This window comes from Aedes aegypti, chromosome 3 (assembly GCF_002204515.2).
Source record: "Aedes aegypti strain LVP_AGWG chromosome 3, AaegL5.0 Primary Assembly, whole genome shotgun sequence".
Classification (NCBI taxonomy): Eukaryota; Metazoa; Arthropoda; class Insecta; order Diptera; family Culicidae; genus Aedes; species Aedes aegypti.
Window position 1 is genome coordinate 163,468,541 of NC_035109.1, and position 144,179 is coordinate 163,612,719.

A 144,179-nucleotide genomic window follows, 5' to 3' on the forward strand; every position below is an offset into this window, starting at 1 on the left:
TCAAAACAAACTTAACATCGTAAAAAAAAAAAAGTAAATAAGATTATAGATGACGTTTCTCACCCCAATGAAAATAATATGCATGAGGTTATAGTGCTACCGGGCCTGAACATTTTGGCTACCAATTCTGAATGACTTTTGAAAAGGGCTTAATACATGGAAGTGAACAGAAAATGGACCATATATGAGTGTGGATTTCCGGCTAACTAAATTTACAGAGGAGAAAGAGAAGGATAGCGATTGAAGAAAGCGGAAAAGGGATAGAAACAACGACTTGGGGTTTGGATTTGCGGGAACGGGATGAGGATTCATTCTGGTGACTAATTTCATAGCGAACGGTTCGTTGTGATATTTTCGCGAATTTTTCGAAGTGCGGAATGTCGGAAAAAGCAGACCTCGGACACTACATTGGCGCAGACAACGCTCCGAGAGGGTAAGTATTCGTATTGCAGCGGATTTTGGAAATTACTCCCAAAATACTACGTGAAAACATGAATTTGTTTCAAGACATTTCAACATGGCCGCCCAGGATTGATGTGATAGTAAAATTCCAAGAGAAGGGAAAACGTTTCAGTAGGCTATTCAATAAGGTTGGAGAGTAGGCTGAAACCAAAATAAAAACCATACTTTATCAGTAGGCTCAACCAAATAGGGTACTGAGTAGGCTGAAAAGTTAATTGGCAAAATGGCTGCCTGTAAATTTGAGCACATGGCGGTGGTTCAAGAGAAGAAAAATTGGTTCAGTAGGCTATTCAATAAAATTGGATAGTAGGCTGAAACCATGGAAAGTAACACAGCAAAATACCGTCTGCGAGCTTGAGCACATGGCGATCATGTGATAATCCAATTCCAGGAAAAGGAGTAATGGTTCAGTAGGCTATTCAATTTAATTGAAAAGTAGGCTGAGACCATAACAAAACACTATCAGTAGGCTCGGCCATATAAGGTTCTGAGTAGGCTGAAAAGTTAATTTACAAAATGGCTTTGATGCGATAATATAATTTCAAGAGAAGGAAAACTGGTTCAGTAGGCTATTCAATGAAATTGAATAGTAGGCTGAAACCATGAAAAAAAACCTCAACCAAACGGAGCACTGGAGCATCAAACGGCTGAAAAGTAACAAAGTGGCTAATTTGCAGTAGGCTCACTGTCTGTAAAACTACTGTTTATTGAACACAATTCAATATTCGAAGATATTTAAATCGACTTACTAATCTAGTAAGTATGCTAACCATACTAAGAAACCATTCGTGCGCAATATAGTAGGCTCATTTATCGGTAAGATAGATAAAGTTGAATGTGGATTGGCTATCCGAATTATGAGCATGATCGGTAATAATGCCAAGGAATAAAGAAAATAAGTAGAATGAACAAATTCAATAAAAAATGCAGATCAGTTGTGGTTATTATAAACTTACGAGAAGGTGTCAATTCTATGATAAAGAATTTAGTAAATTGTGTTGCACCTTTGAAGAATGATCAGTACGAGTAATTGAACTATCATTTTTTGATTTTCAGGGTTGCGTCAACAAACCAGAGAAAGAAAAAGATGGAATTCAACGATCGGAGTTCAGTAGCTGTAAAACGCAAGAAAGCATTACTAGTTCGCAATCGTTCGACAAAAAGTGTTCAATCCAAAAAGCAAACTTTGCGTACCGGATTCATGGAACGGCAACGCATTGCAAAATTGGAGAAGGAACTGGAAGAAGAAAAACTTCGCAACTCTCTGTTGGTCGACGAAATGAACAAAATTCGCCAGAACCAGGAGGTGAATAACGGATCTTGTATTGAGACACAATCGGCAGATACTGGTAGAGAAGTCGTCGAACAGAGTTCAATTGATTTTGAAGGAATAGGACCGTCAAGTACCCGACGCTCAAAAGACATGTCGAGTTTGGAGGAATCCAAATTCATGGCTTCTATCAATCAGCTGTCGGTCTCATCGATAAGCGTGCCCGAATGCCGGCCAGCAGTTGAAAACGAAGACATCAGCCGACACACTTTCGAACAGTGGCGCGATCTGCTGATTGACACAATGTCACTAGCTGGCATTACAGATGAAGCTACAAAATTCACAATATTCAAAGTCAAGGCAGGATTTCGGCTGCTCGATATCTATCGTAATGCTAAAGCAGATGAAAACGCGCCGGACGCAACTTTGTTTCCATTCACGCATGCTTTGTATCGACTCAAAGCTTATTTCGGATCAGGTAACATGATACTTCATGAATATTGCGAACAAAAATGTGATTATTGGTTTATTTCGATTAGGCTCAGATATTATGTTGCAGCGGCGTCGGCTAGCCCTAATGGAACAGAAGGTCGGTGAATCGGATTTGGCATTCGTGACACGCGTCGGTTCGGCTGCCAGACTTTGCGATTACGGCAAGGACAAGGAACTTGAGGAAACTGTTGGTACAATTGCTGAGCATGCCCATAGCAAGGAAGTCCGCACGATGGCTTTGAAACTTTTGAGCAGGAATGGTACCTTTACCGACTTGGTGGACAAGGTTAGGGAAATTGAGGCCATCCGATTGAACGAACAGTTTTTTGCCCAGAAACATTCCTTGAAGGATGAAGTTGTGGTAGCCCCGGTAAGAGCCGACTTTCCTTTGAGAAGTAATGCTCAGCAGAGGTATCAAGGCAGAACGGTCACTCAACGAGGCTATCGTGGACATCCAGCCGCAGCAAGGCGACCGGCAAATCAAGGCTTCCAGAGATCAGGAATGAGACCAGGCTCCAATCCACCACGAAGATTTGTCGCGCCACAGTACAATAAATGTTGGAGGTGTACCAGCGTGTACCATGTCCCTGCTAAGTGCCATGCCATCAACAAAGACTGCAGAAACTGTGGACGGCTTGGCCACATTCAGGTGGCATGTCCCTCAATCAAAACGTTCAATCCGAACAGCTCGACAGTTCCGGAGCCAGAGGCGGAGCCTGCTCGGCAAATTATTGCAGTTGTCGAAAAACGCGAAGAGGCCACGCCGCAGGAAGTAAGTGAGAATCTTGATTTTTCTACCGAACGCCAGGATTGAGTTTGATTAGTTGAACGTTTCGAGACCAGTCTGATCATTATTTTATGTATTGTATTCCTTTAATTCGGATATCCATACAGGAATCTGAAAACAAACAAAACAGTTAAATTTATCATTAAATACCTTGTCAAGCAAATACTACTCTAAGATTGTCATAAGCTTAAGGATACTCTCTTTCGAACTAACGAATGAATTTGAATTTGAATGATTCTTGAATCAAAGTGCAAATAAACGATAATAACGACTATTCAATCTCATTACATTGACAGATGACACTGCCAACGCAAAACATTTCTACGATTGCTATGATTGCGTCCGATAATGACGATGGTTTCATTGTGGCAACAGTAGCAGGGATGCCATGTCGTTTCTGAATTGACTCAGGAGCGCAAGTCAATACCTTCACGGTGGACATGTTTAGTACTTTGATGGCAGATGAGACTTACCGTAGGGAAGTTTTCAACGTCAAACAAGGGACGGATCGTTCTCTGAAGGGATATGCATCGAGCAGCACAATTCATGTGGCGGCTACTTTCGAAGCCTATATGTTCATAACTAATGATAGGCCTATGCTTCTGGAGAAATTTTACGTAGTAAACGAACGTCAAGCACTGTTGGGTAGATTTACAGCGGCAAGGTACAGCATTCTGATGCTCGGCGTTAAAGTTCCTTTGACTACAGCTTTAAAGGTTGATTCGTCATCGACGCGTGGAGAAGTGGCTACCATCGACATATACGAAAAGTTTCCCAAATTCAATGTGCCACCGGTTCGAATCGAGTATGACAAATCGAAGCCTCCATGCCGTAACGTTTTTATGAACATACCTCAGGCAGTTAAACCACTCGTGGAGGATCGACTGCGCAAGTTGGAAATGACTGACATAATCGAACGTGTGACTGACGATATGGACGCATCCTTCTGTTCCTCGATGCTGGTGGTACCAAAAGGGAAGGACGATATTAGACTGGTGATAGATCTCAGAGGACCGAATCGTTACGTGTACAGGTCACCATTTGCAGCACCCACCCTAGAAGGAATCTTAGCCGAACTGCACGGTGCGAAGTGGTTCTCAACTATCGATTTGAGTAACGCATTCTTCCACATTGAGCTGGATCGCGAGTCACGCCACTTGACAAATTTTTGTACTGAATTTGGTATGTTCAGATTTGTCCGCCTTCCGTTCGGTTTGTGTAACGCACCGGACGTGTTTCAGGAAACATTGCAGCGGAAAATACTCGGTAATTGCAAGGGCGTAAAGAATTATCAAGATGACGTACTGGTTTTCGGAAAAACGAAGGAAGAGCACGATGAGAACTTAGAAGCAGTATTGGACAGGCTAAGAAATCATAACGTGAAGCTGAATGAATCGAAATGCGTGTTTGCTAGTCAAACAGTAACATTTCTCGGATTTACCATAACTCCAGACGGATGGAAAATCGAAGAGGGAAAGTTAGACGCTATTGAAAACTGCCGACGACCAGAAACTTGTTCAGAAGTCAAAAGCTTTCTCGGTCTCATAACGTTCGTGGATTGCTTTATCCCAAATCGAGCAGATTTGACCCAGTATCTGAGAGCTTTGGCGAATGCTGACAAGTTCTACTGGTCCGATAACGAAGAGCAGGAATTCCAATTCCTGAGAACAAGGGCACTGAAAACCATTAAAACGCTAGGCTATTACAGCCAGACAGATCCCATTGAACTTTACGTCGACGCTTCTCCGGTTGGACTGGGAGCCGTCTTAGTTCAACATGATAAGGACAAGACAGCACGAATTATTGCGTGCGCCTCCAAGTCTCTGACTGCAACTGAGAAGAGGTATCCTCAGACTCACAAAGAAGCACTCGCGGTGGTCTGGGGCGTAGAGCGCTTCTCTACGTATCTTCTGAGCAGATATTTTGTTATCAGAACGGACGCTGAAGCAAATCAATTCATTTTCAACGGCACGCATCGTTTGGGAAAGCGAGCACTATCAAGGGCGGATGCATGGGCCCTCCGTCTACAATCATTCGACTTCTCCATTTCGAGGATACCAAGTAATATGAACATCGCGGATGCCTTGTCAAGACTCATCGAACAGACACAGGACCCAATTCCAGTTGACGTTGACGACGAGAACCATTTCTTGTATGCGCTCGATGTGGGATACATGAATATAACATGGGATGAAATTGAACGACATTCAGAAGAAGATCCGGAACTGAAGAATGTACAGAGTGCTCTGCGGTGCAACTTCTGGCCTCCTGATTTGCGGAAGTACGAAGCCCAACGCAAAAACCTAAGGTTTTTAGGATTTCTCCTGTTCAAGGACGACCGGGCTGTTTTACCAGAATCGCTTCGACAGATGGCCCTTCAATCGGCTCACGGTGGGCATGTTGGAATCGTCGCTATGAAAAAGATTTTGAGACAATTTTTCTGGTGGCCAGGAATGTCAACTGCCGTTGAGCGGTTCGTCAAAGGATGTGAAGTGTGTATGCAGCTAGCTAAGAAAAATCCTCCTATTCCCCTATCGAGCAGGGTCCTACCGGAAGGGCCCTGGGAGATACTTCAAATTGATTTTTTGAAAGTACCAGGATTCGGAACAGGAGAGTTTCTTGTAGTCGTAGATACGTACTCAAGATACTTAAATGTGGTTGAGATGAAGCAAACAGACGCTGATACAACAAATGCCGCGCTACATGGAGTTTTCAAGCACTGGGGATTTCCATTAACAATCCAAAGTGACAACGGACCTCCGTTTCAAAGCGCAAATTTTACGAAACATTGGGAAAACAAAGGTGTCAAGGTGCGTAAGGCGATACCGTTGTGCCCTCAAACTAACGGTGCCGTGGAAAGACAAAATCCGGGCATCATAAAAGCGTTGGCAGCTTCAAAGCTAGAGGGATCTAACTGGCGTCACGCTTTGGAAACATACGTTCATCATCGAAACACCCTAGTTCCTCATTCCAGGTTGGGGATCACTCCCTTTGAGTTGATGGTCGGGTGGAGATACAGGGGAACCTTCACTAGCTTGTGGAATCCATCCAGCACAGATCTAGACCGAACAGATGTTCGCGAGCTAGATGATGATGCAAAATTGAAAAGCAAGAAGGACGCGGATCAATATCGTAATGCTAGATAGTCCGATATCAAAGTCGGAGATATGGTACTTCTAGCACAACACAAACGGAGCAAAGCCGATCCAAATTTTTCCGAGGAGCGTTTCCAGGTTATTGCTAGAGATGGGGCAAAGGTGGTGTTGGTGAGCCCAAATGGAATCCAATATTCTCGCAGCGTGAATGACATGAAAAAAGCAGCGATGTCTTGTTCGGCATCGACATTGCACAAATCCTCAAGTAACCAGCAGGTTCAGATACAAAATGCAGACGGACTACTGGAGCTCCCTGTGATGGACAATTTCAATGATGCATCGAGCGTATATGATTCTAATTCCAGGCGTAAAGAGGATACAGGTGGCAGATTTTTGCGTCGTCGAAATGATTTGCAGCGACCAGTCCGATTCGATGAAAACTTCGTCTACCACATTTTCGGTTAGATTGCGTGATAATTCGATACTGCGTTAACAGGAACAAGTAAGAACGCCTAAAGAGTAGAGAAGAAGAATGATGTAGAATATAGAACTGTTAAATAAATACATAAAAACGTACTTACAGCTGAATTTGATGCTCGTGATAAAATCACTTTGAAAAGGTTTACCCTAGCAACCAGTTTGTCCACTCAATTCGTGATGGGATCAAAACAAACTTAACATCGTAAAAAAAAAGTAAATAAGATTATAGATGACGTTTCTCACCCCAATGAAAATAATATGCATGAGGTTATAGTGCTACCGGGCCTGAACATTTTGGCTACCAATTCTGAATGACTTTTAAAAAGGGCTTAATACATGGAAGTGAACAGAAAATGGACCATATATGAGTGTGGATTTCCGGCTAACTAAATTTACAGAGGAGAAAGAGAAGGATAGCGATTGAAGAAAGCGGAAAAGGGATAGAAACAACGACTTGGGGTTTGGATTTGCGGGAACGGGATGAGGATTCATTCTGGTGACTAATTTCATAGCGAACGGTTCGTTGTGATATTTTCGCGAATTTTTCGAAGTGCGGAATGTCGGAAAAAGCAGACCTCGGACACTACAACCACCTGCAACAAATCCTTGTATTCGGCTGGTTGGATAATCTGATCGAGTATCTGAATCAAATAGTTGAATCCATCAACTGAATTGTAGAGTTCCATGATCGATTCCTTGATAAGTGAAGGCAATTTGATAATTCTTTTCCCTGGTTATCTTTAGCGGATCGATTAGTGCCATAGCTGCTAAGCACCCCTTGAGATAGTGGAACTTCCGGTAAATCTGGCTTCTCGTGGATCAAAGAGGTGTACAGATCCCTGAAACTCATCCAGTCATTGATGTTACCATCAAACCATTAAAGTTTGATTTGAGGCAATCGAACTGTTATCGATCGTCGTTGCGTCCCGTCCACAAATCGTTACGGCACAAGTAGCCAACGCATCTTGGCGCATCTCTGCAATGGAAGGGTTCGCCCAAGTTCAGTTCTTCGTGAACCAATGTACCACCGATGCACTCACAGCAGCAGATCGCACTAAAATTGTAGGGTTTGCATTATTTATATATCTTGTGAAGCTCTGGCTGTGATTACAACCCTAAGAGGTAGTAGAACAACGCTTCGGTTATTTTACAATCCAATCGAAACACCATGGATACTGGATGAATCCCAATGGCTACTGCATCCTTTCGGCTACTGGATAACTGCCTCTAAGTAGACGATGGCGATAGAATCCTTTCACAAACTCGGTGATGGCTGCAGGAACTATTTAGAAGGTTCGCGATGGTTTCTGCTTCCTTTGAAGACCTTTGAGATAGCGGTTAGTCCTTTCAAGGCACTCCTAATATGGTGGGTACCCTTTATCCATAAAATGGCTTTTGATGGACGTTCTTAGCTCGAAATGATCGAAGCGTCGAGATTCAAACAATCTGAGGTCTGGTGATCCGGTTCGAAAGACCAGCTTATGTCGGGACACCGTCCGACCGAAATAGAGATTCGACCTCCACTTGACCTCGCCAGAAACGTACCTCTTTTCCTATGGCCTATCTGATTTCCTTGGACCCATCCTTATCCTCAGCCTTTATATTCCAAATATACTTGGACCTTCCTTCCTCGCATGCAGATGATAACGCCACAGTTTTACAGAAAATACTTTATTACAAGGAGTTACAAACTAATTTGTTACGTAAAACTTAAAATTGAACAAGTTAAAACAGGTAAGGGTTCGGCACGTATGGTTGTCCGAATCTGTGTGAACCGGGTCACTACTACGATCGTAACCGGAGTCCCTAAACGCTGCATCCATACGAATTGTTAATGTATCTTGCAGACAATGTGGCTTACATATCTCATATCAACGCGAAATATACTAGCAAATATCTTGTTCCAAACTCAACCATAAATTATCTGATTGGTCATACTAATCGATGTCATGCTACGTTTGGAGGGGTACCATTACCAATGTATTTTTTTTTCTTAATATTGACACTAAAAAATGCTGACATCCGAACAAAACATAAACCGATTCTAGGCACGATAATCGCGAATCTTCTAGATTAAGGTAAATATTCACTGCGCCCAATTTATAAAGAGTAAATGTAGATTCGTATTACCTTGAACGCAAATGAGTAGATTCGTCAAACGTATAGAACTGAAAACAATATTCTGCTTTTTTTTCGATGACAAGTTTTTGCCATTGAAAACGCAAGTTAACTCAAAAGCAGTTTGGTCCAACACGCGAACTTTTTAGGCTGCGTGATCTCCTTACACGATGTGAACTTTCTCAGGTTAAAGACAGGTTGCCTTTGTGGCAGCCTTCATTGGACTCCAGTAACCATGCCCTTAACGTTCTAAAGCAGTTGCCTTTTTATTACACGCCCGCGCTTCGCAAGCATGAGTAAAACACCTGGAAGGTGAGAAGCATATCCGCAAAAAGTCATAAATTTTACTATAGGTTATCAAACAAGTTGGGTACTTTCTATACAAGGCACAGTAACAGACCGAATGTGCCGTCCACAAACACGCCAAAACTGGAGAAAGGCTAATGGTATTTTCCATTAATTATGGTGTTTAAAAAGTTTTCCAATAAAACGAAGCTATGTGGCTTTGCACGCTTTCGGTGTAGTGTCTTTCGCTTTACAGTGCAGACCGCGTTCTCAGCGGATTTAAATGCACGTATATCCGTATTGAAAGGCAGACCTCTACCAGAGGATAATTCCCAAACGAGAGTCGATAAATATTTTACGGACCGAAAGTTAAGCCACAGCTGCTATAAACACACATAATGGTTCAACCAATGAAATATGCATCTCATTGCTGTTCAATTTTGACTTCCGGGAGATGCAGCCGCCCTCGTTATGAGGTGCTCCGCTTTAATTCACTGAAACAATAGTTCGCAACACCTCGGCAGCAGCAGCATCTAGAGGTTGCAGAGCACTACTGCAAGTCGAACACCAGACAGAGAAAAATGTATTTGTCTAACCAAATTTATAGTTTACATTGGAAGAAAGTATATAGTCACGAAATCTCTTCGGAGCCGAGTAGCCTTTATCGACAGCTATGGAGCCACTTTCACCGAACGATGCTATCCATGGGCCAGGGGGTTCCAAACTTTTATTTGGGTGCACATATTTTCCTGAATCAAGTTGCTCGCTTTGACAAACTTCATATTTAATGTATTTAATTAAGTGCTTACATATAGATGTAACACTTTCGTCATTATTTAGTAAAACTAACTTAAGCTACTATTAACATTTTGTTAACAGCATATCACATGTCATTTGCAGTAGCAGTGATTTTTTCAAAAAGTTAATTGCTGGAGAAAAGCAAGCTGCTTGAATGATATCTTGAAACTTCAGCAAGATTTTTCTCTGGTTTGAAAACTGTGACAGCCTTGGCATTTTTCCATTTGTCAAGAAAATATGCGAACTGAAAACATTTGTTAAATATATCAACCAAGAACGATAAACTACTCTCTGGAAGTTTCTTGATGAAGACGTAAAATATTCCATCGTCAGCATGGGCTTTCACTTCTTCTATATCAGTGTTCCAGTCCATTCTTTTTATTGAGAATGATTCCGAATTCCTGTGTTACTTGATTTTCATTTGGACAAGTTGGTCCTAACTTGCACGCTTCACAACTGCATAGCAAGTTTTTAAAATATTTCGCAATAAGTAATGATTTCTTTTCCGTTTATATTTTGGAAAGGGCTTTTGTGTTTTTCTTAATTTTGGATAATTTTTGGAAGGAATTAGTACCAGGGTCCAAATGATATTTTTTTATTTTCAAAATTTTGGTTCCTTAATTGAGAGAGATTGTTTTCTTTTATTTCTTCTTATAGATCCTGCTACACAATTTTCTAAGCAGGATCGCGAGTGCGTTGAAATTGACTTCTATTCACGTTTTCAAAACTGATCAAAAGTTTAAGATCATCGTCTATAATCACAGATTCGATTTTACTTCACATTTTAGTATAGCAATGCCCTTTGCATCAACAATGGAATTTGTTAAAGTTTCGAAAGCATTGTCAGTATCAAGTTTAGTTTGCAATGAAATGTTAACATCAAGATAACTCTCTATGTATGTTCTATATGTATTCATGTTGGTTCGTGATTAACTGAAAGTGGAGCTGATAGGATTGAGAATTGCTTCATGAGATATTTGAAATGTGACAAGGACATGATCAAAATCAACATCCAGTTGGCTATAACTGGAGGTGATTAAGACCAAATCAATCGTAGAAGAGTTTCTAGAAGAGGAAAAACAAGTAGGGCTATAAGGGTATTGTATTGTGAAATGTCCTGAGTAGCACTCATAAAAAAAATCTACAGATGGAATATATTTTTGAAACTTATCAGTGCTACAGTGCCAGGCCAACTCAGGACACAACACTGAACATATATCTTCGTATTTTATCCAAAATCTGTTTCGTAAAACAATGTTTCATACATATTGATATTTTCATCCACTATTCGAATTATTTGTAATTGACAGATTTCCGATTGACAGATGAAATATTCGTATGACGCACGAATCTCAATTCGTAGACATGCTTTTTCGTTATTCTTGCTTTTGTTTTTCATTATCGCTACTCGCACTGGATGAAAATTCTCGAATACATATTCAATCAGCCGTAAGTCGAAAGAGTATACAAACTTAGATCCCTTTCTGAACAAACTTTCATAACGTTTCTAATAAGTTTCATATAAGTTTCGCAATCACGACATAACCACAAATCAAAACAAATCAAAAATTGAGTCTATCTTACATTCATGAATCGATCCAGAATTTTAAACACACGGTTCGAGCGTGTGGATTTTTATCAGTGCACACACTCTAATTTTTCAATCTTTTACCGAGATCCGTACAGCCGAGCGATCAGCAACTGAATTTTAACTGATATCTCAGCATAAAATCAAGATTGTTCATAGCAGCACCTTTGGGTGCCGCTGACATCAAACATCACTTTTGCCGAGATATCGGCAAACGAACTTTAACCGAGATTTGGACAGCTGATTTAAGTGTGTATGTTTTGTGAGATGCACGAAACCATTTCGTCTAATGCACTAAAGCTCTAGCTCTTTTTACGAATAATCGTACATCGCGTATGAATATTAATTCTCAATACGAAATAAACGAATTTCGATTACAAAATGTTAAGTACAATATAACAATCATTGTTTGTTTTGATTTGGAGCTTGAATTTGATTACGGAGCTGGTTACATACCTTTAACGTAACTGTTTTGTTGCAGAAGCAACGAATAATTTCGTAGTTCAAACGAACGATTTTGTTATATAAAACATTATATATTCAATGAAGAGACTCCCCGGCAATCCCAGGATTGGCTAGCTACTGGGTAATCAAGGGCTTTCGCGAACAATTAACCAACACACAGACTTTGCTGCACTAGGTGGGCAGGCGTCTTCCCTCTTAGACGCGATCAGCCGGCCGTGGCCGAGAGGGTTTAGGGCCTCCGGCTCGATATATTGGTCATACTAGAGGACAGGGTCCTTAACATTTAGGTCCGGAAACCTAATGGCTATGCAAGCCGAGCCGTGTGCTGGACGACGGAACCTATGTAAGGTCCGAAACAAAGATACAAGAAGAAAAAGTCCTGAGCTAGGTTTTTTCCCTTGCGACCACTTAGCTCTTGCTAAGGGCCTAGGAGGAAGAGGGGGTAATATCGATAACCTCTAACCTTAACCTCTATAACCACGTCTTCAGCACACGGACGCCTAAATCGAAAGAGGTAGATTATTGGCAATGGTCGTTCTTTCCAAATTTTCTAATATTCCATCATTCTCTCTTCACCTCGTGTAAGTGCATTTCTCCAGCCAACTCTTATCATTGGTAGCGAAGAGAAACATTCACAGCGGTACTTTTTTGTTTCCTTACTTTTATTTGTTAGGCACTCCGTGCACTTGGCCACTACTATGCCGAGTATCATATACAGTCAGGTCTCCTATTAGACACATGGTTGGGGGGCGTAATAGGAATCTACGTTATAGGAGACCCAGGGCTTATGGGATTTCATCACTTTGGGGGTGTCGTTGAATATCTCGTATGCCAAAAGAGATAGTACAGTACTGTCTTCGGCGAAGTTTCAGTCCTAAGTACGATCTACCTTTAGGAGTTGAGGATCATCCTTTTAGTTGAGAACTTGGCCAGTAGGGGCGCTTTTTCTGATTTGCACTATATGAACCATGAGGGATAAGAATGCAAAATTTTGTAACATATGATATCTCTGAATCCTGATGCTTTGGAAGGTTGGTGTCTTCGGAAGAGTTGTTTAGTAGCTCAAGGGCTGACATGTGGTGGTCATTCTGATACGGAATTACGCCACTAGGCGGCGCTAGTGAGCAAAGAATTTTTGTTTTGCGCATAGCTCAGTAGCCTGACCACTTAGAAAGATGGCGTCTTCGGCAAGGTTGCTCAGTATCACAAGGGCTAACATTATGTGAGCCGAAAATTTCGAAATTTTGCCACTAGGCGCCGCTAGTGAGCAAGGAATTTTTATTCCGTGGATAGCTCAGTAGTCTGACCACTTAGAAAGTTGGCGTCTTCGGCAAAGTTGCTTAGTATCACAAGGGCTAACATTATGTGAGTCAAATGTTTCGAAATTTTGCCACTAGGCAGCGCTAGTGAGCAAGGAATTTTTGTTTTGCGCATAGCTCAGTAGCCCGACCACTTAGAAAGATGGCGTCTTCGGCAAAGTTGCTCAGTATCACAAGGGCTAACAATATTTGAGCCGAAAGTTTCGAAATTTTGCCACTAGGCGGCGCTAGTGAGTAAGGAATTTTTATTTCGTGGATAGCTCAGTAGCCTGACCAAAGTTGTTCAATATGACACTAGGCTATCGATTTTCTTCGCATTGTCACGTTTAAGTAAAAGTGCCTGGAGAAAAATATATACATTATTTTTACAATCGGATAGAAGTATGGCTAGTATCCTAGTATTTTCGAAGGATTGGGAGAATTTTTGATCAATCATTTGATATGAGAATGAGTGAGGATCCGTTTACTACTCAAATATGTGATCGTTAGCTTTTCATATGAACCAGAGAAAAAATATGTATGTTTTTTTATTTCGTCATTGCATGAACTTCATTTCTTGAACATTTTCCAAGGTATGGATTGGATAGGAATGAAGTTAGGTTGGAATGTCAGTCATTACTAATAAATTGGGAAATCCATTCGCTAACAATCTTAATGAGATAACTATGACTGGCCTTATCTCTTTAGTTACACGACACTCTTGTTTGAATATTTTTAAAATATAAACCTTCTTTTTCATAACGATAATTCAATCTTATAAAAAAACTTTTTCTCCCGATTTCCACGTATATATAAAATCTCGAAACTTTCGGCTCAAATAATGTTAGCCCTTGGGATACTGAGCAACTTTGCCGAAGACGCCATCTTTCTAAGTGGTCAGACCACTGAGCTATCCGTAAAACCAAAATTCCATGCTCACTAGCGCCGCCTATTGGCAAAATTTCGAAACTTTCGGCCCAAATAATGTTAGCCCTTGTGTTACTGAGCAACTTTGCCGAAGACGCCATCTTTGTAAGTGGTCAGGCTACTGAGCTATGCGCAAAACAAAAATTATTTGCTCACTAGCGCCGCCAAGTGGCAAAATGTCGAAATTTTCGGCTCAAATAGTATTAGCCCTTGTGATACAGAGCAACTTTGCCGAAGACGCCATCTTTCTAAGTGGTCAGGCTACTGATCTATGCGCAAAACAAAAATTCTTTGTTCACTAGCGCCGCCTAGAGGCAAAATTTTGAAACTTTCGGCTCAAATAATGTTAGCCCTTGTGATACTGATCAACTTTGTCGAAGACGCCATCTTTCTAAGTGGTCAGGCTACTGAGCTATCCACGAAACAAAAATTCTTTGCTCACTAGCACCGCCTAGTGGCAACATTTCGAAACTTTTGGCTCAAATAATGTTATCTCTTGTGATACTAAGCAACTTTGCCGAAGACGCCATCTTTCTAAGTGGTCAGGCTACTGAGCTATGCGCAAAACAAAAATTCTTTGCTCACTAGCGGCGCCTAGTGGCAAAATTTCAAAACTTTTGGCTCAAATAATGTTATCCCTTGTGATACAGAGCAACTTTGCTGAAGACGCCATCTTTCTAAGTGGTCAGGCTACTGAGCTATGCGCAAAACAAAAATTCTTTGCTCACTAGCGGCGCCTAGAGGCAAAATTTTGAAACTTTCGGCTCAAATAATGTTAGCCCTTGTGATACTGAGCAACTTTGTCGAAGACGCCATCTTTCTAAGTGGTCAGGCTACTGAGCTATGCGCAAAACAAAAATTCTTGGCTCACTAGCGCCGCCTGGTGGCAAAATTTCGAAACTTTCGGCTCAAATAATGTTAGCCCTTGTGATACTGAGCAACTTTGCCGAAGACGCCATCTTTCTAAGTGGTCAGGCTACTGAGCTATGCGCAAAACAAAAATTCTTTGCTCACTAGCGCCGCCTAGAGGCAAAATTTCGAAACTTTCGACTCAAATAATGTTAGCCCTTGTGATACTGAGCAACTTTGCCGAAGACGCCATCTTTCTAAGTGGTCAGGCAACTGAGCTATGCGCAAAACAAAAATTTCAAGCCCACTAGCGCCGCCTGGTGGCGTAATTCCGTATCAGAATGACCACCACATGTCAGCCTTTGAGCTACTGAACAACTCTTCCGAAGACACCAACCTTCCAAAGCATCAGGATTCAGAGATATCATATGTTACAAAATTTTGCATTCTTATCCCTCATGGTTCATATAGTGCAAATCAGAAAAAGCGCCCCTACTGGCCAAGTTCTCAACTTAAAGGATGATCCTCAACTCCTAAAGGTAGATCGTACTTAGTACTGAAACTTCGCCGAAGACAGTACTGTACTATCTCTTTTGGCATACGAGATATTCAACGACACCCCCAAAGTGATGAAATCCCATAAGCCCTGGGTCTCCTATAACGTCCTGGTGTGTCTTATAGGAGTGAGCGTAATAGGAGTGCACGTTATAGGAATGCGTTTAATAGGAGACCCGACTGTATACAGAATCTAGTTATAGTTCTTATTGCTATTTCTCTCATACCGAGCAGGTAGAGGAGAGTGCTGTCGTTTGGTCCAATCCATATCCATATCGAATCCATTGGTGTGCGGTGGTTCATTTTGCCATGTTTATGTGTTGTGTGAAGCAACAGCCTACAAAGAGGGTCAGTGTGTCTCAGTCACCATCCGATACTGACGAAGGATGGTTGTGTTCTTCCCCAATACACAATCCTTCGTGCGGCGTCTTCAGGTGGCTGGACGGAGTTTTTGTGTGGGGGGATTGGGAATCGAACCCATGACCTTCCGCTTGCGAAGCGAAAGCGTAACCTCGAGGCTACGGGACCCCCCATCACAGCGGTACTGGACCCAATCACTATTGTGGTATTCCTACTGTTCTTATACAAGAAACGTGAAGGGTCCGACATTCAAGATACATAATAGAAACAAAAACCAACAATTTGTAACCAAACGGTTACAATATGCATCTCATTGACAAACTTTTTTGACTTATTGCGAGTTAAATTCCGCAAGTCAGTTTGAAGCAAATTTACTTGCTGCCTATTGCATTTGAAAGGCAAATAAGCAGCTATGAAAGTATATTTACAAAGCTGTGTTTCAACAGAAACACCTAAAGTATAAAAATTCTTGGTTTCAAATGGCGAAAAAATTATGTTTTATATGCTTATGAGTGTTGATAACAAGTTCATCACTCCATCCAGTCAATAATTACGATAAACAAAAATGTTTAAATTTTTTTAAATTTTGAAATCAGGTTTTAAATAAGTTTCAGTTATAGTATTTCAAGCATTTCAATTCAAAATATTAAAAAAACAAATTTTGATCCATAGGAGAAACGTAATCCAAAAACAATTATATTAAAGAGTACCTTCCTGAGCTGAGCAACTCGATGTCATCATCGAGTTTGTTAAGAGCAAGAGCAATATCAGCAAGGACTTGAAAAAATGTCTGCTGAAATAGAGTTAATCAGTTCTAGCTGCAAAGCAGGGCTACGAGAAAGTAAAGCTACGACTTGGTAAGGTAGAATGCAAAAAAAAACACTTAGTCGTACCAGACTTAAGTGTTTTTCTTTACAAGCAACGCGAATATATCAGATGATATTATTCGATACGCGATGCGAAAGAGCGAAAAAGCTGGCACGAGCCTAACTTCACGATCCAGAGAACATGGCAACAATGAAGCAGCAAACACCACGTCTAAGGCCAAGAACCAGGCAGTGCATCCTATTGGACTATTGGCGCAATGCAATAGCAACCCGTGAATACGAGTTGGAAATAAGAATGTAAGGAGAAAGAGAAACCCGGAAACGGCGACCAATCCCAAGCAGCACATATTGTTACAAGTAGCTTACAGCAACGGCTACTTAACATATTCAAAAGTTACAATATGGTACATTTGCAACATGGAAAAATACTGCTATGTAACCGAAAAAGCGCAAACTTTCGAGCCTTATGTAACTTGTTTGTTCGTTACATAAGAAGTTTACATGCGACTGCTATGTAATTTGTTGATTACGCATGGGTTTTCCTGCGACAAAATAAATGAAACGGCGTTGAAGTTGTTTTTACTTTCTGACAGTTTTGGAACCGAACAACCATTTTAGAATTGAATGTCAATAAAAGTAATAATTATGATTTTCAAACGCGTAATTATTCACAAGAACATAATAGATTTAACATGTCGATTTGGATTTGTGGTGAAATCAATCATTTTACTTGCTCAAAATTGACGCGCTCATAAAATAGATAATAATTTTATATTGAATAACACATGATACCTGGATTGTTGAGATATTATTCCATTAGAACTGACACAAAAAAATGGATATTCACACTGTTACTCAAATCAGCAGTGTTTCTGATTTTAATTTAATTGTTTGTGAAGATTGTGATTCCAAAATCACGTTGTTTGGTGTCCCGCAGTTGGATTTTCTTGGTTGCCTATCATAAATCGCCATTTAATTTCATGTTGCTACAGTAACACTGCCGAATAACTGTTTGAGGACAGCCAATCTAAAATGATGGAAACTATTGAAAAGCTGTTAGAAAGGCTGCAAATTGTAAATTCAACACTTTTGATTAATCACTGGAAAAATATCCATGAAAACAATAACTAGTCATAAAATAGTAAAGTTCTTATATCAAAATTCACAATACGTATGAAAATTTTTGACATGTAGTGTTGACCATTGTCAGCAAGTTACTCGTTTGTTACACATTAGTTACCCAGAAATCTTATGTTATTTTGAAACTGATGTGTAACTATACTGAAACTGCCAATAAATTACACAGCTGTCAATAGGGGAAGGTATATTAGAATGAACACCTAAACGATAGCGTATTGCTTTTAATGGGAAATACGATGAATTTGCGATAAATCATCAAATAATGTGCAAAAATCCCCTATGCCAATTGACTGGAACCTCACAAATGTATGAAAATTAAATGCTCCGTTCAAGAAAGCACATGGTTTGTGACGAGCTTAAATGGCTCAAATAGCTCGAAAGAAGGCAAATTCAAGCGTGTGATGTAATAAGGGCGCAAGTCGCATGATCGATTTCTCTTCATCGATCCTCTCTTCTGTGAATAAAGGTGACAAGATGCGGGTTTGTTAACAATTTTTCACTACAAGACGCTAGGAAGTAATGCAATCTTGCGCCCTGAGGTGAAACAACAAATTGAATTTAGAAATTGATTAATTTGTGCCAATATTAGGGACTGAAGGTATTATGCCCGTGATAAGGAAAATAGCGATTTAGATGTGAAAAACATGCTTTTTTTTATTATCATCGGATATACAAATATGTTCTCTATCAAATAGTAGAAACAACATCCATCCATTTGAGTATTTCTAGGTCTAATAAATCAATTAAAAAAATGCGTGCTTATGGGTCATCCATAAACCACGTAGCCATTTATTAGGGGAGGGGAGAGATTCTGCCCAATGACCACGGTCCATACAAATTGTAAATTTTGTGTATGGACAAATGACTACTAGGAGGAAGGTGGATCTCAAATTGGGAAAACATAACCGCGTTGTTAATGGTAGCCCCTTGTGCATTTCTGTGCTGTCACTTCAATAGGACCTAACTAACATGAGTGATTTCTCTTCATCGATTCTTCATATATAATGCATACCTACAGGCGTTTGTTCTGATGTTATTGCTCAATGTAGATACATGCTGATGCGAAAAATTTACATTTGTAAGGTTCTAATTTGCGCGTTACTTCAGCGTTGCATTACGTTTGGTAGAATTTGAATTCAACAGCTGTTTTGGTGTTATGAAATAGGGGGGTGGGGGTTTTGCCCCCACGAGTAGATTAAAGTTTAAGTCCTTCGATAAGTTTTTCAAGGACAAATTTAACATATTTATTGCACGTAATACAAACTATGACAGTGAATAAGTGGACCCTTTGGGAGTTGGAATCCCAGAACAAATTTCAACAAAGAAGACAGCCTCTGACTGCTGTTGTCTAAAAGTCATTAAGCTTAACAAAACACAATAATTTGATTGACTGTTTAACGAAAAACTTGCGACGATCGACGCGCCACAATACTTCGTGGATGGAGGGTATTAGAACTAAGTTGGAGATGTTGATTTCGAAATTTTGAAGTAAACATCACCTCCAAACACTACCGATTTTGCGGTGGAATGTTGACGTTTGATTACGAATTGTCTAGAGGACACAAAACACTTTAACGTTCAAGGATCCGTCATCGTAATCATCGAAACTTCAACAGCCATTTTTCTGTTCAAAACTGAAATTTACTCATCGAAAATGTGTTTACTGTGCTTCGGTAGGAGAATAAAATACAGTGAACACATGAATATATTCATGATTTTGAACGGAAAAACTGCTTTTGAAAATTATCGAGTTGATGACGGATCCTGCCCCCTTAAACGAATTCTCATCATTCCGTGTCATCGGCTCAAAGTTTGGCGTTCCCCACAAAAGTAGAAAAGAGAAAATTACAAATGTAACTCGATGTTCTGTGATATGTCTACTTGCAGAAATTGTCCTTCATTTATTAATTTGTTTATTATTATAACTAGTTCTATCGCACAACATCAGAGATGTTAATTAACGCAGCGACACGAATTAAGTCTAAGGGCCGATTTCTTCACCTTTGATCAAGCCATTAACCACGATTAAACCAGGTTTAAGGCCTAAGCGGTGGTGAAGAAACCGCTCATAAGACAGCTAAATTTTGACATACTTTCATCGTCATTAAATTATTATGGAAATGTTTTCATTTTAAGTTCGTGGTAAAATACACGAGCAAAACAAACATTTTTGTTATTTTTATCACGGTCCTAAAAAACATCTATGAATGATTATGAATGAATTATTATCCCTTCGAAAACAGTTCTACAGGTTTCTGCTTCGACATCATATCATTACGATATTCACCTCATTGAAAAACTTCAACATCTCTGTACCTTAAATTACATCAGTTTTAATTTCTGAACGTGGTTCTGACTTCAATTTATCTCCGTATTAACAAAAACACTCTTATTTATGCTCTAAATCATCCGTGCGTAATAAAAATTATTGAAATTTGTTGTTCATGCGTAACAAGTTTGGTGTTCATTTACCATCCTGTTCATTTTTTCACCCCTTCCCCTGACAAATGGTAAACAAACTTCATGCTGTAACACACATGTGACTTAGCAATCTGTATGTAACCTAGCGTGTTATTTGTTTCTTTGCAACCACAGATTCAATTTCAATGTAACTTATTCATTTTGACAGCTCTAGGTTAAGTTACATGCAAGTAACAATGCAACACCTATGTAATGTAAACAAAGCGTAAGTTACAATGTAATAGTTTAGTAACCAATCATCAATAAGATATGCTACAAATTATCTGAAATGCAACGGCAATGTAATTTGTTTTATTTTCCTAAAATAATGCATTTGTTACCAGTGCTACTTGGGATCCTAAACCAAAAACAGCAAAACGTACGAACTTAGGCGAAGCCTTCGTTATTAAAACGGAGGAGGCGAAATACGCCGAGGTTTTGATGGTGATGCGAAGCACGGAGAAGTTATCCCCATTGGGCGCAGATGTGCGGAGCATAAGGCGAACTAGGATTAGTGAAATGATCCTTGTCTTAAAGAAGAATGACAAGCAAAAAGGTCGCTCCAGTGTAAAAATCTGGATGAGGTCACCGATGCAGCGGAGGTCTCGCCTGCTCTCAAAGAGCAGTGTCACATCGACGTAGCCAGTAAGGCCATCCACCTTAGGAAAGGCCCGCAGGGCACCCAGGTGGCGGCAACCAGGCTGCCGGTTGCAAAGGTCAACAAAGCGAAGAACTTGGGCATACTCAAGGTAGGTTGATCGGTTTGCCGGCTGAGTACAGATGTTCTGTTGATACAATTTACAATTTTGATATTTTTGAAGCCGATTTGTAATTGGTATGAAAAAGATTATCAATGAATCATGTAAGACATACTTTTTCCGTGCATATATTCTTCACCATTTCTTTGGAAACGAACATAGAGCGGCTAGCCTGTCCAATTTATATGCATGTCCAAGTTATATACGATACCCTACGGTTCGAGTAGACTACAATTTGAAATCGATATATCTCAAAATCCAAATAATTTCGAAACATGGGGTCTCCAGTAAAGTTGTTCTGGAGTTGGAGCGGGCTACCTGGTGGTACCTCATTTAATTCGGAATTTGACCGCTAAGTGGTACTAGTGTCCATGAAATTTTACTTTTGTTTTGCAGATATCCATTCAAAGAGGTGATGTATTCGAAAAAGTTGTTCAGATACTCAATGACTGTCATTTTTCCAGGCAAGAGATTCGAGATTTTGACACCCGTTGTAGGGCTATCATTACACGAGCAAGCTTATTCATAATCCAGAACAATCTACCTTCCTTAGCCGAGTGGTTAGAGTCCGTGGCTACTAATCAAAGCCATGCTGAAGGTGTCTGGGTTCGAATCCCGGTCGGTCCAGGATTTTTTCGTAATGGAAATTTTCGTGACTTCCTACGCATAGAATATCATCGTACCTGCCACACAATATACAAATGCGAAAATGGCAACTTTGGCAAAGAAAGCTCTCAGTTAACAACTGTGGAAGTGCTTATAAGCACACTAAGCTGGGAAGCAGGCTCTGTCGCAGTGAGGACATAATGCCAAGAAGAAGAAAAAGAACTATCCGAAAAACAAACGTTTCATGCCTACTAGACAACATCTGAACAACTTTGCCGAAGACGCTGTCTTTCTTAGTGGCCAGGCTCCTGAGCTATTTGCAAAACAAAAGTTTCATGTTCACTAGCATCGCCTGGTGGAAAAATCCCGTGAAAAAAGGTTGAGGTGTGTTAAAATGATGGCTATTGAAAATTATAATTAGCACTAATGTTCCCGTTTAATTTAAAGGTAGCGAAACGCTGAATTCTACCAAAGCACCCAGCCCCCCATTTCGTACTCTCACTAGTCTATGCTGAAATATGCGAATAAATATAACTGAAACAATAACGTCGATGGCACATGTGTTCGAAAACGAATTGCTATAATTTATAGTACCATTTTCACCATAGTCTTGTGAATCTACTAGGTCGGTAGGTGTGGGAAGGCTCTGGTGCTTGTTTGCTTGCCTGGTTCGGTTGGCTGGTTGGTTGCTTCTGGTGACAACATAGACAATGGGCTTTGCATTCGTGTTCGCAGGATTGTCGTTCAAGGTTAGGGGTTCCGATACTTATATTCCGCCAAGCAGCAAGGCATTGAAAAACGTTTGTGGGTCACGCTCGCAGTAAGTTTAGGGGTACTGCGTTACAAGCAGTATTTATGCTGTACAAAATGCTGGTGAACGCTTTAAAATATATGCCTATATTGCCTAAGGTAGTAACGGAAATAGATCTAGAACGGCAAAAAATGATTCACTCGCTTAACTGGTAAATGAGATCTTGACCTAGAAATCGATTCTGACCAATGTCGCTTATTGAGAATTGTGAAAACAAGTTGACATTATATACATTTTCCAATCGTACAAGGAATTATATTTGCAAACTCGAAAAGATGATTGTATAAATTTTTGAGTAAATAAATAAATAAATAAATAGATGAACAAATCATAGTTTCAATTTTATTTGAATATCAAAGTTACCAGAATATTGTACAATTTTGACGAAATTTTACCAAAAATTGTGACAGGCTGGAATATTTCGGAGTGTGGAATTGGATTCAACAACACCACTTTTTTTGGAGACACATAATTTGATCTTTGAGGGGTATATTTTGTATATCGAGCCGATTTATGCGACTCGTCTGCAGTCACTATCGAACTCGACTTATAAAATAGACCTCTGAGACACATGAAAAGGTTATTTTTGTTCTGTTGTGCTATTGAACAGTGATTATGGTTAAGATACAATTTGTTATTGAATTGTTTAATATTATCTTTATTTAGATCGAAAATACTCAAAACAAATTATTTGTTTTAAGTATGTAATACAAGTTGTTGAAAAACTTGGGTAATTAGACAAACTTAATAAGTCGATTTATTTCGCCATCTATAAAACGCCATGATTAGTGATCGTAACGAACATAAGTATATAATTTGTTATACACATGTTGATGATGCTATTGCATAATTTGGATATTGGACAATATTGGATAATAGACAAACGCTCAATTATAATGCGTAATAACTCTGCCAACTAACCAAGTGCTAGCAGCAAGCTCTAAATATCAACTAGCACCAGGTTAATTCATTCCGATTCGATCCAGACAGATTCCGTTTCCATAGCGTTCTAAGCTAAGGGTTGCGAGCAGAAGCATTCGCATGTAAAGATAGATTTGCTTTGTTGCTCTATCTCTCCGTTGAGTGATGGAAAAGAGTAATCCATTCATCGGTAGTGCAGTACAGAGTTACGACAACGCCGGAGAATATCCGAAGTGAACTACTGCTGCCACTCCTCCGGAGATACCGATGTGCACAGATGCACTCTACTTCATCATGATGAATGTGATCAATTGATTGGATTCGAGCCATTGAATGGTCAATCGAACGGACAGAGTATGTCGTACGTGTATTGTCAATCACTGGAAGCTCCCATTCCAGAATTATAGGTACAATGGTGCACTTCTTTATTTACCTATATGAATTGGAAGAACGTGTTCGCTGAAAGAATCAAATACGATAGATAATGGCATTAAACAATTCTTGAAGAATATGATGAGGATATCATGCGAAATAAGCCAGCTGAACCTGCAAATGGAATTATGTATTTGCTTGAACATAACATAAAGTAAAACCTCCAAGAGTCAATCTTCCGTGATTTGATATCTACTCTTAGAATAATACTTTAAACTTCAATGAGAGTACCCGAGGAGGAAAAAATAACTCGTAACAACATACTCATACCATATTTTGGTATCATACCATTATTAGGTATAGTTCAGTTGTCAATGCCTCAATTTGGTATTATAATGGTATTCGGAAAACTGTTTAAAAACATCAATAATACTTCATTGAGGTATTCGACAGCTATTGAGGACTGCTTGAGGTATTGAAATATCATATTGAAAAGGTATGAAAATCCATCACGTATTATTTAGATGTTACAATACCTGATCTAGTTATCAGTTTGGTGTCAGTAGAGCATGCTTGAGATAGTATTCGAAGTAGTTACCTCTTATGCAGGGCTCATTCATACCTCATTCGGGTTGTTAGTATTGGAAATTATATGGTATGGAATACTTCAGTTTGGTATTCAGTAGCACTTTTCTTCTGCTCGGGTAGCCTTGATTTCCTTTTATTATTCTTGGGTAATGTGAATGAATCCAAGAAAAAAATCTGGGTCGAAACGATTGCCACATCTTCATCGCTGTAAATTACAACATAACATTCAAACATTATAAGAACAATTTCAGAGCATTCCATTACATCTAAGTAAGGAAACTTACGTATTTTCGGCAAATTTGTTTTTATCGCCATGAGGAGTTCTAGACGGCCAAACCTCAAATTCGGCATTGAGATCCCTAGAAGCACTTGTAACTTATGGAATAAGTTAAGAAAGAAAATATCACTACCCCGAATGAGCCATTACCCCGAATAGTATGAGATACAGTGCAGTATTTTGTTTTGCGAGCAAAAATGCGTCTTTAATGAAAACTGGTAATTAATGGCGCGTAAAATTCGCCGGTAAAATATTCATCCTATGTTTTCCCTTCTTTTATTTGTCAGCTAATCTTTCGAAATATCTTGTTGGCAACAATTTTCTTCTCATTTTTTCTGAAACAGTGCCTGTTTATCAGCTCAGTGGGCACTTTCGCAGTTCAAGGGTTCATTCACAAATTTCATAACGCCGAAAATTGTCATTTATCAACCCCCTCGTACCATTTTTTGCATGGATATTCTACATATTGTGTATGGGCTGTAACACTTTGAGGAGAACCAGTCACAATATTTTTTGCCCCCTTCAGCGTTACGAAATATGTGAATGACCTTTTTATAAAATAAGCTTTTTATTGACTGAGAGCTTTCCGTGGCAATTTACCATTCTTGTACATTATGCCGTCCCTTATTTTTCGAAAATGCGAAATTTTAAAAGTTTGTCATTGTAAAGTGCTCGTTTTGGTTAGAAAAAAATCAGGTAACAATTTGAAGTTCGTACGTGGACGCTAAGTGTTCCTCCAACGACCCTAAAGGTATTCAATGTAGATGACCCCCGTGCGCGAAATCGAGCTCGCTGCTCGAATGCACGCAGCATGAGTACGCCTTTATATCCAGGAATGTCAAGGAAATGTTCAACGCATGGATGTTATCACCAGTATTTTGACTTCTTGGTCGTGTTAATATTTCAATTTTGTTTTTAAATAAATATTTTCCTTTCTTATGAATATCGACTATTTCGACACGAATGCCACACGTATGGTAAAGTGTCCTAAATAAATAATTATTAATATTTCTTATGAATATGGGTTGTGCCATACTTAGCATCACGTTGTTACAGTTTCATAATAAATTCACCTTTCTTTTCGAATTAGGCTGTTATTCAAACTATTGCAATGTGGATGTGTGAATCTCACCAAAATTAGAGGACAAATCCAAACAAAACTTAGTATGTAAAGATTATTTGCTGCTACTAGCTACTCTTTTATCTTCTAATATTTGAAAAATACGTTGTTGAACCAAACTCGTTAAATACTCAAAAGGAATCGTACAATTATCTCCCCACTCTCTAACTAGAATAAGTCTCAAAATGCTATGCATTCGGGGTAGTGGCGTTCGGGGTAGTGTCATAGAGTCGAAGGACCAATTGAATTTATTTTCAATATTTTTGTTTCTTAATTGGGTAAAATGTTCAACTTGAGTGTGTTGAAATTGCCTTCATCTTACGTTTTGAGATGGATCAAGAGTTTAAGATCATCGACGGATTCGAATTTTACTTTACATTCAGGTATTGCAATGCCTCTTGCTTCAATTAATTAATGAATTTGTTAAAGTTTCGAGAGCATTGTCAATATCGAGTTTTGTTTTCGAAAAAATTGTTTACATTAAGATTATTATTGATATATGTTTCATATGTTTTCCAGTCGGCTCAAAAATAATTGAATGTGTCAGGGGATTTTTTTTATTACCGTACGGGTTTGGGCCGAAGGGTCTCAGATTTTCATGAAACTTTTTCCACAGGCAGGGCTCATGGATATATGAATAAAAAAAATTGAGAAAAATTCAGGGTCGCCTATTTTTCCGGAAAACTCAGGTGGAAATTTTTTGTTTTCCCTTGACACTATTTACTATGAAAAATCATAACTCAAGAACGAAGCATCGTAGAAACAAAGTTTTTATATGAAAATTTAAGCAAATTTTCTCAAAAATAAAAAAAAAATGAACTTGAAAAAGTTTTCCACAAAATTTTCCACCTTTGGGAAAATTCGTAAAGAACAGCCGGAAAAACTATGCCCGAACTCGTGGAAAATTTTCAAAAACATATTTTCGAGAAGGTAATTCTATAAGTTTTAATCACTGAAATTTTTGGAATGCACTTTTTTTTCGTTTTTGAGTTATGGCCAACTTTGTGAAAAATGTCCAGATAAGACTTTTCTTTAAAAAATCATAACTTAAGAACGAAACATTGTAGAAACAAAGTTTTTATATGAAAATTTAAGCAAATTTTCTCAGAAATCAAAAAAAAAATGAACTGGAAAAAGTGTTCCACAAAATTTTCCACCGTTGGGGAAATTCATAAAGAAAAGCTGGAAAATCTATGCCCGAACTCGCCGAAATTTTTTAATAAAATATTTTTAAGAAAGAAACTTTATAAACTTCAATTCTGGTAACTTTTAGGATGTACTTTTCTTAAGTTCCTGATCTATGGTCAATTTTGTAAAAAATGCAAAGATTTGCCATACATGCCTTTTCGTTTAAAAATCATGACTCAAGACTCATCATAACTTGTCGAACCGGATTCAAATTATTTCAAAAATATGAAATTTTTGAAATGGAATCAGTTTCCCAGGACATTTTTTACTGTTTATGAAAACAAATAATGAAAACCCGATTAGCTATTCCAGCTTTCAAACAAAGTATATTTGAAAAGAGCGATCAATAAGATCCAATCCTACAATATTTTTCAATACGCTCATTTTTCGTTCCTAAAACATGATCAAATATTGCTAGGATGAGCTGTTTGAACCATATATTTACAAATTTATAAGTTCATAAACAAAATTTCTTAAGAACGAAACTACATAGAAACAAAGTTTTCTTCAATCAGAATGTAGGCAATTTTTTCCTGTTAGGTAACTACAAAATTGACAGTTATATAAATGGGTAGACAATATGACAAATAGGTATTTACCAATTCAAGTTAAAAGCGTTGAAATGGCTTGAGAATCATACGTTTACCAAAAACTAACAAAGAGCAGTGAGAAAGTGCAAGTGTTGTCTATCAGCTGTATATTCCTCGTTTTTATTTTTTGTTAAGTGAAAAAAGTCTTCCCGAATCTGTTGAAATGGACAAAGTTCAATATTACGAATACAATTCTTTATGCCGTAACCCCTTCGGACTGGACGGCCACAAATCAGTAAGGACAAATCCACGATCGATCAGCCAAGGCCTCATCAGTAAGCTTCATTTGAATGGAGTTCGGTGGATTACGGAAAAGATGAAAATGTGCGTGAAGTGCTCCATTACCGGTGACCAGAAGGCTCTCGTAACGGATCTTCCAGAATGGCGTTTGAGGAACAAGTTTCACCACTATCTTCGTTGGCGTCGCCAAAGGAAACTCCTTCCTCGGGTGAGTCAGTTGGTTCTACAAATAATGTACAAAAAATACAAGAGCTTGCTAAATTCTTGGAAATTGCTTTTCAAGCAAAATCTTCACGTTTGGATGCTTCTAGTAGTAACTATCGCAATGCTTCTATGGACGAAATGTTCAATCAAGTTTTGAATAAAATAAAGACTTGGTTTCCGCCTAATATTGTCGATGTTACAGAGGATTTTTATTCTGTTTTATTAAATATGAACTCAGCTGTTATAAAAGCCGAACCTGACAAGCAAATTGAACTTCTAAAATTACTTCCTAGGAATTGGTCATATGCCAAAGTTAAAGCTCATTTTGACGTGTTATAACTGAATCATAAAAAATACAATTTAGGGATTCAAAGTAGGACGACCCTCGCATGGATCAAATGTCCAAGACATAGTTTCAAATTTTTACCTAAGGGATGATATCAGTCGGCCATTTCCTGGCTTGAAAGATACCATATCTATTAAGTTACCCAATGGAGTGCGCCAAAATGTTCAAAAACTTCTTTTGTTTGACCCTTTGGATACTTTATATAAACAATATTTGGAAACCTGTAAGAGTGAACAGGAATCTGTCTCATTCACATCGTTCTGGAAACTTAAACCAAAACAATGTGTTTATACAAAGGATTCATCGGCCATGAATGTTTGTGTTTGCATGATACATAAGAATATGAAATTCATGGTTGATGCATTGAAAAAAAAACTAATTGCTTTGAAGTTCATAATACAGAAAAAAAAACTTAACACCTTTTCGACTAGTCAAATGATATGTCCAGATAGTACAGATGATTGTTACTTGAGGTCCTGTGAGGATTGTAAATTAAAGAAAGTAGATTTTGTTGCCAATCGCTTAGATAAAAACAACGTTGAAGAAGTTAAGTATTGTTTTTGGATTATTTCTCCTCGTTGTGAAATTATCAACAAAGAGGAAAATGTAAATGATTTTATAGATAACTTGAAAAATCTCACAGAGAAGTTTCTTGTGCATCAATTCAAAGTAGATAAACAAAATAAATTTATTAGAGCTAAAAAGGAATCACTTGTTGAAAACAAAGAAATAATGTGCCAGATGGATTTCGCGGAAAATTATTCGTGCGTGATACAAGATTCCATTCAAAGCCATTACTTTGTACGACCTCAAGTAACAATACATCCATTTGTAATTTATTACAAAGACAAATCTTCGATCAAAGTCTTAAATTTTGTTGTAATTGCTGACATAAAAAAGCATAACACGACATCAGTTTATGCTTTTCAAACAAAACTAATTTCAAGATTAAAAAAAAAATTTCCTGAGCTTGAAAAAATCATTTATCTTTCTGATGGTTGCGGAGAGCAGTACAAAAATAAATCAAATTTCAAAAATGTATGCAACCATGAAAATGATTTTAAAATTAGAGCAGAATGGCACTTTTTCCCAACCTCACATGAAAAAGGTCCATGTGATGGAATCGGTGGCAATATTAAGCGAATGGCTAGAGATGCTAGTATTAGAAAGTCAGCGGAAATTAATAACGCCAAACAAATTTTTGACTGGGCTGTGTCGCAAAAGGTGAAAGACCAATTTAAAAAAGATTTGGAAATCATCTATGCAACTGAAAATGACTATTCAGAGTCTGAAAAATTACTTCAGGAGAGATTTTCTAACCTTGTTCCAATTCCTGGAACAAAAAAAATATCATTCATTTATTCCAAAAGACGAACGAAGCATTTTTGCTAGTGAATTCTCAGATGCACATGAAAACCAAGAAAATACAGCATGCTTTGTTCTTAATACTACAAAGAAACGAAAATCTTCTGGTGGTAGCAACCAAAAGCAATCTTCCCGGTTGAAAAAATAGATAGTTTCAAGATAAAATGTAAGTTATGTACTGAATAATTGAATAAATAAAATTAAAGAAAAATATAAAAAGAATCTTATTTGTTTCATAGAAAAGAAAGAATCCCTTGGAATGGAAAAGAAACAGTTTTTTCAGCTTTGCTTAACGGTGTAATGTTTCATGAAAAATATAATCCAATCCGACTTCATTAAAACCAATCCCATATCGTTTCTTTCAGATCTTTTAGAAAATTTGCAATTGCTTTGATAAAAAAAAACCTTGTTTTTCTGATGCTTCGATTGAAATATGGGTTTTCAAAGAAAAGGCTAATATGGTCATTTTTCACATAATTGACCATAACTCAGGAACAAAAAAAAAGTACATCCTAAAAGTTACTAGAATTGAAGTTTATAAAGTTTCCTTCCCAAAAATATTTAAATAAAAATTTTCCGCGAGTTCGGGCATAGATTTTCCAGCTTGTCTTTATGAATTTCCCTAACGGTGGAAAATTTTGTGGAAAACTTTTTCCAGTTCATATTTTTTTTTTTTTTGGATTTCTGAGAAAATATAAAAACTTTGTTTCTACAATGTTTCGTTCTTGAGTTATGATTTTTCAAAGAAAAGTCTTATATGGCACATCTGGACATTTTTCACAAAATTGGCCATAACTCAAAAACGAAAAAAAAGTGCATTCCCAAAATTTCAGTGATAAAAGATTATAAAATTAACTTCTCGAAAATATTTTTTTGAAAATTTTCCACGAACTCGGGCATAGTTTTTCCGGCTTTTCTTTACGAATTTTCCCAACGGTGGAAAATTTTGTGGAAAACTTTTTCCAGTTCATATTTTTTTTTGGGGTTTTGAGAAAAATTGCTTGAATTTTCATATAAAAACTTTGTTTCTACGATGCTTCGTTCTTGAGTTATGATTTTTCAAAGTAAGTAGTGTCAAGGGAAAACAAAAAATTTCCACCTGAGTTTTCCGGAAAAATAGGCGACCCTGAATTTTTCTCATTTTTTTTATTCATATATCCATGAGCCCTGCCTGTGGAAAAAGTTTCATGAAAATCTGAGACCCTTCGGCCCAATTTGTACGATAATAAATAAAAATCCCCTGTAGCTAATAAGACTGAGAATCGCTTCATGGGATTTGAAATGTAAAAATGACATGTTAAAATCAAAATTAGCATGAGTAAACAGTTGGCTGCAAGGTTGACTAGAGTCGGTTAAGACCAAATCAATCGTAGATGGATTTCTAGAAAAGGAAAAAAACATGTAGGGCTATCAGGGTATTAAATAAAGAAGTATCCTGAAGAGTACCTACTTATCAAATGAAGTTCCACCGTTGGTTGCTTTGTAATTTTTAGTACCATGACCCCATTTATGGCACCTACGGCTCTGATTGGGGTTCTGGAATATTCATCTAGGTTTCTTGTAATGTTCCTATGTCACATCGACATTGAACATAAGTCTTGCTTTCCTAATACTTCAATATATTCAAGTCATTTTTGTTAAAGTGAACTAAGTAATATTTTTGAGAAAGTTTTTTTTTTCCGACGAATGCCAGATTAAGTTCTCTTTTTCATTATTAGTACTTGGACTGGAGAAAGTCCAAGTAAATCACATATTCCATATTTGATCTTTCAGGTGACTTGTAACCGAGGTGTTGTGACAACCGGTGGCTTTAGCGCCACTCTCGAATTTGAGAGAACACCTGTCGATTTTTATTTGCCCGACTACTGATGACTTTCAACCTCAGGGGTCCTCGAACGGTCGCTGGCTCAAACTCAAATTCGAAGCGCAAAATTAAGAAAGACCTAGCTTTTCCCACTCCAGGCAACAAACCCACTGAGACTCGTTCAACCCTCTGGTCTCTACAGAAAAACTAAAAAAAATCGAAAAAAGAAAATCGAAGTGTGAACGGAACGGAAACTAAGAGCAATTTGGAATGAGTTCCTCTATTGCACCCAAACGAAAACGGAATATGGAAAAACGTAAATTACTCGATTTTCAAAACCATCACAATTTATTGAACTTCGGGTTGGACTTCTAACTTGGGTTTGGACGGGATAGCAATTCAATAGATCATGGCCATGTCTAACTCTAACACATACCTGTGCAGGATTTTTTCTTCGTCGACGTACTGCAGTGCCTCGTCAAGAGTCTCGACTCGAGACTGCAAAATGAGGGGAACCTTAGCGATGGCGACGAGATCCTTCGTTGAAATGGCGGCGAAGGGGAACGATTCGCCGTCGCTGCCGGATTAGCTTGCTGCGAAAAGAGTCCGTGCGTGTATGGCCGAAATTAAAGTTGCGAAGTGGGTGGCGGCTGGACGGATGGCCTCCGATTTCTTCCAGAGAGCGATTCGCTACGACTAATGTCGTGCGGCCCGGGAATGAACCGTCTTCCTTCGGACAAGGGCCAACGTACCTCCGTGCGGCCTTGCGTATTGCGCTCTGGCCGCCCGTGATGGAATGAACCCTTACCATTGGATCAGGTCTCACCGAGTATTGTCCGCAGCACTTAGCGCTCGAAAACACCGAAGGCTTTCCGGTCTGCTTCTTTCAACGTCCACGCTCCGTGCCCGTAGAGCCACCAGGATATTCAATGATTCATACAGGGCGTATTTTGTTTTTGTTTGCAAGTTGCAGGACCTGAGCTTGTTAGGTAGTCGGTATAAGGTCCTATTTTCAGCCGCAACACGTCTTTTCACTTCGTAGAGACTTCGTTGTCACATGTCGCAAGTGTGCCAAGGTAAACAAATTCTTCAACAACTTCAAACACAACCTCAGCACCAGCACCGCCAAGCCAACCTCTATATTTACCTGCAACGATGTACTTCCTTTTGATAGAATTTTGGTCAGGCATCGCTGTTTCCCTATTCAGAGACAAGAAGGCCTCTTCCACTGACTCACGATCGATTCCAGTAAGGTCGATCGCAAAGCCAAGGAGCATGTGTGGCCGTGTGGCGATAGTGAGGTTTCTCTGCACGCCAGATCTCCTAATAGCACCTGTCCACGCAAGGGAACCCTCTTCGACAGGTCCTTTGCCTACAACGGCGGAGCGGAACAATCCGGGATAGGTCACTGGTTCACGGGGGGAGAATCACTGCACTGTGGGGATTTCGGTCGGGAGAAAACTAGACTTCACTTCGTCACTTCACTACAACGGTGTATTCGACTGGACGGGGAGAAAGTGCGATAATAACTGCTGGGTTGATTTTCGTGTGATCGATCGGTGGTTGATCTTGTAGGTACTCTTAGAGAGCAGGAGATTATATCTCTTAATGAGATGTACTGATATGTGAGTGAGTGGAGTGTAGTGTTACAAACTGTGTTCGGAATTAATTGTGCAGTAGTTTACTGTTCTATTGCGGTGGACGCAACATACCGGCCACCATGAAGAATTTCATTTGAATTCAAAGTTCACTGTGTACTTAAATCTAACAAATTCAATGGTCTTAAGATCTAAGGTTGGCAGCGGATGCTGCGCTGTTGCTCTGGATGCTAGGCACTTCGCCAGAAGTGGAAGCGGAATGAGCGTCATCGTTAATGGGAAGCAGACAGACCTTCACGATAGGCCGGTCGAAGACTGCGCCAGATGCAAGTCTGACCTTCACTACGCGGATCAGTCCATCCGCGCCGGGGTGTACCGATGCGATACGACCTACGCTCCACTTGAGCGGCGGCAGATCGTCGTCCTTCAGGAGTACCAGCTTGCCGACCAGAACATTCGGCTGCCGGAAGAAGTGTTTCGTTCGTTGTTGCAGTTGGTGGAGGTAGTCTGTCGACCAGACCTTCCAAAACGTCTGGGCCCTTCGTTGCATCGCCTGCCAAAGCGAAAGCCGGTTGTTTGGAATTTCGGAGAGGTCAGGCTCCGGAATCGATTGCAGAGCAGACCCAACCAGGAAGTGCCCCGGAGTGAGGATGTCCAGGTCGCTTGGATCCTCGGAGATGGCGGTCAACGGCCGCGAATTGAGGCAGCTTTCAATTTCGCACAAGACGGTAATCATTGCTTCGCTTGACAGGGCTTCCATGCCGACGACTCTTCGGAAGTGGTGCTTCATGGATTTGACAGCGGCCTCCCAGAGGCCACCGAACGTTGGTGCGTTAGCGGGAATGAACTTGAACTGAATGGCGGACTCAGCACAGAACGACGCTACCTTCTGTTGATGCTGTTGGTTGTTGAGTTGCTTGCAGAGATCGCGCAGCTCCCTGTCCGCGCCCTTAAAGTTAGTGGCGTTGTCGCAGTACAGGGTGGTTGGCTTGCCACGACGTGCCACGAATCGTTTTAAAGCGGCGATGAAAGCGTCGGTGCTGAGATCGCTGACCAGCTCGAGATGTACGGCCTTCGTAACCATGCAGATGAAGACAGCGACGTATGCTCTGATCGGTGGAACTGGTTTTGTTCGGCGTACTGGGACTTTCAACCAGACAGGTCCGCAGTAATCGACGCCGGTGTTGAGGAACGCACGAGCCGGAGTGACTCGAACCTTCGGAAGTTGACCCATTAACTGGTATTCCGACTGGGGTCGGACACGATAGCAGCGTAAGCAGGAGTTGACATGCCGCCGTGTCAGGTTACGGAGATGCAGAGGCCAAAATTGCTCACGGATATGTGCGATCATCGCACGAGGGCCAGCGTGGAGGAGTTGCTTGTGCACCGATTCGATGAACAGTGACGTCAAGGGGTGCTTTTCTGGCAGAAGAATTGGATGCTTGCGGGTGAACGAGTACGATGAGTGGTTCAGCCGGCCACCGACACGGAGTAGACCATCCTGGATGAATGGATTCAAGGTTTTGAGAGGTGATTACTTGAGATCCGCTTGCCTTCCAGTCCGGATCATATCGATTTCGTGGCTGAAGCAGTCCTCTTGTACGACCTTCACAAGGCCGATTAGTGCTTGCTGGAGTTCATCAGCGGTGAGAAACAGTGTGACTTGCAGGTCTGTTCTAGTAATCTTGGCCTGACAGTGCCGTACGAAACGGCGGCAATAAGCAGCGATACGAATGAGTCTCGTCAGCGACGAGAAGCGGTTGAACAGAGCGTGATCGGGGTCCTCAACTAAACGTGTGACTGCTGCAAGTGTAGTAGGTCGCATTTCGAGGACCTCAGGATGGAATTCCTTGGAACTTGGAACTGGAAACATGCTCGGCCATTCCGACGCGTTGGATGCTAACCAAGGTGGGCCCTTCCACCACAGGACGGCATTGTTGAGCTCGCAAGCATCAGTACCTCGCGAGATGAGATCCGCCGGGTTCTCCAAACCGGCGACGTGATTCCAAGTTCCTCCTTCCGTCAAACGTTGAACCTCCGCGACCCGATTGGCCACGAATGTGTTGAAGTTCGCAGGTGAGTTGTGCAACCAGTGGAGAGTGATGGAGGAATCAGACCAGAAATATGCGTTAGTGGTGATGTTGAGGCTCGCTGCGACGGCTTGGAAGAGTTTGCTTAACAGGACAGCAGAACAAAGCTCTAGGCGAGGGATTGAGAGGGTTTGGAGAGGAGCTACTCGTGATTTGGCGGTAAGGAGACGGGTTGCGATGACACCATTAGTGCCGACGCTTCTGATGTAGATGCACGCTCCATAAGCGTGCTGGGACGCATCGCAAAATCCATGCAGTTGCATGCTTGCGCCTGCGCCGAGCGCCTTCACTAGGCGAGGGACGGATAGTGAACCGAGAGCTGCTAATCCAAGCCGGTAGTCTTCCCAATCGGCGCTTAAGGTTCTGGGAAGCGGGTCATCCCAGTCTAAATTTGCCTTCCAGAGTTGTTGGACGAAGATTTTCGCCTTGATGATTACTGGCCCGAGTATGCCCAAAGGATCGAATAGTTTGGACATCTCTGATACCACGATTCGCTTGGTGATGGGGAGATCGATGGAAAACTCCGGAATTTTAAACCGGAAAGAATCCGATTCAGGATGCCACAGAAGACCTAGTGTGCTGACAGATCCTTGGATGTCGTCGACTGTCACAATCGAACGTTTATCCTTCAGGTTGTCCGGAATATGCGCCAGCACTTCAGGTGAGTTCGACGACCATTTTCGAAGTTCGAACCCTGCGGACCCCAAAATATGTTGAACGCCGGAGCACAACTGTACAGCATCGTCTACTGAATCGGAACCGCTGAGGAAGTCGTCCACGTAGAAGTCCTTGCCGATCTTCGCTGGAATGTCGTCTTCACGTTCCGAGTGGTCGTAGGATAGTTGTTGTAAGCAGCGTGTTGCTAAATATGGCGCACTAGCTGTGCCGTAGGTCACCGTGGTGAGCTCGAAGGGTTGAACCTCGAAATCAGTTTCGCCTTTCCAGAAAATGCGTTGAAAATGGCGATCATCAGGGTGTACCCAGATCTGGCGGTACATTTTGGTGATATCTGCCACGACAGCTATCTCGTTCAGACGAAACCGCAGCACAATGGAATACAAAGTATCCTGCACGGTAGGTCCGACCATGAGACCATCATTGAGCGAGATCCCCGTAGAAGACTTGCTGGACCCATCGAAGACCACTCTGCACTTGGTGGTGGTGCTACTTGGCTTAATCACAGCGTGATGTGGGAGATAGAATGAGCGGAGATGGGTGGTGTCTTGTGACGGATCTACGGGAACCATGTGGCCAAGATCGATGTACTCAGCCATGAAGTCAACGTATTGAGCGTGCAGCTCTGGATTCTTGACCAGCCGACGCTGCATCCAGTGGAATCGACGGAGAGCGCCAGTGCTGGAGTCGCCAAGTTGACTCAAGATTCCTTCCTTCTTCGGTAAGCGCACAACGAACCGACCTGATTCATCACGGGTGGTAGATGCTGAGAAATACTTTTCGCAGGCTATTTCCTCTTTGGAAAGACCACTACTTTTGGGACAACTCTCGACTTCCCAGAAACGAGATAACTGTTTGTCGAGATCATCAGTGGTGCACAGCAGAGCGACTCTTTCAGAGCCTCGAGATTGTTCATTGGTGCTTACAGGACCGCTAACTACCCAGCCGATAAGGGTATGCGAAATACCGAATGATTCCGTCAAATACGCTTCGAAACGAAATTCCGCGGAATTCCACGGAACTCGTACAGGCGAAATTTGTATTTTGCTATTTCGTTTCGTTTCGCCAAATTGTTAAAATATTTCCACGGAAAATTGAAAACAAACGGAATAAAACGGAATTTCGCGAAATTGGAGTTTTATTTCGAACAAAAAAGAGGCAAAGCGTTCGCTTCTACTCCTAGCTACAGTCAAAATTTGTCCGAATTACGGATCAAATCGACTCATATCATGGATCAGAACACTATAACAGCAAACTATCTGCGAGGCAAACTAATGGTGTGCTAGTGAAAGCATACGTTTTGGCGTTTCTTTAGGAATCGTCTTATCTTAGATTCATAACTGGTCGGTGTCCAGACAGACTGAACCAAGTGTTTTTTCATGGTTCCAGAAATATCATCTAGTCCGGTCTGTCTGAACACCGACCAACTGTGGTATGGGTTTCAATGCCCCACAAATATGAATCAACGCTTCTAGGCATATGTATGACATTTTATATCCTACGAATGGAACAAAACTGTTTAAGCATGTTATTGTTGATTGCGATGCTGTATAGAGTGATTCCAAGCAACAGCACCAAAATTTGGTAAATTTTTTAATTCATTTTTTTCTATTGAGCTGAAACTTTGCACAGTTTTCCAGTTCCATCTAAATCGTCATTTTCCGATATCAAATCTTCAAGTTGAGTCACGACTAACTTTTCAAAAGGGTGTATGTGAAAATGGTTCAAAAATATTCAAAAAGCTGCGCAGCAAAAACGGTTCGTTCGATTGTTAGACAACTAAAGAAACAAAGTTAGACAACTAAATAAAGATTCCAAAAAAAATACACACAGTAAAAACAATTTTTTTTTTGCATTAAAAAACATAATTTTTGACACAAAAACTCAAATATCTCAAAACCCTATCGGAATACCAACGTAATTTTTTGAGGGAAAACGGTCCATTATATTAGCTATCTACCATAAAAATTTGGTGATGGTAAACCAATAAACAAACAAGTTATGTCATTTCAAACATGTCACAATTTTCACATTTAGTAGAAACAATTTTGGTTTTTTCGGTGTAAATTATTACGGGAACCGCAGTTTGTTGCTGATTTTCTTGTTAAGGGACTTGCGTGAATTAAACAAGTCGTTTTCATGTACTCATTAGTATTATGTACATTATATGTATAAATATTACACGGTAAAAAATCAGCACGTTCGATTGAACAGATTGATCACTTGACTCAATTCAAAACACCAATCACCATGATTTGAAGAGTTCTAACTTTGGATTTGCTCTACTGTCTCTAGAACTAGACTCTGAAGTGAAAAGTCGTTGATTTTGAACATCGTGTCTATTATATGAAAGCAATCATTGACAGCTCGTTGTAGAAAGTGATTGAGATCAATTCAACCTCTTTCAACAGATGCGAGTTGGTGTCGAGGTAAGACACTAGGCTTGCACTCCGAAGATTGGTGGTTCAAATCTGGGTCAGGCGGAAATGTTTATTTTAACTTTTTTTTAATTTCAAATCAAAACATGCAACGTTGAATTCAAGTGATGTTACCTTGATTTTGCCAAGATTCAACAGTAGTGCAAATCCAAGTGCAGAACTATTGATAGCATGGTGCTTATTTTTTACCGTGTATGTATATGTATAAATATTATATGTATATGTATATATGTATAAATTAAAATGAATTAACAGATTACACGAAAATATATTTTTTTTACCAGGATATTTTTTTTTAGAGTATGATCGATGAGTTTCTAAATGTTATATATAAACTTTAAAAGTTTTGGATTTGGGTATGCGTTATGAGATCATGAAAACATTTTATGAATACTTATTTATTTTTTTATTGTTATTCAATTTTTTTACAATATCGAACACTTTTGCATCATTATCAGTACAGTTCGAGTATAGTTTTGCTTTAATTTTATTTTCTGACAATGGAATGAAACAATGAAATTTTTGGGTTCCTTGGATCGTTTTCGCGTTATTATATTGCTCGCTGAGCTCTGATGCCGTTAATTCGTACTCTTCAGTAGTAGTAAAACAAAATGATAATTTTGTTAAATCTTCTTCTTTTCAGCGATTCGCCCAATCAAATAGTTCTTTTGCAGTTTTAATTGGATTCTCACGTTCTTTGGCTAAACTTGCTCTTGTGGCCATGCGCTTTATGGTTCCTCCAATAGCATCACAAGGACCTTTGCCATGTGACGTAGCAAAGAAATGCCATTCTGCATCAATTCCGTACTTTGATTTAAATTGACATAGGCTCGAAAAATTCTTACGGTTTTTGTACTGCGATGCTGCTCCATCAGACATGAAATATATCTTTCTGATTTCTTTATCCTTATCAACGCTTAAAAAGTTAATCATTTTGGCAATGAACAAATTTACAGATACTGAGTCGTGTCTTAAATCTTCGGAAATTACAATAAGACTAAAATGTTCAATTTGCGTACTTCCATTGAAATAAATAACGAATGGATGAATTGTAGCTTGTTGTACGTTCCAGTGATGGGACTGCACTTCATCTTGCAATACAAAGCTATAGTTTTCAGAAAAATCACAAATGACTAAAAATTCACCATCTTGTAATGTATTTTTCGTATTTTTTTAAAAAGCGGGATTGCACTGTTTTAATAAAGTCGTGAGGAATTAAACTTTCTAATTTCAAGCAAAAAAATGACACAAACTCATCTACAGGTTTTACAATAGTTTCTAGGTCACACCTATCCGTGGTCACCCATTGCTCAAATGATAACTGATCAATATAATTTTCTTCAAACTCAGCGAATAAAGTATTTTCCAATGATGAAGAATCTGGACAATCCGAACAAGATCGTAGATAGCAATTTGATGTTGTATTTTCACACAAAAGACTACCAGTTAACATTTTAATATCCTTTGATAAATTGATTCTTTTCAAACTATGTAAGATTAGGTTAATATTTTCGTATGTTGTGCACACACAAACATTATGTGTTCCTGAATTGGATAGAAGCTTGCATTGCCTTGGACGAAGGCTTGCAAATGAGGAAAAACCTACCTTAATATTTTCGTTAATTTCCTTGAAGCGTGTATACGCTTCTTTCAAAGTAGTCATCATTAATCGTTTTTGGATTGCTTGACGCTTTCCATCTTTTTTTACAGATACATAATCTTTTTGGCCAGGCATAGCTCTACTTACTTCATCGTCTTCAAAATATTGAATTATTTTTTCTTTTGTCTCATCTGTTAATGAAGTACTCGACCTAGCATTTTTGGTTGCAAGACAGTTATTTTTGAATTGTTTTGCCTCTTTTGCTGTATTTCTGTTGGTTTTGAACTCATCAATGGCGTCTTGGTCTAAGCTTGGCAGCATCGAACAAATCAATAATTTTTCTTTCCTTGTCGTGGCTAGATTCGAGAACCTTTCCTTCATATTCATAATTACCTCATCGTAGTCTGTATTTTCCACATCCTCAGGTCCTAATTTGAAGAGGTTTCTTCGTACACCTTCGTTGGTTTCACGGTATTTTTTCTCGGGATAATTGACGTAACCCATCTTCGTCCATTTAATCGGAGTCACTTTTATTCCAGCTATCCCTTCGTTGAAGCGTTCGATGTTGAACTTCTGGATGCACTCATCTTCTGATTGATTTGTTGAAACAGATGTCGCTGATGGTACCGTGGCAAGACTATCTACACTTGGTACTTCTGATAACTCCTCAGTTGTTGTCGGTGCATCTAGTAATTCCTCAGTTGTTGTTGTTTTCGAACTTCCTGCAACCTGATCCACCGATGATGTACAGATTGCCCGTTTGTCAACGTTTAAACGGCAGGACGTACAAATGCGTAAATTTGTATTCAATGTAGACATTGGAGCATAACCAGCCGCTTTCAGTTTATCTATGGTGCTTTCGGTGAGATTTCGTAGCTCTTTCGAACACTTTTTTTCTGCAAACGGCCTGCAACAGTTGAGAAAGCGACTACTCATGTTGCTCGTTAGATTTTAATAAACAAAATCACTTTTAACCCTTCAGTCGTCGCGCGGTTTGCCACCGTCAGAACCACCACGCTGATGCTGTGTACGATAAGCGAGGTTTTTTCACCACTGTTGTACAAAGTACAACAGCGCGACGACTGAAGTGTTAAGTTTTTACTGACTAGTTTGGTGTCGTTTGCTTGACTGAAGAAAAATTTTACAATTAAATCTTTTATAACCATAGTGGTAGTATATTTTTAGCTTTTTCGTGAGTATGTTCATGGTATGTACCTATCATGTTTTTGATGTTGTTGAAGTTACTCGCTTTCTCCCAAATATGATTAACAAAGTCTATTCTCTACCAAGGCGGGTCTATACCCAGGTGTAATCAGATTTTAACTTTGTGGAGAAAACCAGCGCCGAGAAAACCGACCTGCTTTACGTATACTAGATCACCTGGGTATAGACCCGCCTTGTCCTCTACGAGGTAAACTTTTTGCAGGTAAACTAGTCGTATACCTGTAAAAAACTTTTTTTGTAGCTTTTGTCTTCAATATTAGATTTCTTATAGGTTTCTTTTATCAAAAGGTTTCAACACTATTGAGAGAATTTTTCTTCAGTTACGTACAATAAAAAATATGACACTATCAAGACTTTAGATCACAACACTGGATCGCGTCTAACTTTCTAATAGATGCTATAATAGTTATGAATAATTAAATAAAATATCATGAAAACAACTTGTTAACCTCATGTGGTACCCTGAACAAAAAATTCAGCAACAAACCGCGGTCCTAAAAAAAATTAACAACGAAAAAAAAAATTCACTAAGTGTGTTACGTTTGAGTTTGAAAAGTTAAGAATCTGTAGCAATTCAGAACAAACAACATCAAGATAGTATTAGGCACAAAAAGAAAATCGTTTCGCTCAGTGCAGTTTTGATTCATACCAACCGTCAAAGCAAAAGTTGTTGGAGCCCGTTTTCCAACCACCAGCAAGCGGAGTAGGCTATCGGATCCAATCGGGAAGAGCCAGAATCGACCGATTGCGGCTGGGAAGCACCCAACATCCGCAGCAAGCTGATACAATACAGGACCCAATAACGGGCCAGAGAAGCGCAGCCGGTTTTCAATCCAACCCGTCTGTCGAAGGCCACCCACGCAACACGCACGGTGTCAGTAGGTCCCAAAGCTAAGGCACACGAGAGGCACACGATCGACATAACCTCAAACCGTGCACGTGCTGATTGGCCCTTGTACGGCTAGAAGGTCACGAGGCACGCAACCAATCCCGGAAGTAGGCGTGGGACGACGAGCTTCTTCCAAAGGACGAGTGACGCAATAGCCACCGGCGAATCATCCAAGCTACTGAGACTAGCGAGATACGAGCCAACAAAAGCCCCGAACGGGGTTTTGTTTTTTGGTCTCATTGACAGGTAATCAGCATCAACGATCTTTGGAACGAGATTGGCCATTAGCCGGCTGACTGACAGGAACGTATCCTTGCGAGAACGTGCGGACGCAACAGTGGGGGCTCCCACGAGTCGGAATACAAACCGACGAGCAAGCGAACCTGGTCGATCACCGGGGCGACGGAAGTGGCGAGCGAACGCCGGGGGGATCACGAAGGCAGCGGCAAGAATCAAGCCGGGGAGCAGGTCCAGCTCGGGCAAAGCGGGCAGCGAGCCCACGCTCACTAGGACTACCGAGTGCCAACGGCCAACGAACGCCACTGAGAGGATCTACCGGTTAAAGCTGGTGAGACGCATGCGAGGAAGCGGACGATTTGGAGGCAGCGTGATGTCGATGGTTGGCCGATTGATGACCAAGGAGAGAGAGTGCGGATCGCCGAGCCGACGAACGAAATGCCTGAGCAAACGACTGGTTAGGTGGTATTAGACCACGGGCCCGTGAGTAGACATTAGATTTAAGGATCGATCATGCCTTTAAGGCGAAGAAGCCAAAGTGGCTAGACTAAATGTATACTATCGCCCAATATATGTAACGTAAATGAACTTTTGGCTTTGTTGATTTGTAGTTGAGCTTTAGCCCCTCAGTGTTTGCGATTTTGGTCTTATGATCCCTTCCGCTTCGGTAGTTCTGCTCTACCCCTACCGGCAAACTTGCAACAAGTGTCAAATTTGTGAAATATTTGAAATGTCATAACTTTTTTGTTTATTGGCTTACCATCACCAAATTTTTATGGTAGATAGCTAATATAATGGACCGTTTTCCCTCAAAAAATTACGTTGGTATTCCGATAGGGTTTTGAGATATTTGAGTTTTTGTGTCAAAAATTATGTTTTTTAATGCAAAAAAAAAATTGTTTTTACTGTGTGTATTTTTTTGGAATCTTTATTTAGTTGTCTAACTTTGTTCCTTTAGTTGTCTAACAATCGAACGAACCGTTTTTGCTGTGCAGCTTTTTGAATATTTTTGAACCATTTTCACATACACCCTTTTGAAAAGTTAGTCGTGACTCAACTTGAAGATTTGATATCGGAAAATGACGATTTAGATGGAACTGAAAAACTGTGCAAAGTTTCAGATATTTTTGAAATGGTCGATCAGAATCGACTTGCATGCCTCCGTGGAATCCCTCTATAGATTTATGGTTCGCGTAGGTAAAATAGTTTCTGCGTAATTGCTACTCTATTTGATGAGATATTCTCCGTTTAATCCAACTTTGATCCATATCTGTGTGCTATCCATAACTGTTGGATGACTATAGTATTGACTGGTCCGCAGGATATGATAAACTGCACTGCCGTTGTAAAGTTTCCAAAAACGCCCATTTGCCCTAAATTCCTCGCGGCGAATGAGGCTCTGTACGTGCCATAAATCCTTATGCTCTTTTGACTTTTACTGTGCGCCGTGTGTTGGTGCTGTCTCGCTCTCTCTCAAGGGAATCTTGAAAACAGGGCGCAAAATAAAAGTCAAACGTTTTATAGCATGCATAGGCTCATAGCCCAGGAAAGGAACAACTGTGTTTGATGAACTACCGCAATGTTATCTTCCATAAGAATTAAGAAAGCAAAACCACGGTTTCTTCCGGGAAACATCGCGTGTCCTGTTAATATATCGAACTGTTTGTACACAAATGTAAAAAAATCTGCGGAGCGTGAGTCCCTGATGTTCTGGATTTGCTCAGGTGGTGCAGATTATTGATGAGCGCATTAGTTCTCTCTCTTGCTTTCCCGCTATGACGTCACTTTTAACACAGCATAAGAACAGCTCTCCCAAATCAATGCGATTTTTTCCGCGATGACGACAAAAAATCGCCGCGTTGTTATGTCATAAAACTCTACATGTACGTTGTTATGTCATAAAACTCTACATGTAGCAGCAAAATCGCAGCGATTGTTTGTCGCTGTCGCCGTAAAAAATCGCGTTGATTTGGGTGATCCAAAGCCACACCTCAAATCTTCAAGAGCACAAATCTAAAGAACCAGACGTCCATTCAAGCTGAACACTCTATCGATTGGTTACTCGATGGCCTTATGGTCAAATTTCCAGCTTTTGACAAGAAAAAAAACTTAAACGTGTATTCCGCGAAACAAATTCAAAAATTTCGTTTCGTTTCGAAAAATTCCGTTAGATATTTGATTTCGTATCGAGTTACACGAAACATTTTTAAATTTCGTTTCGTTTCGTCACTATCAGCGCAAGATATTCCGCGTATCGTTTCGTTTCGTATCGACATGGAAAAAATCCATATCGCATACCCTTACCAGCCGAGCACGGTACGCTGGAGAATTGGCTGACTTGTTGGAGAACCGGCCACGACTTGTAGCTGACCTTCCCGCAGAAGACTGAAGAAAAGCTGAGCACCGATAACCATATCGATCCTTTGCGGCTTGGCAAAATCTGGATCGGCTAAGACCACAGTAGAAGGAATGTTCCAATTGGAAACATCAATCTTCCTCCCCGGCAAATCATTAGTGATTTTGGTGAGAATGCTGAACGTAAGTGTGTTCGATTAGGTGGAGTCCACGGAACTGAAAGTGGCCACGGTACACTGATTGCTGTTGACTGTGGATCCACCCATTCCAGCGATGACTGCAGCTTGCTTTTGTCGGTTCAGTCCCAACAACTGAACGATTCTCTCGGTGATGAAATTCGACTCCGAGCAGGAGTCCAACAGGGTTCGAACGAATGTGGATCTTCCGGAAGGGCCATGGACTTTAACCACGGCGGTGGACAACAAGACAGTTGAGTAGCTGCTCTTGGACGAGTTGGCTGCAGCCAACGCATTGGAAGTGTGGGGCTGCTGGGTGGCGGACGTGGTGGTGGTTGAGGCAAGTGGAGCGGGGAGTGAGAGTAATGCTGGGATTACGGACTCGTCGTCGATACTTGAGGTGGATTGCTGACTCTGAATAGGTGGATTTGCTTGGGATTGGGTGGAACGATCGTTGGGGGAGGGCAGATGCAGCAATATATGATGCCTTTCATTGCATCTCCGACAAGGCTTGGAGGAACATTCACGACTAAGGTGACTCGGTGACAGACAATTCCAGCACAGCTTCTTCCTTCGAACGGTGTCTTGCTTCTGCTCGAGTTGCATCCGCTTGAAGACTTCGCAATCGTAGATGCGATGAGATTGGTTGCACACGATGCAACTGGTGGCTTTAGGTGTATACGTTTTCGAAACGGCTGCGGTGTGAGCTACAGAGAGGTGAGGTTTTTCTTGCACAAAAGAAGGTGAAACGCTTCCACTGTTTTGTGAAAGCAGGATACGGGATTGATCCTTCAGAAAGGTGATTAGTTCAGTGTAGGTAGGAATCTTCGTCGTATCGTTACTTGTCGATCTCTCCCATTCTCGCAACATGCTTTGATTCAAACGACTGCACACCATATGCACCAAAAGAGAGCTCCATTCAGCGGTTGGCTCCCCCAACGTCGTTAAAATCTTCACGTGGCGTTCAAAGTGGTCAACAAGTGTCAAAATAGCAGAAGAAGACTCCTTCCTGACCGGCTCAACAGTAAATAGAGACGAAATGTGGTTTTTGATGAGAAGGCGCTTATTGTCGTACCGACTGACCAAAAGATCCCACGCAATTTTGTAATTCGCTCCCGTGATGCTCGTGGTATCCAGTAGTCGCTTGACTGGATCCTTGAGAGCTGCCATCAAGTAATGAAACTTGTCCACAGCAGCTAAATCCTTATTATTGTGGATCAAGCTGCGATAAGCGTCGTAAAAGGGAATCCAATTATCGATCTCACCATCAAAAGTGGGCAGGTCGATCTTCGGTAGTCGGACAACGGACGAGGACACGTGGGGGGAGTGAGCGGTTGATAAAATGTTGGGTTTATTCAACGTGAGAAAATCACGCAGCCTGTAATAGAGCTCCTCCATCTCACTGCGGTTCTTGGCGAATGTGTCTTTGGGATCAGCTTTCTCTTCCATCAACATTTCCACTTCGATTGATACATTTACGTATCGGTCGTACAGCTGATCCAACCTCATCAACCTTGACTCAATTTTGTTCCTATCTGTCTCGGCATCGTAGTCATCGACAAATGTTTCGATGGTCCTTATCGCGTCCACCGTTACGCTCATCAATTTAGAGCGCTCGCGAAGCGCCATTTTGCTTCCTCAGAACGCCACGCAGCAAGCAAGGACCACCAAAACCACCACAAATCAAGCAAAATCCAAAAAAAAGGCGATGCCAATCCACTCCACCACACCAAAAATCCAAAAAAGTTGCCTACTCTAATAATGCGTACTCACCGCAGCCACGCCGACCCAATGCTCGCAAGCCCTACTCACGATGGCACAGGTTCTGACGCCCAAACCTGGAAACGAGCTGGCTCTGGTTCTGACGCCCAAACCAGGAAACGATTGGATCGGGTTTTAACGACAAACCCGAAAAAAACGGCAGGAAAAGGGGTGCGGGTTTTGTCGACAAACCCGTAAAACGATTCCAAACACTAGCGTTGATTCTGCACTTTCAACCACTGTGCACAAGCGCCAATTCACTGCGCTTTCTTTCTGGTTCTATTGTCCAGTTTCACAGTCACAGTCCAAAGTTCGTTTTCACTTTTGCCAGACTTTTTGCGGCGATCTTCTTCAATGTCCAATAACACACGGACAAGCGACGGGAAGTCCAACTTTTCGTCCGACCAAACCACAGCAGCAGATCAAACACAGCACCGATCAAATTATCGGTGATCGATTTATTACCCACAGAGGGCAACGAATGCGCGCCAAAGCAAGAGCAATGGTGGGGTCACACACGCGACGGCAATTAATTTGCACTACGATGGCGCACTTGATTCCACTTCGAACGGAACGATTATCCGGTTCGAAGGACCAAAAAGATGTCCACGCAAGGGAACCCTCTTCGACAGGTCCTTTGCCTACAACGGCGGAGCGGAACAATCCGGGATAGGTCACTGGTTCACGGGGGAGAATCACTGCACTGTGGGGATTTCGGTCGGGAGAAAACTAGACTTCACTTCGTCACTTCACTACAATGGTGTATTCGACTGGACGGGGAGAAAGTGCGATAATAACTGCTGGGTTGATTTTCGTGTGATCGATCGGTGGTTGATCTTGTAGGTACTCTTTGAGAGCAGGAGATTATATCTCTTAATGAGATGTACTGATATGTGAGTGAGTGGAGTGTAGTGTTACAAACTGTGTTCGGAATTAATTGTGCAGTAGTTTACTGTTCTATTGCGGTGGACGCAACAGCACCCTCGGGTGCAATGTTGGACAGTCAATTCGAAAATGCGTCTCCCTGCTTCAATCCGTCTAATGTACCAAACGAGGTTGACACTTCATCTGCAATCCGATTACTTTATTTCGAGCCATCCAGCATAGCAGTCTAATTAGTTTCGCCGGAAACCCATGTTCAGACATTATCTGCCACCGCTCATTTCTTTTCACTGAGTCGTACGTCGTCATGAAATCAATAAGCAGATAGTGGTTCTGCAAATTGTACTCCCGGAATTTATCTAGGATCATTCGCAAGGTTAACATCTGGTCCGTTGTCGAGCGGCCTTCACGAATACCAGCATGGTATTCGCCGACGAAGGACTCGTTGAGCGGTCTCAGTTTGTTAAAGAGCATACGAGACAGAATTTTGTATTCCGAATTCGCTAGGGCGATTCCTCTGTAATTGGCACACTCAGTTTGTGCCTTGTCTTGTAGATTGGGTATATGAGGCCATCAAACCAGTCGATGGACATTTTTACGTTCTCCCATACCCATAGTAATCGGTGGATCTACTGGTTCCACTTCCGTGTTTTAGGAGCTCGACCGGGATTTTGTTCTATTCCAGCAGCCTTACAGTTCTTCAGCTTGCTGATAGCCTTTTTAACCTCTTCTATGGTCGGTTTAATCGTCATTATCAATGTTCATCCTATTTCTCGCTACATTTCTATTCTCACCTTTCAAAAATTGTTGAAAGTGTTCCTTCTACCACCGCACATAGGTCAAAATTGTCAAATAGCTGGCAAAAAAACAATTTCCACACTATGTTTCCAGTTGGGAAAAAGGCCTAACATTCATCTACTATATCGGATAGTTCAAAATATCAGGTATCAGAAGGCCGGCTCCAAACATAAGTAATCCATTTTCACCAAAATCCGTGCAAATCTGGGTTTCAGCATATTTCTCTGGCCGCTCATTCTCATATATATTTAGCATCATCGGATGCAAATTTGTTTTCAAGTGCTTATAAAATAAGCAGTTTATAAAATTGATACTTATTGTTATAGGTACTTCAAATGATTAAAAAAAACCTTTTTTATTTGGTACACATCGCTCCCCACCACTCCCCGCAGAGATATCTAGCCCAAACGGGCGTTCGAGACTTAGGAAACGAATGAAAAAGATTCTTCTAGCCTTATTTTTCCTAAACGATAGTTGTTTGAAAAAGTTGAGATCCAAAAAATGTATGAAAAGCAGCATTTTTGTTAGAATTTTGCTCTGTGAGAACCAAAACATTGAGACTATGCCCAAAATAAAATCTTCAACCCTAATAACAGCTTATATCCTGGATAACTGCCACGTTCACGTTGGCATTCGCCTTCCTTGGTAGGTGAAGAGTCTTCGATAGACCACCTTACCAGGGTTGTGCTACCTATATCGTGCTAGAGGGGTTGCCTCCTCGGTGCTGACATGATACAGCATTGTTCTTTTTAATTCTTTGCATGTTGATCACGGTCATAGCCATCACAAGCATTCACCTTTATCAGGGCTTTGGACCTGTAGCTAAATAGTTTACCTCTAAAACCAACAAAAAGCCATAACTAAAATAGTATTCGAACCACTATGACATTTTCAATATTTGTTTTGAGTTGAGCTTGAAATCTCGAAAAAAAAACATTTGCCCCACTCGAACTTTAACCCCACTTTAGTCTATGTATGATATGGCAATATGTTGAATGTTTTGGTAGATTTTCAGTCATATATCAAAGTGGCCATATGTGAAACACAAACGAGTCTCTTGAGAGTTTGTTCTCGTGTGTAAATGCATATTAAATATTGATCTGCAATGAAATGAAGAAAAAACATCTATATCATGTACTGCATTTTTATTATTTATTAGTTTCGTGTATCTTCTCACTAGCACTTCTCCAATAAACTTTTGTTTATTACAAAGAAATCATTTAAAATATATCGTACAAAACACAGCTCAAAATCCAGTTCATTCCCGACTTCCCAACCATAACCCTCATTTGCCTTCCCCTTTGAGACATGTCAACGGATGTGATGAGGTATCATACCGATGGCAGATACCAATTGACGAAATTGATCTACTACCCTTGTAAAACATAATTTGTCTCGAACCATCTCATATTTCCACCCACGCAGAAGGATCCAGAGACACTCACGTCCGGATCTGGGAAAATGTCCATCGCCATCGCATCGATATAGTGTCCTTTTTCAGTAAGCTCTCCATGGGGGAAACCCATAATCAATTTCCCAAATCAACTTCCACCTTAATCTAATAAATTATGTTTTGATAAATGTAGATTGACGTTCCCGTACGCTGTGGCAGCATCATTCCAGCTAAGCTCGAAAACAGTATGAGAGAGGATTGAAGGTTTGATGAATTAATCAAATTGAGACCAGAGGAAAAGAATGCAAACGGTGAGGTTGTAAGGGGGAGAAAAAGGCCCAATTCGTACTCGTTCACATAAGTGAGCAATCATCTCACTTTTTCCGATAGTTGGTCTATTCGAATCAGATTACGTAGAGGAATCGATAGTAAGTGGGGATCAAATTATGCCATGGAATTTCGTAATTAGATAACGAATCTGTTGGGCAAACTGAAAGAATGCAAGAACTTTCTCTTCTTCTTGATGAGATGCTTTGGGGACCTGTGGGAATCAGACAATGATTCTTACGTTATCAAGTATTAACTAAGGATGCGAAATGATAATCTTTTTTAGTTCAGTTTATAGAAGTACTGCGATTCTTGTGCTAGGATTTTAGGAGGGCTACATAGTGCTGTAGCGGTAAACGCGTAGCTATCCAGCTATACTCTGCTGAGCATCGTGGGTTCTTATCATGAGAATCTTATCGGAATGATAATTTTCTCGACCTTTCGGGACATAGAGTATACCGTAATCCGGGGTAACATTGATCAGCGGGGTAAGATTAATCGGTATGATCCTTCTCGTAAAAAGTTCGAATCATCATTTATTAATGAAATATTTTCAAAGCATGAATGGTCCCTTTCTTTCTTACATCCATAAGCTAATGCGAAAATTGCGTTTCGTCCATGCGTAAATTTATCAACTTTTAGAATCAATGATTTTTATCATTACGGATGACACTACCGAAGGTTCATGTCTCACACGAGTTCTGTTAATGGTATGAGTCAGGAAAATGCGATTGTTATTAAAAATGGAATCGCCAAAAACGATTCCGTTGTCAAATCTTTCATAAGTTTTTTAAATTAAGCAACATTAACGAACTACTATTAAGAATTCAGAATTTCCTTAGGAAATTGCCTACCTTTAGGCGTCTGTGCGATTCAAAGTGATTTTATTTTTTAAATAACTCAAAGAGTGAATGACTTGTAAGAATTTGGCCTTCACATTCGGCTTCAGGGGCCATGGTTTAAGTTAGCAACGACATTTGCAATATTACCGAACGTTGTTTATATGGGTGATTAATGTTACCCCATATCAACTAAATCAAGCAATCAGTTAAAACATTTTTTAAACATACTTAAATCTTTTGAAAATCAAAATACAGTATATAGTACCGAGCGATGACTGCCAGAACTTGTTTTAAAAATGTTAAACTTGCGACATATGCATTTTCAAATGAAAAATTTAAGAAATATCTTAAAAACTGATCAATTTTACCTCGAATTACGGTACCCGACCAAGGGATGACAACAAAATTGCAGCACAATTATATAAATATTCGTTACAAATAACAAATTTTGTATGATTTTTGTTCGAAACACTTTGAATTGATGAAGGAAATTATAACAATATCAATTATAACAACAAAATCTGTTTCAAATCAAAACATATTTATAACACAATTTGTTATAAATAGTTAAGAACAATTGCTTAAAATAAATGTTGTTATAATTAAGTTATGATAAATAACAATATTAGTTATATTTTGTTTTATTCGAAACATAATGAGTTACATTTTTGTTTCAATTATAACATTTTTTGTTTCAATTTTGTCTAGTATAGGAGAAATTGTGTCATATTTTTTGTTATTTTAACTACTAACCAGCCAAAATTAGAACACATTATATTAGTAAAAACGCACTAACTGATAAACAAAATCTATTACAACTCTGTTGTAATCCACTGGTCGGGTAGTCATGCTTGCTTCATGATATACAAAGGCAAAAATGGTCAAATGGTAAACCTATTATCACTTTGCGGCACCCATATTTTGAAAAAAAATATCTGGATTTGGCTTGCATTTTCAAAGAAATAATTTAATTTCACATAAATAACGATGTACAACGTAGATAAAATGTTCAAAATTCTTTGGCCTTTTTTTTTTTTAATAGATTAGGGTTTGCGGTCTTACCCCATCAACAACGATCGGTTTTCCCCCGCTTGCGCAATTTTCACAATTATGGTAGGTGATACATTAGTTGTGGGTGTTTACATAGTTGCGGTAGTACCATTTTCACTGGTTTTATTACATTAGCTACAGAACCGGCACTGTCAATCGACGTTTTGACTTGTTCATACACGGAATAGTTGAAAAGAACGTTCAAATTGCTTTTAAACTGATGAAATATCACTAAAACTGCTAAAACTTTTCTTACTTGTACCAATAGTTGCGATAAAATGCTCTTATATTGGAGGATCCCATAAGAAAACAACGGATACCGCAACTATAGGAACACACATTAAAAATATACCGCAACTAAAGAACAGTGTACCAATAGTTGAGGTATTATTTTTCACTGACATGTCGTGGGTTATGCGATGAAATCATTTTTCTCAAGTCAATGGTCGTTACCTCTCGTTACAATTTTAGAATGTACATTAATTGCGCTTCATGTATTTATGTGTTTAACTAGGTAATTTGTTGCATTTTTACAAAAAAAAACCATAGCGAGATTCTAAAGTTAGTATTTGTTAAATTAAAATCAAATTCAATATCGATGAGCAAAACTATTGTTTTAGATATTTGTTATAAAAAACTTGATGTAAATATCACCCAAAATGCTTCGGAATGATAAAAATCTTATGTTTGAGTAAAAATGTTTGGTGAACTTTCAAGAAAACCGCCATTTTCATGCCAAATCGGAAGTGTTTCGTCTTATCCCGTAGGGGAAGCCATATGCTACACAAAGTGCAGTTTCCTATTTGCAGCCGAAAGAATGTTCATCGCCTACTGATGCTTTGCTCACATATCGGACTTATAGTCTTCAGCCGCACTGCAAAAATTGTAGTGCGAACAAATCTGTCTAAATTGTAGAGATCAAAAACTGAAACATACGCCATAAAATTGTTACACTACACCGGTACCACTTCCATACATTTAAGCTTGATCATTGACATGTTGTGTTGCACAATCGAATAAATTGGATGGCTCCTTTTTTGTGGTGCTTTACGCACATTTTACCGCCGATCCTCACTACTCACTAGGATTTGGAGAAAAGCTTATTTCCATGCAGCATTTCCATTTGCTGAACGCATGTATTGGTTTTGCAACGGGAAAAATGTATGTGGTAAAATAAATAACAAAATACGCTTGTAATAACCTTTGGAAACATGAGCGAACACATCATGCCCTAGCAGCCGGAGGCATTGGACCGGGCTGGATAGATTTGCCGATTGTGTGGTCCGTTGTGGGGACTCTGTTGTCCACCAGCCAGCCAGCCAGCCAGCCAGCCAACAAGCGTCAGTGCCTATACTGTTACAATCGCGCTCTGTTGGAAGTGAATTCCACGAGAATCGGGCAAAGTATTGCAATCTGGATTTATACCATTATAGTAGGCAGCCATTGAAAATAGATTAGTAATAGATTATGCCCAAACCTTTATTTCTCCTCCTCAGTTTTAAGAACAGAATAAAGAGGTCAAAATCGATTTTGTGACTATGTTCACTCAAGTGTCATACAGCGCCACCCACGTCAGTAATAGAGTGTAAATGTCTTCGAAAGAAATGTCAAAAATGCCTCAAAAAACAACTTCGCACAAGAAAGTTTTTTGCTAGGACGCTCCTATCTATCTATCTTTTATATAAATAAGAATGGAGAATGGATGAACGGTTTGGCATCAGTTTTTTACAGTTGCACACGGCAAGGGATGCGACGTAGGGGGGTCTGTAGCCTTGAGGTTACACTTTCGCTTCATAAGCGGAAGGTCATGGATTCGATTCCCAGCCCCTCCACACAAAAAAAATCCGTCCAGCCACCAGAAGACGCTTCACGGAGGACTGTGCTTTGGGGGAACACATCCATCCTCCGTCAGTATCAGATGGTGACTGAGACAAACTGACCCTCTTCGCAGGCGCTAGCCTCACTAACAGCAGAGCTCTCTCCTACCTGCTCGGTGTGAGAGTAAAAGAGTAGGAGAGAGTGAAAGAAGATGTAAATATAGATAAGTGTTAAAAATAGATCTGTATCGGTAAAAAAGATACAGATCAACTGATTCCGGCACAGCAGTGGCCACGAGCACAAAGTGCCTTATGAAAAAAAAAAAAAAAAAACAAAAAAAAAAGGGATGCGACGTGTTCGTGTGAGAAAAAAGGTTGGGAAAGTATCCGGAATAATCGAGAAAACAGGGAAAAACTGATGTGTCATTTTGTATGGGAGATTACATGACGTTTTACAACAGCCTACTTGATGGCAAGACGAAGTATGCCGGGACCACTTATCAGTTTTCACTTTACTAGATCAAATCTGAATGAGTAAAAATGTAGTACAAATTATTCCAAAATACTTTGTCGAAGACACCAAACCTCTAGGATGCATATCCAGAGTACTAGAGGTTTTGGCCATCGAAAACAGCGATTTGCCCCGGTGTGTGTTCCCAGGAAATATAATACAGATAATATGTGTGGATGCCGCGTTGTGGAATGCCGTAACCGCAGTCGTCACTCACATTATGCTGGAATTTCAGTACCTTTGACGTGTCGATCAAGATTCGGCTTCAGATGGCTAACCCTTCTTAGGTTGGTTCCATGTAACAAGATTGAGGTCGGAGAAGTAGTTTGCTCTTAGTAGCAAAGAAACAAAAGGAAAACAACTGTACTACGTCACCTCTATTGCGCTTGGGCTACAAGTCCGATGTCCCCCTGGAACTACCTCATGGTATTACTTCAGCCATTATGCCTTTTCGTCACCTCTTGCTCTATTCACTTTATCTTATATTTGTCTCTTCAACGTCACTCACATTTTGGGGCCGGACACACGCCTGGATATGTGAGCCTTTTTTCGATAGATGTGTGTGAGATACTGTGTTTGTTGGTGCGCTTGAATCCATTACTCTGCTCGTCATGCTACTTCTGCGATGGATAGTTCCCCGACGGAGGAATATCTTCAGAAACCGGCAACGTTACGCATTGTTCATACTCCGTTGTTGCCGTTTGAGTGCCGAAGTCGGTCCAGCGATTCCGGTTGGAGGATGACTTCCGGTTCACTGGCGCTCCGACCACTTAAGCCAGTGATATGCTCGCACTACTCAGAATAGCCCCTCGACGGTGGATCTATCCTACTCCGACAAAGATTTTCCCGGCGGCGAAAGATCTTCCGAACCGATGCTATCCGGGCAGATGCCGAGGTTGATCCTGCGTTTCCGGTGAAGGGAAACTTTCGGTTCACAGGCGCCCCGAGGACCATTTGCCGGTGCTGTTTCGCGATCTACTCAGCTAGTCCCCGGTGGAGAATCTATTCTACTCCGACTCGATGGTGGTCGGCCAATTGTCAGGGTCGGATCTGGAATTCCGGCTGGAGGGTGACTTCTGGTTCACAGGCGCCTCGACGACTTATTACCGATACTACGTTACGCTCGTTCTACTCGGTGTAGCCCGATGGTCTCCTCTCATCAACAGACTGACTTGTCGAGTGCCGAGGTTGGTCCAACAATTCCGGTGGGAGGCTTGCCTCCGGTTCATCAGCGCCCCGACAACCCGACGTCAAGCGCTGATCTCTGCGTCTCGTTTCACTGTTCTTCTCGCCAGTTGTGCTGTATCATCAAACGAATGTCGAAAAGAAAAATGTCAATTGAATGCCACTGACCACGATAGCTTCGCTAGGAAGCATTACGGTTTTGTTTGTTTCTGTACTGCTTTCACTGTATATGTGTCACGTACAATATCAAACTATTCATGTTGTTAATGATCCGATGTCTGAATTCTATGCAAAACTTATGATTTATGCAAATGTCAACGTATCAGACGACATTCAATTGACTTTTTTGTGTTTGTCGACATTCATTCTAACGCTCGTGCTGTGACTGCTGACCATGGCAACGAAACGAACGTCGCGCAAAGTGTCGAATGTTTACAGCACTGCTTATGCTCATATTGACCATTGGTCATCTGGATACAGAGATATTCCGAAATTTCTTGGGGGACCGACGCGTAGCCATAACCCACATTAATACCTCAGGCTGCAGAATTTATATCGTACTTTGATATTCTATTTTCGGTACAATGCACTAATGGAAGTATGTTTGGGAAAAATTAAGCAATTTGTTGCAGCCGTCTTTGAATAATAAGCATTTATGTGTCTGGTACCAAATAAAGATTGTATGAACTTAGTAATTTTCCAATATCTCCAAGAATACCAAACCGATTTTTTCAGAGAAGCTCCTTATTATCTAGCATTGCATAGCATTTAATTTTTTTTGAAAAATTGACTCAAAATTAAATAGCCGACAAAGACATTTTATATGGAGACAGTCGGTCCCCCAAGGAACATCGAAATATCTTCAAAACCAGATCACGGAAGAATAATATCGACATGGATTCTCATACAAGAAGAATTTTTAAAAACTTGTAAAAAAAAATTGAAAAAATGTCAAGGAAAAAAAAATTTGAGGTTCTTATTTTTTTTTGCGGCGTAAATGAATCTGCCGGTAGAGGGTTTAAAAGTATTTTGCCCGATCTCACTCAAGTGCTCACTCAAAATGTTGGTGCAATAGTGGAAGTTGGATTCTAAGCTGTTCTACCTTAAAAAGGTGTAATACTTGAATTACCTTTCAATAAATTCAAAATACCTTTCATAAATGCGTTGAAGGTGTACCCTCCTCTCAGAACCAATTCCAGGTTACGTTACTGTTTCTAATTGATGTTAGACGTCAAAGAGAAAAATGACATTTCTTTGAAACAACCAGTAATACAATTGAATGAGCTTCTGATATCAATAAATATTCAATGATTCAGGATACTGGCGAATGCATTTATTAATTTTATTTCAAACCAACTAATAGGCAAATAATTCGAAACAGCAAACGTACAAGTTTCATTTGGAACGAATATCACCAGGAGAGGTGGAATCGAGCCCATTCGTTAGGAATGCAATCAACAAAAGCTATTTCGATTGAACCACATTTTTGTCGAGATTTGGATATGTCCATTGCGACAATCGACTGAACTGTGGAGCCGGGCAGTACAAGCGGTGTGGCTCCGGATGAGGTAGAGATTGGCTAGGGGAGCTTTGTACCGGAGAGAATTATTTTATTCATATCCCCGGCTTTTATGAATGCGATGTTTCAATCGCGGAAGAATGCGTGCAATTTGTACCGTACCCACAATTCGGGAGGAGAACCGATTGCGTAAATATATGTACCAAGCTGGGCTGTTCGATCAAATGCACGTGTTAGCATTGATTGGGTTCAAATTTTCAGCAATAGAGGGAACTCGAATTATTTGTCCTAGGGTCTGCATAGGCAATTCAAGCATTATGCCGCAAACAAGATTTTCTGTGACATAATTATTTGAGTACATATACCAAAATGTTGAACTTTTATGTATCTCCTGCCGACGTCAGCACATTTTCAAAATGCCGAAATTTCATCGATTTAAATGCGATCCTGATCATAAAATAGATGGTTCCATGATTCGATTCGATTTGATAAAAGCGTAAGAATTTTCTTGTCAGATTAAAATTTATTGAATTGTTCTACTTTTTCTAATGCTTTTTTGGTAGATAATCATCAACTTGTTTTAAAAGGATTTATTTTTAGTTCAATATGTATCGTAGTTCAACGGTATAAATATCCATCAGAGTCACGGTCCTTTCGTACTGGTGGTAGTTCATACGTCTAATTTTTACTCTCTATGGGTCGTTAGAAAGACAAGAGTTATTCTTACTCCGGTAGTAATTTGACAAAACTATATTGTTTACTATTTTTTTATTCAAACTTGTGATATATTTCAAAAAACGCACGGAAAAAAAACATTTCTATTTTTTTTCAGCAATGGATTGACCAAAATTTTGAATGATTACTTCATTAGAACCGTAATCTTGTATACTATGAAGGGAACTAGCGGTTTTTTGGCGAAAATATTTAATATGAGTAAAATAATTATTCAAGTCATCGTGCAAAATTTTGGGTTTACTAGAACCTACATAATACACCTATACCTATAGGATCCTAAATTTATTGATGAAATCTTGTCTTTATTAAGGCGAAGTAGGCCGTCATTGAAAATTGTACGCGTCGTTGATGATTGTTGCTAATTCATCTCACGATTTCAAATTAAAGAAAACCAGTTGGTTTTGCACTGACACAGCTGAAAAAGTATCAGCATACTTTATGCATGTTAGCGCGTACAAAGATACTTTTCCAAGTCAATGTAAACTATCAAGACTGAGTTTTATCACTTTGAAATGCAAGCTGAAAAGTCATCATTGTTGCCAAAATGAATGATGGGCTACTTAGCCTTAAATACTAGTGGTTCCGGCAAACTTCGACTTGCCATCAAGTAGGCTGTTGTGAAACGTTATGTAATCCTCTATTCAAAATGACACATTAGTCATCTCCCGTTCTCCGATTATTGTAAAGACTTTCCTTGCACGATCACGTCGCATCCCTTGTCGAGTGCAATAGTGAAAAAATTATGTCAATACGTCCATCCGTTCTCAAGCCATTTCACACCACTTCCTTTTTATTTATATAGATTACGTCAGACCGTGGTCTTTCTACTACTTTGTCGAATTTTCCCGCTCAAAAAAGGGCTATATTTTTTAACTTTAATTTATAAAATGGGTCCAAATTTGAACCTTGACACTTTTGACATTCACTTAGTCGGCAAAAATGGTCTCAACTTCTTAATTCTGGGGTTGTTCCTATCTAACAATTTGGAGGGACACTGAATATATACTAGATCTGTGATTTTTCATTGAGGAAATACAAAAGGACTGTGTGGTACCTAATGCAGGCTCCATCCCCACTCGTAAAAATGTGTAGGCATCAATCACCTGTGCTGACGAAAATTGCGATAAGACCACAACTACGCTTCCGTAATACAACTGAAGGTGTCAAATACGACTTCAGCAAGGCCGATTTTTCCGGAATTCCGGAATTTTCTTGCGAGTGTTGACTGGGACGAAGCGCTCCACGATTCTGAAGCTAATCTCGCTGCGTCGACCATGTCTGGTATACTACTGTACGCTATTGACCAGTTCGTTCCAGTCAAGCTCAGACGCAATACGCCCAAGCCAAGTCGAATACCGAACTTAACCGTCTGAGAGGAATGAAACAATCAGCTCTTCGGCGACATAGCAAGTACCGTACAGACTCTACGCGAGCAACATACATGGAAGTAAATGTCGAATACAAGAAACTCAATAATCGTCTGTACAACTCTTTCCAAAATCTTTTGCAAAACCGCCTCAAAACTAACCCTAAAAGTTTTTGGCGTTATGTAAATGAGCAAAGAAAGGAGGTCGAATTGCTCTCTACGATGACCGATGGCCTGAACAATGGACATTGCAAATCATTTTCGCACCCAGTTCAGCAACGTTTTCACCAATGAGCATCTCCACCCTCAAGACATAGCCAATGCCACCACAAACGTTCCTCGACTACCTGTATCAGTAGAGCAGTTCACTATCAGCCAGCGTCCATTTTTTACGTAACGCTAAAATCGTAAATTTTAAACCCCCTCCCCCTCGTCCGTAACGCTTTTGGTATGAAAAATTTCAAATTTTTGTATGAACCGTAACGCTTGAGCCTACCACCCCCTCCCCCTAGAGCGTTACGTAATTTGTGGACGGCGCCTCACTGACAACATGGTCATCTCGGCTGGAAAGGAACTGCAATCGTTTACCGGGTTTGGCCCAGATGGCATACCTTCTCTAGTCCTCAAACGCTGTATAAATTCACTAGCATCGCTGCTGGCAAAATTATTCAACACATCTCTAAGTACTAACGTTTTCCCGGACTGCTGGAAACACTCCTATGTTTTTCCAGTGTTTAAAAAAGGATGTAGACAGAACGTTTCGAATTATCGTGGAATTGCTGCACTGAGTTCAACATCTAAATTGTTTGAGTTAATTGTCCTTCGCAAACTAACTCAGAGCTACTCATTACATATCGCCAAATCAGCATGGCTTTATGTCTAGACGTTCAAAGACAACCAATTTGACTTATTCGTGATACGCCAAATAGTATCTGGCCACCAAGTAGACGCGATACACACCGATTTATCGGCAGCGTTTCATAAGATGAACCATCAAGTTGCAATTGCGAAATTTGACAAACTGGGCTTGAATGACAACATGCTTCTCTGGCTGAAATCCTACATGACTGGACGAAGCATGTCCGTCAAAATTGGCGAACATGTTTCAATGCCTTTCTCGGTTTGGTCTGGCGTACCTCAAGGCAGCCACCTCGGGTCTTTCTTGTTTTTGCTTTACATGAACGATTGGTTCCATATCGTGGCAAGCAACTCGACGAAATTCGCGTTGAAATTCATCCTAATCATGGTTTGCTGTAGAAATTGATGGCTTACTCGATCAAACGCATGATCCAGATCAAAAGACACCAGCAATGCATTTTGTCGAAGATGTTTTAGTTGACAAATGTTGTCGTAGATGCGGTTCGTTGCTTCAAAAATCGTTCTTTTTCCATTTGAGCATTTTTGGTTGTTTGACAGAACTAACGGTAGGAGACAATGTATTCTTTGCTTCAAAATTCTTGCTAAAACTTTGTAGTCATAATTCAAAAGTGATATTGGTCGATATCCTTTAACGTTTTTATCGCTTCCTTTCTTCTTCACAAGAACAAGGATACCGTCATAGAACTGCCTCGTTGCCTTACCTTGAAGTGCATCATTAATGACATTTGTGAATTCAAAGCCAATAATCTGCCATGTTTTCAGAAAAAATCCTTGGGTAGCCCATCGGAGCCAGGAGATTTACGAGAGCTACTTCCCTTGATTGCAGTTAAAACATCATCTTGTGTTATTATTTGCATCAGGTTTTCGTTTGCTTGGTTATTTTCAGGGATCGCTCTGATTGACATGAAATCCATCGAAGGTACGGCTTCTTCTGAAGAGTATAGGTTCTCAAAATAGGACCTGATTGTCTCCTTAATTTGGGAATGATCGCAGGTTTCGGTGCCATTTTCTGTCTGCAAACTTGAGATGGCAGTTTTGGATCTTTTCCCATGAATTTGTGCAACGTGGAATAAAGTAGTCGACTCTCCAGAAATGTAGGTTTCGTTATTGGCCCGTTATTCTCTGTAGTCGCAACATTTGTGCCTTGATACGATTCATCGTTACAAGTAGTTCTGGATGGCCAGGATAGTTATCGTATGCTTCTTTTAACAAAGATCGATAAAGCTCAATTGCATCTTTAAAATCTCGATAGACAATCGAGGTTTTCCACTTTAAAAAGGAGATAACCTTGGTTTTCGCAAACTAGACCCACCATTCTATCCACGAAAGGTAATTTCGTCTCGCTCACACCCAATATATCCACTTTCTTGATAGCTCGTTGATGACTTCCGTGTCATTCAGGACATGTGGTTGGAGACGCCATACCCCACGTCCACAGGCAGTTCCTAGATGTGGTAGAACAATCCGCACAACGTATGCTTTGTGATCGGAGAATGCAGTTACTGAAAAATGCGCCGTACGCAGTTGGACTTTCATTTTACTAGTGATTAGTATTCGGTCGATCCGCGACGCTGTATTGGATCTGATATACGAAAACTCCACTGTGTTCCCATTTAACGCTTCCCACGTGTCAATGAGTTTGGCTGCGTTCATAAGCAAGCCGTTTGCACATAGGACTTATACTGCTACTACCTGTTGCATCTTTAGGATTAACTACTGCGTTGAAATCACCGCCCAGCACCACATGCTCCGTGGAATGATGAAGATAGTGTGCAACGGCAGAGTTGAAAAAATCTTCTCTAGCTGTTCTTTGAAGAGCACCAGAGGGCGCATAAATGTTAATAAACGTTATTGTTCCAATCCTCAATGAAATAATACAATTATCTAAGCTTTTCTCAACGTTATGAACATTGTACTGATCCCTGACTGCTATAGCTGTACCTCGTTGATCAGCATCGACATTGAAAAACAGCATATATCCTGGCAAATGCAAACGATCGTTTTGCACTTCTTGTAGAAATATTACGTCTAGCTCTGATACACGAACGAAAGATGTTAATGCATCGATTTTTGTGTGGTTTGAAATATTGCAAATGTTGATCGTTGCAATTTTATAGCTAAACATTGGCATCACCCTAATATTAAAAGCAGTCTAAACCTGAAACGAGACTCGCGAAGTCGGTCTTCTTTTTCTACGGTTGCTAAGATTTTCTTCTTCGATTCTGTGTTTACACAAATTTGTGAGCAAGATGTTCAAGCTTTTACATGAACTCAATGGCAAAGATGAATTGCGATTGCATCGTTCCAAGTTCAGAAAACCTTTTCAAGTTAAATTTTATATATTCGCAAACGCAGTAAACATTGCAATAACAAATGTTTTGCTTGTTTCGATTTGGTTTCGTCAGCGCAAATCAAATGGAATATTTCGCTGAATTATTTTTTTTATGAATGATTCCAATACTCTCCACATATTCGCCCACAAAATCAACTGGCTGCATCTGACAGCGAAATCTGGGCTGCATATGACGTTGCTTTTTTTCCTCTTCGCGAGTCTCGTCTCAGGTCTAAACGTACAGCGCACTTGAAAGCGTTCCCTGTCTCTGTCACTCATACTGACAATACTGTGAGTGCAGACGTCAAACCAAACTAAGATGTCAAGTAGGACATATTCGGTGTCGTCGTCGTTGATGTTTTGTTTTGATCGCAGTAGTTTACGCTCACCTGAATCGCATGAATGGCGCGGAGTTTGGTGTTTGGTGAATATTAGTGCGGTTTTTGAATGTGTTGTTGTTTCATCCATTAAAGAGTGTTGTTGCACATCCATTAAAGAGTGATTTCTCCGGGAAAACCTTCGGTTGTGTTTCAGTGCGCAGCGGCGTTTTGGATTCTACGAGTAGTGCGTTATTTTGTAGTGCGGCAGTATCAAAACAAGCTTCGGTAGGACATATACTTGGGCTTACCTCACAGAGAGAAAGCCCTCGCTGACCGTGTCGTGGTAGTCGTTGTCGGTACCGAAAGAGTGCAGGATCGCGATAGTGATGAATGGGTTTTCCCATTGAGTGTTGATTGAAGATTTGGCTCATTGGGAAGTGTCGGTGCGCTGATTGCAGTGATTTCATGGTGAGTTCCGTAGAGTTTCCGCGTTCAAGTGATGATGGGAGAAAAGCAATTGGGATTGTCTGGTGAATGACGGCAGTATCAATGTGAAGGACATATACTAGGGCTTACCTGACAGAAAGCAGAGCCCTCGTTGGTCGTAATGTCCGTTGTGAATGAGTTTTCAGTGAGATGCTGTTGGTTGATGTATTTTGGAAGTATTTCTATTCGTGGAGCCATTGCGCATATTATCGGGAAGTGTTGGTGGTTCTGCTCCTGCTCTTACGTTTCCCCTCCTGGAACGGGGCTTCAGGGATAACAGAAGATTGTTGAGAACGGTGTCTTTTAGGAGCATTGATCGTTTCTTCGCCGTCGTCGGAAATGCTGAACTCTGAAGTGTTGATGGATTTTTCGCCGATTCCTTTGTGACTGAAGGTTGAACTGCTTCTGCTTGATCCAGCAGCTTGAGTGTTTTGCTCCAGTGGGTGGCGGGAAAGCGAAGAAGGCCTACTGGAGTGCTTCGAGGTTGTTGCCGTTAATCGATTGGTTATTGGTTATCGATTTCGTTTTCTGGATCTGGTGAGCTGGGCGGCGGTGGCGTAGCATTGATTGCCGGCGATGGTGGGATGATGCCTTGCATTACTTGTGCCGCAGTAAGGCGGCTGTTGATGTCGTGACCTAGTTCTTTAAGTGCCTCGTTACAGGTACGGCCAATATGGAGTGGTCTTACGCAGTAACGGCAGGTGCGAATTTGGTTCCGGTAAGAAATGAAAGCGGTGTGTGTCGTCATCGAAACATAAGATGGGATCGGCTTCCTTATCCTCATTCTTGCTAATCTTATTCCCCTGGGTAAACCGGGCCAGAAATTTTTCCACACCTCCTCTTGCGTGGAAAGAACTTCGCCATACGGAGCTAGGTGTTTAGCAATAGTTTCAGTCGAGAAATAGGACGGTAGGTCAGCTACTCTAACCTCAATTGCATTGTCGTATGGGACGATTGGAATAGCATATTCCTTGTTGTTTAGTTCGACAGTATGCTTCAAGCTGTGGTCTGCTACCAGCTCTTCCACATATGCTTGAGATTTTAGCTCGATAATGACTCGTGCTTTAGTCATGCTGGGCTGGATACAGTTGACTTTGATCATGTCTAGCTGGATCTTCTTGCTGATTAGCTCATGAACTTTGTCTAGTTTAGGGCGGGCTGGCATGCCGCTAAAGTCTAGATATATGGAATCTTTACGGTAGTCATCCATTTTAGCGATGGAATGACCGGATTCTGATTGGACCGCACTTTTCGGCGTAACGCCTTTTACACTTTGCTCTGAGGCACGATAAACTGATATGTTTTCATCAAGCGATTGTCTCAAACACGTCCGTACGGTAAGAAAGCAAAATGTCAACTAACGGGTCTTTCTTGTTTTTGTTTTACATGAACGATGTCAACTTTATTCTGGACTGCCTAAAACTTTCTTACGCTGATGATATAAAGCTTTTTTTTTCGGGATGACACACTTCGACCACCTTTCTTTGATCTTTTGTGGTATACCCGTGTCCTTTGTTTAGTGCATGTCGTTCTACTCCATTACTTTTGAGAAATAATGAAGGAGTCGTTTTTTATACAAATATCATTCTTTACCATTTTGCATAGAGCCTCTAGATACCGCTATTTATACCTTTTGGAGAAAACAGTTTATCACCATTAAACTCACAAAAGCGCGCCCCTTAATCAGGTTCGGCCACTAAGCTGGTTGAATGATACTAATTTTGAACATGCATCGGTACTCTAGCGTATCAAATTATTGCTTCTACTTATAAGGTTCAAAGTCGTTTTTTGAAACTGTAAACAGGTTTCATTACATGAGACATTTAGATTCCTTAAAACAAGAAGCTTATTTAAGAAGTTCGGAGGTTTGCTACTCCACTGATTCGGAATCGTTTCCCTTCTAGATATCGAAAGATATATAAAGCTTTACTGCACAATCAATAAACCGCAAGATTCTGAGTTTTTGCAACATCAGTTGGATATATTCGAAGAATGGTGTTATATCAACAGGATGTCCCTAAATGTGTTCAAGTGCTCAGTGATTTTATTTGGCCGCAGACGCACACTTCTACAGTTTAATTATGGTTTGGCTGGTGTCGAACTGCAACGTATAACTATGGCGAAGGACTTAGGCGTTCTATTCGACACTAAGCTGACGTATAAGGATCATGTTGCTTGCATCGTCTCGAAAGCTTCTGCGCAGCTGGGTTTTCTGTTTCGCTTCAGCAAAAAGTTCACCGATGTGTATTGACTGAAAGCTTTAAACTACGTACGACCGCACAGGCGATTTTTGTAGCAAAACTGTTTATCGGAGAAATTGACAGCCCCGAAATAATAGCCCAAATTGGCATTTATGTTCCCGAACGGAATCTTCGCTCAAGAAACTTTTTGCACCTCGGTAGCCGATCATCAAACTATGGCATGCATGACCCGATACGTTTCATGTCCACGCGGTTCAACGAATTTTACTCGATCTTAGAATTTCACGACACCTCAACAACATTTTGTCGGCGAATACAACGGGAATTGATCGATCGACAGCGTAATATTCCGATAAAATCATATGAACATCTACTAATTTGAACAGGTGTGTCTCTGTCCAAGTCCTGTACTCAGTAGTTTTGTGCCATACCCTTGTTTTTATTTCATGGATTCCAACCGACCCGCTACAAACATCAAGTATCAACTGGATCAATGAACCCCGACTTCCCGAAAATGTTTTTAAGTTAATCTATTTAAGAGATAAGTTTTAAATTGTTTTCGTTTGTTTTCTGCTGTTTACTATTTATAAGCTTAAGTTCTCTGTAATTTTTCGAAAAGATATGGGGTTTTTACGCTTTCTTGTTTCCGGTATAATGTGGCTGACTCAAGGAAGCTTTTCCCCATCCAACTATTAAGACTAAAAAGGTCAGATGAAATAAATAAAAAAATACAAAAACAAATACCAACTACTCAATTGTACGCCCTATCCTGGAATACTCACCGGTTGTATGGTCACCATTCTACAGGAACGAGATTCAACGAATTGAGGCCGTTCAACGCAAATTCGTGCGCTTCGCCCTTCGCCGACTTAGGTGGAGAGATCCACTGAATTTGCCAAGCTATGAAAGCCGCTGCAAACTTATTGATCTGGACCTTCTTGAACCTAGACGCAATGTAGCAATGGCGTGCTTCATCTCTAACCTTTTGCAAGGATCAATAGATAGCTTTCTGCTGCTCAGTTCATTGGACATCAACACTCGTCGCCGAAATCTCCGGTTTCATCCATTTCTGAACATTCCTTCCGCCAGAACAAATTATGGCCTTCACGAACTAATGCGTAGCATGTTCCGTATGTTTAATAGTTGTTATTATGTGGTTATTTTTAATGTATTGCGTGGTACAAATAAGAGTAATTTTAGACAATTTTTATGTTAATTCATGTGAAATATTTGTTTCGATTTTTTGTGCTTTTAGACTTAATATCAATTGTCATTGGGGTGGGAACTTTACCTGTTGACTAAAGCAGTAAATAAATAAATAAATACTGAATAACTAAAGGGGTGTGACAAAATCTAAAAAATCAGAAAAGTGTTTTGGAAGCAAACCAACGAAATGCATTTGAAAATTGAGTAAATATATGTTTTCAGCCTAAGCATAAGCGTTTGATACTAAAATAGTAACAGGGCTTTAGGAACCTATTATGTGCGCCCCGTAATTCATGTTTAAATTAATAATCGCAAAACGACTGAGTTATTAATAGAATATATTTACATGCGTCACAGATGAACCCAAACTTTTGCTTTATGTCTTGAATGGCGAATTGAATAATATTAAATAGCTTTGATTTTTCCGCCAAACTTTTGTAAGTGATCTTCAAAAAATATAATATTACGGTTTCAATGACGCATTGATTTGATGTCGGTCGATCCAATGTTGAAAAAAATAGCTATATTTTTTCAGCGTGTGCTTTTTGAAAAATGTCACAAATTGAAGTAAAAACTTAGTAAACTAAATTCATAGTATGTTTTTGTCAACATACCTACAAAATAAGACTAACTTATTGTCTTTCAAATACGTCGTAGATACTTTTAATGAGATAACTAATCACAAAGATATGGACAAAACACTTTTTTATATTTCTGAGAGGACCAACATTTTTGCACAGGAGTGTAGATTGTCGAGAAGTTGCATTACTTTACTGTGTGTGTTCGGTAATACTCATCAACCGATTACAGTGGCACACCTTCCAACAAAAGTAAGTCAAATCTTAAAAAAAAAAATAACTATATGTCTCTTTCATGAAAATTCATTTTGCCGAGATGATGTTATTACCCAATCCGATGAAATAACACAGAAATCAAATGGAATACAAAAATGTATTCAAACTAGGCGCAGGGAAACAAGCTCACCCTTCTTATTTTGTTTGAACGAGAATTTTAACAGAACTATAAAACAGGATGTAGCATTAAATGTAAGGTTGGTTGAAAAAAGGACGGAGGCGAACCAGCCACTGGCTGAAAGTTTCCTTAATAAAGATAAAATAAATAAGGTTGGTTGAATAAATGTGCACAAAAAAATGATGTGAAACTCCAACCTCTTGAAGCTAAACAAATGATCGTTTGAAAATTTGGATTATTTACTGCTCAAGGCAGTGAGTCAACTTCTTACTATTTAAAATTAATAATATTGGCAAATTCCATAAACTTAACATCATCAATATTTTCATACACAGATTGGAGAGAAATGAGAAAGGTTTCAGAATTTAAAAATTATTCCATATCTTCACAAAACTATAAATCATCGATACATTTTCACCGATTTAGAAATCTTGAAGCAAGTAGTTCATATTTTTCATTAAAGGAAAGCAGAGTCTGCTTATTAAGAAGCGTCCATTAAATACGTAACGTTAAAATTGATTTTTTGGACATAATGCTTTTTGTATGAAACTTTTCAAATTTTTGTATAGGTCGTAATGCTTGAGCCATTTCCCCCTCTCCCCCCTCCCCTTGAGCGTTACATAATTTGTGGACGCCGCCTTACAGACAGTTTAAAGCTCATTTATGCTTAACCTTTTGATCGACGCGCGAATTTTTTAACGCGAGAAGTAGTGCGTTGTACTTTGTACAACAGCCTTGGTTTTGCAAATATCCCCGGAGCCTGACTACCATTTTGAATCATATTACGGACACTTAAGGCCTCAGTGAAGTATAACTCATTATAAAACATATACAAGAAATGATTATGTAGGATTCCTCGAAAGATGGGTGAAGATTTCGATTCCGCTACATGGATGATTTTGAATAAATAGAAATGTGTGGAATTTCCATGATTCTTATTCCGGACGCTTCCTCACTGTTGCCTCATATTCCGGACTTTTTGATTCAAATTACGGACAGCTCTTGAAAATCATAAACAGAAAAGTCAAATCATTTAGAGCCAGTTTGCGAGAACCGCAACCCCCGTTCCAAGGGAAGTTGTATTGATGTTCTCCGATCAGGCTGAAATTTTCAGGGATTGTTCTACTGTATATATAGGTTAAGTTCGGTTAATATATTTGTTATTCTGTTCTCAACAAGTGAAATCAACTTACATGTAAACATTTTGAACTGCTATGTCAATAAAATGTAATATGTTGTTGACAAAATGTTAATAAATGTTTAATTTTACCATAAATAACCTAGATATAAGACAAAATTTAATGATTGAAATTATTCTTATGAAAGAATTAAAAAAATTATTGATTGAATTAATACTTATAACAATTCTTATAGTTCGGTGCCTCGGCTGTCGTTTCTCGTTCAAATCACCATCCAGTTTATTACTTTTGACAGCATAAAGTGAAACTAAGAAATTCAACATAAAACGAACCTAAGCGATTCGGTTTGTATTATTCATAGGTGCTATTATGCTCACACAACAAGAGAAAAGAACGTACATGTTCAAAGCATCCAGCGCCTCCCGGCACCGTAAGACAACGAAGATCTCTGGGACCAGGACAGCAAAAAGGAAATTATTCAGTGTAATAGGATATCTCTAATTTTCTTTCAATCTTTTTGCCTCCTGTTTGCAGTAACTGATGTCCCACAGTGGGATAAATGTACAAATACGTGGTAAATATAATTCTGGTGATTAAGAATTCTAAACAAGGTGTTTTTGGCTATGACCATCAAAAAGGGACTTTATTGTTGAGTGCATCAAGTTTCACTTATCCATCTTTAGCATGGTGTCACAAAAATCACATAAATATTCTCTTTAGACACTTATCTTTACACATGACCATAAATTGATTAAATTTAAAGCCACCATAAAGAAGATGAAAACTAGCTTTTTGATTGATTATTGACAGGTGTGTTACTGACGGTTTACTAACGGTTATGAATACCCAACTGTAATGAACTGAACCACGTCTTCCACATTTATTTTTCAAGTAAATTTTCCTATGGTGCGACGGTTGCATTGCCGACCGTCCGGAAATAGCTTCCTGTGTCACGGAGCCCGACTTTCCCTGCTGTTTCATTTTACCACAGATATGTGCCCCCTATACATATACCATTACACTTATACGCGTACACATCAGCTCGGAAAAGGTGGTTGATGTTCTTGATCTTTGTCGGCTCCCCCGCCCCGCCCCAACGTCTTCGCTTCAAGATGTGCGAAACCATTCACAGACATTCGCCCACCTGATGGGAACAGGTATGTGATATGCATTTTTTTTCATTGGGATACTAAACGAAACGTATGAACATGGAGTTTCTAGCGTCTCTATCGGTAGCTTTATTTTTTACCGTAAAACATATTCAAACCGTGATGTATTTTTTTCTCCATATGTTTGCAAAATTTTTTACAAGATCTTGAAAACCTCTTCTATTTTAGAATCTGTGTCGATACTGATCATTGGGCATCTGGTTTTGAAGAAATTCCGATGTTCCTTGGGGATCGACTCCCTCCTTATAATATGTGTTTAGTCGCCATTTTGTTTAAGTCAATTTATCAAGAAGGAAAAATATGGGCTCCACAGTGTCAGTTAATAAGGAGTTTTTCCAGAAGAATCATACAAATCTTTTGGGTTTTCTCCGAGAAATCTGAAAATTACAATATGAGTTGTCTTTGTTCCTGCAACCTTGACGCTTGCTCCTGCGAGGGTGGGCGATGATAACAGGATCGAACATGTCACGCGTCGTTTGAGTGGAAGTGAAAAAGTGCCGCGATCGATTAGTTGTGTTTGATCTATTGATCGAGGTGCTTGTTCTTGCGTGGACGAGCGATGAACACTTGTTCGGCGTACAATGCGATTATCGAATTATTTCGTGAATCTGGTTGAGCATAATTATATCTTGGATCGCATCATCAAACATTGGTGACTCCCAGATCTATTCCTTATCCCACTAACCCAATATCCTTTCCATGACAATTGTGGAGATGCAGAGGTGATCTCAGTCTCTAGTAACAGCGATAGTTACACTAATATTCCATCCCTTCCCCGATGACCGTAAGGACGTGACTGGCGCCGTAATTGACTTTTAAAATTTGAGCTCTCGATTTGTGCACATTGAAGAGTGGTAAGCTAAACCCAAGCTACATTCATGAAATCTTTGTGGAACTTAGATTGTTCTGGTCAATCACGGAGTAGCAGCTACGAATAATACGGTCATCTATGCTCATACTCAATCTCACTCTAAACAACGATACTGAAAAATTGGTTGATTGGGTGATTTTATTTTCAATTAGACGAAACGAAATTGGGAAATAATAAATTCTCCTTATTGTATCAGTACCACGGTATTCAGTACCGAACGGTATTTCACGGAATTATTCGAAACATCGCATACCCCTAACGGGAGAGCCAAGCGCAACGACGACAGTAGCGACCAAATCTCGGACGGAACCGAAGGGCTGGATTGCCTTCCGTCAGGACACGGTTGGTTCCCTCCCATCTTCTCACATCGCATTGATACGGGATGTGGAGCATCAAGTCTCAGCTCAGCCCGCGCCGTTTGATTTGATGTTAGCCGAAGCGTAAAAGTAGCGACAGTGACGGTGCTACGGATGAGATTTTTCGTATCGTGCACTGTTAACCTCGATTTTCCGCCAGCTTGAACTTGGTTATTCTAGCCGGTGGTTCCGAGAATGATACTTTGATTTGGAACCAACCGACGTGGCGTTTTTTTTTCCACGTGGATTCTGAAACTGGAGTGGGTGCATCGCATCATTCGTTAGAAGTCTAATTTTGAGCTTTGGTGACAACGCAGAAAAAGCGAGGCTTAGAAAACAACAGTCTGTTGAATAGGATTTCTATTCGCAGCTGTCTAGTACGTTTCCGTTCTTGAACATTACTTTACAAGGCAAATAAAAGCATTCAACATGCCTAATTAAAATACGATGGAGTGAGGAAGACAATAAGATCGGCGAGAAAGTTTTTTTTTTGTTTCGAGTTCACGAAAGGTACACAAATGACAAACTAGCAACATTGGCTTTAATTGATCAGTCTTATCACGAACCCGTTAGTAGTCGTTTTGAAACATTAAAGGATCAGTCAATCGACGTAAAAGCGGAGAAGGCGACAACGAAAGCAAATTTAAAGCAAATATCATCTTGCACATCGACTATTCACCAGGTGCGGCTCAAACAGCGTATGTTCTGACCAGGCTTGACAATACTCCTCGAAATCACCAGCGTTCGGTTGCATGCGCTAAAGCAGCGTAATGCTGCTTGACGAAACGCTTTGACAGTTTGTGAAACGGATTTGACGGTTGGCGAATCGGTCGGCCAAAATCAATTGAATTTGATTTAACTCAAACCATCGATGGGTGAAGCCAAATGTTTGACGAACTGTTTGTATGGATGTTGCACGTTTGTCTGCATGTCAAATTTAGAAATCCCTTCCAAAAATTCACCTGAAATTACTCATGTAATTCCATCAGAAGTTCCTCTAAGGAATCCTTTACTAGTTCTTCCAGAGATTCGATAAGGAGAACATCAACAGTTTCCATCAGAAGTTCTTGTTAGGTTTCCACTAAAAATTCCTTTACAGATTCCACCGGAACTCCTTCAGAAGTTCCTTCAGGGATTCCATCAATAGTTCCTCAAAAATTCCATCGGGAGTATTTCTAAGGATTCTATCATGATTTCCACGAAGAATTCAATCAGGGGTTCTTCTAAGTATTCCATCAAGAGTTCTTCTAGGGATTTCATCAGAAGTTTTTTCTAGGGATTTCATCAGAAGTTTTTCTGAGATTCCATCAGGAGTTCCTTCAGCGATTCCATCTGGAATGCTTCCAGAAGTTCCTACAGGGACTCCACCCGGAACTCTTCCAAGGATTCCTTCAGGAGTTACTTCAGGGATTCCATCAGGCGTATCTCGAGGGATTTCATCAGGAGTTCTTTCAGCATTTATATCAGGAATTCCTCCAGTTTTTTTTTTCCACATGAGTTCCTGTAGAGATTTCATTACGATATATCTAGCAATTGCATCAGAAGTTCTTTCAGAGTTTTCTCCTGGAACACCTCCTGAGATTACAGAAGTTCTACTCTGAATTCCATCAGCAGTTCTTCTGGGGATTTAATCAGGATTTCCTCCAGCGATTCCTTCAGGAGTTCCTTCAGATATTTCACCTGAAACATCTCCAAAGATTATATAAGATGTTCCTCAAAGAATTTCAGCAGGATTTCTTCTAGGGATTTCATAAGGAGTTTCTCCATGGATTTCGTTATGAGTTCCTTCAGAGATTTCACCTGGAATTCCTCCAAAAAATATATAAGAAGTTGCTCAAGGAATTACAATAGGATTTCTTCTAGAGATTTCATAAAAAGTTCAATCAGGGATTCCAAGAGGAGTTCCTTCAGATAATTAACCAGGAATTCCTCCAGAGATTATATCAGGAGTCCCTATAGGGAACCCATCGGCAGTTTTTCTAGGGATTCCATCAGGAGTTCCTTCTGGGATTCTACCAGGGATTTCCTCAGGAGTTTCTTCATGGATTCCTGGAATTTCTCCAAGGATTTCATCAGGAGTTCATATAGGGATTCCATCAGGCTTATAGGTATAGGTATTCCATCGATAATTCTTTCGCGGATTTCACCAGGATTTCCTCCAAACATTCCATGGAATCCATCAAGAGATCCTATAGGGATTCCATCAGGCATGACTCTAGGGATTCCATCAGGAGCACCTCTAGGGATTCTGTTAAGAGTTCTTCTGGTGATTTTGTCAGGAGTTTTTAAAAGGATTTCATCAGTAGTCTGTTCAGAGATTCCACCTGGTATTTCACCAAAGATCATATCAGTAGTTCCTCGAGGAATTCCGTCAGGATTTCTTCTAAGGATTTCATAAGGAGTTCCTCCAGCAACTCCATCATGAGTTCCATCAGGAATTTTATTAGGAATTCTTCTTAGGATTTCATCAGGAGTTCCTTAATGGATTCCATCAGGAGTTCTTCTAGAGAATCCATCAGAAGTTGCTCTCGAGATGACACCTGGAATTCTTCCAGAGATTATATCAGGAATTTCTCAAGAAATTGTATCAGGATTTATTTTAAAGATTTTAAATGGAGTTCCTGCTTCCAACAGGAGATTGTTCAGGAATTATATCAGGAATTCCTCCAGGTTTTTTTCACAGGAGTTCCTGTAGCGATTCCATAAGAAGTATTTCTAGGGAATCCATTAGAAGTTCCTTCAGAGATTTCACCTAGAATACCTCCTGAGATTACAAAAGTTCTAATATGGATTACATCAGGAGTTCTTCTATGGATTTCATCACGAGTTTTTTAAGGGATTTCATTCAGGAGCTTTTGAAGGGATACCATTACCAGTTCCTTTAGAAATTTATTTTAGAATTCCTTTGGGGATTCTATCAAAAGTTCCTCCAGCGATTTCATCAGGAGTTACCATGAGGAATCAATTGGGAATTCCTTCAGGGATTTCATAAGGAGTTCTTTCGTAGATTACTTCAGAAGTTCTTCTAGGGATCACATCAGAAGTTCCTCAAAGGATTTCATCAGGAGTTCCTTCAGAGTGTCCACCTAGAATTACTACAGGGGTTCTTTCAGCAGTTCATCTAGGAATTTCATCAGGAGTTCCTTCAGAGATTGTTGCACCAGTAATTTATTTAGATATTATATCAGGAGTTCCTCAAGGAATTCCATTAGTAGTTCTTCTAAGGATTTTATCAGAAGCTCTTCCAAGGATTCCATTTCATACAGAAATTCTATCAAGAGCTTCCTCATGGATTCTATCAGGTGTACCTCCATCTTTTACATCAGAAGTCTTTCTTGGATTCCCCTAGGAATACTTCTAACATTTCATAAGGATTCTATCAAGAGAACCTTCTTGGTTTCCATCAGAAGTTCTGTCTAGAATTCAATTAGAAATTCTTCAATAGATTCCTCCAGGAATTCGTCGAGGTTTATTCTGCGTTCTATCAGGTCATATACTACGAATTCCTCCTGGAATTTTTTGAGGGATTTTACCAGATATTTTTCCAGGGATGCCTTCCGAAATTCCTCGAGGAATTGATCCCAAAATTCCGCAAGGGATTCCTCCCGAAAGGGGGGTTTCTCCCAAAATACCTCCAGGGATTCTCGAGTGTCATCAAGAATTCTTCAAAAACTCCACCAAAACTTTTCCGGGGATTTTACCAGGAATTCAAAAATTCCTCCAGATGTTCTTCCAAAACATACTGGAAAAAATATTTTAAGGATTCCGCCCACAAGGTATTTCTCGGAGGATTCGATAACAATTTCTTATAAAGATTTCACGAGTTATTACTTCAGAGAGCTCATCAATAGTTTCTCTTATTATTTCACCATGATGTTCATAGAGTTTTTAAAAGTATTTCACCAATAGTTCTCCGGGGTTAACACTGGCAATATCACTAGAAAAATCCACCAGAGTTTCACCAGAAGTTGCACCAGAAAAAAAAACCTCAAAGGTTTCACCAGGATTTCCCTTCTTAGAATTTTCTCAGGATCATCAGATATTCCCGCAAACTCCACAAGCATTTTTTTTTTTTCAGAAAGAACGCCGATATTTCCGGGAGAGAATCAACCGAAGAATGCTACGAAGGATAGAACTAGAAATTCTTTCTTTTTCTATTTTTGTTTTCCCATCAAGAAGGTTTTACAAAATTGAAAAATATTTACTCCACGGATATTTACTCAGATGATTTAATAAAGCATTTCTCTGAATGTCCTTAGGTTGAATCCCTGAAGTAACACCGAGAAGATTTTATTGGGATATTTCTTGAGAAAATTCCCAGATAATTCTGAGGATAAATTCCTCTGGAAAAAACTTTTGAAGCAAATTTAGAAGGAGTTCCCTAAGGTTTTCTTTGTGATTTACTTGGAAAAATTCCTGCAAGAAATAATGAAGGAATTCTTGATGGGATTGATGGATAAATTCCTTTAGAAATTCTGTGTGGAATTTCTGGTAGACTCTTAAAGTTATTCTTGAAGAAATCCAAGGGCGAATGCTGTTGAAGTACAATAGGTCATAGCAACCTACGCTATCTAGATGTAGATTTGATAGAAATAAAATAATTCATTCCTTTCTCAACCATCAACCAGTAAAGGTGCTTTAATTAATTAGCTCTGCTAAAAGGTTGTGGACCCAGCAAATCCAAACCGAGAAGTTTCTAGAAGTCAGCAGAAAAATCTGCAGCGATGGGAGACGACGAGAAGTTCCTCAAGTACAAGCCTTTCGACGGTACGGGTTTCAACAATTGGAGGTTCAGGATGTTGGCATTCCTGGAACAGCTGGTAATCGCGCACTGCGTCGAAGAAGAAGCGCAAGAGGAAGTTTTCTGGGAAATCTTGGAAACAGATTCAGCGGCCATCAAGAAAGAAAAGGAGGAGAAGAAAGCGTGCCGGAAGAGAAAGGACAACAAGTGTCGTTCGGTCCTGATTAGTGCGGTCGCAGATAGTCACCTTGATTACATCAAGGACAAGAGGAGTCCGAAGGAAATCTGGGACGGTCTCCATGAAGTTTTCGAGCGGAAGAGCTTAAGGAATCGTTTCATGCTGAAGCGGAAATTATTGGAGATGAAGCACGATGAGCGTTCAAGTCTGGAGTCCCACTTTCTTCGATTTGACCAGTTGGTTCGGGAGCTGAAGTCAACCGGAGCGAAAATGGACGAGTAGGACATCGTGTGTCACCTCATGGTCACCATGCTGGTGTCGTATGAATTGGTGAACACAGCAATGGAGGCAGTATCGGAAAGATTTACCTTGGAATTCGTGAAGGGAAAGTATTTGGACGTCGAATCGAAGCGCAAGGGATGAAAGGTACCGAGTATTCAAGGATCGGAGGACGTTGCGTTTGCTGGTAAGTCTGGAGGAAAATGTCGACTGAAGTGCTAAGGCTGCGGAAAATTTGGCCACAAGCGTGCCGAGTGCCCTGAGTCAGAACTGCGTCAAGAGCAGGATCGGAACCATGAGAAAAAGAAGCCTACAAAGGTTGGCGCTGCTGCGAAAATTGTGTCGTGTTGCTCTACGGGGTGAATTTTTATTACCTAGCAACGCCAAACAGTGCTATGGTAACTGGAAAAAATAAGCAAGGAAATGGATTTGTGGCATTAACGCTTCGGTCACCTTGGCAGTGGAAATCTGATAAAGCTCATAGGCAAGAAGATGGTGGATGGATTGGACAGCAACAATAAACTTGAATGAATGCAACCGGTGGTATGTGAGCCGTTCCTGTCGGACAACCCGTCCGTTGGAGCTACACAGCTAAAAATATGTTGTAAATTTAAGTTTATTTTCATGCACATATTTGGAGCATCAAAATAAACCTAAATTTCAACGACCAATCCAGTATTTTTCAATTGAATTCACTTTAAATTTACACGATCATGTAATATTCAACCATTTTCTGTTGAAAATTGAATGCATATTTGTTTAAATTTATATGATGCTGTAATAACACACGAATTTGAATTATTTTTACAGTAGACTTCAGTTTACATCACATTGAAAATTAAGGGGTCTATTTTGTAATTCGAGCGACATCATGTGACTCGTCTGAAGTTATTGTCGATCAAAGTAAGCATGCATATTTCAGATGTCACCCGTCGACTCCCATAGTAATCCAGTCACATAGAGTGACAACTGTCAATAAACTCGAGTGACAGAGCCAAGTCGAGCGAAATTTTTGGTCGACAGCGACTCCAGTCGAGTCGTTTTTGATCGACTCGACTTATAAAATAGGGCCCTAAGTATTTTTTCTGTGTAGTGCATAGCGACGTGTGTGGTCCCATTTCACCTGTGTCTTGGGATAGTATGCAATATTTCATAACCTTCACGGATGATTTCACACATATGACGGTCGTTTATCTGATGAAGCGCTGGAGAGCTTAAAGACCTACGAGGCTATGACGACAGCACATTTTAAAACCAGGATTTCGCGTCTTCGCTGCGACAACGGTGGCGAATATAGTGGCAAGCAAGTGAAAGCGTTCTGTCGGCAACAAGGGATCCAACTGGAGATGACGGTTCCATATACTCCGGAACATAATGGTTTGAGGGAACGTATGAATCGAACCATTGTCGAAAAAGTTCGTGCAATGCTGGCTGGAAGCAAAGTTTCAAATCGCATGTGGGGGGAAGCTGTATATGCTGCGGTGTACTTGATCAACCGAAGTCCGACTGTTGCGGTGGATGGAAACCGCACTCCTTATGAAGTCTGGAATGGAAGAAAGCCAAACGTGAGTAATCTGCGTATTTTTGGGGCAGAATGTATCGTCCATATCCCGAAGCAAAAGCAGGCAAAGCTGGATATGAAGACCGAAAAGGCCACCTTCGTGGGCTATGCACCAAACGGATATCGTATTTGGAATGGCAGGAAAGTGTTCATTGCTCGAGACGTCGTGTTCAACGAATGCAAGATGAGCGCCACTATGATGTACAAAGGCAATAGTGGTGAAGAAGAGCAGTTGATTGTGATTCAAGGCCCTATTTTATAAGTCGAGTCGATCAAAAACGACTCGACTGGAGTCACTGTCGACCAAAAATTTCACTCGACTCGGCTCTGTCACTCGATTTTATCGACAGTTGTCACTCTAAGTGGCTGGATTACTATGGGAGTCGGCGGGTGACATCTGAAATATGTCTGCTTACTTTGATCGATAATGGGCCCTATTTTATAAGTCGAGTCGAGCAAAATGACTCGACTTGAGTCACTATCGACCGAAAATTTTGCTCGACACGGCTCTATCACTCGAGTTTTTCGACTGTTGTCACTCTATGTGACTGGTTTACTATGGGAGTCGACGGGTGACATCTGAAATATGCATGCTTACTTTGATCGACAATGACTTCTGACGAGTCACGTGAATTCGCTCGAATTACAAAATAGACCCCGTAAATTCGCTCAAATTAAAAAATAGACCCCTAATATTTTTTGTCAAAAATTGCGCTTTAGGGCTCTATTTTATAAGTCGAGTCGTTAAAAATGACTCGACTAGAGTCACTGTCGACCGAAAAATTCGCTCGACTCAGCTCTTTCACTTGAATTTTTCGACAATTGTCACTCTTTGTGACTGGATTACTATGGGAGTCGACGGGTGACATCTGAAATATGCATGCTTGCTTTGATCGACAATGAATACAGACGAATCACATGAATCTGCTCGATTTACAAAATAGGCCCCTACATGACTCGTCTGAGGTCATTGTCGATCAAAGTAAGCATGCATATTTCAGATGTCACCCGTCGACTCCCATAGTAATCCAGTCACATAGAGTGACAACTGTCGAAAAACTCGAGTGACAGAGCTGAGTCGAGCAAAATTTTTTGGTCAACAGTGGCTCCAGTCGAGCCGTTTTTGATCGACTCGACTTATAAATGAATAACTATTTACCCAAAGATATGGAAGTTCTACACAAAAACCATCATAAGTAAATATGTTCATCTCGTCTTAATGATCACCTTATTTATTGAATTTGCCAATTTTTCAAATTTGTAAAAAAAAACACTACGATTAAGGGGCCTATTTTGTAAATCGAGCTGATTCATGTGACTCGTCTGTATTCATTGTCGATCAAAGAAAGCATGCATATTTCAGATGTCACCCGTCGACTCCCATAGTAATCCAGTCACATACAGTGACAACTGTCGAAAAACTCGAGTGACAGAGCTGAGTCGAGCGAATTTTTCGGTCGACAGTGACTCCAGTCGAGTCATTTTGATCGACTCGACTTATAAAATAGGTCCCTTAGCTGTTAAAACAAGTATGATAACATACTGAAGCTAAAGACATGACAATCATGCTGAAACTGATTAAGGGGGTCTATTTTATAAGTCGAGTTGATCAAAATGACTGGACTGGAGTCACTGTCGACCGAAAAATTCGCTCGACTCAGCTCTGTCACTCGAGTTTTTCGACTGTTGTCACTCTATGTGACTGGATTACTATGGGAGTCGACGGGTGACATCTGAAATATGCATGCTTGCTTTGATCGACAATGAATACAGACGAATCACATGAATCTGCTCGATTTACAAAATAGGCCCCTACATGACTCGTCTGAGGTCATTGTCGATCAAAGTAAGCATGCATATTTCAGATGTCACCCGTCGACTCCCATAGTAATCCAGTCACATAGAGTGACAACTGTCGAAAAACTCGAGTGACAGAGCTGAGTCGAGCGAATTTTTCGGTCGACAGTGACTCCAGTCGAGTCATTTTGATCAACTCGACTTATAAAATAGACCCCCTTAATCAGTTTCAGCATGATTGTCATGTCTTTAGCTTCAGTCTGTTAACATACTTGTTTTAACAGCAAAGGGGCCTATTTTAAAAGTCGAGTCGATCAAAATGACTCGACTGGAGTCACTGTCGATCGAAAAATTCGCTCGACATGACTTAATCACTCGAGTTTTGCGACAGGTGTCACTCTATGTGACAGGATTACTATGGGAGTCGATGGGTGACATCTAAAAATATGCATGCTTACTTTGATCGACAGCGATTACAGACGAGTCACTTGAATCTGCTCGATTTACAAAATAGACCCCTAAGGCAAGTCCACGTAGGGAATGATTTTTCCAATTTGTTTCATTTTATCTGAAGGCTGCATGTCGAAGGAAATAGTTTCGTTCAACCATCTTAATAAGCCAAGATAATTTGTGTTATTTTATTTAGTGACAGCTCAAATTCATATATCCTAATAATATCGAACAAAGGTAAATACAATATTTAATTAAGGCATAACACCCAAATATTGCATACAGAGGGGCCCAGAGTGTCCTAGCAGTAAACGCGCAGCTATTCAGCTAGATTAACCTGAGAATCGTGGGTTCGAATCCCACCAGTCGAGGGTCTTTTGGTAAAGTAAATTTTCTCGACTTGCCAGAGCATAAAGTATCATCGCACCTGTCAGACACTATACACATGCAAAAATAATTAATCGGCAAAAAAAGTCCTTAGTTACTAACTGCGCAAGTGGTCATAAGAACACCTGCCTTCTTAGAATCAGGCTTTTTCCCAGTTGGGACGAAACGCCAGAAATAAAAAGAAGAAAAAGAAGATTGGAGCGAGTTTTTCGTTTCTTCTCGGGAAAGGATGCAATTCATGGCTACTGCGATTGCAATGCACGTACTAGCGTAATACAGGATTATTATTTAATTAGAATTGCACTCCGTACACCTTCAAACGCGTTGAAAGTGGTCTATCGCAAGTTTTCGCAAAATAATTTGTACCCTACTTGAAAGCTCTTGCTTTTAGCTTTCGAATGAAATTATTCTCATCGCGGGCATTCGCGGGCTACTAATGTCTTAGGGTACTTTTATGAAAAATAATACTTCTCTGAAGATACCATTGCGGCTTGAGCTCTCTTTAAATTCGTAAATAGCTTGTGAAAAATGGATCGTAAATATTAATATTCTTGCAAAATCATGTCCACGGTCCACTCAAGGAGCTGTATAAAATTCAAACTCCAATGAACCTGCTTCAAACTTTGGATTTTAACAACAGAAGTGTTGAGAAATTCGGGAAAAATATTACTGTTCGGATAAAACAACTTTGATTTTTGAGGTTTTGGCCGCCCTCGGACCATTGTGCGCTGGCTCGTGTTGTCGTTGAAGAAGCTGGTAATATGCCGCAAAACCATGATGTACTTGAAGCTTTCGCCGAAGATGACTTGGAAGATACACTAATCGATGAAGCTGCAGGAGGGGATCCGGATGAAACTGAGTTCGCAGGAGTTGTAGAAGTCGTGCACAATATTTCGACGTTTGCGTTGAATGCTAAAGAATACGTGGATAACATTCCAAGCGAAATAGCGGAGTTGAAGAAACGTGACGACTGGCCGCTTTGGATTTCATCCTTGCAGAAGAATCGAACATGGTGCTTGACCGAGCTGCCTGCTGGAAGACGACCTGTTGGTAATAAATGGGTGTTCACTATTAAGCGTGACGGTGAAGGCAAAATTGATCGGTACAAAGACCGATTAGATGCAAAAGGGTTTACGCAAACTAAAGATTTCGACTACTCCGAAACGTATTTGCCAGTCGCAAAGATGACGACGTTGAGGATATTACTGGCTCTGGCTAACCAGCGGAATCTGCACGTGCATCAAATGGATGTCAAGACGGCGTTCTAGAATGGCGAATTGACCGAAGAAATTTATATGCGGCAACCATCAGGCTTTGAGGTGGGAAACGATCTGGTTTGCAAGCTCAACAAGGCAATTTACGGGCAGAAGCAAGCATCCAGGAGTTGAAATAAGCGATTCCACACGTTTATCACGAGCATCGGATTCAAGCGGAGTCAGCATGATTATGTATCACTGGGCGGAAGGTGAGATAACCATTTATCTTGTGATATATAAGGACGATATAGGGGCCTTCCTTAGCCGAGTGGTTAGAGTTCGCAGCTACCAAGCAAAGCCATGCTGAAGGTATCTGGGTTCAATTCCCGGTCGGTCCAGGATCTTTTCGAAAAGGAAATTTCTTTGACTTTCCTGGGCATAGAGTATCATCGTACCTGCCACACGATATACGAATGCGAAAATGGCAATTTAGGCAAATAATGCTCACAGTTAATAACTGTTGAAGTGCTCTTAAGAACACTAAGCTGTAAAGCCGGCTTTGATCCAGTGGGGACGTTAATGCCAAGAAGAAGAATATGTGGACGACATCCTGGTTGCTGGAAATTCTATTGCGGTCTTGCCGTTTTCGAGTTATACGGATTTATAAAAAATAAGTAAAAAAAAATCTTTGGGACTTGAAAATTTCGATGTTAGAAATACTTTTTTCTCTAAAATATGCCCAATTTGCAATGTATGGACGACTTTTAGTAAATTTAATTACGAAACTTTTTGCTTAAGGATGATCAAAATCTGAAATCTGGCCGTTTTTTTTTTAAATCGACTTTGAAGTTTTGAATAATTTTTTTTTCAGTGTAGAAGATGTGTTTTTATTTTTTTAATATTTTTTGTAGGTCACTTTTTTGTAGGTCTTAACGTTTTCGAGTTATACGGGTTTATAAAAAAAGTTAAAAAAAACTTTGACCCTTTCCAAATGTTAGTCTAGATCTATTTTGAAAATACAAAGTATGCAAAGTATCTTAGTTTCACATAGTCTTCACACCCAGAAAGTTTCATTGAATTCTGAAGGGGTGCTGCCAATCCTTTGTCAAGTTGGCGTGAAATCCGTCAATGAAGGACATCGGCGAAGTACAATGTTTTCTTGGGCTGAACATCAAGCAAAACAGAACGGAAGGTGTCATGATGATCGACCAGAAGCAGTATGTGAAGAAGATCCTGTATCGTTTTGGAATGGCAGATTGTAGACCTTCTGCTATACCAATGGACCCTCATCAGAAGCTGCTTAAATGTGAAGATCCGATGCGGTTCACGAAGAAGCCCTACAAGGAGCTGGTTGGGTGCTTGATGTACCTCATGATAATATCAAGACCTGATACTTACTTAACTTACCGGCGGTAAGTTATTTTGCGAGCTTCCAGTAGTGTTGCGCTACTGACGAACATTGGGCACACCTGAAGCGGATTATGATGTACCTACGAGCTACTGCTGATTACAACTTGGTGTTCCGGAAGTCGATGGAAGCGGAAACACTTTCAGTGTATGCCGATGTGGGCTGATCGGCGTTCTGTCTCAGGATACGTGGTGAAACAATCTCGTGGGCTACCAGGAAACAAACTTCGGTGGCATTGTCAACCACTGAAGCAGAGTTCATGGCTCTTTGCCAAGCCAGCTGCGAGGCGATGTGGGTGGTCAAGCTCTTGAAGATGATCTATGTGGACATTATCTTACCCGTGACCATCCATTAGGACAACCAGCCATGTATAACCATCTGTGAAGAACCTAGAAAGCATCGTAAAATGAAGCACATCGATATCCAATACTTTTTCCTGCGAGACCTGATCCAACAGAAGCAGATTGAACAACAGTATCAGCCAACCGAGGATCAAATAGCGGACCTGATGACGAAAGAGCTTCCCGCTCCGAAATTTGGCAGGTTAAGAACGATGCTGGGATTGATCAATTGAGGCGGGATGTTGAAGTATAATAGATCATAGCAACCTACGCTTTCTAGATGTAGATTTGATAGAAATTAAATAATTCATTTCTTTGTCAACCACCAACCAGTAAACTGCCCATAACTGCAAAACAGTCACATTCGACATTTTTGACAAAATGGAGTTAATACCGGGGAGAGTCATCAAATGGCAAATACTTTCGATCAACTTACTGAAATCTGTGAGATTGTTCTAGAAAATTCGAAAAAAATACCAAGTTGTTTTGTCACATTGGCAATTGCAACCGCATAACAGTCACATTAAGATTGTACATGAGCCTCATAATGCAGTAGCAACGAAATTTCTATCAGAATTTTTTTCTACCCTGTATGCGATATGAGTTGTACAAAATTTCAGCCTCAAATAAGCACTTTTGAATTCTTAGTGATTTTTTGAAATATTAGTTTCCTCCCATACTGCGATGAAATGCAAACTTGGTATCCCATTTACTCAATGCCTACTTTTGTCGAATGTTACAAATATGCAGTTATGGGCAGTAAAGGTGCTTTGATTAATTAGCTCTGCTAAAAATGCCACGTGGGATTCCTTCAAGGATACCAGGATAAATCTTTAAAGAAAACACTGGATGAATTTACAAAATAATTTATTGAAATTTTCCTAGAAGAATCACCTGGGGGTAGCTCTCGAAAAATGGCAAGTGTAATCTCTAAAGCAACTCCTGGTGGAATCCCGTGGAGAAAGTTTTGGTGAATTCTCTTGCAGTATTTCTCATGGAATCCCTGAGAGCTTCCTGATCAAAGCCCTGGAGGAATTACTTGATCAACTATTGGAGGAATTCTTGGTTCACTGTGAGAATTTCAGCAATAAAATTCTGCAAATATTTTTGTATGAATTTCTGAAAAAAATAAATTGTAGGGTAAATCGTGTAGGAATTCCTGAAGAAGTTTTGAATCGATCGCTGAAGGATTTTATGGTGGAATCTGTGATGGAGTTCCTAGAGAAAATACTACAAGAATCACTAGAAGATTTTTGATAGAAGAAATTCCTGGTGGAATCCCTGTAGCAATTTCTTGGGAGGGATTCCTTGAACAATCGCTTTAGGAATTTCTGAAGTAATTCTTGGTGGAATCGCAGTAAAAGAATCCTGAAAGAATCTGGATTTTTAAGTGGAATTCTTGAAGGAAGCATAGCAAGAATTTTTGAAGAAATCCCTAAAAGAAATTGAAACATCCTCGGAGGAAGCTGTAGAAAAATTACTGAAAACAATCGCTGAAGAAATTCCTGGTGAAATTTCCGAAGGAACAACTGGTGGAATCTTGGTCCATGGGCGAATTTCTGGTAATTAATTTCTAGAGAAATCACTTGAGAAGTTTCTGGAAGAATTTATTATGTGAATTCTGGAGTTATCAATATTATCTGAATTCCTGAAGGAATCTTCGAAGAAATTGTTATAAAAATCTCGGAGTCAATGTTGGTCAAACCGTCTGAGTGCCTGTGGGTCGCAAAGACCACCTGGATATCACCCGATAATCAAACCGGAAACAGAGTTTGTAAAGAATACTAAGCCAAGAAACAGACTTTATTTTGATCGGGCGTAATGCAAGTAAAAAAAGAATAAGAATGACGTATCCCAAGGTTCAACAATAAATCATCTCTCCCTAGCCTGGCATGTCAAAATTTGTAGCAAGAAAAGGCAATTGATTTCATTATATCCATTAATCAAATTCTTGATTGTTTAGCTTGAGCCATTGGTATAAAATGACATAACGATACAGCCGATGGGATGTTCTTTTGCAATCGCTCCTGAGATTAGTCCCATTTGGATAGAAATGCTCAATTCCGGCTGACATCCGAATAAGCGTGAATAATTTCGTTTTTATTTGATTATAAAGATACTAATGGAAACCGTAAAGTGGTCCCTTTCACCGCTATTAAATAATTTCATACCTTACCTAACCCGTTCACTTTGCCCTGGGAGACACATCTTTTCCCGAACTAACGTTTGAGATGGCATGCGAAAAAGTCAACGATATCCTTCGGATGAAAGCAAAAGGGGTTAGCTAGCTCAGTGCCATTGCTTGTACACCCGTGACAGAAATCAGCTTGGAAATCTTATCTGTTTCACTCATGTAGGAGCAAATGGTAAAGATCTTAATAACACCTAACTTGCTCAGCTTGAGGTTCCTTTCTGCGTTTGTCTTCAGCTTTTCACGCCCTAAATAAATACATACCTTCACTGGGCCACAGAAAGACATTATTGCCTGTGTATTTATGGAAAAGATGTTTCTCTCCTATTTTGCCACTTTTGGCTCCGGCGCGACTGCTGTTGACAGTGCCATTTTTCTTCAGTTTTATTAAACAAAACTTTTTACGAGCAATTTACACCGGCATGAATTTAATTTCGTCTAAGAGGGTAGGTTGGCTGATTATATCATCCAAGATGGCGAATTTCACAGCACAAATTATTGTGTGTACTTGAAAGTGATGGAATCACACTACAAAGTGATTCAAGCAAGTTACTTTAAACAAACTAGATAGTAAACAGAATGCAGATTGCAAAAAAGTTTGATTTTTTTTTCTGCATACTTGTAAAAATGGAAGATTTCTCCTAATACTTCCAAAGTTCAACTTATAATATTCTCACATAAACTCAAATAAAAGCTCTTTATTTGAAACCTGTGCTTACGACGAAAGGGGCTCCAATAAATTGGTTGGAAGAAGTTAAGTATCTAGGGCTCATGCTAGATAGAAACATAACTTTCGAAAATCACATTGAGGGCATTCAAGCCGAACGTGATAAATATATGAAATGTCTGAGTCTCCTTATTAACATGAAATTAAAACTTTGTCTTAAAAAACAATATTTGATGTTCAAACAAATTTTCAGGCCAGCCATGTTGTATGCTGTATCAATATGGACTAGTTGTTGCAAAACCAGAAAGAAAATTCTGCAGAAGATTCAAAATAAAGTTTTGAAAATCATTCGAAACTTTACTACCTGGAATAGTCCTAATGAGTTACATTGACTATCCGATATGTCGAATAAAGTTATTTATAATTATATAGACAAAAACCGTTGCATAATTTATATTATTTTGTTATATATTTAGGTTAAGTTAGGTTTAGAAGATTGAAAGCGTTTTTTCTAGGTGAACTTAGCTCATTTGTAAACATTCTGAACTTCTATGTTGTTATAAATTGTTATAAATGCTTAATTTCATTTTACCAAATTAGAATGATAGTGTTTACTAACACAGAACACCTGATGAGGGTTATAATATAAGCAATCATGTATTGCGGTGGTCTAATATGAGTATAAGTTGTAATTAGTGTTGCCCAATAATGGAATAATCCAGACCATATGTTGATTGATGAATAAGTGGCCCAATATAAGGATTTATTAGTATTAAGTAACTCCTACTGTTTGAGACTAAGGCTTGTACATCCACCCTGAATTACATCCCTGAACGAATGGAATTGGTACATCTTCATATCAACACTACAACTCCCTTCTACCACCCAAGATAGCCCCAAAGTAGAATGGGAGAGTCGTTCATTAGGATAGGGAGAGATAGATGGTGATCGATTACGTCATCGTTTACGATTAGAGAATGCTGGACGGCATATTTTAGTTTTTAAAATTGTACCAAATTTAGCGTCCATCATACTCTCTAGACAAACGGTTGTGCTTAATTGTTGAATGTTAACCTTCCGCGGATGTTAAGAAAAACAACTTAATAAGATACTGGGGTCATTATGACCCAGAAATGTATACCCCTATAAATCAGCGAAATATCAACCGAATAATGAAATTTATGCCGCATTCGAAAGATATACTCCTCAAGACTCTGATCAGTACCTGGAATACCGGTTCCGGAAACAGTGGCCACCGGGAATCGGCTACGAAGGGGACCATGTTGGCCACGTGGAATTTCAGTACACTCAGTCCAGAAATCTGCAGTCATCACCAAATTGTATGAGATTCAGGCCATATAGGAATGTACTGTCTTCAGCAAACTTGTTTCGGGGACCAAGAACTTCCACATGGCATACAATTTAGTTCAGAACTCGACCGCGACGTGGCGCTAGCGTCGATATGAACTTCCGGTAGGGGCTAATTATGCGATAACTCGAGATCGCGAGCACATAGAAGGATGCTGTCTTCGGCAAAGTTGCTCAGGAGGATAAGGACTTCCACATGAGATACAATTTAGTTCAGAACTCGACCGCTGCGTGGCGCTAGCATCGATATGAACTTCCGGTAGAGGCTAATTATGCGATAACACGAGATTGCGAGCACATAGAAGGATGCTGTCTTCGGCAAAGTTGTTCAGGAGGATAAGGACTTCCTCATGAGATACAATTTAGTTCAGAACTTGACCGCTGCGTGGCGCTAGCGTCGATATGAACTTCCGGTAGGGGCTAATTATGCGATAACTCGAGATTGCGAGCACATAAAAGGATGCAGTCTTCGGCAAACTTGCTCAGGAGGATAAGGACTTCCAAATGAGATACAATTTAGTTCAGAACTCGACCGCTGCGTGGCGCTAGCATCGATATGAACTTCCGGTAGAGGCTAATTATGCGATAACTCGAGATTGCGAGCACATAGAAGGATGCTGTCTTCGGCAAACTTGCTCAGGAGGATAAGAACTTCCACATGAGATACAATTTAGTTCAGAACTCGACCACTGCGTGGCGCTAGCATCGATATGAACTTCCGGTAGAGGCTAATTATGCGATAACTCGAGATTGCGAGCACATAGAAGGATGCTGTCTTCGGCAAAATTGCTCAGGAGGATAAGGACTTCCACATGAGATACAATTTAGTTCAGAACTCGACCGCTGCGTGGCGCTAGCATCGATATGAACTTCCGGTAGAGGCTAATTATGCGATAACACGAGATTGCGAGCACATAGAAGGATGCTGTCTTCGGCAAAGTTGCTCAGGAGGATAAGAACTTCCACATGAGATACAATTTAGTTCAGAACTCGACCGCTGCGTGGCACTAGCATCGATATGAACTTCCGGTAGAGGCTAATTGAAGAAACGTCCTTCGAGCTGTAGTGTTAGTATTAAAATGAATATTTATTGAACCAATGTGACAATGTATAACAATCAATGATTACTGCGATCCTACATCTCTCCCTTTTTCTAATAATTAACATTTTGTTTAATGAAATAGTAAGTGTGAATACAAGGATTATTGATTAAAGCCTTTCTACATTATATAACGCAAAATCTTGAAAATGCTTAGGGAGACGTTTTGATCTTTTTGAATCGGCTACTCTGGACTCTGGTTGATATTGACGTTTTCCTCTTTCTTCATTCGATGGCAATTGGCTTGAAATCACATCTGAAATTCAAATACATTTTATGCCAATATTTGAATAGGAATATATCTATATAGATTTATAATAATCAAATAATTGTTAGATTATACCTCTATATCCTTCTTTTGAACACATAAATGGGTTTTGATTACCAATCCTTTTTGTATGGTTAACATGTCGGTTGGATAAAACACCTGTTTCAAGGTTTTCCAAATGAAGGCGCGTCCCCTCACTACTCGTTTTAATAACGCTTTATTATATCACTCTCGATTTTAGCACGGTTTTCTGTTCGATTTAATCACGCTACAATAATTATATGAAATTCATATATTTTACATTGATAAACAACCCCAAACAAGCAACATGTATCCATTTGGCCCATGCCTAACGTGGTTTTCAATTGAATGGGCTTTATTTCTGCAATACAAAGCCCAAATTTTGTAAAAAATATATGGCAGAAAATACATTTTCATTATATCACGCTTCGGTATATCACGCTAAATTGTTTTGGGTCCGTGATATAATCGAGAAATTACTGTATATCATTTGTGATTTCCTGTTGTGATCCTTGGTAGCTTGGTAGCATGGAATGGAAGAATTCTAGGGTAAGAAACCCACACCCATCCCTGTGCAAGTGGATGTCCAAGGATGGAAGACAGATGAAAGTCCTGTACAATATGGACAACAAATATAATTAAGCAACGATTGGAATGAGCTGCCCTGAGAATATTTGTGAATTCGCTTAGTGAGGAAAACTAGGAATTAGTACTGAACATACGTGCCAATTGCCTTCTACATAGCGGTTCTTGACTTGTAAACGAGTGAGAAAAAGTTAACTTAAATCTAAAGCATAGTCCTAAACATGAATATGTACACAGGTTATAACTTACAACTAGATGCTATAAGCAATTTGCTTAGATACCGCAGGACACATCAGTGATACTACAGTTCTACCGTTCATAGGTAGACTTTACATCAACAGCAAAATGAAGGTTACTTCTGAAACTTTTACCCCATAGATCGTTTAACCCTACGAATTATGTCCATCAGCAAATGGTAAAGGACAGACAACAAAATATCTAAAGTAAGCTATTTACTTTGTTCACTCATACAGACATACTAATCCTAATTCAACTAAACTTCCACCAGAGGTTTAAAAATTTTGCACTTGATGAATTAAATTTGGAAATAAAGTTCTTGTAATTTTGAATTAACAAGTTGTGATCAACAGAGATTCTTAATTTGATTTAACTAGTGAGATTCTTGATGGATTGGAATTCGGTTTTTTTGAGAGTAACATTAAAAAAAAAATCTTAAAGTAGTTTACAATTGGAATTATGAAGTTGAAGCTGGTATAAACAGGAGAAATCTACCTAAGCGTATAAAGTGAATCCGTCAAGAATCTCACTAGTTAAATCAAATTAAGAATCTTTGTTGATCACAACTTGTTAATTCAAAATTACAAGAACTTTATTTCCAAATTTAATTCATAAAGTGCAAATTTTTTTAAAACTTCTGGAGGAAGTTTAGTTGAATTAGGATTAGTATGTCTGTATGAGTGAACAAAGTAAATAGCTTACTTTAGATTTTTTTTGTTGTCTGTCCTCTACCATTTGCTGATGGACATAATTCGTAGGGTTAAACGATCTATGGGGTAAAAGTTTCAGAAGTAGCATTCATTTTGCTGTTGATGTAAAGTCTCACCTATAAACGATAGAACTGTTGTATTACTGATGTGTCCTGCGGTATCTAAGCAAATTGCTTATAGCATCTAGTTGTAAGTTATAACCTGTGTACATATTCATGTTTAGGACTATGCTTTAGATTTAAGTCAACTTTTCTCACTCGTTTACAAGTCAAGAACCACTATGTAGAAGGCAATTGGCACGTATGTTCAGTACTAATTCCTAGTTTTCTTCACTAAGTGAATTCACAAATATTCAACTCAGGGCAGCTCATTCCAATCGTTGCTTAATAATATTTGTTGTCCATATTGTACAGGACTTTCATCTGTCTTCTATCCTTGGACATCCACTTGCACAGGGATGGGTGTGGGTTTCTTACCCTAGAATTCTTCCATTCCATGAAGCTACCAAGGATCACAACAGGAAATCACAAATGATATAATCAAGGATCCATCAATAATTTTGTAAGAACTTTGTTAAGGAGCATTGCACTAATCTGCTACCAGAAAATGTATTGAAGTTTTCTACAAATATCACGAGATTAATTCTTCAAACACCTCTTCTACTTATTACAAAATAAAAGTTTTGTGTCTGTTCAACTTCAGCAACTCCAGTACTCACAAATTCAACTTAATTTGTTTGTCGTGCTTTCAACTCGGTTGAGCTCGGGACATCTAGTTAGCAGGGTTGGGAAAAATCTTGACATTCACTCTACAGTAGCCAAGCAAAGCCAATCACAGTCAGCGAAGCCAGTGAAACTCACGCCCATCGCTGCTGTAGGCAAAAGCCTTGAAAATAGCGAAACACACGTTGCTAAGGGCAACCCAGAATTACTGTAGAAAAATGTTCTATTTCCCGCTGTATTTCCCGCATTTAGAGCCCTCAATGACACTCATGGTTTAGAAAATTCGTGCACCCAACATAGGCTACTTAATGAGATTCACGTTTTTGAACTACTGCACTGGGAGAGCCACGTGATTTTCGCGAAAATTCAAGCCTACTACTATTACCATTCCCAGCACTGCTAGTTAGTACTCACCATGTGAAGACACGTTTTACCTGAGCCTGGGTTATTTCCAAATTACCCGATAATTTTTCAGTTGCTTCCACTTTTCTCCGGTGCTGACGACTTTAATGTGATGGACAGTATTCTCTTGTACGTATGTGCTAAATTGACCAGGATCTTGATATATACGGTGCTTCCATCGTATTCCAAACCATGATGATTTTTCTTTTGAGCAGGAAGTCTTCTTTTCCCCTAAGTTGCAGTGAATGATATTAATGTATTTGATCAAGGTAGGCACAGACAATGACTCAGAGTAGGCAATGACAGTCAGTAAAGTTAATAAATAATCATTCTGTAAAACCACCTTAAACAGAGCAGTTGTAATTACTGACCTCTACATATCAGAACCGACCATAAACCACTTGTGGTAATTTTTGGAGATCGGGTTAAACCATCACCTCGAATAGAAAGATGGAAACTACGACTGATGTCTTACGACTACAAAATTATGTATAGACCAGGAAAAGGAAATATAGCTGACCCTCTTTCTCGATTATGCCAAACTATACCCGATAACGGACCTAGTTTTGATGAAGAAACGGAAAGAATAATCAGATATATCACTCAAGATACGTGTCCCATAGCTCTGTCGTTGCAAGAAATAGAAAAAGCAACTTATGCTAATGAGGAACTTCAAGAGCTTATCAAATGGTTACCATATGCAGCTCGACGATGGCCCAAAACATTAATGAAATATAAGAAACTTTCAAACTGCATTACTACAAACCAGAAAGTTGTGATGAAGGATAACAAAATAGTTATTCCTAGGGTATTGCAAAAGCGAACGTTGGTTTTAGCACACGAGCCTCATCTTGGCATATCATCAATGAAACGACGGCTGCGATCAAAAGTTTGGTGGTCTGGAATGGACTCCATGATTGAACATTTTGTAGGAAATTGTTCAGGGTGCGTTTTAGTTTCTATTCCGGAGACACAACCAATCACACGAACAGAAATACCAGAAAGACCATGGATGAAAATTGCAATGGATTTCATGGAAATTCCAGGAGGGCACCATTTGTTGGTTGTAACTGATTATTTTTCTAGATATTTAGAAGTAGTTATCCAAAACTCCATGACAGCTAAACTAACAATCACAAAACTAAGAGAGATATTTGCACGATTTGGATATCCTGAAGAAATAGTTTGTGATAATGGCCAACCATTTGCGTCTGAAGAGTTTTCCACTTTCTGTAAAACAAACGGAATTGAAATAAAACATTCTGTTCCATATGCAGCTTTCCAAAATGGACAAGTAGAAAGACAAAATAGAACGTTATTAAGATCTATCAAAATCAGCGATGCAATGGGTCGCGATTGGAAATGCGACCTACAAGACTTCTTACATGCGTATCGATCAACACCACACTCAGTTACCAATTTCTCTCCTGCTGAACTCATGTTCGGTTGGAACTTGCGAGATAAGCTACCACGATCCACACGTAAAGTAAACTTCGATCAAGCAAAACAAAACGATGCACGTATCAAGGAAAAAGGAAAACAATATATTGACGAAAAACGGAATGCAAAACAATCCACTATCGATGTTGGAGACTTGGTAGTGGTGAAGAACTTCATTCGAAAGAATAAACTATCTCCAAATTTCAACCCTCAAAAACACAAAGTAGTCAAAAGAGAGGGGACGCGCCTTCATTTGGAAAACCTTGAAACAGGTGTTTTATCCAACCGACATGTTAACCATACAAATAGTAGTAGAACTTTTCGCACCCCCACACTAGAGCTAATGCTTCCCGCTCAGTTTGTGCATACTTCTTCTCAGTAGCTGTGAGGGTCTTTGAAGCATAGTGAATTATCTTAAACTGACCAGTGTCATTTTTCTGAACCAATACTGCACCAAGTCCAACCGGGCTTCCGTCAGCAATTACATATGTTTCAAAATCTGGATTATAAAATCCTAGGCTCTCGTCTTTCTTTAATATATTTTTAATTTGATCGAATGCTTGTTGATGAACAGAATCCCAATGGAACTTTGTTCCTTTGTGCGTAAGTTGATTTAGAGGATTTGTTATTGTTGCCATGTGTGGAATATATCGATTTACAAAGTTCACTAATCCAAGGAAACTTCGAACTTCTTCAGTCGATTTAGGTGCATCGAGCTTATCAATTGCCTCCAACTTGCTCTTAGAAACTGATATACCATTTGGGGTTATGTGGTAACCAATGAAATCAAGTTCTGTTACGCCGTATTCAGTTTTATCTGCATTGATCAAAATGTTGTATTGCTGTAGCCTTTGGTTCACAAGATTCGTTCTACACCGCAATTCCTCGATATTCTTGGCTGGTATTAAAATATCATCGATAAAAATTATCAGCCAAGGAAAATCGGCAAATATTGTTTCCATCGCTTTTTGGAAAAGTTCAGGGGCCGCCGAGAGACCGAACATGAGTCTTTTGTAACGCATTAACCCAAGTGGAGAAATGAAGGTCGTTATATACCTACATTTCTGTTCAATTCCACTTGGTGAAATGCTTGACGAATATCAAGCTTCGTAAAAATGGAATGGCCACCTGAAATTTTATGATTATAATTATAAATCATGAAAATATAATCAATATCATTATTGATCCCAACCTATTTTTTTAGTCATTTGTTCAAGCATCGGTAGGGGATGTACTTCGCGAATGACAGCTTTATTTGCCTCGCGTAAATCAACAATTATACGTACTTCTGTTTGACTTTTCCTTTTGACTATCATTGGAGAAACCCATTCTGAAGCTTCAAAGACTCGTTCAATTATGTCTTGCCTCTCTAATTCTTTGAGTTTCGCTATTGCTAACTCTTCTAAGGGAAATGGAATCCTTCGCAAGCTTTGTCGCACGGGTGGCACATTTTTATCAATTTTAACGTTTGCAACCACACCTTATGAAGTATCCAAACAATTTTTTTTTTTATTCGATCAAAGTATTATTACTTACCTCTGATTGATGGAAACGGATCAACTTCAATCGCATAAGTGAACTGCAGGATACCTAGCTTGATAGCGGCATCTCCCGAAAGCAACGAATATTTCCCTCCAGAAATCACGTAAAGCGTAGAATCAATTGATTTCCCGTTGAACGTAATTTCAGCGTCAAGTTCTCCCAAAACACTAAGCGGTGTATTTGATCCATAAGCGTTGAAAATCTTCTTGCTCCCTGTCCTTATTGCATATGCTTCGAAACCAGCTTGTTTTAATTTCTTCCAATCATTTTCAGCTAGCACATTTTCGTCTGCTCCAGTATCCACTATAAATTTCACAGGGTGGCCTCCGATGTTCACGATCACAAATCGTTTTCCAGTTCCAAGGTGAAATAGGTTGAAAACAGTTCCTTCGTCATCAGCGCTAGTATCTTCGATTTCACGAATGAAGCGTTTTATCTTCGGTTGATTCGATCTATCTGCAAACTTGAATTCAGCATCTTGCTTTCTCTTCCGGTAACAGCAACGAGCGAAATGTCCTGTTTTGTCACAAATATTACACTTACGGGTTTTGGCTGGACAGGAAGGATCCCGAACATCATGTTTTCCATCACATCGGCTACATTTACGTCCCACATAGTCCGTCACCTTCAAAACTTCGCTGGCAGCAACAGATTTTTCATCCACAGCATTCAGGTCCAATTTCGGTGTTTGCTTTCCGTCCCAGTTATTCAGCTGTAACTCGACAGATTCGTGCGTTCGTGCTATGTCGAGGACTTCCTTTAGTTTTAAGTTTTTCTCCAGGCATCTTCGTTTAAGTTTTAAATCTTGTGTTGTACTTACAATCTGGTCAACGATCATGTTCTCTACTTGGTTTCCGAAATCACAATTGGTCGCTTGATGCTTCAGCCGTACGACGAAAGTGTCCAGCTTTTCTTGTGGCATTGATGTCATTGTTCTAAACTTCTGGCGTTCGAAAGTTTTTGAAACTCGTGGCACGAAATACTCATCCAGCAAATTCACGGCTATACGATATCGGTTATCAATTGTTCCGCTTCTAACTTCAGCAACTTTTGAGGTGATTCGTCGTACATCGGGACCTCCGAACATCATAAGTGTCTTATACTTCTCTGAAGAAACGTCCTTCGAGCTGTAGTGTTAGTATTAGAATGAATATTTATTGAACCAATGTGACAATGTATAACAATCAATGATTACTGCGATCCTACACTAATTATGCGATAACTCGAGATTGCGAGCACATAGAAGGATGCTGTCTTCGGCAAAGTTGTTCAGGAGGATAAGGACTTCCACATGAGATACAATTTAGTTCAGAACTTGACCGCTGCGTGGCGCTAGCGTCGATATGAACTTCCGGTAGGGGCTAATTATGCGATAACTCGAGATTGCGAGCACATAGAAAAATGCTGTCTTTGGCAAAGTTGCTCAGGAGGATAAGGACTTCCACATGAGATACAATTTAGTTCAGAACTCGACCACTGCGTGGCGCTAGCGTCGATATGAACTTCCGATAGTTGCCAATTATGCGATAACTCGAGATTGAGAGCACATAGAAGGATGCAGTCTTCGGCAAAGTTGCTCAGGAGGATAAGCACTTCCACATGAGACACAATTTAGTTCAGAACTCGACCACTGCGTGGCGCTAGCGTCGATATGAACTTCCGGTAGGGGCTAATTATGTGATAACTCGAGATAGACCATTTCCGTCAGATCTAACCCCCAGTTTTTGTATTTTTCTTCGAAAGGCAATCATTTTTAATGAATGTTAACGCTTTCAGATTTTGTTTATACGCACTCCTGATTTTCTTACAAATTTTTGAAAACATAGATACTCACCACATTTTGAAAAATAATTCAAGATGCGGCACAGTTTGTTCAACCCTATGGGAATCAGCGTGGTGATTTTGCAACAGTTTTTCGATTCCACTCCTGCATTGGGATGCTTGTTTACATTTGGAAACGTCAAATCAGGTGCGCGCTCAAACTGACCGTGATCCCGGTCAGGGCGCCCCAAACAGGAGCGCCAACGAAACTAACTTGAAAGTACTCAAACAAACGTTTTTAAACCAGGTTGGAACTGGCGCAATCCGTTCTGAATCACAGTTTCAACTCCAACCCGATTCAGGTTTAGGAAAATATGTTTTCCTCCACATATTCAATATTCAAAACCACCCCCTAACAACAAATCTCTCATCCACCCAACAGTTACGGTACCGCTAGTTCTGTAGAAGGCTATTTTTGGCAAATGCCTAAATCTATCTGTTGGATGTTGATCCGGAAGATTTCCGCCTTGAAGCAGCAACAGCCGCGCAAGAAAATTTTGAGATGCCTGATCTCTCTGTTTTCTGCCGACGAGGATTGAATAAGCCGGAAGATTCCCGCCTAGAGGCAGCAACAGACGCTCAAAATTTCCTTGCGGGGCTGTTGCTGCCTCTAGGCGGTAATCTTCCGGCTTATTCAATCCTCGTCGGCAGAAAACAGATATCAGGCATCTGCCGACTACAATCCTTGCGTTACAGAACCGTGTAGTGTCCGCCGGGTACGGTCATATTCGGCCGAAGCGGTGAAGGTGGTTACCGCGGTGATTCAGGAACCGTGAAGGAAGGGGGGAGCGAAACCAGCGGAGCCCATTATGATGAATGAAAACATAAACAAAAATCATCTGGTCATGCCAGCTGATCTTAAATTCACCACAACGTGGTTGCAATACCATAGGGGAAAAAGGGGTCTGCATTTTTTCGAGGTGAAACAAATTGCAGGGGACCGAGGGGTGAACTAACGTGCCGCAAGTTTTTCATCGTTTTCTAATAGTTAAAGGCTCCAAAACATATCGGTTCCTTAGGAAAGTTTGTTCAGTAAATTGTCAGAAATCATATAAACCAATAAAATTTTTTTACGGAAATGGTCTATTGCGAACACATAGAAAGATGCAGTCTTCGGCAAAGTTGTTCAGGAGAATAAGGACTTGCAAATGAGATACAATTTAGTTTAGAACTCGACCACCGCGTGGCGCTAGCGTCGATATGGACTTTCGGTAGAAATTACACAAATATTGTCCGTGCATCAGAATCATAGTCCCTACTTCTTCAAACTAGAGAATCAATTGAATGAAGGATTATGAAACAAATTGTTCAATTTGTTTTCCTTGTCTCGATCATTGTCAGATCATTCTCTGCAACTGGAAAAACCGAGACTTGTCACTTTCAACAAGGTTTAAAATGTAACAAGGACTAATAAGTGTTCCTTTCATTACTCGAACATCCTGTTCTCTTCGTTTGAAGCAGTCAGGACTAGGGTTCACTGGTATATCTTTTCTCCATAACGCACCATGAAACTGTGACATACCCGCGTTATGGGTCATTTAGAAGGATGCTGTCTTCCACAAAGTTGCTCGACCACCCGGTGGATTTGACGTCGATTTGTATTTCCGATAGAGGTTAATTATTAGAGGGGGGTTTCACATTTTTTGAGCCCAAACACGACCCGTACCCGACTTACTTTATTTTTTTTTAAACCCGGACCCGACCCGTACTCAGACCTGACCCGAACTTGAATAAAAAAATCCGCTGTATAAATCCAAATCTGACTCGAAACCTAAGCATTTTTTGTAAGAAAAGACCGAGTTTTAAAAATAGATAAATTCATCGTTTCTGATGCATAAGGAAGCTTTTTGGTTGTTACTATAACTCTTACTAAAATCCACCTAAATCCGAATTTTTACAAGCCCGATTCCGACGTACTCGAAAAAAATGTTCTAGCCTATAAATCCGTCCCGAACCATTCGAGTCCGGGTTTGAAAACCCGAGACCCGACTTATAGAAGGATGCTGTCTGCGGTAAAATTGTTCGAGAGAATAAGGAATTAGTCATGAACATACGTTCAAAATTTAACCAGCATGTGGTGCTGGCGTCTATATGTATTTCCAGAAGGAACTCTTTTTTAAAGGTTTTATCTTCGGCAAAGTTGTTCAGTTTTTTTTTAATTCTGCGTAGTAAATTCCGCGTGACGCTCGTCAGCTAAATGGCTGAAGACGGTGTCCGTGTCCGTGTCTTTTAACTACACGATCCACGAAATATATGTTACGATATAAACTACAGTCGACTCTCTATAACTCGATATTCAAGGGACCATCGACTTATAGAATTATGGTATAATAGATTATACCGAAACAAAATCGAAGGACCAAATTTTTGTATTACCAATATTTTTATTATCATTTTTGTAAGAAAGCAGTATTATTTTGTTGATAGCATTTTACAAACCATTATTTGAAAACATTTTTCGAAGTGCTCGAAAAATCACGTTATTTTTACTGACAATAGCTTTTATCATTTTCATGTCATTACAACTTGTAAGTATTTATTCACCTTCAAACAAAAATTAGATCACGTTTCCCCAAAAAAGAAAAAAAATTAAAATAGATATCGAGTTATGGAGAGAAATTCACATCTCACGTAACATCAACTTGTGGAGATATCGAGTTACAGAAATATCGACTTATGGAGAGCACAATGTATGGAAATTGGAAGGAACCGGAAAATCCATCTAGTTATAGAGTATATCGGGTTATAGAATATCGAGTTGTGTAGTATATAATATAAAATAAGCTCTATGATATGATATGAACTATATTGTACTCACTTCTAAAATTCCAACAAGAGTTCAGATACAGATAACGTCATGAAGTTGCAAAAACAATTACTTCTAGTTTTCTTTAGAAGTTGTTGCAGTAACTGTGCACTTTAGTTTTTAACTGGATCCGCAGGAATCTTATGACTTTATACCAGTAATTCCTTCTGGATTTCCTCCAAAAAGTTATCTAGATCTCAAGACGTAGTTCACATCGGAGTTATTCAAAGGATATAGTCCAGTAGCCTTAAATGTTTTGTATGATGGATTCTACAGTTATTTACCGAGAGCTTATCCGATGGAATACAAACCCATGCCCTTCTGTCCTCATCCTCCCGAAATATCTCCAGACACTCTCCCAAAGATTTTTCCAGGAAATCTTTCGAAGATTCCTCCAAGTATTTTACCAGAAAATAATCCAAGCTATTCTGTACCTTAATCTACCTTCGTACCTTGATTTCTTCTGGGGTTCCCTAGGACTTTTGCCAGAGATTCTTTCAGGAAGAACTTTTGTTTGCCATGCATGGAATAGCTTCCTCCAGGGAGTTGACATGGAATATTTACAAGGATTCCTACAAAAAAAATATGCATAAGGATTTCTTCAGAGATTTCGCAAAGGTTTCCAGCAGAAATGTCTTAAGTGATTCCTTCGTAGATTCCTCCAACAAAATCTTTATTGGGATTCTTTCAGGATTTTTTCCAAGGGTTCCTCCAGGATTCGTTTTAGGAATACTTCGAAGTTTCTCCGGAGATTTCTCCAGGGATTTTTTAAGTTATTTCTTCTGGTATTCCTCTATAAAATTTTCCGCAGACTTTTGCAAGGATTTTCTCCAGGAAAGTGTCTTCAAGGATTCTTGCACAGATATCTTCAAGGCTTTCTCCAGGAATTCCTCCAGGAGTAACACTTAAAACAATTTCTTCAAGGATTACTAAAGATGTTTCTCTAGTTGTGAAGCTCAGAATCGTTGCTGGCAAGCGGGAGCACCACGAAGAACCTTGCATTCTATTCTGACATTACTATAGGAGTGAGGCGTCGAAGTTGTGCCATGCCTACTAGATCGTTTGATGTCCGATCCGATGTTACATTCTCGGAGTTCTTTCAACAGGCTTTTGATTGTCAACCATCATAACAGGGTTGGAAGACAAGATCTATGACAATGTTCATTCAGTACCACACATCCTCCCTCTTCTCAGGAAAAAAAAGTTTGAAGTGATGAGTTTTCACATCGTTTCCGTCATCACGAAAGCTTTTAGGAATTCAGGATGTATATTTCACATCGCTAAGAACTTCACCGATGTATACTGTTTTATATTTCAACTGTTCACTTGTACATGCGACTTTGAAACATTTTTCCGCTGTAGAATATCCACGCAATCAGAACGGCGTTGAAATTATTGATCGGTTGAATGTCGTTCCATGCATTAGAAACGGCAAGCTAATTATATGAAATGACATATCTAAGATGAATTTTGGACAAAATATTGCTATTAATAAACTGACATATATGCGTTCAACAGAGTAGCATCAGTGTTTGACTTTCATCTTGTTGTACATTCAATCCACCGTACTTTCACGGAAATACTCACTCAAAGACTTGTTTGACTGTTGTTACTTGTTTTGATATAACATATCTACTAAGTTACTAGCCATCATTGGGCTTACATATCTTATTCTATAGATACAGTCGCGCATGCATGTGAACATCACTTTTATTAGGAATCAATTTGTGACCACTAGTCGCGATAGCAAGTGTACACCATCATTACTTAGAGCAAATATACGACCACCAGTCGAGTGAACAATATCAATAGCAGTTACTATGAACCAGTATGCGACCACCAGTCGCGGTAGTAAGTATACACCACCATTGCTTAGAACAAATATGCGACCTCCAGTCGCGCTAGCAATATCAATAACATTGATTGCTAGAAACAAGTATGCGACCGACAGTCGAGTTAATAACATATTCATTGTAACCATCTGTCGCGTTAAAGACAACCAAATACCAAACCAAATGCAACCACCAATCGCGGCAATAATATTTTTTTAATTGCAACCACCAGTCATGTTAAGGACATATTTTTTTTTTTTTTTTTGCATTACATACACCAATTGTGTAAAGGGCATTTTTTCATAGCAACCACCAGTCGCGTTGAGGATATTTTTTTCGAACATGTTATTATTTTTTTTTTTAACATGGCATTTATTTAGAAATTATAATGAATTAAGTAGATTTGAATAGTTTGTATCTCACCGGTTATCGACACAAAATTCACAAATTTCACCGATTCAGTGTGCTTTACACTTAACTTGTTCGTTAAACATTACGGGATACACAATGTACTGAAGCAAATAGGAAAGAAAACAATCATGTGCATTATAGGTCAAATTTGACCAAAACATCGATAATACTGAATCGATTAAAATTCGATTCGTCCTTTGTATCGATTTTATTTCTTTACTCGTAAGCAAATTTACAAGAACAACGACTCAAAATAAGATCAAATCCCTTGTATTAGGATTTCATGTTGTTTCAACATCAAAAAATCGATTAACGGAACGAAAAATCTACTTTTGGAACACCAATTCAAAATCGCCATGGTTAGGAATATTTGCACACACTTACATTCATTTTTCACTCTATTTTATTTTATTGAAATTATTTTGTTTTTTTATTTGAAAGCAGGAGAGATAAGATATAGAAATGTGTGTATCATCACAGAAGAAACGATGAAATGATAACATACAATCAAAGCGAAGTTTTATTATTATTTATATAGAAATTTGCACAGTTGATAAATGTTACGGGAGTTTTTTTTTCGATTGAAATTACTAATTGATAAGTTATACAAATTGATTAATATTCATGAAAACCACTAATAACTTTAACACTTCACTTCTCTTTTGCAAAATCACATTATTTTACAAATTATACTTAATTATACGATATTTTTTTATACACGTTTTGTACGGATATGTTCAATTGACTTCTGCAAAAAAAAAATAGTTCAGTTCCTAACGTTATTCTTTTTTCCGTTCAACCTATGCAGAAAATAGGTTTCTGATAAAAGCAGAATGCGCACTTCATAACTTAGATGAATCAGCTCGAAATGATCATAATCTTTGAATCGGATAAAATAGATGAAACACTTTCTATTACATTCAAATATTTCCATCGAAGCAATCTGTTTGAATTCAAATGCAAAACAAAATATTCACTTCAAAGCCTGCATCGCGCAACTCAAATAGTTGAGGTGATGCTGGTGTTCAATAAGAGCAACAACAAGAACAGAGAGAAACATTGCTGCTTCAGCGAGTAGTGAAGCGGCTAATGCATATTAATGTCATATTTCCTTTTCAATCAGTTTTCTATTATTCATAGAAAATACCACATTGCTGTTTACTTACAGATGCCTTTTTATCAGATTCAAACTTCACTCCACAATCACTCTGAATACATATTTTCACACGCGGCTTAAGAAGCACTCGACACAAACACATTTCCTAGTGGACACTCCCACTTGCTATCGAATCCAGGCTCTCCAGGAAAAACGAAAATTTATTTAAAACTCCTGGCAGGATCGCCAAATGTGAAGCTCAGAATCGTTGTTGGCAAGCGGGAGCACCACGAAGAACCTTGCATTCCATTCTGAGGGGGCTCTTGCAAGAATTTCTCCAGCGATCCCTATAAGAACTCATGAAATAATTTCTTGTAAAATCCCCAATTGAATGATAGAATCTCTGGAATAATTCGTTATAGAATTCCTGGAGCGATCCCTGGAGGAAATCTTAGAAGTAAGTCCTAGAGGAATCTTGAGAGCGGAATTTCTGGAGAATTCACTGTGGAAATATTTTAAGTAATCCTTGAAGAAGTGTTTCTTAGAGAAACCTCTGACATTCTGCAAAAATCTCTGTAGAGATCTTCTTGGAGGATTCCTTAGGGGAATCTCTTATTTTTTATTAGAGGAATGTCAGGAGAAATCGCTTGAAGAATCTTGGAAGAATCGCTGGAGAAGTGCTTGAAGTAATCTATGCAATAATTCCTGGAAAAGTTCCCTGAGGATGGATTAATTCCCGGAGAAATCTATCTGGAGTGAATTCTTCAGAGTTTTTGCAATTCCCTCACAGGTCTTTTTTTATTGAATTCTTCGACGATCTGATTTTAAAATTATTTTCGGTACCGTCGTTGGGGGTGACAATGGGTCAAAAAGGGATATGTGCGATTTATTTTTTGAAAAACTATCGCAATTGAACTCCAATAAACTTCAAATTTGGTGTGTATGTACTTTGATGGTAGATTAACAACTGTTCAAAAAATTAAAGACAAATATTTATTCACAGCGGCATCACAAGTGAATGAAAAATGACCCAATCTCATCCCATAGAGGGGGTGACATTGGGTCACTATAATTGAAATAACTTGTTTTTGAGAATATGATTTCAAAACCATTCACAACTGAAAAATATTGATAAAAAACGATGCAAACAAGACAAAAAGATATCTAAGATGTTTCACAAGTATGATAAACCCACTTAAAAGAAAAATTATACAGAAAATTTAAGAGCTATGAGAAAAAATACGTAAACCCAACATTTATCGTCAAGTTTACATAAATTTTCTTGGTTTTTTCCTCAAATTGTCTTCAAAGTCTCATCCCCATTGCTATAAGGCCCATTCAGTTTCCCCAAAGGTGTACTGAAACAGTGATTAATTTAAACCTCGCAAATAGTTATATTTCGGTGCGACATTCCACGATCAATAAATTTCAGACAGAAGTTGACGTCATAATCCCAGTATTTCAGCGATCCAACTCATTTGTACTTCCGTGAGATGTTTCTATTATATAAAAATACTAATAAATAATCAAATTTAGAAAAAAACACCCTTTTGATAAAAACACAGTTGCTGGTTTGAAAAGTTGTCAAAATGCGTTGTATTTTTATTCAATGCACGGAATACTCAAGTAGACTTGTTTGATGTTTCAGAGATGCTATATATAGAAAGAATAAATACATCTTAATGAAAAAAAAAGAACAACCGGTACCGTAAAATGTCAAAAAAGTGGATTTGGAATTTCATTTACTATCGTTCTTGCTTGACCCAATGTCACCCCCATTTTCAATGTTTTAGACATCGTACCGAAAAAAAATATTTTTTTGTGGGAAAATCAAACAGATTCCGGAAAATACCTGTGATGTGTAATAAAAAGACTTTCAACATTCTACTAATACAACGATAGAGGCTAGAGTACATGCGTGATACTTTGTACAGGAGAAATTTAATGTTGTAAATTTTATCTGGTTTCAACATGCAAGTTTATTGATGTAGTAAACAAAAACTACTATTCCTAAAAATGTATATTGTTATGAATTATGTGTAATAATATGTTCCCTAACATATGTATTATAAATTTTAGTAATATCAGCGTTACTAGCTGAAATATTTCACAAAACATATTTTTCCGTTTTGACCCAATCTCACCCCCTAGACCCATTGTCACCCCCATCGACGGTATTTCTCAAGTTATTATTTTTGGATTTGACGGAATAATAGTCTGATTTTTTTCTAAAGGATAATTTTGAATTTTCTCAAGAGGATTTTTTAAAAACACTTCAGAGTACTTTTTAATAATGCGTCCCAATGAAGCTATTTTTGGAATTCCTCCAGCTGTTTTTTCTAGTATTAGTCCATAAGATATTTCCAACATTCGTTCGAGTTGATGTATGAATTCCTCCACGGTCATTTATTCAATCTAATTTGATTCTTCTAATCCTTTTTTATAGAATTCTACGAGAAATTTGGATTTTTGGGATTTTTTCATTGGTGTTTGCGAAATTGCTTAATTTTTTTACAAACCTTTTTTCAAGATAATCTGACGAAATTTTTCTGAGTTCTTCCTGCCAAAATTGTTATCATACAAAACCTTTATGCAAATTCTTGTTGAAATTTCTGCAGAAGCTGATTCAAAAGAAATGTCCAGAAGTTAACGGAGAAGAATGTTTTATTTTGGCGTTACTATCCTGTTAATTATTATAACTTACGCAAAAAATAACTGATTCTGGATCAAATCAACTACTTCAGCTCTAAATTTTACTTTAAATCAAATTCACGCACTCTATTGATTTTACAGTAATACCTCCATGAGTCGATGTTCCATGACTCGATATCGACTCATGGGACCATAGTAAAAACAAACTTTCATGGTTACTATGATGGTCCCTAGAAGCAGCTTTCCAAAGGAATGCTGTTCCATGACTCGATATTTCCATGAGTCGATGGTCCCTTCAATATCAACTCATGGAGGTTTCACTGTACTATAAATTTTAAATTATCTCAATAATAATATTGATAATTATCACTATCCGAACACATTCACATCTTTATACTTCAAGTCATGCTCGCAAATCTACTTACTCTAACTTGCGAAGAATAGTGTAGGTGATTAGATAATCACAACTCAAGCAGAAGATTACGTTCAAATTAAAGTTTATGACGTGCACTTTTTTAAGTGGGGGTAAGAAAATGTAGGAAGTTTCTTATGAAATGTGCTAAAGAGTTTCTTTCGGAATTCTATCTCTTATTTTTTCTAGGGATACGCCACAGAATTTTTTTTCGGGGACATCCTTATAAATTATTTCCTAGGAGAGACACCTCCAGTTCTCCTCAAGGCGTAATTTTATCAATTTATTTATTTATCCAATGATTTCAAAAATTACTCCTTAAATTACTGTTTAGTTCATTTTGGAGTTTTCAGCAATTTATTTCTTTGTTTACATTGAAAATTAGCCACGTAGTGGTCGTGTTCTAAACTAAATTGTGTCTTATGTGGAAGTCCTTATCCTCCTGAGCAACTTTGCCGAAGACTGCATCTTTCTATGTGTTCGCATTCTTGTATTATCGCATTAGCCCCTACCGGAAGGCCACATCAACGTTAGCGACACGCGATGGTCGAGTTCTGAACTAAATTTTATCTCATATGGAAGTGCTTATCATCCTGAGCAACTTTGCCGAAGACTGCATCTTTCTATGTGCTCGCAATCTCGAGTTATCGCATAATTAGCTCCTACCGGAAGTTCATATCGATGCTAGCGCCACGCAGCGGTTGAGTTCTGAACTAAATTGTATCTCATGAGGAAGTCCTTATCATCCTGAGCAACTTTGTCGAAGACAGCATCCTTCTATGTGCTCGCAATCTCGTGTTATTGCATAATTAGCCCTTACCGAAAGTCCATATCGACGCTAGCGGCACGCGGTGGTCGAGTTCTGAACTAAATTTTATCTCATGAGGAAGTGCTTATCATCCTGAGCAACTTTGTCGAAGACAGCATCCTTCTATGTGCTCGCAATCTCGAGTTATCGCATAATTAGCCCCTACCGGAAGTTCATAGCAACGCCAACGCCACGCGGTGGTCGAGCTCTGAACTAAATTGTATCTCATGTGGAAGTCCTTATCATCCTGAGCAACTTTGTCGAAGACAGCATCCTTCTATGTGCTCGCAATCTCGTGTTATTGCATAATTAGCCCTTACCGAAAGTCCATATCGACGCTAGCGGCACGCGGTGGTCGAGTTCTGAACTAAATTGTATCTCATGAGGAAGTGCTTATCATCCTGAGCAACTTTGTCGAAGACAGCATCCTTCTATGTGCTCGCAATCTCGAGTTATCGCATAATTAGCTCCTACCGGAAGTTCATATCGACGCTAGCGCCACGCAGCGGTCGAGTTCTGAACTAAATTGTATCTCATGAGGAAGTGCTTATCATCCTGAGCAACTTTGTCGAAGACAGCATCCTTCTATGTGCTCGCAATCTCGAGTTATCGCATAATTAGCCCCTACCGGAAGTTCATAGCAACGCCAACGCCACGCGGTGGTCGAGCTCTGAACTAAATTGTATCTCATGTGGAAGTCCTTATCATCCTGAGCAACTTTGTCGAAGACAGCATCCTTCTATGTGCTCGCAATCTCGTGTTATTGCATAATCAGCCCTTACCGAAAGTCCATATCGACGCTAGCGGCACGCGGTGGTCGAGTTCTGAACTAAATTTTATCTTATGTGGAAATCCTTATCCTCATGAACAACTTTGCCGAAGACTGCATCTTTCTATGTGCTCACAATCTCGAGTTATCGCATAATTAGCTCCTACCGGAAGTTCATATCGACGCTAGCGCCACGCAGCGGTCGAGTTCTGAACTAAATTGTATCTCATGAGGAAGTGCTTATCATCCTGAGCAACTTTGTCGAAGACAGCATCCTTCTATGTGCTCGCAATCTCGAGTTATCGCATAATTAGCCCCTACCGGAAGTTCATAGCAACGCCAACGCCACGCAGCGGTCGAGCTCTGAATTAAATTGTATCTCATGTGGAAGTCTTTATCCTCCTGAGCAACTTTGTCCAAGACAGCATCCTTCTATGTGCTCTCAATCTCGTGTTATCGCATAATTAGCCCTTACCGAAAGTTCATATCGACGCTAGTGCCACGCGGTGGTCGAGTTCTGAACTAAATTGTATCTCATTAGGAAGTGCTTATCCTCCTGAGCAACTTTGCCGAAGACAAAATCGTTCTATGTGTTCGCAATCTCGAGTTATCGCATAATTAGCCTCCACCGGATGTTCGTATCGACGCTAGCGCCACGCGATGGTCGAATTCTGAACTAAATTGTATCCCATGTGGACGTGCTTATCCTCCTGAGCAACTTTGCCGAAGACAGCATCCTTCTATGTGCTCGCAATCTCGAGTTATCGCATAATAAGCCCCTACCGGAAGTTCATATCGACGCTAACGCCACGCAGCGGTCGAGTTCTGAGCTAAATTGTATCTCATGTGGAAGTTCTTATCCTCCTGAGCAACTTTGCCGAAGACAGCATCCTTCTATGTGTTCGCATTCTCGAGTTATCGCATAATTAGCCTCTACCGGAAGTTCGTATCGACGCTAGCGCCACACGATGGTCGAGTTCTGAACTAGTTGTATCTCATGAGGAAGTGCTTATCCTCCTGAGCAACTTTGCCGAAGACAAAATCGTTCTATGTGTTCGCAATCTCGAGTTATCGCATAATTAGCCTCCACCGGATGTTCGTATCGACGCTAGCGCCACGCGATGGTCGAATTCTGAACTAAATTGTATCCCATGTGGACGTGCTTATCCTCCTGAGCAACTTTGCCGAAGACAGCATCCTTCTATGTGCTCTCAATCTCGAGTTATCGCATAATAAGCCCCTACCGGAAGTTCATATCGACGCTAACGCCACGCAGCGGTCGAGTTCTGAGCTAAATTGTATCTCATGTGGAAGTTCTTATCCTCCTGAGCAACTTTGCCGAAGACAGCATCCTTCTATGTGTTCGCATTCTCGAGTTATCGCATAATTAGCCTCTACCGGAAGTTCGTATCGACGCTAGCGCCACACGATGGTCGAGTTCTGAACTAAATTGTATCTCATGAGGAAGTGCTTATCCTCCTGAGCAACTATGCCGAAGACAGAATCGTTCTATGTGTTCGCAATCTCGAGTTATCGCATAATTAGCCTCCACCGGATGTTCGTATCGACGCTAGCGCCACGCGATGGTCGAATTCTGAACTAAATTGTATCCCATGTGGACGTGCTTATCCTCCTGAGCAACTTTGCCGAAGACAGCATCCTTCTATGTGCTCGCAATCTCGAGTTATCGCATAATAAGCCTCTACCGGAAGTTCATATCGACGCTAACGCCACGCAGCGGTCGAGTTCTGAGCTAAATTGTATCTCATGTGGAAGTTCTTATCCTCCTGAGCAACTTTGTCGAAAACAGCATCCTTCTATGTGCTCGCAATCTCGTGTTATCGCATAATTAGCCCTTACCGAAAGTCCATATCGACGCTAGCGCCACGCAGCGGTCGAGTTCTGAACTAAATTGTAACTCATGAGGAAGTGCTTATCCTCCTGAGCAACTTTGCCCAAGACAGCATCCTTCTATGTGTTCGCAATCTCGAGTTATCGCATAATTAGCCTCTACCGGAAGTTCATATCGACGCTAGCGCCACGCGGTGGTCAAGTTCTGAACTAAATTGTATCTCATGAGGAAGTGCTTATCCTCCTGAGCAACTTTGCCGAAGACAGCATCCTTCTATGTGCTCGCGATCTCGAGTTATCGCATAATTAGCCAATACCGGAAGTTCATATCGACGGTAGCGCCACGTCGCGGTCGAGTTCTGAACTAAATTGTATCTCATGTGGAAGTCCTTATCCTCCTGAGCAACTTTGCCGAAGACAGCATCCTTCTATGTGCTCGCGATCTCGAGTTATCGCATAATTGGCCTCTACCGGAAGTTCATATCGACACTAGCGCCACGCGGTGGTCGAGTTCTGAACTAAATTGTATCTCATGTGAAAGTCCTTATCCTCCTGAGCAACTTTGCCGAAGACAGCATCCTTCTATGTGCTCGCGATCTCGAGTTATCGCATAATTAGCCCCTACCGGAAGTTCATATCGACGCTAGCGCCACGTCGCGGTCGAGTTCTGAACTAAATTGTATCTCATGTGGAAGTCCTTATCCTCCTGAGCAACTTTGCCGAAGACAGCATCCTTCTATGTGCTCGCGATCTCGAGTTATCGCATAATTAGCCCCTACCGGAAGTTCATATCGACGCTAGCGCCACGTCGCGGTCGAGTTCTGAACTAAATTGTATGCCATGTGGAAGTTCTTGGTCCCCGAAACAAGTTTGCTGAAGACAGTACATTCCTATATGGCCTGAATCTCATACAATTTGGTGATGACTGCAGATTTCTGGACTGAGTGTACTGAAATTCCACGTGGCCAACATGGTCCCCTTCGTAGCCGATTCCCGGTGGCCACTGGATCCGGAACCGGTATTCCGGGTAGTGATCAGAATCTTGAGGAGTATATCTTTCGAATGCGGCATAAATTTCATTATTCGGTTGATATTTCGCTGATTTATAGGGGTATACATTTCTGGGTCATAATGACCCCAGTATCTTATTAAGTTGTTTTTTTGTGGCGCCATCTTAGAATCACCTTAAGAAAAAATTTTTTTGGTCTTGCGCTTCGTTTCCACAAAATATTAAAAGTCAGGGAATTTCAGAAAGATCCGTTCGATAACAACAGAGATATTGCAGGTTGAAATTCGATTTTGGGTCATTATGACCCCAGTATCTTACTAAGGTTAATTATGTGTAAATATATGTAAATTGTTCCTCCAAATAAAGTGTAATTAGTAACGTCAATAAATGTAGATCAATGTTAAGTGTATATGTTTTACTATCTGGATGGATGAAGGAAGATTTCCTACAAGGAATTGGAAACCCCATGGTGGCCAATACATCATGGCTCTTTGGAAAGGATTCTTCCGTGGGCATGAGCTCCAAAGTACGTGGTGGGGCTTGGGCGAAGGGAGCTCCCCGACACCTAAATAAAAATGTATCAGTTTTAAAGCATAAACACAGAAAAGATTAAAAACATAATTATTAGCTATTATTATCACTAACACTACGCTACATCGTAAAGATTTTTTTTTCTAAAACAACACAACACTGATGACAGAAATAATAATAATATGTTAAAAAAAATACAAAAACAAGCTCTTTTTGTGATGCTTCTAGGTACATTTTAAAAATGATCGTGTCGCTCACTCTATTTTAAATAACGACACAAAATTCTTGTTTGCAGCCTGTTGTGTGAGAAACGATTATGATCCTTAGCAGTCCGAGAATCGAGCCCAGACACCGTCAGCATACCCCTACAAAGCGAGGTGGAAATTGTCTCAGTTAAGTTTATCATCCACAACTGAAGCTGCAAACGTACATCCTAATTCAAAAGGACTTATAATTCATCTTAAAAAATGTTTCCCCTCCTCCTCAGGCTAAAAGGTTCGTAGAATAATAAATCATTTTGCTGAGAATGCTCGTACGTCTCAATAACCGAGCCGGAGGAAATTCCGTTCATGCATGGTTAAACTAAATTTCCACACTTTTCTCGGGTAGCCGAGTGGGTGCCCGTTGCTGGTGGGCTCTTTCAACAGTTTTTTTCAATCCCACTGGGCTGGCATCTTTCTTCGCTCGGTCAAACCGATAACTGGGTCCAGGTTAGCATATCTACCTATTGTGGGAGGTTAGGGTGGGGCTTATTAGAAAAAAATTTCGGTGTCAAAATTTACAACATTAATGATTATTGACCCCAGAATAACATCCAGCGCAAAAATAAGATTTTTGGTGAAGATATGGAAGCGGCTGAAGGAGCGTAGGCGCAGATATACCGATTGATCTCTTCATGATTTTGGTATGCTTATGATTGGTTTTAAGACCCTTATGGGCAATAAAATAAAAGATGTTGCTGAATCCATTGCCGTTTTTAAAATTATCATAGCACGTCCTGGTTTTATAAAATTTGCTGTTGAAAATGCAAAATTCGACTATTTATTTAACTTTTTTTTTAAACTTATCTTCTAGAAAGAACAGAATTTAATGTAGGCATCTCTGATGGAGCCGAATACCATCTAAAACCATAAACCGATTTTTTTAATCTATGTTCGCTACATTGCACTATGGGGGATCAGGGGGTCATGAATCGTAAAAGTTATGTTTCTGAAATCATTTTTGGTTAGTTTCTATTTATTACTGACAACATCATTAAGAAAAATCCAAAATTTAGTGATGCTGCTTGCTTTAGTTTCTGGTATTTACAATCGAAGCAAAATCTACACTTTTCGGCGAAAAAAACATTTTTTTAGTTCGTTTTACATAAATTACATTTTTCAATCATGCTCTTTATCTAAAACCATACTCGTAAAGGTTTTTACATAACCTTTCTCCTAGACTATTATAAGCTCATATTACTCATAGAAAAAATATTGAAAATAATGCCAAATTTGAACTTTGACAGTCAAGAACTTATTTTTCTCGCATTTCCACACACTTCTGTTGAAATAGAAATAAAGCTTGAAACTTTTTCAAACATGTCCCGTAGATAAATCTTGCAACAAATTGCAACTTTGAAAATTATATAATTTTTCATTTATTTTTTGTCATCTGATTTTGTCATCGTGCATATTTAAAATAAGTTCCCGACTAAGGATACATAACAAAATTATATCAGCATATGTTATTATGCTATAAGTTTTTTTTTCGAACATAGGTTGTTACAAACTTGATGCAGGATGTTGTTAAAATAACTAAAATTATAACAAAAAGTGTATGAATAGTAACATAAACATAACAAAATGTGTTTTAATTCTATCGAAAACATATCAAACCAAGTTATAATGTTTGATACAAAGTATCAAAATTATAATACTGTTCGATATACGATAATATTGTATATTATTGAAATGCATAACTATCTATTTATTTTGTTATAAAGTTGTTAAAAATTAACAAAAAAATATCTTAAAGGGAAATAAAACACATTATGTTATATTTCTGTTTCATTATGTTCTATGGATAACGGAGCCTAACAAAATTATATCATAATATGATATGCATATCATATCCTGATAAAATTTTATTATATTTTTGTTACAAGCCTCTAGTCGGGTTTCCTTCCACTTTAACAAATTTTACAGATGTTCAGAATCTCGTTTTTTTTAGTTGGCCTACAAGTTTTTGATTTATTTCGGACCAATATTTTATTTTACCCTTATGGAAATATGAATTGAAACAATTTTAAATCTGTTATTTTTAAACCAAAAAAAGGAAATTCATGGTTTTGTGACTTGTTCAATGATAACCACGAGCACCACCGCCACCATTAATTTCGGAATAGTAGTTTTCCATAAAGTACTTATAGGAAACATGAATCACTCTTTGTTGAGCACAAACAAAAATATGCTTCATAGATTTCTTCAACAACATTTAGTACCTAATACTAGTAATCGAATTTTATTTATGAGTAGCGTATTTCACTTTCAGTGCTTCTGAAAATGTTGCTATTGTTGAAAAACTAAAAAAAAGTAGGAGTACCGTAAAACGGGGTCTCTATGGTAATTCGGGTAACTTTGATAGCCGCCACATATTTAGTTAACGAAATAAGATAATATCTGTTAATCAGTTAAGCAAAACGAGAAAATTTGAAACTTTATATACGAATATTAAAGAATGATACAACTTTAGAAATTTCAAAACGTTTACGAACAATCTGGTCTACAATTACTTTTTGATGTAGTTTTGAATAGTTCTTCACTTATATTTGACAGCCATTGTAGAACTTGAATATGATCTCTTAGCGACAAACATGTTTACAAACTGGGACCATTTTGTAATCTAAGTCAGAAATTTCCATATAACGTTGAACGCCTTGTTTGATTTAAACTCATTATCAAAGTAACCTCAAAACAGGAAACCGACTTTCGATAATAAGAAAAAAAAATATATATATACATTGAAAATAAATCTTTTAGAAATCTATCAACTGCAATCGATAGCTATGACGCCAGTACTTGTTTTTAAAATATGAATTTTAATTCTTTGAAACAGTATGCATAAATGTTCATGTTATTTTTTTCAAAAAAAAAAAAAAAAAACTATCCAAGTTACCCCGTTCTACGGTACCATCAAAAACAGTCATAAGTTAAGCTATGGATGATCGCGCTATTTTTTTTGTTTTTTTTTTTTTCGATGTACAATTAAATCATATGGAGAATGTTGAAAATGCTTTCAAACATATTTGTGTCAATTATGGAATACCAGAAGATGATTAGGCCGGAACAAATTTGAAATATTACTTTTTGGGGGGCCCTTCAAATTTTTCAAAAAGTCAGAGGGGGGAAATAAATAAAATAAAATTATTTTTCGTGTTTTTTTTTGCTAGTTTTGTATTTCGACCTTAAGCGAAGTATGCACTTCAACAGAAAAGTAATCGCCTATCTCGATGCGTGGGAAATTTTTTGCAAGAAATGCTCATGAAAAGTATTTTTCTTTGATCACAGTACGCAGTTGAAAAGAAATGTCAATTCAAATGGAGCTCACTATAGAAAATTTCTTGACCATTTCTTGCGCAGAAATTTTTACTTTTCTTGAGCTGAACAGCATACCTAGCTTTACGATATTACATGCATAACAGACAGCAGGTTATTGTGAATCTATTTTTCGTTAAAGAATATAATATATTATATTTATGGGGAAAATTGCTCCCTAAATATAAAAACTGAATGTAGAAAAAGTGTCATTAAAGCTGCTTTTCAAGACACATTACACATTCCCTATGGTTTGCAAAGATCATGGCACAAGTGGGCAATATATCTCACATTGCCAATTTTCTTCATTCTTATTCAAAACTAGTGAAATATTTATACAATTAGAAGAATATGACGTACATGTTATATCAAATTAAAACAATCTAAGTTCAATTTCAAGTTCTAAGTGTAACATTTTTGCAGTGTTCTTATTATTGTAACTAGTTTAAACACAATTTGAATATTGCTCTGTTGATTTTGTCCATTTAGTATTTTCTTTCATCTAAACCCAAGATTATGGGTATGAAATCTGGAGATGGTTTTTATGAAAATTTGAATTATGAAAAAAATTATATGTACGATCGATGTTATGAAAAAAATGACGTGATAATAGTTCAAAACATTTTGATTAACGAGTATATGTCGCAAAAACATGGTTTTGCAGCATATGAGAATAAAAAATGATAAATTTACCTGCATTTTCATTTTATTATTTATTGTCCCCCCCCCCTCGACACATTTTGATGAAAAGTGACAAAAGAAGATTTTAAGATTTGTTCCGGCCTTACGATAACTTAAAATATAAGTTATATAAATTAGAGTGCAAATTTGTAACAAGGTGGAAGGTAGCTTATCATATTAAAAATTTATTGAAAGGTTGCAGAATATTTTGATAGCAATCAACTGCCAAAAGCCAATAAACCAAAAAAAGATGAGTATTGTAAAGCTACTTATCAACAATATTTCAATTTGTATAGTTGGTACAAAATTCCTGGCAATTGTTCATAAAATTCTGACTCATGCTGGTGAAAACGATCCACAGAGGCCAACTTACATGACGTTTTTGTTCTTTGCATGACTCAGACCCATTTTTAAGATCCATTTGGATAACGAAACAAAAACAAAAAATCTGTGAGTTACCCTGAAGCAGTGCTGTTAAATCAAGCATATGCTAGAATAAGGGCGTAAGTCGCATGATCGATGCTCTTCATCGGTCCTCTCTTCTGCGAATAAAGGTGACAAGAAGCGGGTTTGTCAGTATTTTTCACCTCAGGACACAAGATTGCATCGCTACCCAGCGTCCTGAAGTGAAAAAATGCTAACAAAATCGCTTGTCACCTTTATTCACAGAAGAGAGAAACGATGAAGAGAAATCGATCATGCAACTTTCGATATGTCAAACCGGTGTAGAAGAAGTGCCGAAGTGCAAGCTCAGTTCTTGACCTAGAGACGAAAAAATTTCCTCTTGCTCTTGTATTATGAGTGTGTACGTCTTGAAATTCTATTAAACGTATGTTAGATTCCGCTAAATTATGTTTAAATTTATAAACGAGCAACAAACAATTATAATTATGCAACAATTTCAACGGCATGATTTCAGGTGTATACAAGTTAGCTGTTGGTGAAAATAATGGAAGCTGACGAATATATTTGATAGCTCTTTTTTGCAAAACGTTTATGACATTCAAATGAGTTATTGCGGAAGATCCCCATTTGTGTTCATATTATTTAAATTTGGAAGTATGAATGAGTTATATAGTTGCCAACAGCTTCGAATGTTCAAACAGTTTCTGTTTTTTTTAAAAGCACATATTACAGGAATAAGTTTGTTTTTCACTTGATTAATATGTCTCTTCCAATTCAAACTTTCATCTATTGCTAGGCCCAAATAATCAACCTCTAAAATTTGACCTAGACATTCATTATTTATGGTTAATTCAAATCGAAGGCTTGCATTTTTAAATGAAAATAAAATGAAGTTTAATTTTTTTATGTTTTTTTTTTGCATTTTGTTAGCTGAAAACCAACGAGGGAGTGGTCAAGGTCATGTTGCATCATCCTTTGTAGTGTTTTTATATCCTTAGCTTTGTATTTGCAAACAGCATCATCTGCATAGCATTGCAATTCTCCTTCAAGTGGTAAGTTGAATAAGTCATTCACAAACAAATTGAACAAAATTGGACCCATAATCGAACCTTGAGGCATACCCGATTTGATTAGCAAAGAATCACTAAGCACTCCATTAGCATAACATTGCTGATTTCTGTTTGAGAGGTAAGACTTAAGCAAACGTATTGCTTATGGTGCGAAACCGTAGAAGTCTAGTTTAGCTAATAATATATCGTGTGGAATACAATCGAAAGCTTTTCGTAAGTCTATATAAATGCATCCAACATAATCACCTCCATCACCACAAAATTCAATAACCCTAATGAAGCCGATTCGGTGCTTTTCTTTGGTAAAAAAAACCAAATTGATTGTTATCCAAGAGATTATTTTTTTGTAAAAGATAATTTTTCATTTGCTCATTTATAATAGATTCCGGTATTTTTGAAGGAGCTGGTAGAATTGAAACAGGCCAATAGTTTGATTTCATAAATTTATCCCCAGATTTATAAAGTGGAATTATTTTTGCGATTTTCAAACAGTCTTCAAATTGTGAGTCCTGAATCATATGATTTACTGCTTCAGTATTTTTTTCATTGACAAGTGCATTGCATTTCTGTAAAAACTTTACAGAAATCTTGTCAAAACCGACAGCAGCTCTACTATTTAACGATTTTATCACAGCAGTTACTTTGTCAGAATCTACCAATACAACATTAAAATGCATCTCCGGTCTTGGGTTCAGATAGACTAAGAAATTGTTTTCAAATAAATAGACTAAGAAATTGTTTGAAGCAATTAGCTACCATGGTGTTTGTAGTAGTGGGACTGGGGGCAGTATGCCCACGTTAAGGAGAACATCGTTTTTAGATGTGAAAAACATTATTTCAGATAGACTAATGTATGGTTTTGCGGGGCTAAAAACGCCCCGCTTGAGTACGGCGTTAGCTATGCTGTAAACGAACGCACACAATCATGTTTTGTTTGTGTGTTGCATACATCCGGGCGTTTGTTCAGATGTTATTGTTCAATAATAGTATACACTACCCGTCCATAAATACGGACTCACTAAAATAAGTATTGCAACACCCAGCTGAATATTGAATCACCCTGAAAAGTTTAGCATCACCTCAAAACAGGTAAATTCACATTGCTATATCTCGAGATCCTTACGTCTTGCAAAAGAAGCGATTTTCAGCAAAGTTGTTCAGAGGATCAAGGACATCCGGAAAGCAAAATAATTTGGTTCGCGATTTTGGCCGCTAGGTGGCGGTAGTGAGCATGTAAAATTGAGCATTTTAAACTAGTTCTAGCTTGTGATCCACAAGAGATAGAAAGTTCGGGTCTTCGGCAAAGTTGTTCAGAACGTCAAGGACACCCAGAAGACAAACAGTTTGGTTCGCAATTTTGCCGCTAGGTGGCGCTAGTGAGCATGTAAAATTAAGCATTTCAAACTAGTTCTATCTTTTAATCCACAAAACAAGAAAGTTCGAGTCTTCCAGTTCAATCCAGATTAGATCGAAATTTTGAGTCATCAGCTGAGCAACTTGGAAGTCAAAAGCATGAAGGGAATCTCACCTGAAACACTTGAATATGAATTGAATTGGACATGAGTCACTTGGATATGGAGCTAATCAAATCTGAAACACTTGAATATAAAGTGAATGAGATCTGAATACCTTAAATTTACTTCAAAACAAACATCAAACATCAATCACTTGGATATTGAACTAATCAAACATGAAACACGTACATAAAGTGATTCAAGTATGAAAAAGTGGAAAATGCACCTACATTCTAGATGAATCAAACCTGAACAACTTGAATATTAAGTAATTCGTACTTGAAATAGGTGAATATGAAGTGATTCAGACCTGCAGCACTTGAATATAAAGCGAATCAAACCTGAATCACTTGAATATGGAGCGAATCCGACATGAATCATTTGGATATGAAGCGAATCAAACATAAATCACTGGAAAAAAATCCTAAATCTCTTGAGTATGAAATAAATCAGACCTGAAACTCTTGTACATAATTTGTACATAATGTGAATCAAACTTGAACCATTTGAAAATGAAGTGAATCAAGCATGAATCACTTGAAATCATTTGAACATTAGGTGAATCAAACCTGAAATAGTCGTATATGAGTGTCACTTGGATATGGAGCGAACTGAATCACTTGAATATGAAATTATTGAATTAATATGAATAATGAAATAATTCAGGTTTGACTTGAATGAACATGATCAGACACCATCACAATCGACAGACATGAATATAAATAGAATCAGATCAATGCATCAATCACTTGGATATGAAATCAATCATATTGAACCACTTGTATATGAAGAGATTCTGACTTAAATAATTAGAATATGATGAATATGAGTCCTGACTAAATCACTCACACATGGAATAAGTCACACCAGAATCACTATAATATGAATCAGATCTGATACATATGATTCCTTCCATTTTACATGCTCAGTAGCGCCACCTAGCGGCAAAATCGCGAACCAAACTGTCTGTCTTCCGGATGTCCTTGACCTTCTGAACAACTTTGCCGAAGACCCGAACTTTCTATCTCTTGTAGATCACAAGCTAGAACTAGTTTAAAATGCTCAATTTATATGCTCATTAGTGCCACCTAGCGGCAAAATCGCGAACCAAACTGTTTGTCTTCTGGGTGTCCTTGACCTTCTGAACAACTTTGCTGAAGATCGCTTCTCTGCAAGTCGTAAGGATCTCGAGATATAGCAATGTGAATTTATATGTTTTGAGGTGATGCTAAACTTTTTGGAGGTGATTCAATATTCAGCTGAGTGTTGCAATACTTATTTTAGTGAGTCCGTATTTATGACGGGTAGTGTACATGCTGATGTGAAAAATGTACATTAGTAAGGTTTCAAGTTTTGCGTAACTTCAACTTGGCATTACGTTTGGCAGAATTTGAATTCAAACGGCTGTTTTGGTGTTATGAAAAAGGGGTGGGCGTTATGCCCCATGAGTAAATTAAAGTTTAGGCCTTTCAATAAGCTTTTTAAGGACAAATTTAACATAGGTTTTGCATGTAATACAAACTATGACAGTGCACAAGTTGGCTCTCGGCAATAGTTTCAGAAATTTGGTTATTTATCGACCAAAAAAATGACATTGAAAGTCACACAAAATTGCAACGAAAACAGCGAAAAACGTTTTTATACGTGTTTATCGATTTGGTTGAGAAAAACACAAAAAAATATATAAGGAGAAGCATTTTTATCCATTTTCTATGATCTAGGGTGAAAAAAAAAGCATTCTAAAACACATCGTTCGTCCAAATCGATGGTGGCGCGTTTTGCCCCCTGTGGGCATATTACCCCCAGTTCCCCTAATAAGTTCGTTATTTTCTTTGAGTAATAGTGTTAGCAAATTTGACTTGGTACAGCTTTTTAGAAAAATTACTTCTCTTAGTATACTCCATGTTTTCCGATAATCATTTGAATTTTGGTTTATCTTACGCCCCTAGTAATTTTCTTTTGCTATTTAATCTTGTTTTTTAAACCATTTCATTTTCTCACATATACACGATGTAATTCTTCTCTCAAAGTATTTGTTCCGGTGGTTTTGTACTCTTTGTATAATCTATTTTTTGTCGTATTTCAGCTAATCATTCATTGTTTATGTAGGGTTTTAAAATAACCTTCTCCTTCTTCTTAGATGATATTTCAGATCTGTTGTTGGTTATGATAACTTTGAGTTTTTCTGATATGTCACTAAAACAATGACAGTCTTTAAAGGTAGATTGTGAGACTGATCTAAATACATCATCATAGTTTATAATTGTATGTTTATGCAACAACTCATCTTGTTGCAGATTTGATACATTTATTGATAGCACAATCATTCTGTGATCGGATTTATGCCTTTCGATATCTCTCAGAATCAATTCAATGTTCATGAAAAATAATTGTATTAATTTCCAAAGTGGCCAGAGTCATACTTTTTAGACTTGAAGAACAGAATTTTTACGCTACAAATGTTTTTTTTTGTATGATATTTGCTACGTATTATACAACTAAGATGTATGGTAGAATCACAGACAAACAGACGTAACACTCAGAACAAATCTCGATCAAAATCATAGTCACGAGGACATGTACGCCCAATGGTAAAATCGGTGTGTTTGGCCGACAGGCCAACAGATGGCGGTAGTGTGTAAACGTCAAACACGAACGAAAACGATGCGAGCGCTGTGGGTGGCGGATTGGCCATCTACCATATTTTTAAATCGACCGTTAAAAAGGTGGTCCATGGACAATGATGAGAGTGTGACGTCTGTTTGTCTGTGGTAGAATTATCTAAATCTGTTCATAATTCGTAGATCAAAGTTGAATAATGTCGAAATAGTGTCAATAGAAGCCCCGTCTGACGGTACTAAAGACTGTGGGAAATAAGTCCCACCCTAATAGGAGGTTCGCACACGGTTTCTGCCCACCGTCCGGCGATTGCGTAGGGCCTCCCATTTGAAAAGGCACAAAATGTAGAGTTCAACACCACGTCGAGGGGGGAAAGCTAAGTGTAGAAAATATGAAAGAACAACATTATTTTCCACACAATTTACTTCTGATTTTTCGGTAGCACTGGAACAGCTGTTCCCAGAAATCGATTTGGGCCAATAAATTGAAATTTCAACTTGCGCCACATGTGCACGGTAAGCGACGGCATGAACCGGATTCGATTGGTAAAGACGTTGGGATTTGGTCCAATCGGACAAAGTGAAAAGTAAAGTAAAGAGAAAAAATGCGAGCTACGATGTGATCATGGTCGAGTGGATTTCACCTCCTTAAAGAGGTTCATTCAACCAGCAGCGAATCAACAACGGAACAACGGATATAACTGAGAACAGTGCGAGGTCTGGTGCTTCCGGTTGCAAGAGGAGCTGGAATAAAATTTGCAATTTAATCGCGGTATGAATCATTGGCGCCATTTGTTCATTTCTATTCGTTAGAAGCTAATGTGTTGTAAAGTGGAAGTCACCTACTTATGAATGGTTGCCGGATCGTGCTTCCTTGTGATATTAGCATTTGTCGATGCGTACGAGGGATATGGGATACCAATCCTTTTTTGCATTTTAATTAATATAAAAGCTATTGTCTACGATATGCACGGAAATCCTGCACAGTTGAATCAACAGTTTGATTTGTTAAATTCAACCCATTCCGGTTTGTTAAAATAACAATCATATCTTAATTACTGTAAATAGGGTAACATCGACCTGAATGTCTTTCCTAGTTTTTTTTTATGTAGAATTTTCGCACTTCTAGTGAAGCTAGAAACTTTCACCTAACCCGGCTATCTAGGGAGCACATGTGGTTTAGGCTCTCCTCTACGCTTTTGTTTCAATGCCTTCTCGGCCCTTTCGAGCACTGTCCGAATTGCGTCCACCGTCGACCTTCCTTTCCAGAATCCAAACTGCCTTTCTGATAGCCCGTTCTCGCTCTCTATGCATTTCATCACCCTGCTGAGGATAACCCGTTCCAAGAGTTTGCCGAGTGTATCCAGTAAACATATAGGGCTATATGATCCTGGATCCCCGGGCGGTTTTCCTGGCTTCGGCAACAGTTCGAGTTTCTGAATTTTCCATATATCTGGAAACTGACCTTCATCCAGGCATTTCTGCATAACCTTCCTCACCATATCTGAATACGCAAGGACCGCTTTCACCTTTTCCTTCTCCACTAGTTTGTTGGCTGCGGCCTCTGGTAACCAAATTGTCGCTAGCTGCGTGCCATCGTACGACTTTGAAAGTCGGATGGTCATGGCCACATCTCCAATGTCGTACTGTGATCGCAACTCCTGTTGCAGATCATCATTGGTTGTGATCACGTCCAGGTATCTGCACTCAACCACTGCCTCCTGAGATAAGGCTTTTACGCTTGCCTCGTTGGCCAACGGCTCAGCAATCAACTCCTGGTAGGCCGAGTTTTTGATCACTGGATCGTTCTTCAGCTCGAAGAGCATTTCTCCTCTCTGAGTACGCCTCGTTCTGACCACGTTCTCTCCGAGGTCTTTTAGCTTCGGATTCTCTCTGACCTTACGAAGAATCGCTGCGTACGTGGTTTGGTCGTTTGCCTTAACTAGTATGGCGTCCCCCTTCGACCACTCACGCCGTGGGCGGCTAGTCTCTTTCTTCGTACCCTCCTTTTTCCTTCCTCTTCCTTCGCCATGTTTCTTCCCTATGTTCTTCTGTTCTGTTCTTCTTCTTCAACCTCGATTATGGTATTGTCTGAAATGTTCTCCATTTTTGTTGGGTCTCCCCTCCAGGCCGCTATCTTCCTCCACCGTAGGTAGTCGCCTTCGTGATCCTATGGTGATCTTTGCTAGCAGTAAGAGCCATGCTACCCGAGCAGAAGAAAATAACTGCTGAATACCAAATTGAGGTATTCCATACCAGATAATTTCCAATACCTACAACCTGAATGAGGTATGAATGAGCCCTGCATAAGAGGTAAAATACCTCAAATAATACCTTCTGTATATTCTACAAATACCAAGCTGATAATCAAATCAGGTATTGTAATACCTAAATAATACGTGATGGATTTTCATATAAAAGTGGATTTTTTCAATAATAGTTCAATACCTCCAGCAGTCCTCAATACCTATCGAATACCAAAATGAAGTATTTTTGATTGTTTTAAACATTTTTTTCAAATACCATTATAATACCACAATGAGGTATTGACAACTGAACAATACCTAATTATGGTATGATACCAAAATATGGTATGCATAAGTTATTGGGAAGTTATTCTTTCTTCCTCGGGTAGGGTTGACACGGTCCTTCATGGGGTACCGTGTTCAGAGCCAGTTCAGCGCAAGGCAGGAAACGTTCAACTGTGCCTACTTCCAACAGCTAAGGTGACGGATTTAGAACGTACTCGGAGGCTTGCCAAAGTTTTAACGGGACGGGAGCAACCGCACTATTAGCCCACTCGTCGTTTCGGGGAGGTGTCATCCATCCTTACTAGGGAAGTGGAATACCACGGCTGTCAGCTCTGCATCATCGGGGTCTATACGTATTCCGTTATCGTGTCCATGTTGGTTGCGGCCAGTATACCATAATCCGGATTTTACTGGCATCCATCCTGATGTGCCGGTTGGCACTCCAGAGGGCTAAGGTACTTTGAAAGCAGTACCAGGTCGCTTGTTAAGGGCTACTTGCAGATATGTGGTTTTTTTTGTAGAGATTCACCAGAGCCCACCGATGAACCCCCGCCACATCCTAGGTAAACCATTGGAGTAGGCAATATTCCCAAGCTCCCACCTGGCACCCCCTCACTCTAGCTGATGTCAGAAGAACAACAGTGCCCAGTAGACTGATGCAAATTTTGAAATTTTTGCTCCCCTATGCTTATAAGGTGTCTATTATGATGAAAATCATTCTCCCAAACTTTGAAGTGATTTGGAAGAAATTTGGTTGTGCACACGCCATTTGAAGTTTATATGGAAATTACTATGGAAAAGCCAAACCTTTTGCGTTCAGTTCTCTATCTGCTCGCCATAATAATAAATGGAAAAGCGAACACACTGTTCCCATGTAAAATCGTCCCAGCTACAACTTTGCCGAAGACCACATTTTGATTGGACGTAAGGATAATTTGTTATTTTTGATTCCAAAGTCTAAACCATGCTGAGATGATCATTCAATTACTTTCAGAGCAACACTGCTTTTTTGCTGTAGAACATAGTAGCCTGGATTACTTTGATCTATGCTTCCCGCCAGGAGCACCACTGTTGCCTGCCGAATAGTTGGTGAAGCTTGCTGAAGGCAAAACCACTTTATGATGATGAATAACAATTTTCATTGACGTCCAATCAAAATGTGGTCTTGGGCAAAGTTGTAGCTGGTAGAATTTCACATGAGAAGAGTGTGTTCACATTTTCATAAAATATTATGACGAAGAGATAGAGGGCTGAACACAAAAAGTTGGCGTTTTCCATAGTATTCTCCATATAAACTTCAAATGGCGTGTGCACAGTCAAATTTCTTCCAAATCATTTCAAATTTTGATAGGATGCTTTTTACCATAATTTAAATCGTTTAAGCATAGCGGAGCAAACATTTCTAAATTTGCATCACTCTAGTGCCCAGGTTGCACTACCTGCTAAGTACGCAGCCCTTAGCTGGCGGTCTTTGTCATCGTTAGACCCGTGGAAGCGTGAGGTATGGGCTTGTGCAGACCAGAGCTATGTTGGACGCTTCTTCCTGGTTGCCGACTCACCATTTTGCAATCCTGATGATGTCTCTCCTTGTGAAAAGTTCCAATCAACATACGTATATTGACGGGATGTGTTCAATTCATGCATGGTGCTTCTGTTTCTTCTATACGTAAGCTAACACAAATTAAAGTTCTATAGAATAATTGTTCAAATTTTTCAAAAAAAAATATTTCTATGGGTATGAATGCGATTACAGATGATTCATGTCTTACATGAGTTCTGCAAATAATCTAAAATTGGTTTATAATTAGTTACACTTGTTCAGTGCAACTTTTGAAAAATGTCACAACTTCAACTTTGAATGTAGTAACGAGGATTTAAAATGTGTTCTTGTCAAAATTCCTAGGAAGCAAGATTAACTCATTTGCCGAATGAGCCATGAATAGTTCCAATAAGACGTGTTATCTCAGAGATGGCCCTCTGTTGAAACAAATTTTCAACTTCTATACATTTCTCTCGTCGCTCGCTTGCGACTCTATCCATCTTATCATTTAATTACTTTCGTTACTCCCTTTCACTCTGAGTATAGGTATTGCATTCACCGAAAAAAGCCAATATATTTTCATAATATTAAAGTCATGCGGTAATTAAACCTTATAAATTTGTGTATGTTTCCCAAGAAATCTGATTTGAAGTGTTTCATAGAGGATTTTATGAAACAATACCTAAACAATTTGAGATATGATAATGGAGAGTGGACATTTTTTTAATTTTATTTATGGAAGATTATCGTTATCATTCGGAAAAAAGTGGAGTCATTTCTTGAACTTAAAAGAATACTTGATGAAACTTCTGGAGAAGTTTTTTAGAAGTTTAAGAATTAATTGCAACCTCTTAGTAAATCCGATGATTTTTTTTTCAAAATATTCCGTAAATAATCGTTAGTGCGGTTTAAAGAAAAACAAAACTCTGAATATACTCAGATGAATCTCTGGTGAACTTTTCGGGAGAATCATAGGGAAACAATAATTTAATTCTCCAAGAAATCCTTGAACAAATTACTCGGTAAATCTTACAGCAATTTCGTGTAAAATTTTTTGGAAGAACACTTGAACGTATTGCGCTAGGAACTTTATAGGAATGTTAGAATCCTTCAAACATTTCTTAGTTATGTATTTTTGAAAAAACAAAAATCGAAAGAGTTTAGAAGGAATGCGGTATATTGCTACTTGATTTCAGAAAAATATCGAGCATATAATTATCTTTGAAAAAAAAAAAATGCAGGCAGATCTGCGGAGAACTTCTTTGACAAATTATGAATAACATTTTTCCAATAGGATTATTTTGAATTGCTAATAAAATTCTTATGGAACATCACGAGAAATCCTGTGAATCCTGTGAAGAAACTTTAGGAAGAACTTCAAAAGCAAAGTTTGAAAAAATGTTGGCCAAATATCTGAAGAATTCTTGAAATAAATCCTTGTTTGGTGATTTTGGACACATTTTTTGTACTTTTTTTTTGGAAATTTAAACTAACAATTAGAACTTATATGTAATAAGTACATTGAGAAGCATCCAGGAGAAATGATTGAAAGAATATCTAAAGCATTCTCTGACGGAATCCTCCAAATGATTTTTAAGCAATTCGATAGAGATAGTTCGAAAAATTTTCTTGTGAGATCAGAAAGTCTGGGAATGATTTTTCGTGGGAATCCCAAGACGAGCTCAGTGAAAACTGGTGAAGCAGTTCTTGAAGAAAGCACTGAAAGGTACGAAAATAATTAATGAAGATATTCCCGTATGAATACTCAGAAGAATCTCTGATAGGGTCGATGTATCAATAGCCGCATAGATAAGAACAAATCTATCTAAATAAAAATGGAGTGGTGTTTGTATGTCACGAAATGGCTTGAGAACGGGACAACCAATTTGCGCAATTCTTTCACTGTTGTTTTCTTGAAGCGTTCCGACGTGTTCGTGTGACGAAAAAGTTTAGGGAAGTTTTCGGGAAATTTGGTAAAACGGGAGAGTACTAATTAGTCATTTTGTATGGGAGATTCCATGACATTTTTCAACAGCCTACTTGATGACAAGACGAAGTTTGCTGGGACCACTAGTATTCATATAAAATCGAAAACTCACCTGAAAGCTTTTTATCTTGGTTTTGTGGGAAAAATAGGAAAACTATGAAAATTCATATGTTTGTATTTGTTATCGCTTGTGCCACTAAACGAACAAATGTGCCTATTGTAGCACTATTTCTAATTTTTGTTCCTATAGCAGCACTAGCACCACGACGTTAGCAAAATACAAATCAAAACCGTATTTTTACAAAACTTTTATATTTTTCCTTTAAAGTGTGGATCACAAGTTTTTGTTTGATGTATAAAAAGTTCTACACAAAAGTAGTGCTACTATAGAAACATTAGGTTTACTATAGGCTCAAGGGAGCAAAACTAATTATTTCGATCATTTTTTGAACAAAATCAAGCTGTGTATCAATGGTACTTAGATAAATAGCTCCTGACCTTCATGTGAAAAAAAATATTTTGAAACGTTCAATATCTTCTCCGTTCTATACATTATTTTCTCATAGATTCCAACATAAAGATTGTTTTGTATGGTATATTCAGGTTACCAATTCCATATCAGCTTTTGACACACACGTGAGAAAACGGCTTTGATTTATGACGATGTTCGCACAACTCCAGATCACAACCAAGGAAAGTGGCAACAGATTGCAGTTTGATTTATTTTGTCCCAGAATATACCTGTTAATGGGAAGCAATTTCTACTCCCAAAACTCTTATTAAATCACTGGTACTCACTTATTGCCTATCAAATCGCGATTCAATTGCTTCATCAAATTTTATGAACTCTTCCCCTACTTACCCGATTTGTGGTGATTCCTTGGAAACAATTTTCCCGCAAAGCAAACAGCTGTCGGCAGGTGAAGTTGATTAATAATTTCCGTGACGCGTGGAGGGAAATAACGAGTAAAATACCGCAGCTTCTCCTTCAGCACTTTTACTGCACAATGGTCGGGTTCCATGCAAAAATACGACAAAAACTGCCAAAAATAATTTGAGAATTTTTATATTTATTATCTTTTAAAACAAAATACACTTACATGTTTTGAATAAAAATGATCAAAGACAATCGAATTGTATGTTTCAAATACAGTTTGATTGTACAGTCATCTCTCCCTTACTCGATATTGAAGGGACCATCGAGTTAGGGAGGTATCAACTTACAGAACACAAAAGCAGTGCAACTGCGTTCCAAGGGACAATCGAGATAGCCATGAAAACCAACTTTTACTATGGTTCTCTAACTCGATATCGAGATACGGAATATCGAGTAAGGGAGAGTTAACTGTATATCTAACACAGTTCGACAAAAAAAGTCGATATGAATGCACTGAGACGAGACACCCTGGGCTTGAAAGTATGAAAAAAAAAAACAAAAATAATGGCGTTTACAGAATGTTCGTATCTGCCCCAGGTCATTTTTAAAATATACTTGAACATTTTGCATATTTTGTTGACCCCTCTACCGGCAGCTTCATTTTTTACCGCTAAAAATATTAAAATCACGATATCTTTTTTGTTTCTCGATATTTTTGCACCATTCTTTCATAAGTTCTCAAAAAACTCTTCTAGTTTTTGAATATGTGTCAATATTGATAATTGGTCATCTGGATCCGGAGATATTCCAAAATTCCTTGGGGGACCGGCGCGTAGCCATAACCCACGTAAATATCTCAGGCTACAGATTTGTTATCGTATTCGGATATTCACTCCTCGAAATGTAACATTAAGTTGAACATGTTGTGAAAAAATGAAGCAATTTGGTGCAGCCGTCTTTGAGTAATGAGCATTTATGTTTCTGGTACTATCCTGGACAATTAAAGATTTTGAAAACTCTGAAAAACTTCATATCGTAATTTTCCGACTTCTCCAAGAAAACTGAACCGATTCGTATGATTTTTTCAAAGTAGCTCCTTATTACCTGATATTGTATAGTAAATATTTTATTTTTTTTGATAAATTGACCAAAAACAAAATGGCCGCCAAAGACATTTTATATGGAAAATGTCGGTCCCCCAAGGAACATCGGAATATCTTCAATACCAGATCACCAATGATTAATATTAGCACGATTTCTTAAACTAGAAGAGTTTTTTTGAGATCTTGTGAAAAAATGGAGCAAAAATATCTAGAAAAAAAAAAGTTATCGCGATTTGAAGCTGCCGGTAGAGGGGTTCAATATCTAATCTAATCAACAACCCGACACAGTGTTTTATTTTCAGGACAGCGGAATTCATGTGCCATACTATATTTTAAATTTAAAATTCAATATGAATAGTTGTACTAAGATTTGCATGGGGTCCCCCATTTTCGTACCTTCCCATTTCTAAAGTATCGCATATGATGGAATATATGATATAAATAGTTGAAATAATGAAATGAAGCTGCTGGTAGAGGGGTTAAATAAAAAATGCAAAATGTTCAAGTATATTTTGAAAATGACCTGGAGCAGACACGAACATTCTGTAAACGCCATTATTTTTGTCTTTTTTTTCATACTTTCAAGCCCGGGGTGTCTCGTCTCAGTGCATTCAGATCGGCTTTTTTTGTCGAACTGTGTAATCAAATCATGTACATGCATATATGGTACAAAGCGTTATACGCGGTATGTAAGTAGTTCATTCTGTAACAATTAGAACACAAAGTAGTATAGTTTACAACACTTAGAAGAAGTATTAGTTTTTATTTAGCTGGGAAAAAAAGATTTAGCCAGATCATTGCAGACCATTGTGCACTGGTAACGAAAGCTGTACGAATGCGGTATGCAGGTGCAAGCAAGGGAATGATGGCGTAAACAAGACCCGGAAAGAGAGGAAAAGTACAATTTGTCTTGTGCTCGTTTGTTTCCACAACCTAAACATATTTTTTCCTCTTCCTGTTAAACTTGTTCGCGCCCCAGCTTTTTTCTTCCCACAGGCACGGAGGAGGCCAAAGTACGAGAAAATTTAATTCTGTACCCACTTCGGATCTCATATGTCATCAGCACGTGCCCGGAATGTGTAGTTTTGACTGGTCCGCAGTACGAAAGATTTATTTTGTGAGTCTTTTGTTTCATCGGCTTTTGTTTGTAGAACTTGCTTGCCAAACTTAATTGAGTGTACTGATATGTTTGATATTGTGGCACAACATTATGTACAAGTAGCAAAATTCAAGGTTTTTCAAATAAAAAAAAAAAACAAATTTAACACTATGCAATTCAATTCCACTAGAGTTTGTATCCTTTGACAGATTATTTGATTTATTTATTTGGTTCTACAATAATTAACTTGATAAAACCTTGCCTACCATATTTCGCCAACTCACTCGGTGGCCGTCTCTCTCCATCTTTGACTGCAACCCAAGCTCGCCAGGTCCTGGTGAACCTAGTCAATACACCTAGCTCGCTGCGGCCGACGCCTTCTTGTTCAAACCGGATCCGAAGCGAACATCATCTCTACAGAGCTGTGGTCCGGCATTCTTGCAACATGCCATGCCCATCGTATCCTTCCAGCTTTGGCCACCTTCTGGATACTGGGTTTGCCGTAGAGTTGGGCGAGCTCGTAGTTCATCCTTCGCCGCCACACACCGTTTTCATGCACACCATCAAATATCGTATTAAGCACCCGCCGTTCGAAGATTCCAGGTGTTTCCAGCTTCTCCTCGAGCATTGTTCACGTTTCACGTCCGTAGAGGACTACCGGTCTTATGAGCGTTTTGTACATCGTGCATTTGGCGCAGGGTAGATTCTCTTTCGATCGCAGGTGGGCCCCATAATAGGCACGACTTCCACAGATGATGCGCTAGAAGATATTCACCATCAGTTCGACTCTTTTTGCTTCGCGTTTCGGAAGAGAAACAAATCTGCCACCTTTTCAAATTTTATTCCATTCGTGAAGCAGACAAATTACCCCGATCTCGTGAAAATCGTACCTCGACTGTTAAATCTAGCTCTTCGCATGACAAGCGCAATGTTGAACAGCAGGCACGAAAGTACATCTACTTGTCGTAGTCCCCGGCGGGATTTGAAAAAAAAAAAACTGGAGTGTTCGCCCGAAATCTTTACGCAGTTTTGTACTCCGACCATCGTTGGTTTAATCAATCTTGTGAGCTTACCGGGAGAGCGTTCTCGTCCATGATCTTCCATAGCTCTACGTGGTCAATACTGTCGTATGCCGTCTTGAAATCGATGAACAGGTGGTGAGTAGGGAACTGATACTCACGGCATTTCTGGAAGATTTGCCACGCGGAAAAGATCTGGTCCGTTGTCGAGCGGCCATCGATGAAACCTGCTTGATAACTTCCCATGAACTCGTTTGGTATAGATGATAAACGACGAAAGATAATCTGGAATAACACTTTTAGGCGTAGTGTAGCATAGTGATTGCACGATAATTTCTACACTCCAAATTGTTGCCCATTTTGTAGATGGGGCATATAAAGCCTTGCTTTCACTCCTCCGGTAGCTGTTCCGTCTCCCAGATTCTGACTATCAGCCGATGCAGATAAGCGGCCAAACCTGTTCGGGCCCATCTTGATGAGTTCGGCTCCGATACCATCCTTGCCAGCGGCCTTTTTGTTTTTGAGCTGTTGAATGGCATCTTTAACTTCCCCCATAATTGAAGCTGGTTGGTTTCCACTGTCCGCAATGCTGACGTAGCCATCACTTTCGTTGTCCTGACCTTATATGCCTGTGTCTTCTGTGCCAATCAGGTGTTCATCGTAGTGCTGCTTCCAACTTTCGATCACCTCGCGACGTTGGCGTTTTTTGTCCCGAAATATGCGGGTTTGCTGTTTCCGCTTCAGTCTATATCGCTCCACGTTCTGTCGCGTACCATACTGCAGCATTGCAGCTTGCACTGCGTTTTTCTCCTCCAAAACCTCTTGACATTCCTTGTCGAATCAATTGTTTCTTGAATTCCGTTCCACGTATCCGACAATGCTTTCGGAAGCATCGTTTATCGCTGCCTTGACTGTTCTCTAGCAGTCCTCAAGAGGGGCTACATCGAGCTCGCCGTCATTCTGCAACGCTGCCTCAAGATGTTTCGCGTACGCATTGGCGACATCTGTTAGTTTCAGTCGCGTTAGATTGTACCGAGAAGGGCATCGGTACTGTACATCGTTGATGGCGGATAGTTTTGGGCGCAGTTTCACCATCACTAAATATTAATTGGAGTCAATGTTAGCACCATGATAGGTTCTGATGTCGGTTATGTCGGTGCCGTTCATTGATCAAAACGTGATCGATTTGCGATTCTGTTCACTGAGGAGATCTCTAGGTGTATCGATACGGGACGCTGTGCTGGAAGTAAGTGCAACGAATGGTTATATTCTTGAAGGCGTCGAAATCTATTAGTCTTGGGCCGTTCTCGTGCTGAATTTTTCAATCGTCGACCTGAACTCCTCCACCCGGCCAACCTGAGCCTTCAAACTTCTATGATGATCTTGACGTCGGGGCTTGAGCAGCGGTCGTACTCCCGTTTGAGCTGCCTCTGCATATCGCCCATCACTATAAACAGCTAACGTGTGTTGCAGCAATTCTATTAGTTTGTATGGCTACCTCTAAACGTTCGCACTATTGCTACAGCACACATCCAGCAGCGTTTTCGAAACCGCGGACCTTTTTTCTAGTTTAAGAAGGTTGTAAATTGTGAAACCAGCTTTTGACTCTGGGAAAATATTGCGCCGTCTCAGACGGGGACGTGCCTAAGCCCCAAGCTGCTGGTACTTGCCAACGGCAGCTTTCAGGGTGGCCACCGAAGGCCTCTTTTTCCTCCCGGGTCCCAGGACGTTATTAGGTGGGTGAGTTTTCGGCAGGGAAGTCCTGAAACAAAGTTTGTCAGCAATTACCTTATATTGTCTCTTCTGGGGGTCGTCGTACAGCGGAGTGACAGGACATGTCAATTACAGGCCCTGCTTACCAGTGATGGGCGGGCTGATGATGACAAGTGGGCCGGGGATGTGGCTGGAGAGTGGCCGATGATGTTGACGGAAGCTGGCCAAGTGAACACTCTGCGAAGCACTATCAAGGTCGTCCTGGTTGCCGTGGAGCGATACAGAATTGGTTTGAGAGCTCAATAACGTCACGGGCGTGATCATGGAGCGGAGCCCAACGGACAACCGTCCAGGTGTCTTGATGCTGCCTGCTTGCCGAAACCGGCCGGAAAGTGGCCAGGTAATTCTAACGGAAACCGGCGAAGTATCCGTTGATGCTGTCGGTGAACGGCTTGAAAGTGATTGATAATGAATTTGGGGTGGGATTGTTGCAAACGACAAAGCCACTGGAAACGTGGAACGGCTTAGCGTCGGTAGTTGGGAGCCGGCTGTCCCACCTTCGGACCGTAACAACCGTGTCACCGTTTCGACCGAAAAATGAACGGTCCACCCTTTTCCGGGCCTTTTCGAGGATGATTTACGGGTTTGGAGGAAGCTTGCAGCACTAACGCACCGGGTATGTGCGAGTATATTTTCTTCTTTTACTTCTGTAGTCTGGAACGAGCTTTTGTAGACTGATTTCGAACCATCTCACACATCGCACTCTCAGCCCCAATCGTCCGATCTTCTCTCCCAAAAGCGCTCATTCTCCGTGTTTCCGAGCACATCGCCACCCACTTTAGACTATTGCTCAACTTCACCACCCAAAATATCTAACGGGTGGCATTAGGTCAACTCGCCGATTCCCCCTAATTTAAATTGAACGTTAGTCTAGCTATATAATATTTGGCCCTACATCCCCACTCTTTTTATCAAGTTACCATTCGGTAATAATTGCTATTTACGAACCAACCCAGCGATCACTTTCGATATGTAGGCTAGTCATATCGAAATAGTCCACCGTGCGCTGGACTCGGACTCCACTACCGACTGAATCCACCTTCGATGACGAGCCGTTCCCCCACGAAACTGCCTATTGGCATTACTTCATGTGGGAGACTATTGTGCTGACCAGCCCTTGCTTCTTGCTTGGGACTCACGTGCAATATGTGCTTCTGTACTTCCCTTGCTCTTTTCATACTGCTGCTTCTATGATTGCTACGCTTCGTTGCTCTGCTGCGACTTTTGCGCCTGCTGCTATTCCACTGATTATCGAGCTATCCAGGTTGGACCAGTTGGATGCTGAGGTCGATCCAGCGATTCCAGTTGGAGGGTAGCTTACGGTTCACTGGCGCCCCGACGACCAAAACGACGGTGGAGCTAGCCTACTTCAGCGGAGAGTTCCCGACGTAGGAAAATCTCCCGAAACCGTTAACGTAACGCGTTTGTTCCCGCTTCACTGCTGCTGACCGGTGAAGTGCCGATGTCGACCCAGCGATTCCGCTTGGAGGATGACTTCCGGTTCACTGGTGCCGTGATGACTTAACCCTTCAGTCGTCGCGCGGTTTGCCACCGTCAGAACCACCACGCTGATGCTGTGTACGATAAGCGATATTTTTTCGCCACTGTTGTACAAAATACAGCAGCGCGACGACTGAACTGTTAAGCCAGTGACTCGCTATGGACTACTCAGAATAGTCTCCGACGGTGGATAGGATATCCAACGAAGATTTCCCCGATGGCGGAAGATCTCCCGAACCGATACTTTTCGGGCAGATGCCTAGGTTGGTTCTGCGATTCCGGTGGAGGAAAAATTCCGGTTCACAGGTGCCCGACGACCATTTGCCGGCGCTGTTTTGCAATCTACTCAGCTAGTCCCCGGCGGAAGGACATAGCCTATTTCGACGCAATTCCGGTTGGAGGATGACTCCAGGTTTGTAGGCGCCTCGACGACTTATTACCGAAACTAGGATCTAGCCTACTCCAGTTGCACCCGTTATTCTCCTTCATATGATCGCTTCAACAGACTGACTAGTCGAGTGCCGAGGTCGGTCCGACGATTCCGGCTGCCCTAACGACTCAGAGCCAGTGCAGCTGCTCCTCTCGCAATCTTCGTTGTAACAGAGACATCAGCTGGAATATTGTCCTGTTTACCGCGTCCCATTTTCTTTCGTCAGCACACATTCGTTGAACAATATTGTGCACATTAACGTCATTGCCGACGATGGATCTCATCTCGACTCGCTCATGCTCGAAGCGCAGACATTCGAAGACCACGAGCTCAGGGGTTTCAACAACATTACCGTACCCGGTGCTTAACGGCGATCTTGCAGGTCCAAACCTATTCAGGTATTTATTGAAGCAGCTATGACTAGACCAAAACTGCGTCAAGTGGAAATTCACTTCTCCGTATTTTTTGTTCACCCACATCGACAGGCACGGAATTAGTAGTACTCAGCGCTATCCCACTGATGTTGCCATTTCCTCATGGTTTCATCTCTTGCTCTTTTTCAAATACCCTGTGTCACTCGCTGTCTTCTTCGAGTTGAAGACTCATAGGGATCAATCCTGCAATCATATGGACTACCTCCGATGATATCGTACGATACACACTCGAACATAGCACGGCCTTTAAAACCGGCAAGATTAAAGTTGTCCGGTTGGTCTGTCCGCTTGGTAGTTCTATCACTTGGTAGTATGCTTTAAATGTCACGAGTTTGGTCCTATTGCATGGAGCAGACAGAAGCAAGCAGTGTAGAGTGTGTGGAGAAAAGGCCATGCGGTGCAAAACCTCTAGAAAACACTGAAATGTTTGATCTGTGCCAACAACGAAGACAAGAAACACGTCACAACAGGCCCAAGATGTCCGGTCTTTGAACAAGCGTTCGCAAACATGTTACAGTGGAGATAGCGCAAATAAATTTGAACCACTGTCAGGTTGCATAGCATTTACTGTGGCAGTCTGTAGTGGACGTACTGAACTGACCTATACCGCATCCCATAGGCTGACCATAAGCTAACTGGATAAAAACGGTACAAACTTAAAAGGCAAAGATAACGCTCTGCTAAAGAAATCTTTACATGATTTTAGGAAAATGCGTTGGAAGCTACTTAGAAATTATTTGAATCATTTTTGGAAAATATCGATCATTAAACATTTCACTCTAAAAAAATCGTTATAACTGTTAATGCAAAAAATATAATTTTGAGTTTGCAGAAAATGTATTCGTTATGATAATCAAATCATTTATTTTCATTGATTTAATATTTTATGATTTTACTTTAAAAAAACATAAACTAATCAATAGTAGAAGTAAAATTGTTGTTTTACTTTAAAATGATTGTTAGATAGTGTCCATATGGGCTTTAGAAGATTGATTTGAAACTTGCCTTCAAACCATATAACTACGTCCTTTTTCAGTATCATTTTTTTATAATATTATTTCAAAGATTTAAGTAACACCTTGAAATCAACTAATAACATTTGTTCGATAATAAAAATAAGCGTTTGAAGTTAGTTTAAAAATGAACATTGTAGAAGAATGTTTGGAAGGAGATTGATTTTTTTAAGGTTCTATTGCAGGACTCATATCTAAAATTAGTCTTCTCAATCTCAATTTCGTGGTAGAGTTTGGATATTGTTGCTATTTCATATAAATTTTCACAATACTTCAAACCTATTTATGTTGCATCTGGATTTTTTGAATTACATATACTATCCTTATATAAAAAAACATATTTAAATGAGACCCAAGTTTTTTTAAATTTGCAAAAAAATGACATACAATCACCCACAGTTATGGATCAACTAAATTACCCCAATGTGATTAAAAATCATGGTGAGGCTGTACAAAACCGGATTAGCTCTGTGGCACTGCGGAATATAGTTATTTCAAGGAATACAGCACAAAATTTGCGTTCATTTACAAAAAAGTATCGATTTCGATCTATTATGGGTCAACGGTCAACACAATTACAACAATTTATCTGCGAGGTAAATGAATGGAGTGTAAGTGAAAGAACACTTTTAGGTGATTCTTTTGGAATCGCCTTATCTTTGATTCATAACTGTGGAATGGTTTTCAATACCCCACAGATATGAATTAACGCTTTTAGGAATATGGTAGACATTCTATTTCCCAGGAACAGGGAAAATGCGTAAACGTCAAATTTAATTGATTGCGATGCTGTATAGATTTATTGTTCACGTAGGTAAAATGTGATCTGTGTAATAGCATTTTTATTTGATGAGATATTTTCCGTTAAATGCAAATTTGATCCATACCTGTGTGTTATCCATAATTGTGGGGTAACTGTAGATATAAGTATTAGAGTGATGCCAAATTTGAAAGTTTGGCTCCCCTATGTTAAGATAATTTTCATTCTGGCAAATAGCGTCTAAGTTTGAAGTGATTCAGAAGAAATTTGACTGTGCATACAACAAAAAGTTATTCAAAACCATATGTTGCCTACAAATTTAGCTTAACTTGAATGAGAAACTGATAACATCTAAAAATATAAGATTAATAAGATATAAAACTCTAGAAATAAATGAGAACTTTATACTATTGCTTTATATTTTACCTTATGGTGGAATGCGCAGAAGAAGGCTTCGTAATCGCCAAGGTAGATAGTGTGTACATCTGTAGTTGCTACGCACCTTCGCGATGCCGGTTAGAAGAATTCAACCGTATGCCGACGGTTAACGGAAAAGCTTACCGATCGTAGACTATTCGTCATAGTCGGCGACTTCAATGCTTCGAGTGGGGAAGCCGCCTCACCATCGCAAGAGGATGCAGTCTGTTAGAAGCGTTAGCAAAGTTAGATGTTCATCTAGCCAATGAAGGTACCATCAGTACATATCTTCGGGAAGGTAGAGAGTTCATCATCGACCTCACTTTCTGCCGGACTAGCAAGACACATGAAGAGGAGGGTGTGTGAAGAGTAGGGGGAGATCCCCCAGTGCCGGACAGCACCCAATACCGGACAAAGTCGAAACATTGAGAAATCATGGTTCAATCAAGATGGTGTATTAGTAGAAAAGAACGCTATTATGTAGACTAATGTTTGCGTAGAATAACACATCCTTGAAATATGCATGCCTTTTTAAAAAAGTAGAAAAGTTTGAAAATTTTTAAAAAATTGAGGTATCCTCTTAATTTTGAGCCTATTTAGTAATTATTTTGAATAAGAAAAAATACTTTGGATCCCGCAAGCGTGATCAAACATAATCCTTATTTGATAGTATGAATGTATTTTGTACCATAATTGAACTAAATATGGACAAATTACAATTTTGGTTAAGCACCTCCTGTCCCTCAGTTTCGGACAGCTTGATTTGTTATATGATATCTTTGTAATTATAGCATCAGTGTCTCAAAATAATTTCATTTTTCATGGGTTCCGTCGATCATGGTATCAAACATGCAATAAAATTAAGAAGAATGAACATTCAGAACAACATCGTAAAATGTGCTATTTTTGATCATGTATGAAAGGGGTTTTTGATAGGCATCTGACAAACTAAGAAAGACTCAAATTATTCATGTAAATGTTGCAAATGCATTGAATTGGTAATTGTAAACTATTCCTATAGTGTACACATTCAATGATGTTCAAATTTACAGAATTCGAGGCATTTCCAGATTGTGTCCGGTATTGGGTGCCACCTTTCAAGATCGATCAATTTGGTGCTAAAATACATCATCAAAATGCAATGTCAAAATTCAAATTTATATTTTCAAATTTATTTTTGTTCACTATATAAATGGTAATATTTATCATAAATATGTAACACAAGCCCATAAAATCAATATTTTTCGAATTATGAATTTAGTGGCTTAAGTGTCCGATACTGGGGGATCTCCCTCTATACCGGCAGTGACCATCAAATTATCGGATATCGCATCGGGGGCAGGTTCCAGCCAGTATATTGCGAAAGTCAGACAGACGTACGAAGATGGAAAATGGCGAACTTCAAGAAGGACGTGTTCGTCGAAGCGCTTAGACTTGAACATATCACTTTGAACCTCAGTGCAGACGTGTTAACAGCTGCACTAACCCGTGCGTGTGATGCAACCATGCTGAGGGTTGGGAAGCCAACTAATGGTCGCCGTTCAACCTACTGATAGATCTCGACCATTGTCGATCTACCTGGGAGCTGCCTTCGCGCCAGAAAAAGGATATAACGGGCTTGCAACAAAGCGAAAAGGCAACGAGGAATGTAGGCTCGTCTACAGAGTGGCAAGATCCGCACTTAAATGCGGACAAAGCAAACGCGAATCCGTGGGGCGACGTGAACAGAGAACCATGCCACTGGAAAGATGCCCGGATAGAATGAAGGTCATTAGGCTGATACAAATATTAATTTTCTTTTATGTCACCCCCCCCCCCTTCTAAAATCCGAAAATTTTGAAGGGGAGAAATAAAAAGATTCATAATTTATTTGACATCAGTTATTTTTTTTTTTTTCAATTTTTAAAATAAAAAACAAGTAAAATAATGATCCAGAGGACGTTTGATAAAAGTTCAACAATTATCGTTAAAAATAAAAATTAAAAAAAAAAACTTTTTTTCATTTTTATTTTTTTTGTTCCTTATTTATTTTTATCCCCCCCCCCCCCTCGTACCTTCCAAGTGGTCTCGGACATAAAAGAAATTTAATATTTGTATCAGCCTTATTGATGGGCTGTTTCAGCAGCACGAAGCTACAATCTGGCCACCCACTCCTTACGGAGTGCAGGATGGAGATTATGATGAATCTCGAGTGACAAATGCATTATTGATCGTCAATCAGTTCGGACGCGTTTTTAATCGCTCCCGGTCGCGCACTTTTCATTTAAATTGTTATTGCTAACGTTTCGTTTTTTTTTTTGTACATGCTAGATACCGGTGTAAAGTGTTTTGTGAAAATGAATTGTGAAATTTGCTTGTTGGACTCCGTTACCGACTCAATTATGTGGTCGTGCATTGGGTGCTCACGTAAATTCCACCCTGCTTGCGTGGGAGTCAATATTCAAAGAGGATCGCTCCGGAAGAAGGAAAGAAGAATGGACACTTCATCCTTTGTGTTACCATGCTGCAGTTCATGTCAAACCATGGTTACTGCAAGCTTTGAGTTTAAGTCGCTTGCTGATCAACAGGCGCAACTAGTAGAACAAATTAACAAGAACACGGAGGTGATCCATCGTTCGATTCAACCGAACAGTTTGGGCGTGATCGATGAAGCCATTGACCGGTTGGAAGCTCTAGTGACCGATGTCAAAAATCAGCTCGCGACGGCAAAAAGCAGTTGTTTTGCTGGAAATGTAAATGCTGTTAAAAACCACATCACTGCGATGTTTGATGTTGCGCTTGAGTCGTCCAAATCAAGCATATCAACGGCAGTGCAGTCAATAGCAAACAATATCACTGACGAGGTGAAAGGTCTTAGCAAAGATGTAAGAGAATTAGCATCTTTGATCTTAGACATAACTTCGTTGGAGCCTATGAGAAACAACCCATTACTGGAAATAGATATTTTGAATGAGCTGAAAGCCATATCAGCAAATATTATGACGAACTCCAGCACCGAAGTTGAATCGCTAGACCCCACATTGGATTCACCTCCCAGTTTAAATGCTGAATTGAATGCAAAAAAAGAGGACAACCCTGGCTGGCGACTTTTAGGAACGAGGGGAGTATGGAAAGCGAATTGGGAGGAATACGACAAACGCCAACTCCGCCGCTTGGATCAGCAAAAGCAGGCCCAGAAGGCTCGAAGGCGACGTAAGCGGAACGCAATTTAAAATTCTACAACCAGCAGAAACAGCCGTTTGGAAAATAATGTAAACAACGATTGCAACAACAATTACACCAATGCCCCGCGCCGCACAGTTTTCGGCAGTCGTAGATACGATAACGACAACAGCAATAAATCTAATATGAACGAAAATTATCTTCCACCCGATCGTGAACTCCTTGCGGCGGCAAAAAATCAATTTTCTCGACCACCATCTAATTATCGTCCAACTATTCGATTTGAAAAACGGGAAACACTCAACCCTTATCAACCGGGCGGCCCCACGAATCCACAACACATCATGACACAGAGAAGTCCACCTTCACCACCTTGCGAAGCATGCGCATGCAAACATTTGTGTTTTCGTCGGACTTGACGCTCTCTTCAGAGGAAGTAGATGACAACTTGACGCGTTCTTCAGAGGTAGAGTATAAGCAGACGACCCAGATAGCATTAGATAGTTTTAATGAAATTAACTCATCGAGTTCTTCAGTTAACTCATCAGGTACTTCAAATGAAATTATAACTTATTGTCAAAATTTTAACAGGATGAGAAGCGCAGCCAAATTGACTGAAATTTATCGTAAAGTATCAAGTTGCGCATACTCTGTTATTCTGGGAACTGAAACGAGTTGGGATGAGAGTATACAGAGTGAAGAAATTTTTGGAAATAATTACAATGTTTATAGAGCTGATCGTAATTATCAATGGTCTGAAAAAAGTCGGGTGGCGGAGTTTTAATCGCAGTTTCAGCAAAATTGAACTCTGAAATTATCGTTACCACTAAATTTAAAGAATTTGAGCACGTGTGGGCGAAAGTGCAATTGTCTGGCGAGACACATATTTTTGTCTCCGTATACTTTCCTCCTAACAATGCGTGCAAAGAAACATACGATAATTTTTTTAGTGTAGCGGAAAATGTTATGTCTAGTTTACCCCCTGAAGTTAAGATTCATATTTACGGTGATTTTAATCAACGCAACATTGATTTTATACCAGATATGGACAATGATTATATATTACTCCCAGTCATTGGAGAAAGTGAATTGCTACAGTTTATATTTGACAAAATTGCAAACTTAGGTCTTAATCAAATCAATCATGTAAAAAATCAACAAAACTGTTATCTTGATCTCTTGCTGACAAACGTCTCTGATGACTTTTGTGTTAATGAAGCATTGACTCCACTTTGGAATAATGAAGTGTTTCATACGGCAATAGAATTTTCTCAGTTTATTTCTAATACAGATTTTTATATTGACAATGAATTTGAGGAAGTATTCGACTTTAATTCAGCTAACTATGACAACATTAGAAATAAATTGAATAACATTAACTGGCAATCGATTTTGAGAAGCAAAGATGATGTAAATAATTCAACAGAAGTTTTCTACAACTGTTTGTTCAAAATAATATTAGAAGAAGTACCAATCATTAAAAGAAGGTGTAATGGTTTTTCAAAACATCCTGTTTGGTTCAATAAAGAAATAATAAATTTGAAGAATCGTAAACAGAAACTACATAAAATTTACAAAAAGCATAAAAGTCAAGAGAATTTACAATTATATTTGAATATGAGCGTACAGCTCAACTCAGCAATGCGATTGGCATATGAAAGCTACAACTCCAAAACTGAGCAAGAAATCAAAAACTGTCCAAAGAATTTCTTCAACTATGTTAAATCTAAACTAAAATCCAATAACTTTCCTTCTACAATGTATTTTAATGAAAAGGTTGGCCATACCTCACAAGATATATGCAACTTATTTTCAATTTTTTTTCAAGAACATACTCTGAAGCTGATCGTGATTATGAATATTTCGATTTCCATCCTGAATTTCCTAACGATGTTGGTATCAGTCATATAAATGTGCATGAAATATTGAATGGTTTGAAAAACTTGGATGCAACCAAAGGAAATGGACCGGATGGAGTTCCACCAATCTTCATGAAGACTTTAGCAATTGAATTAACTACTCCCTTATTTTGGCTCTTTAATATGTCACTGGAGTCTGGAGTCTTTCCAAAGATGTGGAAAAGCTCATACCTTATTCCCATTTTCAAATCTGGCAAGAAATCTGATATTATTAACTATCGTGGCATTGCCCTTATTTCGTGCATCCCGAAGCTCTTTGAGGCCATCATAAATGAAAAATTATTCATCCAAATCAAAAACAGAATAACTACAGCGCAGCACGGCTTTTTTAAAGGGCGATCGACAGCCACTAATTTGCTCGAATTTGTAAATTATTCATTGAGTGCTATGGAAAATGGAAATCATGTAGAAGCTTTATACACAGATTTTAGTAAAGCATTTGACCGTGTTGACATACCCATGCTTATATTTAAACTGCAAAAAATTGGTATTCAAAAATTGCTGAAATGGATTGAATCATATTTAACAACTCGCGAGCTAATAGTGAAATTCAAAGGAAAAAAGTCAACTCCAATACATGCCACTTCAGGGGTTCCACAAGGCTCTCATTTAGGTCCGCTTTTGTTTATACTGTTTGTGAACGATTTGTCGTTTATTCTTGACAAAATAAAAGTATTAATCTATGCTGACGATATGAAACTTTATTTGGAAATAAAAACTGCACAGGACATACATACTTTCAAACACGAAGTACAAATCTTCCACACGTGGTGTCAGAAAAGCCTACTACAACTGAATGTAAAGAAATGTAACCTGATATCTTTTAACAGGAAAAGAGACATTCCCAATGTAACAATAACTTTAGGCAATCAAAATGTTGAAAAATGTAATAGAATCAGAGACTTAGGCATAATTTTAGACTCAAAACTTACTTTCATTGATCACTATAACACTATGATAAATAAAGCTAATAATATGTTAGGCTTCATTAAACGCTTCGCTTATAACTTCAATGATCCATACACAATAAAAACATTGTTCATTGCAGTTGCTATCCTCCTGTTACACAGACCAGACGTGCGTTGTTGTTTTACTCCACCCGTTTCTTTTTTTTCATATTGCGATCATGCCGGTATCGAGGAAAAAATGTATCGTGTTGGATATATCTATTCTCCCAAATCGGCCAAGCATTCTGGACATAAAAAAGTTTCTCGATGAGGATCTTAAAATAGACATGTCAGAAGTGAAAAGTTTGCAGCTGCATAACGTTAAGAACGTTGTGTATCTTACGATGCAAAGTGAGGAAGCTGCATCTAGCTTTGCATCGAAGCATCATTTGCAGCATTGTATGGAGTGCGACGGGATAAGGCGGAAGATCCCGGTGCCTATTTACGTCGACAGCACAGCCGTGGATGTCCGTGTGAATGATCTCCCGGAAGAAATCGACAACCTGGCCATCATTAACTATATGAGTCAGTATGGTAATGTGTTTAGCATTCGGAATGAGGTCTGGAAACATTATTTTCCAGGCCTCAGCAACGGCGTACGCGTGGTGCGAATGCAAATCAACAAACCCATTCCATCATACGTAACCATTGGAGAAGAAGTCACTTCTGTTTCTCATTTTTCGCAAGTTCGTACTTGCAAAAACTGCGGTGGTAAATCGCACCCAAAACTACGATGCTCAGAAGCCACCAAACAACCAACAACGCAAACGAACTTTACCAGCCCACCACTTCAGCGCCATCGACCAACAGAAACAACATCCGCACAACAGCAAAACAAAACACCAAGCACTGATGAACAATGGCCTCCTCTTTCGAAGCCGGCGGCCGTCGGTGGCAAAGCAACAGCACCAAAATTCAGCAAAGCAGAAACAAAACGTCAAAGATCGACCGACTCGGACACAGAGCACAATCAAATAACAAAAAAACCCACATCGTCTGAATCCACTTCAAGCGATAGCAGCGTTATGGTAATAGCTGATGTTTCTCCTGCTCGACCACGGGCGAGACGAGTTTCGTACTCCTGGATCGAGGATGCAGAATTGCGAAAGCAGTACATTGAAGACGACGAGAGAAGAATCAATGAATTGATTGCACAAGGTTGTAAAATTTAGTACTTTGTAATCAATTTGTACGGATTTCGGCTCCGTTATGCTTAATTGCGAATGAGCCTATTAAATAAACGAATAAGAAAAAAAAAATTGTTCATTGCCTATGTTAGATCAATACTTGAATATTGCAGCATAATTAGGTCACCTTTTTCAACATTACATGATGAAAGGATAGAGTCGGTGCAAAAACAATTTTTATTATA